Below are 131,351 nucleotides of genomic sequence, written 5' to 3'. Positions count from 1 at the left end.
TGACCCACCTCACTACAGCCTGGCGTTATTTAGCTGGGAGGCTGGACACTGGGGCAAACCCTTGAAAATACACTCACGTCTCCCATCTCCCTACACTGTGCGCTCATTCTCTCTCTCTCTCTCCCTCTCTCTCTCTCTCTCTCTCTCTCTCTCCCCTTCCTGGCCACCATGAGGACAGCTGCTCTGCCATACTGCTTTCCCATGATGCTTTGCTTTCCCTCAAGCCCCAAACACCCACTGCTCTTTGAGAGTTCTCGAGGGGCGGGGTGGCGGCTCTGTCCGGGTCAGGGGAAGTGCCCAGCTGCAGGTCAGTGCCCGGCCTGCCAGTCAGGTGGAAATGACCGGTCCTAGGGCAATCGCAACTCCCAGTCGGTAGTTCTGCTTCCAGAAATGTTTTGTAGGTGAAGTAATGAGTACCAAGAACATAATGGAGCCTGGCGGATAACTCATATGCAGTAAATTGGAGACACTGCGATGGAAACTAGAGACATACCCCTCCCCCCTCCCCCCGCCTCCCAAATGCCCAAATGCCGGGCTTCCCACCCACTGTGTACACCAAACAGACACAGTGGAGGGCAGGGAAAGGAGATTCATCGTGTGGCACGGGCCTGGCCAGGGAAGACAGGCCTGCAGCCCACCTTAGGGCACAGACACGGAGGGGACAGGAGCAGCCTAGCAGACAGCTGTGTTCCCAGCATCCCACGGGGCCTCGGGCTGCGCCCACTGGTACTGGCTGTCCATCCTGCTCCTTCCTAGCTTCTAAGGGGGCTGCAGGACAGAATGGCTCAGGCAAAGGACACAGGTACAGAGGAGAGGAGGCCAGAGGCCCAGCTCTCGTCCTGCCCTTAGTTCATCTCTGGGCCCAGGCAGAGCTTTGGTGCCCATCAGGCAGAACAGCGGTTAGTCCCCAGTGCCTCCGTCTGTCTCCAAGCTGTCCTCAGACACGTCTGTGCTGCACACTCTCCTGTGAGAGGTGAATTCGCAAATGAAACTCCAGCATGCTGGGCGCGGTGGCTCACACCTGAAATCCTAGTGACTCAGGAGGCTGAGATCTAAGGATCGCAGTTCAAAGCCAGCCCAGGAAGGAAAGTCCACAAGACTCTTATCTCCAGTAAACCACCAGAAAACCGGAAGTGGCGCTGGGGCTCAAGTGGTAGAGCGCTCGCCTTGAGCTGAAGAGCTGAGGGGCAGTGCCCAGGCCCAGAGTTCAAGCCCATGATTGACAAAAAAAAAAAAAAGAACATTCTAGAAATCCCTCTGAAATAAGAACTAGCAACCTTTGCATACATTGACCCAGGAACCAAGACGCACAGAAGTTGGGGGTGGCACCCCTGCGGCTCCGTAACCAGAGCAGGGGCTGTGGTGGCTCCTTGCTGGGCACTGGCGCCACACTCCGCACTCCATCCCCTCCCGTCTCACAGCAGGTGTCAGGCCAGGCAGCTGCCACGCCACCACCCAGGGAGAGTGATTCTGTGTGGCTGCAGGCCACGGCTGGCCACTGCCCAGTGGGTCAGTGCTCGAGCGTCCAGGCTGGGCTCCCTGGTGGCCAGCGGCCTGGCCTGGCCCCAGCACGTGCGCTGGCCCGCGGGGCGAAAGCGGAGAGCAAGGGCAGCGAACAAGGCCAGGCCAGGACGCTGTGCTCCCGGGGGCGGGGCCGAGGGGCAGCTGCCGCGGTGGTGAAGAGGAGGAGAAGAGCAGCTGGCCCCACGCGTGTGGGGAGTGTCTGCAGCCACAGACGGCCTGTGTCCCCAGCCAGACAACAGGCCGCATTCTTCTCTGCTCGGATGACGATGACTCGCTTCGCGCCAAGTCCCCAGCTCACATTGTTGTGGGGTCAGATGACACGCCCCCCCCTCCACTGCCCTCTGCAGCCAGGCTGCTGCTTCTTGTCTTTGAACACAGAGCTCTGGCTGGCCCCAGCCCTGCCACGGGATTTCAGGGGTCTCGGGACAGCTGCGGGCTCAGCAACTTCAAGGAGCACAAATCTTAGGACATTATTCGTGTGTGTGTGTGTGTGTGTGTGTGTGTGTGTGTGTGTGTGCACATGCATGCTTGCCAGTACTGGAGCTTGAACTCAAGTCCTCAAGTTCTTGCTTCATTCTTTCATTTGTTCAAGCCTGGTGCTCTACCACTTGAGCCACAGCTCCACTTCCAGGTTTTTGCTAGATAACCAGAGATAAAAGTCTCGTGAATTTTTCTGTTCCACTCTGGTTTTGAACGATCATCTCAGCCCCCTGAGTAGCTAGGTTATAGGCAGGAGCCTCAAGAAATAGTGGTTTTTCATGTTTCTTCGTAAGACACCTAGGGTCCAGGGTTGTGTGGGGTTTCTCTGTCCTTGTGCTCTCCTGTGGTGAGCGCCATGCAGGGTCCACGCCTGGACCGTCTCATCCGATGGTTGACAGACACAGAGTCTAGAAAGGCCTGGGGCTGTGGGAGGGGGAACAGAGTCCCTGGTCCTGTGTGTTCTGTGGGGAAGCCCATGGGGAGGAGGCCCACAGGGAGGAGGCCCACGGGGTGAGGCCTATGGCAGGGGGAGGGGAAGATGAGGCCTGGAGCTGAGGGCAGCCAGCTGGGCCCAGGAGTGGATGCTCACCTCAGGTGCCTGAAGGTGGCTCAGCTTCCACCCCGCCCCGCCCCACCCCGGCCCCAGGGCATAGGAGCTGGATGTGCCAGGCGGGCACACAGACACTGCCAAGCCAGATTGGGGAGCACCGTAACCGCTCCGAGCATGCCCAGCAGGTGGAGAGGGATGGGTAAGTGCCACCTCAGCCCCTGACTCTGCCTGGAAGTTGGCAGAGGAAGAAAGGGGAGGAGGAGTGTAGAGGAGGGGGGGCAGGGGGAGAGTTGGATCTTCTGCACAGGGGCCTGCTTGTGTGGACTGAGTCCTCACCCAGTGCTAGCACCTGTGAGCACTGAGCAAGCACCTGTGAGCACTGCTCGGGGCCTGTGAGCACTGAGCAAGCACCTGTGAGCACTGAGCAAGCACCCGTGAGCACTGTGCGAGGCCTGTGAGCACTGTGCAGGGTCTGTGAGCACTGAGCAGGGCCTGTGAGCACTGAGCAAGCACCTGTGGGCACTGAGCAAGCACCCATCAGCACTGTGCGAGGCCTGTGAGCACTGTGCAGGGCCTGTGAGCACTGAGCAATCACCTGAGCAGGGCCTGTGAGCACTAAGCAAGCACCTGTGAGCACTGAGCAGGACCTGTGAGCACTGAGCAAGCATCCATTAGCACTGTGCGGGACCTGTGAGCACTGTGCGGGGCCTGTGAGCACTGAGCAGAGCCTGTGAGCACTAAGCAAGCACCTGTGAGCACTGAGCAGGGCCTGTGAGCACTGAGCAAGCACCTGTGAGCACTGTGCAGGGCCTGTGAGCACTGAGCAGGGCCTGTGAGCACTGTGCAGGGTCTGTGAGCACTGAGCAGGGTCTGTGAGCACTGAGCAAAGCCTATGAGCACTGTGGGGGGGCCTGTGAGCACTGAGCAGGGTCTGTGAGCACTGTGTAGGGTCTGTGAGCACTGAGCAGGGTCTGTGAGCACTGTGCGGGGCCTGTGAGCACTGCGGTTAACGCAGCTCTGAGCACCGCCATCCTGTCCAGTGTCAGTGCCCAGCTCAGCAGACGGCCTTCATGCTCCTGGGATGTGTACTTTACTTTGGAAAAGTTGAGGGGCTGGGAAGGTGGCTCAGTGGTAGAGTGCTCGCCTTGCATGCATGAGGCCCTGGGTTCGATTCCTCAGTACCACATAAGCAGAAAAAAAGGGAAGTGGTGCTGTGGCTCAAGTGGTAGAGCGCTCGCCTTGAGCTGAAGAGCTGAGGGACAGCAGTCAGGCCTAGAGTTCAAGTCCCACTACCAACAAAAAAGAAAAAGAAAAAAAAGTTTGGATTCTAGAAGAGCAATTAGTGGGGGTGGGGGGTGGGGGGAGTGGTGCTCTGCAGGGTGGTGGGAAAGCAGGCTGGCCAGTGCTCAGTGGATTGTTTTAGCATTCCCTTGGGCCTCCCCTTCCTCCTCCCTCTCCTCCTCCCTCCTCTTCCTGCCTCCACTCTGACTGTGCTAATTACAGGTTGCTGAATAAATCCACCATCGTTTCTTTTTTTTTTTTTTCTTTTTACTGTAATTCCACTCAGAGCTTTTCCGCAGAACAAAGTCATTGCTCACAAAGGTCAGCCGAGGCCCAGGCCCAGGCGCCGGGGTTGAGGCCTGGCTCCAGCAATTGTGGGCTCAGCCAGGGGGGGTCAGGGTCTAGGGTGCTGCTAAAAATTTTTTTTTTTTTTTTACCAGTTCTGGGGCTTGAACTCAGGGCCTGGGCGGCACTCCTTAGCTTTTAGGCTCCAGGCTGCACTCCACCATCTGAATCACACCGTCACTTTCAGCTTTTTGCTGGATCCTGGAATCTCATTCTCCTGAGTAGTCAGCCAGGGTTACAGGTGTACGCACAGCACCAGGCTGTGTTCATTGAGAACACTCACAGAGCCCCCGCTGCATACAGTGCCAGGCAGGAGAGGTGAATCCTCTTAGCCGGTACTGTGACTTGAACTCAGGACTCTGTGTTCCCACTGGGCTTTGTCCATTCAAGACGGGCTCTACCACTTGAGCCCACAGTCCTGCTTCTGGCTTTTTGGTGGCTCATTGGAGATAAGAATCTCACAGGCTTTCCAGCTCTGGCTGGCTTTGAACCAGGATCCACAGATCTCTCTCCTGAGTAGTTGGGATTGCAGGTGTGAGGCACCAGACTTGGCCAACAAGATTTTTATTTCACAGGCTTTATGACTAGAAGGGGCCCCTTGGCCACATAAGAGCTACTGGGAAGACTCACCACTTGGAAATTGGGGTGCCAATCCCTCCTTAGCCTTCAGAGCCACCCCTTATCTGTGTCCCGAGACCATCTCCCTACACTAAGGCCTAAGGCTGTCTCTATTTGCAAGACCAGATATTGGGATATGTAGCTCTGTGAGTGGTTTCAAACATCCCTGGGGAAGCTGGGGGAAGAGGAGGCCAGGGAACTTGTGGCAGCACAGCTGGACGTGGTTGGGCGGGGCCGTGATGTCTGGTCCCTCAGGGGCCAGCCTGGCATCCAGAGCAGCCTGCCTCACGGATTCTTGACACACCTGTCCCTGGAGTCACAGAAGTCCTGACCTGACCGAGGACCTCGGGGCTCCCGCCTGTAATCCTAGCTGCTTAGGAGACTGAGATCTGAAGATCGAGGTTCAAATACCCCAGCCTGGGCAGAAAAGTCTGAGATTCTTATCTTCAATTAATTGGAAAAAGTTGGGAGTAGCTGCCGGGTGCTAGTGGCTCACACCTGTAATCCTAGCTATCGGGAAGCTGAGATCTAAGGTTCAAGGTTCAAAGCCAGCCCAGGAAAGTCCAGGAGACTTTTATCTCCAATAAACTACTCAGAAAAATCCAGTAGTGGTGCTGTGGCTCCAGTAGTAGAGCACTAGCCTTAAGTAAAAAGTAGCTGAGGGACAGCGCTCAGCCCAGGACTGGCAAAAACACACAAAAACATGCTGGAAGTGAAGCTATGGCTCAAGTAGTAGAAGAACACAAGCCTTGAGTGAAAAAGCCCAGTGAGAGTGGAAGGCCCTGAGTTCAAGGCCTAGCATCCTCCTTCCCCCCTCACACACACACACACACACACACACACACACACACACACACATCATGGACAGAGCGAGAGGAGCGTGGTGGAAAGCAGCACGCAGCAGCTGCGTCTGTTACACACTTCTCCCGATGGTTTAGTGCTGCAGAGCTCCAATGAGATGGATGTCTCTTGCTGACACTGCCAGGCGTGTCAGCAGTGAATTTCCAGAAGCATCCGTCTTGGTCTAATGGCAGAGTGGGCCGGCATGGAGCCAGGGGAGCGGGAGCTCAGCAGCCCTGAGCTGCGCTGGCTGGGGGGGGGGGGGGGGAAGGGGGGTGGGCGGCCGGGCCCCGGGGGGACAGCAGAAGGGCGGTTGGAAAAACTTGCCAAGCAGAGGGGGCAGGTCTTCACCTCCAGAAAGCAAAGCTGGATAAATAAACCAGTTCTGTCTCATCTTGCCAACGGGAGCAGGAAGCCAGGTGTGGTCATGCACCCCTGTAATCCTAAACCCAAGGATCAGGAGTTCAAGGCCACCTATGCTGCATAGAGATACATTTTCCAAAAGAAGGAGTGAGAGAAGCAATTTCCCCAGCTACACAGCTGGTGCAAATCTGGCTCTGGGGTCAATCTTCAGGGCTTGTACTTGGTCTGCTGATGGCAGCAGGAGGGGGCCAGCTGTGGGGCACCCCAAAAAGTCAGAGCCCTGCCTCAGCCTTCCCCTTCTCCACGCAGACTCATTTCCAAGGATGTGCGTGCGTGAGTGTGTGCACACATGCATGTGTGTGCATGCATGTTTATTAGTGTGTGCATGTGTGCGTGTTTGTGAATGCACGCGTGCATGTACGTATGTGCATGCACACCGGCACTCAAACTCAGGGCCTCACTCTCACTTTTCCACCCAAGGCTGGTGCTTTACCACTTGAACCACACCACCGTTTCCAGCTTTTTGGTGATGAACTAGAGATACCATTTCAGGGATTTTTCTGCCCTTTTGGTTTCAAACCAGGACCCTCAGTTCAGCTTCCTGAATAGCTGGGGTTACAGGTGTGAGCCACAGCTCCTGGCTCTTCCCAGGCCTTTTGCCAAGCCCCCACGATGTCCTGCCCGGGTCTCAGACCCTCCTGCTGCCGTGGCCTGGCTTGAGGCCAGGGCCTTGGGTGGTGTGCCCGCCGGCCCTGCCCGGCACAGCTGAGCTCCACTCCCGGCGGGTGCGGCCGGGGCATGGGAGCCAGGACGGGCGGGGGAGGAAAGGTCGGTGGTTTGCTCCGACCGGGGCACGTGAACCAGGGCTGTGCCGACACCAAGGGCCAGGCAATGTTCTCAGGCCAAAAATCACAGCTTTTCTCTCAGAGGAGTCACTGGGCAGCAGATTCCTGGCATTCCGCGAAGCTTTGTGGACAGGCCCCGTCCTGAGACCTGCGGCCCACACCGCCCAGGGCCAGCCAGGCAGCAATCCTTGGAGCCTGGTCTCAGATCAGCCCGGAGTGGCTGCCGGCTGGGGCTCAGGGCTCCATGCTGGCTACGGTGGCCCACGCCGGGGGGGGGGGGGGGGGGGGGGATTCCAGGAGGGAGGGAGAAGAACTATAGGATGAAGACTGGAGGCATGAAGGCATGAAGCTCATACCTATCGTCTCTACTGCTCAGGAGATACACAGTTTGAAAGGTGAGCAAAACGGCTAGCAAGACCCCATCTCAACAAATCAGCCCAGCATGGTGGCACACAGCTGTGATCTTAGCTGCACTGGGAGAAGGAGAATCACATGTCAAAGTTGACCTGGCCAAAGAAAGAAACAAACAGCAAGAACAAGATCCCTGTTTGAAAAAGAACTGAAGCATAAAGGGCTGGAGCCGTGGCTCAAGTGGGAGAGGCCTGCCTAGCCAGTGTGAGGCCCTGAGTTCAAATCCCAGTGCCGAAATAGAGCAATTCGGGAGGTCAGTTACCAGGACCTGCCACACCCTCTATAGCCCCGCCTCAGCCTTCACAGGACCAGGGGGCAGGCATCGCGTGCCACGGTTCACAGGTGTGGAACCCTTGGCTCAGAGCTCCCCAGCTTGCCGGACCTGAGTCTTCTCACACCCAGAGCTCAGCTCCAGACCTGCTGAACTCCGCATCCCGTGTCTCCCCGGGTCACGCCCAATTCCAGGCAGGTAGAATTTTCTAGAACGATGGGGTAGCAGGTTTGCCCGGGCACTGGCCTCTGCAGACCCCTCTCCTCTTCCTGGGGAACTGTGTCTCCCTGGGGGAGCAGGTCCCCGAGTCCGGACTTTCAGGGGGGGAGGGGATGAGCGGTACGATTCAGAAACTCACTTTTCCACCAGCCTGGCTGATCTGATGGCGCCGTTTTGCATGGAGTAACAAGAGATTGTTCCGCTCTGAGACAGAGAAACCCCACACTCCCCTTGGAAAGGGGCAGAAAGTTAAGTGGTACTTGGAAATCCTTTCTCAGGCTTATCTTCTGCTCCGTTCATCCACACCAACGCCACCCTTGGTTTCCTTTTCTTCCCTTTCCTTTGGTCTGAACTCAAGTTCTGGAGCGCTACCATTTGAGCCACACTCCCAGCCCAGTGTTGTGCTGGTTTGGGCCCTCAGATCTCAGCCTCATGAGTAGCTGGGATTACAGGCAGAGCCACCGGTGCCTGGCCCACACTCAGATTCCTTATTATTTGTTAGATCAAAATACCCCAGTGTTCTGCGACCTTATTTAGGTGCTACTTCGCTTTTCGCTCTTGTTTTCCCTGTGGCAAGCACAGTCTGTGAAAGGTGTCATCTTGCCACTCCTGGGTTGATGGATGGATGCTGCAGAACATTCTAGACTATCCCCTGGGCTGCCAGTGGTCCGAGGCCGCTCTCCTCCCTCTTCTCTGAGTTCTCGCCCTCCCCATGCACTGTCTTCTGCTTGATCAGCAAGGCAAGTCCTCGGGGGGGGGGGGGGACCCAGCCCTGACGGAACCAGGCCCTGCCCTGCCAGTGCTGGCTGCGTCCAGTCCTGCCCTCCCCCTCCCCCTGCCCCTCCCCCCCACGGGCCAGTCCCCCGCCCAGCCATGTGAGATTGCCCATGTCATTAGGAGTTCGGGTCCAGTACCACCATCCACACTGCCACGGCCCGGGGCTGCTGCCTGGTGCAGTCCCACATTCCCGGGGACAGACACTGTCCCGTGGCTTCTCAACAAAGTCCCCTTGCCCATCCATGCCAGCCCACGTTCCCGGGAAACCCGGATGATGGGCGGGAGCCGTGGGCGCCTGGCTCCCCACGCCCTCGGTGTGACCCTGGGCATCTGGGCAGGAGAAGGAGGAGGCGTGGATTCATTGAGCCAGGCAGGGCCTAATGAAAGTCAGTTCCTGCCGCACGCACTGGCTCTCAGGATGGGGCCTCTGCGAGACCCCGGCCCGACAGGCCGGCCAGCGTGGGCAGTGTCCTGCTAGCCTCTGCTTCCAGGCACGGGGGGCTGCCCGGAACATTTCTCAGGAGCCACAGCTCACTCATCAGAATCCAACATAGCTTGAGAGAGAGAGATGGATATAGAAACAGAGACAGACAGACAGACATAGAGACAAAGACAGGGACAAACAAGACAGAGACAGAGACAGAGGCAGACAAAGGGAGTTATTACCACTTGGTTGTTTTTCAAATGCTGCCCAGCAGTTGTTTTTTCCCCCTGCAAATGGACCAATAATTTGGTTGTCTTAAATACATCAAACGATTCAATCGCGTGTTCTATGTGGTGAAGACATTTTCCTTTGCAATAGCATTCCATATTCCTGACGCCACCCAGTCCCAGAATAAAACCACGATGCTTCAACGCGTTCCTTTCAAATATTTATAAACAATAGTGGAACTTCTTATAGCCGACCCCATGCATATTTAATTCTTCTTTTTAAGCAAGTTTTGTTCTCCCTGAGTCATTTATCGACTCTTTTCAAATTCTTCCAAAGTAGTCTGTGTGTGCATGGGCACAGAATGCCTGCACCCGGCCCAGCCTGGATCCCCCCCCCCAACCCCCCAGTCTCTCAACAGAATGAGAGGTTCAGGAGCTACAAATGCAAATTACCCAGCACACCCACTGTCCATTATCACACCTCATCACACACGTGCATGATCAGATTACCATGGCAGATTCACCACGTCCATAAATACCTACACCTGGCCACGTAGAAATGCAGACTTTAAAGGTTTATTGGACAGAGGCTCTATCTGGCGTTCACACATTAGATCATATTAGATGAATACAAAAGGAAAGCAGATGGGAAATGGGATGTAAGTCATTCACCTTGTTGCTTTCACCTCCATTTATTTATTTATTTGTTTGTTTGGTTATTTATTTCTTCATGTTTTGAACAAATACCATCCTGACTGCTGGCCCTGGGGCCGCTGGGCGGGTGCAGTGAGGCCAGCAGTCCAGCAGGGGTGCGGACGGGGCCTGGGTGGCCACGGTGTGTGTGGGGGCAGTCCGGGCAGCTGCAGCGGCTGCAGGTGTGCTTAGACTACCTACAAAGTCCTTCCCAGCCGCCAGCAGGGAGGGTGCGGAGGCCTGCCCCATGGTCCATGACCCTGTGGCCCTGAGGCCCACCCAGGACTGGGGTCAGGCCCCGTGTAGTGGACGTCTGTTTTCTCCACACTGAGCAACAGTCTCTCGCATCGTAAGAGCTTTGCCAGCTGCACTGTGAGCTTTAAAGTCGGGCTAATACAGAGGTGGGAGATTGAACAGACACAAGGGAATAGACAATTCATAGACTAACACGCACACACGTGCACATGTGCATGTCCACCAGCACGGAAGTCCTTCAGTCTAGCTCTCATGTGTGAGTGGAAACATGGTATTTCTGAGCTCGGCTCCTGTCTCTCAACATGTTCTCTACTTCCATCCACTTTCCGGTGTGCCACGTGCTTTCATTTTCCTTTTATGGCTGTGTGATATTCCAGTGTAAATGTGTAATGCGTCTTCATCCGTTCATCCACTGGGAACCTCAGATGCCTCCGTTTGCCTATATTGGGAAGTCCTGCACTAAACATGGCCTCTTGCCCCGAGAAGCCAGATCACAGGCAGGGTCCCCAGTACCTGGATTCCTGTGTGTGTGTGTGTGTGTGTGTGTGTGTGGTGTATTGGTAGTGGGGCTTGAATTGAACTCTGGGCCTTGTAACCTTGCTTGGTTTTTTGGCTCAAAGCTGGCATTCTACCACTTGAAACACATCTCCTCCAGCCTGGCCCTTTTGCTGATTATTTAGAGGTAAGAGTCTCATGGACTTTCCTGCCTGGGCTGAGTTTGAACTACGATCCTCAGATGTCAGACTCCTAAGTAGCTAGAATTACAGGCATCAGTCAACATTTTTATTATATATATGCATATATAATATAGTATATATGATACTATATAATATAATACATTATACATAAATATGTTATATTTAATATGTTAGTTATATATTACAATAAAATATATTAATATTGATTAGTTAAATTCAATTACAATATAGTGTTTTCTCATCTACATCAAATATCCGTTTATGAGGACTTCCATTGGGACATAAACACTTACAATGAGTCAACTGCATTCACTCCATCATCCCTTCCCTCCACCTTCCCTAACTTGTTACAACAACTGCAATTGATTTCATTACTCTATTTTGCATAAGTCCATGTGGTGTGTGTGTGTGTGTGTGTGTGTGTGTGTGTGTGTGTGTGTGTGTGTAAATGAGGACATTGATCCCAGAGCAACCGGATCACCTAGCACAGGTCACGCAGCAGAGGAATTCAGATCACGTGCTCTGGAGGGCGCTGTCTGGCAGCCGAGCTTAGGAGCATAGCGGCCAGATAAGGAGGAAGGAGATCAGATACAAGAAGCCCCGAGGCAGGACGAGGGGGAGCAGGGGCCATCCAGTGGTGTCCAGTGGCGGAGGGCCGGCCTGCGTGGATCTCCTGTCTCAGGCAGTAAAGCCACAGAGCAGGTGGCAGATTCACGAGCTGCTCGCCAGGCCCCGCTCCCCCTCCCGCCCCCTCGGGAATCTAGCAGAAACCCCAAGCAGCCATCTTCATTTTGTGGCTTGGAGGGATGGAAAATTCCAGATCAGCAAGCAGCATTGCCTCTCCAGATCTCCTTCCGCGGGTTTTCAGGCCCGTTAATGTTTCACCTGGGCGCGGGCCGTGCCCTTTGCCTTCCAGCAGCGGCCCTGGCCACAGGGCCACGGCCGTCTGTGATCTGCAGCATTGGATTAGCTGCCCCCCCGCCCCGCACCTGACACAATGCACGTGGACCAGCGGAAGGAGATGTGGGGGACTAGGGAACCCCCCCAGGATGGCCGGGGAACCCCCCGTGGCCTTGCTCACATGCTCCCTGGCTCCTCAGGATGGTAAAGCTGACTTGCCGGCCGCAGCAGCTGATTGTCCCCCCGCCCCTCACTCCCTAACTCCCCCTCTGTGCCTGGCCTGGCACCGGGGACTGGACCCTCCCAGGGGCCTCTTCCACCCCACAGCCTGCACAGGCTGCCTGGCCCCATGGGAAATGGGTGCCCCTGCCCTCACCCTGCCGTGTCACCCGCCGCCAGCGCCTGTGCCTGGCATCTGGCTGTGTGTGGGTCGCTGTGGGGGGCCGGCGCCCCTCTCAGCCCTGCCCCCCATGGGCTGGCGTCCTGCCAGGGGGGGTCCAGTCCGGTCCCTGGCCAGGACCAAGCCGTATCAAGCCCCTGGTGGTCCTAGGAGGCCCAGGTCCCGACGTCTGCCGCCCCAGAGCTCTGGGAAGCGCTGGGGTGGGGGGTGAGGCGGGGGCGGGGTGAAAGGGGTATGTGTGGTGTTTCAGGCCTGGAGACTCAGCTCAGCCTCAGGCCCAGGAGACTCACAGGGCTGCTGAGTATCAGCAAGGCCTTCCCCACTGGGGACCTTACCCTGCCCAGCCAGTGGGAGGCCGGGACACCCGGTATGGAGGACGGGGGGGGGGGGGGGGTGTAACCTGAGCCCCCAGAACCGCTCAGCTGTGAGGGGGCTGTTCGTGAACTTTCTAGAAGACAGGCTGTGTCTATGCCTTTCTTTCAAGAACTCTCTGGTTGGCTCAGGGCTGTCATCCTACCTACTGAGACTGAGATCGTGGTTCAAAGCCAGCCAGGGCAGGAAAGTCCCTGAGACACCTTACCTCCAATTAACCAGCAAAAAGCCTGGGCTGCTACCGGGCGCCGATGGCTCACGCCTAGCTACTCAGGAGGCTTGAGATCTGAGGATCTCGGTTCAAAGCCAGCCCGAACAGGAAAGTCCGTGAGACTCTTATCTTCAATAAACCACTAGAAACTGGAAGTGGCGCTGTGGCTAAAGCGGTAGAGCGCTTGCCTTGAGCTGAAGAGCGCAGGGACAGCACCCAAGCCCAGAGTTCAAACCCCAAACCCCATGACCAAAAAAAAAAAAAAAAGCCTGGGCTGGCTTTGAACCATCATCTGTAGATCTCAGCCTCTAGCCTCCTGAGTAGCTAGGATGACAAGTATGAGCTACCAGCGCCTGGCTAAAAGGATGTGTTTGGTGGAAAATTGAGTGTTCTGGGTAGGAGGTCAAGAAAGAAGAAAGGCTGGGCACCAGTGGCTCATGCCTGTAATCCTAGCTACTTAGGAGGCTGAGATCTGAGGATCTCGGTTCAAAGTCAACCATGGGCAGGAAAGTCCATGAGACCTCATCTCCAATGAACGAACAAAAAACCAGAAGTAGCGCTGTGGCTCAAGTGGTAGAGAGCTCATCTTAAGCTGAAGAGCTGAAGGACAGCGCCGAGGCGAGGCCCAGAGTTCAAGCCCCACGACCGACCAAAAAAACAAAAACAGAAGAAGAAGGAGGAGGAGGAGGAGGAGGAGGAGGAGCAGCAAGAAGCAAGGCCCTTGGAGGTGTGTGAGAACAAATTCCCCCCAGCCCTTGCTGCATTGAGGGGTTCTTGGCAGCCCAATGGGGGGGGGGGGCTTTGACCGGGCCCCAGGGAATTTACTTCGAAGCCAGTTCAATCCCTGGAGCTCTTCCCAACAGAAAATTAACTGCCAGGATTCATGTCCCTGTCCCCACCCAGGCTGGGGTGTTGACACGTTCACTCATAGGGTCACAGCCAGGTGTGACTCCCCCACAGGGGCCTGGCCCCTCAGGGTCTCCCCATATCACACAGGAGCTGTAAAAATGCTCACCTTCCCCCTTACCAAAGTCCCGTTCCCTGCTCCTCACAGCCCCAGTGGATTTTACAGCCCGGCCTTGGTGACTGTGTCCTTGCTCAGCGCGCTCAAGGTCTGAGGGCCCTGTGGAGGGGCCTCCTGCTTGTTATTCATGGAAACGGAGAACTTTCCACTCTCCTGGACCCTCGGGGGAGGAGAGGAGGTTCATGGAGCACAGTGGAACTCGAAGCTGTTGTAATGATTAATAAACAGGTGAACTCAGTATCACAGGACCGGCGGGGGGGAACCTGGGCTGGGGCCCAGCAGTCGCAAGCCAGGCCCAGCCCTGGCCCCCACAGGCCGCAGGGAGAGACGCGGTGAAGGTGGGGAAAGGCAACAGCGCCCAGGGCATAGCCAGGCCTCCGGGTGCAGACCTCGGGCACGGGTGGAGTGGGGAGAGTTGGGGCCGGGTGAGAAAGGCCGTGGGGTTCACGCAATCCCCGGTCCTGGTGCGGCTGGCTGGGCCCTGAGCTCTGGCTCTGTCCTGGAAGGATCTGGAGCCATCCTTGCGTGCTCCTTGGGACAGAGCAGAACGGGGGGGGGGGGGGAGAGTGGGGGCGCTCCTGCCAGGCCGGCTGTTCACTTTAACATGATCAGAAGGAGGCCCTGACCATGGGGGCCGTCCACACGAGGTGCTTGTCTGAATCTTCTCTTTCCTTCTAGAACAGGGTGATGGTGAAGGGTCTGGGACCGAGAAGAGCTCAAGTCCCAGGCACAGAGAGAGAGCTGGGGCGTTAGTGCATTCCCAGGGCTCGGCAGAAGCAGGTTCTGGGCCTCCTGTTATAATCTAAATTGGGGGAGGGTGCCACACTCCCTGGGGAGCCCAAGACAACGAAGGTGGAAAGGGGAGGCTAGCACCTGCGGAGAGGAGTGGTGGACACCAGATTCTGCGTCCTGAGAGCCAGAGGGCTGGGACGCTTCAGGAAAAGGCACTGCTTGGGGGGTGGGGGTGGGGGGGATTTGGGAAGTGGTGCTGTGCCTCAAAGTGGTAGAGTGCTAGTCTTGAACAGAAAAGCTCAGGGACAGAGACCAGACCCTGAATGCAAGCCACACAACCACCAACAAAACAGCCAGGCAGCGGTGGCTCACGCCTGTCATCCTAGCTACTCAAGAGGCTGAGATCTGAGGACTTTGGTTTGAAGCCATCCTGGGCAGGAAAGTCTGTGAGATTCCTACATCCAATGAACCATCAGAAAATCAGAAGTGTGGGGCTAGGAAGGTGGCTCAGTGGTAGAGCGCTTGCCTTGCATGCATGAGGCCCTGGGTTCAATTCCTCAGCACCATATAAGCAAAAAGAAAAAAGCCAGAAGTGGTGCTGTGGCTCAAGTGGTAGAGTGCTAGCCTTGAGCTGAATTGCTGAGGGAGGACAGCGCCCAGGCCCAGAGTTCAGTCTCCACGACCAGAACCCCCCCCCCCCAAAAAAAAAAAAAAAGGAAATCAGAAGTGTCACTATGGCTCAAAGTGGTAAATAGGTCACTCGCCTTGGGCAAAAGAGCTCAGGGACAGCCCCCAGGCCCAAAGTTCAAGCCCCTCGAATGACAAAACAAAAAAGGAAGGCCCTGCATAGTCCTCACCATGCCATACAAGCAATGTCACCTCTCCTGACTCCAGTGGCCCAGCAAAACCAGGAAATGGACATCTGTACAATGCGAAGACAGCTCAGACTCCACTGGGTGTGCAAGCACTCTGTGCGCACATGAACACACCCACACCAGGGCTTCAACTCTGGGCCTCTTGCTCTTCTTTTGCCTTTTTTTTTGCTCTACCATTTCTGGCTTTTTGTTGGCTAACTGGAGATAAGAGACTCAGACTTCAACCTCCTAAGTAGATGTGAGTAGGCATGGGCCGGCTCATGGCTCGGAGTTTGTATATTTCCCCCACTCACCACAGTCCAAGTTTGCCTATGCCCGGGGGAGAGCAGCTTCCTTGACTATTGACCTCGGGGTGGCAGGAAGTCCCCTAGCCTGCCACGGTGCCTGCCTGCGCCACCCCCCCCCCCCCCGTAGGACGAGGTGCGGCTGAAGGAGGGGGCCTGGTCAGCTGGGGTTACAAAGGTCGCCAAGACTTCATTCCTCATCATTTAAAAACCTGCTTCCTTGGCTCTTTGACAAGAGGTGGGAGCCAGAATGTTCTAGAGGGGGACAATAAACCAGTCCTTTTCTTCCTCCTCCTCTTGTTCCTTCTCGCTTCCAGCTCAGAGCACCCTCCCCACCTCAAAGCCTTCGTCCCAGACTCAGAAAGAACTCTGTGTTCTGAGTTGGGTGGAGTTTCTTACAGAAAAGCAGGTGGCAGGGTAGGGTGGGGGATGGGGACGGATGTGGATTAGAGGTGGCAGATTGGGGGGGGGGGGCAGATTCTCCAGCCACCTAGACAGGAAGGAGCAAAACTACAGTCTGTGTGGGCATAGTGACACACACCTGTAATCCCAGCACTCAGCAGGTGAGGGCTGGAGGACTGAGTCTGAAGCCAGACTGGGCTGGAGAGCAAGACCCCAGCTGTGAATAGATGACCGATGGATGGATGGATAGATTATAGCCATAGAGAGATAGGTGATAGATTAATTATAGCAACAGGGAGATAAATGATAGACAGATAGATACATAGATAGATACATAGGCAGATAAGAGCTAGATTCCCCAAAACCCCTCCTCAAAAGAACCAGAATAAGGCTGGGAAGGTGGCTCAGTGGTAGAGTGCTTGCCTTGCATGCATGAGGCCCTGGGTTCGATTCCTCAGCACCACATAAGCAGAGAACCGGAAGTGGCGCTGTGGCTCAAGTGGTAGAGCGCTCCCCTTGAGCTGAAGAGCTGGAGGAGAGTGCCCAGGCCAAGAGTTCAGGCCCCACAACTGACCAAAAAAAACAACCCCCCCCCACCAGAATAGAGGATCTTGGTTTTCCACCACCACCACCACCACGCCTTTGTTTGTTGGCCTTTGGCTTGTTATGGGGGCAGGGTGGGGCGCCGGCCTTGCAGGCTGGGCTCAGAGGGGCTCAAAGATGCAGGGTGTTTGGTACTCCCCTGGATACCCTGGGCAAACCTGGCCATGGTGGGCATGGGTGCTGCGGAAGGCCCGTGGCCCCTGCTGGCCTGCCCTGGCCCTGCGCTTGGCTGGGTCCTTGGAGCTCGACCTTCAGCTCGGGGCGGCCAAGGTCAGCGGAGGACAGGCCAGTGGCCTTGCTCTAGGTGAACCGCCTGTGACTCAAAACAAAGGACCCCAGTGTTGCTATGTGTGCGTGTGTGCTGCCCTCTGCTGGCCACCAGGGTGGTGCTCAGGGGCCCTGAGCCAGAGACCTGGCCATTAGGCCCCAGAGACCTCCAACACCCGCTCCTTCAGCAGCCTGGGAGCTGGTGGGGCTGGGGGAGTGTGGAAGCAGCTACAGCAGGGTGGGAGGCTGCCCACCAAGTTGGGGCAGAGGTGGCAGATGAGCGCCATCAGGCCTGACCCCGAGGCTGATCAGGAGGCTGAGCGCTGAGGATTGCAGTTCGAGGTCAGCCTGGACAAGAAAGTCCAAGAGACTTTTTTTTTGGGGGGGGGGTCCGGTCATGGGGCCTGAACTCTGGGCCTGGGCGCTGTCCCTCAGCTCTTCAGCTCAAGACTAGCACTCTACCACTAGAGCCACAGCACTACTTCCGGCTTTTTTCTTTTTGCTTATGTGGTGCTGAGGAATCGAACCCAGGGCCTCTGGCATGCAAGGCAAGTGCTCTACCACTGAGCCACCTTCCCAGCCCTCCAAGAGACTCTTATCTCTAATAACCACCTAAAAAACTTCGCTGCTTCCCCTCGGCTGCTCACTACTGATTCCCAGGGGCGGTGTCACCCCACTTTCTGACTTGCTGTTGGGACTGAGATGTCTCATGGGGTCTCCCACCTCTCTCTGCTCTGGGGGCTGAGGGGCCACAGCTTTGAGCACTTTGCTCACCCCGCCTTCTCCCTCCCCTGCCAAAGGCGAAGGCAGGGGAGGGAGGGAGAGGGGAGGTCAAGGCCCTGGGGTGGTGGGGCCAGCATGAGTCACCCTGCCTGTCCCCCGTAGCCTCCCTGTGGGCCTCCGGGCCCGGGGTGTGTGACGGTCGCCTGGCTGGTCTGCCAGGACAGAGAGAGCATTGTCAGGGACCACTCAGGAAACCCCAGGTCCGGACGCCAGCATGCATGGGCCCTCTCCCCAGCCCACAGGTCCCACACAGCGTCTGTGTCCCCAGAACCACGGGAGGGGACACCGTCCATGGCCGCAGCATGGAGCTGCCACGTGGATCCATGCCGTGGACGGGACGCTCATGCAGGGCAGCTTACCCCGCAGCCACCGGTTCGCGTGGGATCTGCACCTGAGCCCACATCCACGCCCTGCTGGCCCCGCCCCTCTGACCTCATCAACTGCCCCCTCCCCCTCCTGGTGGCCACACACTCCCCGGGCCCACGAAAACGGCCGGAAGCCAGTCCGGACAGAGCCTCTCCTCCCTGTCTGACTCTGTCTCAGGGCTCCTGAGGACAGTAGTAGTATATAATTAAGCTCCTTGGCTACCCTCAAGGCACATGGGAATGGCCTAGATAACACTTTCATGGAGTCTGGAAACTTCTTAGCACATGATCTCTCGAGGAGTTGCTGGTGAATGCACGTCGGGTCTAAAATTGCTTTTGAGGAGAGCCGTGGAGTCCCTGTGATTGTGGTAAGCGGCGAAGGACAGAGACCAAGGGGCAGCGGCTCCTGCGTAATCACAGCCCACTGCTGGCGGAAGGGCTTCCTCCTCCCCAGGTCTTTCCGGTGATGTTGTCCTGCGTGGGCCTCGGCCCTCTGCCAGCTCAGGGAGGAGGCGACCAGACAGGAGGGGCAGCAAAGCAGCACACCAGGCTTGGTGGCAGGTGTGTGTGTGTGTGTGTGTGTGTGTGTGTGTGTGTGTGTGTGTGTGTGCAGGCCTGTGAGTGAGTGTGCGTGCCAGTTGTGATGTGGGGCTTGAACTCAGAGCCTGGGAATGGCCCTGAGCTTTTCACTCAAGGCTAGCGTTCTGCCACTTGAGCCACAGCACCACGTCCAGCTTTTTGGTGGCTCGTCGTGGATAAGAGTGTCACAGGCTCAGCCGGGCACTGGTGGCTCACGCCTGTAATCCTAGCTACTCAGGAGGCTGAGATCTGAGGATCGCGGTTCAAAGCCAGCTCGGGCAGGAGAGACCGTGAGACTCCTATCTCCAATAAACCACCAGAAAACCGGAAGTGGCGCTGTAGCTCAAGTGGTAGAGCGCTCGCCTTGAGCTGAAGAGCTGAGGGACAGCGCCCAGGCCCAGAGTTCAAGCCCCATGACCGACAAAAAAAAAAAAAAAAAAAGAGTGTCACAGGCTTTTCTGACCGGGCAGGCTTCAAACCGCGCTCCTCACTCAGATCTCAGCCTCTCGAGCAGCTGGGATGGCTGTCTGGCGCAGTGGCAGTCTCCAGGTTCCCTGTTTATACCAGGGACTCGCGATGACAGCCCCCCGGCCACAGCCGTCCTGGCAAGTCCTGTCCTTGCCCTCCTGGGTGCCGGCTTCCTGTCCCTCCGCTCTGGGTAGTGTGGCCATCTAGGAGGGAGAGCGGCCCACCTGGCATATCTGCTGCCCCGAGAAGCCCCGGGCATCTGGGGCTGGCTAATCTGGGACTTCCTCCTGGTAGTCCTTCCCTGCCCAGCCCGGGGCGGCTGTGGCTCCTCCTGGGGGAGAAGGGGGAGCCCTGCAGCCAATCACAGAGCCAGGTTGGCTCTGGCTACACCCCCCATGCCAGCCTGGACCTGGGGCTCAGGTCCCGCCCTCTCTCGTCCTTCCTGCCTTCCAGGTGTCTGGGAGCTTCAGGTAGCAGCCCTGCTCCATGTGTCACATGGCAGCCGTGGGGGGGGGGGGGAGGAGGGACAGGAACGGCCTCGACTGTGCTCTGTCCATCAACCTGACATTTCCACTCGGAGCTGCCACGGGGCAACCCAACCGCCTCATCGTGATGATGAGGACCAGAACAGGGGCCCCTGCGCAGCACACTAGTGGCTCCAGCTACGCAAGACGCCACAGAGAGAAGGATCACAGTCTGAGGCCAGCTTAGGGCAAAAATGGACCTCAGTGCACGTCACTTCAGGAGAAAGGGCGGGGGGGGGGGGGGGGGAGTGTGGCCCCAGCTAAAAAGGCCATCTTAGCAATGCCAGGCCCCGGCATCACCACCAGAAACAAAAAAAAGAGGAAGAGAAAGAGAGAGAGGACAGAAGGCAGATGCAGCCGCTCTCAGCTAGAGGAGACCGGAACCCAAACTCCAGCCATGGAGGCTTCTGGCAGCCATCTACGAGACAGAGCCACAGCCCTCACATGCCCAGTGGGAGCATGAGACAGAGACCAAACGTTCCCTCACCACGCAACCCCCCCCTCCCCAGGCCACATGCTCCCCCTTCTCTACTTCCAGAGAGTTCTTCCCAAGGAAGGGAGATAAAACGCAAGGACAGGAGCTTCAGCAGCTGCCGCCCAAGGCTCACTAGCTGTGACCAGCCACAGCCACCTCCCCACGGGACCAGTCCTCACAGGCCAGACCCTAGGCTCCGGCCTGGCTGGGGCTGGAGGAAGCAGTGTTCTAGAAGGCTGGAAAGGTTAATAGGAAGCAGTAGAGGCAGAACCCTGCCACGAAGCAGCTCAGGCCCAAATTAGATCAGCATAGCTCCATCTTGCACGAAAGCACCCGCTCGGAAATTTTTTCAGTGGATGGCTCTAGGTCAGGCTCTCTCGGTGCTTCCCGGTCCCTCTGGTAACTGAGAAATGACTTCCACCCTCCCACATCTTGCTTGGAAAATGATTTTCTTCAGGTCCTGGAATGATGTGTGTGTGTACTCACACTCACCTGCTTGATTTTCTTTGTTCAAGACTGAGGTTCTATCATGTGTGCCACAGCTCCACTTCTGGCTTTTGGTGGGCTAACTGAAGATAACTTTCTCAGATTTGTCTGCCCGGGCTGGCTTTGCCCTGTGATCCTCAGATCTCAGCCTCCGGAGCAGCTAGGATGACAGGTGTGAACCAACGGTGCGAGGCTGGAACGCATTTCCTGGGGAGAGGTGAGTACCCCGGTGCCAGGCCCCGCCCAGGCTCTTCATTGAGCCCTGGGGGGCCCCCCGCAGGCTCCTCAGGAACTGCAGCTGGTCTTGTGCAAGAGCGACACCCAGTGTACACTCACGGTATTGCACTCCAGCTGCAGCTCCAGAACCAGCCCCTGGCTCCTAGGTCCCCACTTCTGAGGTCGAGTTGCTGGGTTCCGGTATGGCTGTCTTGAGGAGCTGGGGTGTCCCCTCAATGCCCCCCCCACACTCCTAGCATGCCTGCCCAACAGTGCCCACCACAGGACCTGCTGGATGGCTTCCTTTGATTTCATGTACTTTGAGACTTTCCTGCCCGGGCTGGCTTCCAACTGTGATCCTCAGATCTCAGCCTCCTGAGCTGTTAGGATGACAGGTGTGAGCCACCTGGATGGAAATATGAAGCTTAGAATGTCACTTGTTACTCATAGTGGGCAAGACCCTGCCTGCACACTGCACAAACTGTCATTTTCACCGGACAGCTCATGGGAAGACATTTGTTTCTCTACACTGACTGGACTTTCATCTGCATCCCACTCCATTTCTCTTTTTTTTTCTTTTTCATTGTGTAATTCCTAGCAAGAAAGTACATGGGGAGAAAAAAAATAGGTAAAACTAACACCTAACAGCCAGGCACCAGAGGCTCATGCTGAGAAGCAGAGGATCAAGGTTCAAAGCCAGTCCAGGCAAAAAAATCTGGACTCTATTTCCAACTAGATAGCAAAAAACTAGGTTGGAGGCACAGCTCAGGTGGTAGAGCACCAGCCTAACAAGCAAGCTGAGCAATTCATGGACACTGGGTCTTAGCAGGCCAATGCCAAGGGCAGAAATCTAGGTGACGAAGCACAGGCGGACTCCACACGTATCATCAACATAATTTACTACACTTCTCTGAGGTTATATAAAAACGCTTTAGTGCAACATCTTACAAATAGTTTTTCCTTTAAAAAAAATAAAAACACAAAAAAACAACAGCTCTCTACCACGAATGGGTTCTTACCCCATTTTTTTTCAACAATTAACTGCAGAGAAACCATTGTAAAGAATATGAAAACTTGCTACGGAAGCACCCCAGCGAAAGAGGGGCGCAGCTGGGTTATCTGCCTGTCCTGGGCAGGCCTCGGGGCGCAGGGCATACCGCACACGGTACATTGCAGGTCTTCACCAATGCCACCCCGCGGACACAGAGTCAGCAGTGCCCGCTTTTCCTTCCAAGGCTGAGGCTCGGGCAGATGATGTGCAGGGAGGCCACGCAGCCACCAGAGGGCACCACCGCCAGCAGGACGCCACATTTCCATAGAAATGCTTACAGAACCAGGGTCCTGGGGTTTTTTTCATAGAAAGCTCAAAGCTCAACCTCTTTTCCCCAGCCCCATAGAAAAGACAGGAGAAAAACAAAAGCGCAATTGTTAAAATACTGGAGTCGGGTTTTTTCTTTCGAACTTCCTGCACTGTTACACACTTGACTTCACGGCTCAGCTCCAGCCACGGCGCCTTTCCACTCAGGCAGGGAAGAGTCATCCTCATCTCACGAGAGCTGGCATCTGCACCCCTGAACTGAGTGAACCAGGCAAAAGCATTCTGTGCACTGGCCTCCTGAGGCCCCACGTCCACATGTGCCTGGGGCCCGACTCCTTCCAGCCTACTCTTAGACCCGGATCCACAGGGCTCTCCTCAGACTCCATTCCACAAGTCTTTTCTTTTTCTCCCGAATGGATGTGCGGCGTGGCGCGGGGGGGGGGGGGGGGCCTTAGCCGTCCCTCCAGGGGGCAGCTGACGGCATTCACCCAACAGGGGCACCCAACCTAAAACCAGAACCCGGGAGGCGGAGATTGGAGGATCGCTGCCTGAAGCCAGCCCCAGCAGGAAAGTCTTGACTTGAATCTCCGCTGAAGCAGCACCACGCTGGGAGCAGAGCTGTGGCTCTTGGGGCACAGGCATAGCCTCAGCGGGGAAGAAGCTAATGGACAGAACCAAGTTCAAGCCCCAGTACCGGCACAAAAGGGGGGGGGGAAGGGAAGGACCTGCCTCCCCCCCCACAGCACCCCCAGCTGACACGAGGCGTGAGGAGCCCCCTCCCCCTCCCTCCTCTCTTCTTTACTTCCTAGAGACAGGGCCTTACTACGGAGGCCAGGTTGGCCTCCAACCCTCTACCTTCCTACCTTCCCCTCCTGCATGCTGGATGACAGGCGTGTGCTTGGCTACCAGCCAGGATCCTGGTGCCCGTTCTCTCTGGGCAGTGAGCCGTGGGGACAGGGGCGTGAGGAACAGGAAGACATCACTGTCTCTGGGGATGGTGGAGGGAGAAAGGAAACACGGGGCTCTGTCCCCATCCATGGTCCCCCCACGCTGGGCGAACAGTGGCGGCCTGGCCCCAGCTCAGCCCTGGCTGTCTCTCTTCCAAGTCTGACAAAGCACCAGAGGGCACCAGCTCTGGTCCGAGGCTCGGGTGTGTGGTCACTACGGCAGCCTCGGCTGCGGAGCGCAGCAATTTCCTAGAGACATTCACTTTCTTGGCAAGGATGAGATGCCCCTGTTCTGTTCGCTCGCTGACAGCTGGCCGGGCACCGCTGGCCCTGATGGTGCAGGGCTGGTCCTGCCGAATTCCTGGAAGCCACACTGGAGGGCTCCTGCATGGCAGCCCACAGACAAGCCATGCGGAGCCACATCACGCGGGGCCACACCACCCTTTTCAAGTCTTGTTAAGATACAACCCCCCCCAATCAAACATGTCTGGGTGTGTTTGGGTTCCGGCACGGCATTTTCAAGTGTGCAAATCCAGAAGGCTCTGGAAGGCCCCGGTGATGCCGCCCGCCATCCCTCGGCCAGGGGTGGTCTGGGATTCCGCCCGCAGCACCGTGGAGGCTGAAGAGGAGCCAGAAAGGTCTAGAAGGGGCCATGGTGAAGGCCCAGCGCCGGTGGTGCATGGCATCCCCGGGCTGTCACGACACACACGGACCCCAAACTAGGAAGCTACAGCGGCCAGGTCCCGCCATGGCGCAGGGGCGAAGGGCGGGGCCTCCGCCGGCCGCCGTGGCACATCACACCGTGGTGACATCACGGGGATGCTTTTCCAAGTGGTGTTTTCCCGGCAGCCGCGGTGGGTGCCGGCACTGCCGGGGGCCCCACGGCCCGCTAGTCGATGGCCCCCGGGTGGATGCTGAGCGCCGGGGGCTCTAAGCAGGTTGGGGAGTAGTTGAGGTGCGGCTCCTTGATCCACAGCAGCGGCACCCCGTTCTTCCCCTCCGCGCCACGGCCCGCACCCCGGCTCTTGAAACGCACGAGCAGGATGGTGATGACGAGGATGCCGAAGATGGGGAACGGGTAGAAGAAGACGAAGTAGAACAGCGCGTCGTTGGAGCAGATGAGAGACTGCAGCGTGGGGCCTGGGAGGACATGGGATATGGCTTGGTGAGGCTGGACGACCACGTCCATGCCAAAGGCCACACCAGCCCCACGCATGCAAGCGGGCCTCCCCCCAGAGGGCCACGCTCTCCCACTCACAGTGGCAACTTCACATGGCCCAGCGACCCCACGCTCTGCCCATCTCACAGAAGGGAGCTGGCTGTGACCTGACCGTATCTAGCAGGCCACAGAAGCCACGGCGGCCCATGTGGCACGGGTCTTCTGACACCCTTCTCTGCCACCATTGCCCTTCTTGGGGCACTGCACACAGCCCCTCCCACTGCTTCCCACAGCAACGCCGGATGCCACTCCAAATTAAGGATGCCAACCCTGACACCACTGTGACCTGGAGGCGGGGGACACCCGGAGGCAGGGGAGATGTGCCCCATGCCAGCCAGCGGCCGTGCCATAAAAACTGCAAAGGAGCTCCTGAGAGCCTCCAGCCTGTCAGAGCCTGCGGATTTCTCTGGAAACTGGAGCTGCCCAGCCCATCTCTGAGCCCCCAAAGCTCAGGACCCCGTCCACGTGCCTGCTTCCTCCACTGCAGGAGGTGTTCTCATCCTGTTCTGCTTCCCTTCCACTGCCCAGCATGACAGAGAAAAAGTGCAGTCTGGGTTCAGTGGCTCACGCCTGTCATCCTAGCTACTCAGGAGACTGAGATCTGAGGATCATGGTTCAAAGCCAAGCCAGGCAAAAAAGTCTGTAAGACTCTTATCTCCACTGAACCACCAGAAAATCGGAAGTGGTGCTGTGACTCAAGCGATAGAGCACTTGCCCTGAGCTGAAGAGTGCAGGGACAGTGCCCAGGCCCAGAGTTCAAGCCCCAGGACTGCCCCCCCCCCCCAAAATAAGCACACATGAACCCCGGGGTCAGCTGTGGATGTGAAGTGAGCTGTGACCCTCCCCCAGGAGAGGACTCACCGGTGTCCAGCACTCGGATGCTGACGGGGGCGGACTCCTCCTCCGTGAGCCGGTACCAGTCCTGGGGGCCCCGCAGCCACTCCTCCACTCGGCAGGAGTAGTTGCCCGTGTCATGGGGGCTGGCTCGTAGCACGGTGAGGCGGAACAGCAGGGGTGACAGCCTCTGGAAGCGGAGCCGGCCCTGCCAGGGGCCACCCTCAGGGCCGAAGACGGCATCGGGGTCCACACTCAGCAGTACAGTCCGCTCTGTGGGATCCTCCGGCTCCTGCTCCTCCCTGTCCCGCTCCTCCTCCTTCAACTCCTCCTCCTCGCTCTCCGGACCAAGGCTGCCCCTCCTCCCTCCGGCTCTAGTCCTCAGGGAGTACCAGGCTACGGCAAAGCGTGAGTCCTGGCTTGAGCGGGACACGATGCTACAGTCCAGCTGGAAGGTGGCCTTCTCCGACACGGTGGTGTTGGGGACCACCGAGTCTACCTGCAGGGCCGCATCTGGTGGGAGAGGGCAGGGAACAGAGAAGGGAGACAGGCTGACTTACTGATCCACACAAACCAAATGTGCTTCATCCGCTCCTCAGATGCCACGTCCACACACCAGCTCCAGCGCCCACCATCAGCATGGGGCGGGGCTGTGTGTGGAGATGTGCAGTCAGTCAGGAAGTCCCCAGCCCAGCACCAGGGTCACACCTGCATCCTCCTAGTCACTTAGGAGGCTGAGATCCCGAGGATCGCAGTTCAAAGCCAGTCTAGGCAGGAAACTCTGTCAGACTCTCATCTCCAATTAACTACCAAAAAGCTGTCAGTGGAGATATGGCTCAAGCGGTAGAGTACCAGCCTTGAGCAAAAAACACCCGAGGGGCAGTGACCAGGCCCTGAGTTCAAGCCCCAGTAGTGATGTGCTAGAGGGAGCTGAAAGAATCCTGTGGGGAACTGCCACCCCATAGGGAGCCACAGGCGCTGCGCCCCACCTGCTGTGCCTCGCCTACCCACACCTGTACCCCACTACCCACACCTGCGCCCCACCTACCCACACCTGCGCCCCACCTACCCACACCTGCGCCCCACCTACCCACACCTGCGCCCCACCTGACCGTGCCACAGCCCTCCTGGCCACACCCACCCACACCTGCGGCGTTCCCTCCCCGGCCGGCCCCTCACCTGGCCGCAGCACCGTCAGGGTGGTGGGGCCCGCGGTGTCCTCCGCGCGCTTGTACCAGGCGCCGCCGGGCCCGGGCAGCCACTCCTCCACGCGGCAGCTGTAGGCGCCGCTGTCCTGCACGGCCACGTCGTCCACCTGCAGCCGGAACACGCCCGGCGCCGGGCTCTCGGCGTGCAGCCGCCCGCGCAGCCGCTGCCGCGCCGCCTGCTCGCCGTAGCTGAAGGTGTGGTCGCGGCCCAGCAGCGCCAGCGTCTCCCGCTCCGGCTGGTTGGGCTTCCACACGAACCACTCCACGGCCAGCTGCGACGCCGTGCTCGTGCGGTTCAGCACCACGCACTCCAGCTGCGCGCGCCGCGTCTCCAGCACCGACAGGTTGCCCTGCGCCTGGCTCAGCTTCAGGCGGCTGTCTGCGGGGAGGCGCGGCCGTGAGGACGGAGGGCGCACGCGCACGGAGGGCCCGCCAGGAGACCGCGCCCGCGCCTTCCACGGAAGGGCCTAGTGCCGTCCCGCGCGAGCCCCATGCAGGCAGCACCGCGTGCCCAGGCCGAGCTCGCGGGCCAGTGCTCCGAGGAGTCCCGACGTGCCCTGGCCCTGAGGGCAGACCGCGGGACGCGGGAAAGCCAGGGGCCTCTGCCCCGCCCTCAAGGCGTAGCCCCGCCCCGCAGAGCGTGCCCCTGCCCCGCCCTCAGGGTGTGCCTGCCCCGCCCCGCCGTGCGCGGCCCCGCCCTCAGGGTGCACCTGCCCCGCCCCGCCTGCGCGGCCCCGCCCTCAGGGTGCACCTGCCCCGCCCCGCCTGCGCGGCCCCGCCCCGCCGTGCGTGCTCCGCCCCACCTGGCTGGCGGACGGTGACCTCCGTGCGCCCCGAGACCTCCTCGGCCAGCTTGTACCAGGCGTAGTTGGGGCTGAGCAGCCACTCCTCTACGTGGCAGTAGTAGCTGCCGCTGTCGGCCAGCTCGGCGCGGTGCACGGTGAGGCTGAAGAGGCCGCCGGCCGCCAGGCGCTCGAGCTGCAGGCGCGCGCGCAGCCGCGCCTCCTCGGCGTAGGTGCCGTACTCGAAGGCGGCGCGGTGCGTGGTCTTGAGGATGAGCTTGCCGTCGGCGTCGGCGGCGCGGTGCACGTACCACAGCACGGCGAAGCGTGAGTCCGCGCTGGTCTGCGCGCGCACCGAGCAGTTGAGCTGGATGGAGCCGCCCTCCACCACCGACAGCGTGCGCTTCCACTTGCTCACCTGCAGCTTCGTCACTGCGGGGGCACGGGGGGAGGGCGCGGGGTCAGCGGGGACATGCAGGGTCGGGGGGGGGGGGCGCGGGGTCAGCGGGAACGAGCGGGGTGGGGCGGGGTCAGCGGGGACGCGTGGGGTCGTGGGCGCGGGGTCAGCGGGGACATGCAGGGTCAGGGGGGGGGGCGCGGGGTCAGCGGGAACGAGTGGGGGGGGGCGCGGGGTCAGCGGGGACATGCAGGGTCGGGGGGGGGCGCGGGGTCAGCGGGAACGAGCGGGGTGGGGCGGGGTCAGCGGGGACGCGTGGGGTCGTGGGCGCGGGGTCAGCGGGGACATGCAGGGTCGGGGGGGGCGCGGGGTCAGCGGGAACGAGCGGGGGGGGGGGGGCGCGGGGTCAGCGGGGACATGCAGGGTCGGGGGGGGCGCGGGGTCAGCGGGAACGAGCGGGGGTGGGGCGGGGTCAGCGGGGACGCGTGGGGTCGTGGGCGCGGGGTCAGCGGGGACATGCAGGGTCGGGGGGCGCGGGGTCAGCGGGAACGCGTGGGATCGTGGGCGCGGGGTCAGCGGGGACAGGCGGGGGAGGGGCGCGGGGTCAGCGGGGATATGCGGGGTCAGCTGGGAGGCGCAGGGATATGCAAGGTTGGGGAGTGTGGGGTCAGCGTGTGACACAGGCAAGCATAGGGTCAGTGGGGGACACGGGGCCACAGAGCACACGGGATGGGGGGAAGCACAGACCCCAAAATGCAGCGCCCCACGCTTGGCCCAAGCCTGCTGTCCGGCACTGTCCCTGGTGTAGGCCCTGGCCACCTCTGGCCACCACCTGGCCACCCCAGGCCACACAGCTACATCATATTCCTGCTCAGCTGCCGCCTGGCTTAAAACTGTGGCAGCAGCCACACCTCCACTTCCAGGTTTTGTTTTTTTTTATGGGGGGTGGTTAATTGGAGACAATAGTCTCACAGACTTTTGCTCAAGCTGGCTTAGAACTGATCCTCCAAACTCAGCAGTCTGAGTACTAAATTACAGGCGTGAGGCACCAGCACGCAGCTGTCTCTTTCCTAAGACGAGATTGAAGCCGCAGGAGCAGAAGCTGCACCAGACTCGGGACATACCCCTGGTGTGACAACACAGCATCAGGAGCAGAATTCCAGGAGTCAGCTTGTTTCACATCTCTGGCCTGACACCCATCAACCTTGGGAATGTTCTGGATGGATGCAGTCTTTAGCCGTCTAAAGCCTGGCTGCGCCCTGAACCCAGCACCTTTATGCAAAAGCTCTGAGGACGCATCTCCTGCTGCCCGACAGACCTCCTCTCCTCCAAGGACTGACTTCTCACACAGACCTCTAACCAGAGAGAAGCGCTGGGTGCCAGTGGCTCTTGCCTGTAAGCCTCACTATTCAGGAGGCTGATATCTGGGGATGGAGTGTCAAAGCCAGCCTGGGCAAAAGCCTGTGAGACTCTATCTCTAATTACCCCCCAAAAAGCTGGAAGTGGAGCTGTGGCTTAAGTGGCACAGTCCCAGCCTTGAGCTAAAAAGATAAGTGAGATCATGAGGCCCAGAGTTCAAGTCTCAGGACTGGCAAGTGCACGCACACGCACATGCACACACACATGCACAAACACAGAACCCCACAGATAGCACACAAACACCCACAGAGAGGCGGCCCACAGCCCTCTCCTCAGGTTCTGTCTTTCTGTCCCCACTTCATCCTTTCTACACACAGGAAGGAAGAAGTCCTTCAGGACAACGAGACGCGGGGCAGGGTTAAGGCGAGGCCCCCAGCCCTCCAAGCTGGATGACTAGCTGCAACTGGGCCAGTTGGCTCTGTACTCGGTTCCTGCAATGCTGTGGAGCACTGGCCCCTCTCATCCCTTCTTCCCACCCCATTCACGAAGCGAACCACTGAGGCAGCCCAGACCACACTCCCGCATAGCCTGTGCTTGCCATTGTTTATGGTATAGAGTAGAAAGCACTTTGAAATGTATTATTATTTATGGTCAAAGTCTATTTGCAGCTGTTACTAAGGAGAACTCTGTTGCCATAGTAACGGCCTCCTGTGACCCAACTCTAGTTCAGGCACAGGCTCTGAGGATGAACTAAGAGTGGTGGGCTTCAAAGCAATCCCACCCCCCTTTCTCATGTCATGTCAGAATACTGTGAAGTGACCGGAACTGGAGAGGGGCACCATGAGGTGTGCTGCAGGCCCAGCTCAGGACAGGGTCTGCTCATGACTGCCCACAGCTCAGGAGCGAGCGAGGGCCAGCCCTGATGCCAGCAAGGCCCACGCCTGTCACCTGCCAGCGGCCTCACCTTGACCCACAGCCCTGAATCCTGGCTATTGTCCCTCAGTTTCCATCTCTTCCCTCCTTCCTTCTTCCCTTTCTGTGCCCTGACTGGGGCTTGAACTCAGGGCTTGGACACTGTCCTTTAGCTTTTTTGCTCAAGGCTAGCACTCTAACCACTTCACCCACAACTCCACTTCCAGCCCTTTGGTGGTTAACTAGAGATAAGCGTCTCATGGGGCTGGGAATGTGGCTTAGTGGTAAGGTACTTGCCTAGCATGCATGAAGCCCTGGGTTCAATTCCTCCGTACCACATACACAGAAGAAACCTGAAGTAGCGTTGTGGCTCAAGTGGTAGAGCCTTGAGCAAAAAGAAGCTCAGGACAGTGCCTAAGCCCTAAGTTCAAGCCCCAAGACTGACCAAAAAAGTCTCATGGACTTTCCTGCCCGGAGTTGGCTTTGAATCACAACCCTCAGGACTCAGCCTCCTGAGCAGTTGGGATTATAGGTGAGAGCTACAGCACCTGATTGGTATTCTGCACTCATAGGCTGTTCATTCCTCTTTTGAATTGTACACCAGCATCACCTGGTTTCCTGTTGATTTTCCTCAAGCTGCACAAACACTCTCCAATTATATATCGTTAATACAGAAGCAATAAGCGAAATGTCAGCCTCATTTTCCAAATGTTTACGACCATCTCTTGGTCTGGCTATTCAATATTGCACATTAAAATTGACAAAGCAATAAGCTTCAGCAGAACAGCCTCCTGTGCAGAGCACTACCTTGCAGGGGAGGGGGGGGGTGAAGGGGGAAAGGGAGGGGTCCCTGTGGGACAGCGTGAGGGGAAGTCAGATTAATCTTTAACACCCAAATCCATGGGCTTCTACTTGTCAGTGCTAAGCTGGCAGCCAGGGTTGGCCAAGGGAGTTTTCTTTCACTTGCTTACATGGCTGAAGTGGTAGAGTGTCAATTCTGAGACAAAAAGCCAAATGAGAACACAAGGCCCGAGTTCAAGTCCCAGTACAGTACGAAAAAAGTTTTAAATACGGAAGTAAAAACTGGGTACTTTGCCTTGAGTAATCGGATAACGTTAAGAACTTGGACCTGGGGCCAGACTGCTGCCCAGACTTGAATCCTGTTCTGCCACTCCATTGTGGGCCACCAGGGCTCCCCCTGCCCCCCCCCCGCCCCCCGACACAGCCTGTGGCAGTGGGGCATCTGCTACAGTGATACAACCCCTCCCTCCCCCCAGCCTGGCACTGTGTGGGTGGGAAAGGAACTAAGTCACCAATGACTAACTTGCTAGCATCTAGGAGGGTGAGTGGCACACAAGGTGTCCAGTACAAGCCAAAGACTGCTTCTCAGCAAGGAACCTGATTCAAATTCTACCCTCACCATCGCTGCTGAGCTGAGCTTGGGACCACAGGAACCAAGGCCATCTCCTGGCTGCAGCCAGGCCCTGGTGAGAGTTGACATGCCTCCAGCACCGTCAACCCTCACGCAACCCCTACAGGAAAGCACCAGCACCCAAGCACACAGTGTGTGTGTGTGTATGTGTGTGCGTGCCAGGATCCCAGCTCAAGCACACAGTGTGTGTGTGTGTGTGTGTGTGTGTGTGTGTGTGTGTGTGTGCGTGCGTGCGCGCCAGGATCCCAGCTCCTCAGAAGTTGAGAGTTGAGTGAGGATCCCATTTCAAAGGGAAGTCTCTATCTCCAATGAACCAGCAAAAAGCCAGAAATGGGTGTGATCCAAATGACAGCACCCAGACCCTGAGTTCAAACCCCAGTAATGGCAAACGTACATGCACACATGCACACATGCACACACGAGAAATAGGAAGCTTCTTGGAAAACATGCAGTGCTCAATGTATAATTAATAAAGGAGACAGCAATACTTGAGGAAGTGCTCAGGTACTTGGGGGCCAGGCCTGGGGCACCAGCCTCCAACCACCAGGTGACAAACCTGACCAGGGAAGGTCTAAATCTGCAGGCCAACCACAGCTTGTCCCCACATCTCAGTGAGAATTTGAGAGCAACAACTCCATGTTCAAAACCCCAAGACACAACCCAGAGGGCTGAGGTCTGAGATTGCATAAGAGCTAAGGGAGAGTGTGAAGCTGTGTGTTCAAGCCTCAGTATAGTACTGGCACAATGAAAAAGAGAAAGAGGAGAGGAAGGAAGGAGGGAGGGGACACCACAGAAAGGCACTGCTGGCACACGCTGGGGACAGACGGTGTCCTGGGAGGAGTGTCAAGGTAAGTGCCCCATGGCCACAACTTTGCCCTCAAATGGTTCCAAAGCAGCAACCAAAGCATGCAAGAGGGCGCTGGGCAGGGCCGGGCCATCAAGGAAGGGAGGAGAAAGTGCTATAGGACTCACAAGATGAAGAGACACACCTATGTGGGTGAGTACGCAGGTGCCTGTATGTATGTACATACACGTGCACGTATGTTCTGTGTTTCACACGAGAGGGGTTCTTCCTCACTGTCTTCTGCATTCTCCCCACCCCCAGGCTCTCCTGTCCCCATCTCCTGTCACCTGATGTGAGCATGCCCCCACACGTCTCCTGTGGACCCCCGTGCCCCCCACATCCCTCGGCACCCACCCACAGTCCCAAGCCTGGGCGGACACACACCTGGCTGCAGCACCCGGATCTCCAGCAGGTTGGAGGTTCTCTCGGCCAGCTGCGTCCAGCTGCTGTTGTGATTCCTGCGCCACAGCTCCGCCACGCACTGGTACTTGCCCGCCTCCGTGTCACTCGCCCGGCTGACGCTCAGGCGGACGCTGTTGCTGGCCTCAGCCTTCTCGATGGCGGTCCGCGTCCGGAAGGTGGAGGACCTGTCCCCCCACTGGACGCCGCCATCCCGTGTGAAGGTCACCAGGTCGTGGAAGGCCCCGGTGCCCACGGGCTGGAAGCGCCACGTCACTGACAGGGGGACCCGGGTGGGGTAGTGCGGCTTTATGATGCACTGAAGGTCGAACGAGTCGCTGTAGGTCACCCCTGGTGTCCTCGAGATGGCTGTCACCGCAAAACCTGTGTCTAGAGGGCAAGCAGGGGTCAGCCGGGAGCTCTGGCCTCTAGATCTGGCTTGTTCCCCACGATCATCCCCCCACCCCAGGGGCGACCCCATGGGGGCCAGCAGCAGAGTCCCCAAGGCCTCTCTTGGGGCTTCCCTCTCCCACATGTGCATGCTACGTCAGGGGGACACACCAGCCCAGCCCAAGCCCCTCCCAGAGACCCTGTGTGCATGCATGGCGAGCCCCCTTCTAGAACCAAGGCACCAAAGCTTCCCTTGGGGGGGGGCCACACAAGGCCCTCAGAATCACCGATGTGTGCCAGTTTCCAGGCATGCCCTCGCTGGCTGCCCATGGTTATTGGCCTGTGCTGATGATATTTGTATGGACTGAGAACAATGTGAGAAACATCCATATGGCTGTGCCAGGAAGGAGGCGCCATGGCAGGCTGGTGCCACGGAGTCTGAACTATACGAACCCCGGGATCCCACATCTAACCAAGTCTACAAAACCAACTTCCTTCATTGCTTTGAGGTGACCCCCCCACCCCACCCCAGGGCATCAGTGCCCCTCCCGGGGCACTCGAGGTCACCAGCCCTCCCCCCCCCCCCCGGGCTTCCCCACAAAGCCTGGGGGTGAAGGTGAGGGGCCACAGCAGGAGGGCTGATCTTCAGCAGGTGGCGATCTTGGATGAGAGCCAAGTCTAAGCTTTGGGGTTGTGCAGTCTCAGTGGGCTGAGAGACTCTCGTACCCCTCATCAGCACCCGACTCCTCATGGTGCCAGTGTGAAATATGAACCCCAATTGGGGCACTGACTGTAACCATAGGGCATGCGGTGTGCCAGGCTAGCACTGCCCACGTGCCGGGCACAGGCACGCTGGTTTGCTCTCACCCCCTTTCACTGAGCCAAACAGCCTTGTGAGACAGAGGCACAGCTATGTGCTGGTAGTTCATGCTTGTAATCCCAGCTACTCAGGATGCTGATTTGAAGGTTGCAGCCTGAAGCCGGCCTAGTCAGGAAAGTTCATGGACTCTCATCTACAAGTAGCCAGCAAAAAGCTGAAGCCTTGGGGGCTGCTCCTTGACCATCAGGAGGCCACGGCAGTGCCTGCGTATCTGCGTCTGCACACAGGGTGCAGAAGAGACTCGGAGGGGACAAGACCTGTCCTGGAGCCCCCAGCCGGGAGCCTGTCCCTGCTGTGCAGTGCCCTGGCCCGGGTGGGGGCTCACTCCAGGCACAGGGGATAGAAATCCAGGAAACGAAGACACGGGAGCAAATCTGTAGAGACAGAGACAGGAGCTGGGTAACTGCTGTAGGAAGTACCAGCGTCCTTGGGATTGGGATTTTGGAAAGCAAATCCAATGGGACTGGAGGAACCCACTCCAGAGAGCACTTTTCACAGCTGCCATTTTTTACTGGGAACTCCAACAGCGCCACCTGCAGGAAGGTGATGGCGTGGTTCCAGAGCGGGAGGGAAGGTGCAAGGTGACAGCATTAGGCTCGGAATCCACAGATGCTGCCCCGCAAGCCACTGCTCCCTCACATGTGAATACACTGATTGTATCTCAGAAGCATCCTTACCTACCCTATATTCTCTGGAGTTCACCAACCTCAAGGTAACTTGTCATTTCATGCTAAAGAGGAAATGGTTTGCTCAAGTAAGGGGTCTCAAGGAGTAGAACATTAGGATGGGCGCCAGTTTTCTGGGTTCTGACTTTCTGGTGCAATCACTTGAAAGCTGTAATCAGATGCTGAAGGCTCACACCGGTAATCCCAGCTACCCTGAAGGCTGAGGTTTGAGGAATCCAGTTCAAAGCCAACCAGGACAGACAAATCCAGGAAACTCTTATCTCCATTTAATCAGCAAAGAGCCAAACGTGGAGCTGTGTCAAGTGGCAGAGTGCCAGCCTTGAGCACAGAACCTCAGAGAAAGCACAAGGTCCCGAGTTCAAGCCCCAGTTCTGGCATACAACACACAAAAGCCATAACCTTGGGCAAATTCACTAACCTAGTAGTCTTCCTTTGCTTATGAAATAAAAAAGACTATCTCTTGGCTAAGTGAGGACTTAATGAAGACAACTGAGTTCAAGAGCTTGGGCCCAGCCAGACTCGAAGTAACTACTAAATACACAACAAGATGTTCTACCTTGTCCTGTGCCAGGACCAGCAGCTGCTAGCCCCAGATACCCTGCACCACCTGTGGGGTCCCCGGGCTCATAAACACTACACTCTGCTAAGTCCCTTTGAAGGAGTCAGGAGAAGGGGTGGGACACAGGGCCGTAACACTCACTCACCCAAAGCTGTGATAGAGACCAGCGTGTTGGCTCGGCGCTCGGCCACAATCTGCCACTCGCCGTCCACGGCCCGCACCCACTCGGTCACATGGCACTCATACTGGCCCTCATCCTCCTTCCTGCTGTTGAAGATGGCCAGGCTGAAGGCGTTGGGCTGCACCTGCTCCATCTGCACGGCCCCAAAGCTGCTGCGCTCCCAGTAGGTGGAGCCTGGTTGCACGGTGCCGTCGCGGTCCAGCCACATAACGTTGTTGCGGCGGTGCTGCCTGTCCACCAGCTGCCAGATGACAGAGAAGCGGCCCTGCGGCCGGCCCGCCGCACGCACGCTGCACAGGAAGCGCAGGCTCTCACCCTCGAGGACCGTGCTGGTGTTGCTGGACACCTCCACGGAGATACTGCTCTCTGGGGAGGAGAGAGGCCATGCTGGGGCTAAGGGCTGTCACGCGTCCTCCCACGGAAGACGGGAGCCACTGGAACCACCGTCGGGGACAGGACGCACAGAGGATTAGGCCCCTTCTGGGGCCTTGAACTCAGGACCTGTGCTTGTGCTGTCTCTGAGTTGTTTTTTTTTTTTTTTGGCTGAAGACGGGTGCTCTACTACTTGAGCCACAAGTCCACTTTCAGCCTTTTTCTGATTAAATGGAGATAAAATTCTTGTGGGCTTTCCTGCCTAGACTGGCTTTGAACCATGAGCTTCAGATCTTAGCATTTGAATGGCAAGGATTACAGGGGTGAGCCACCAGCACCTGACAATGAAACACTCTAGACATGGCTGCTCTAAGACCTGACTGGCTCTGGGCATTGACTGCTGCAATTACAGAGCTGATAACCTAGAATGTTCCTTGCTATATGCAGAGGCCTGGGATAATGAGGTCCTAAAACTGAAAAGGAACTAGAACCTAAGAAATACAATACAATGACCTGACGCGCAGGGTAAGACCCTGCTTAGGAGGCCTAAACTTTCAACTTGACTTTCAGCAAGATGAAAACTCACCCATCCTCTTCCTCGTCAATGGCCACAGCAGCCACAAGCAGCTCGTGTCAGGGTAAAAAGTGCCAGGAAGTCCTTGGGAGGCTCACTTGTGCCCATGTGGGCAAATGGACCACAGTGCATGGGGCACCAGCTTCCCACTTCTACAAGGAGGAAGGTGCTGAAGCCAGCAGCTTCCACCTCTTCTGCCCGGCCTAGCCTGGCACTGGTCTTGCTTCCTCTGCTCTACCTTGCAAGTCCTCCATCCAAGTCTGGGAGAAGGGCTCTGCTCCCACCCTGCCTGGGTCCAGTGGCCTTTGACATCCCCCAAGTTAGCTGATCTCACTCATCTGAATTTGTTAAACCCTAGAGGTTTCAATCCCCTCTGGTCAGATAGGGAAAATGCTACCTTTCTTTTACTGAGTGTGAGTGTGTGTGTGTGCACACACACGCGCGCATGTGCACGCTGGTACTGGGGCCTGGGCTCAGGGCCTGGCTGCTATCCCTTACTGTTTTTGCTCAAGGCTGGTGCTCTACCACTTGAGCCACAGCTCCACTCCCAAAGTCTCACAGACTTTCCCACCCAGGCTGGTCCAAACAGGGACCCTCAGATCTCAGTCCCCTGTGTAGCTGAGATTACAGGTGTGAGCCATCAGCAGGACCTGCCTATTAGTACAGAATTTTTAAGAGATCAAAAAGTGAACACGACAATGTACACAGATCACCTACCACATGGCAAGTTTCCAAACACGAACAGTGATGGTCAGGATTAATTTTATTATTCCCATTACCAGCAGGGTATCTTAATCTGTTTTAAGTATGCATCAGTGATTATACACTACCTATATTGAGTTTAAAAGGTGAATAAATCTTAAAGGCACAAACTATAAAGCCATAGTTAATTTGGGGGCCCCACTCATGAAACATGTTCAATTGTCTTAACCAATCAATGAAATCAAATCCCAAATTAAGAAGCACACCAAATCACAAAGGAAAACACAAAACACACACAGAAGGGTGCTGTCAAATCGACTTTTGTCCCCCTTGTCTCCCCGACAGGCAGAGACAAAGATAGCGCCAAGCATGGGCATTCAGCTCTGGCTGTAATGACTGTTCTACAAGTCTAGGTCTGTTTCTCATGAAAATGGTGGTGGTGGGGAGCAATTCTCAAGGACACCACTCCATTCCTGGAGACCGCAAGGTTCCTCCATCTCTAGCATTTGTGGTTAAGAGCAAGGAGTTGGAGGCTGGGCACCAGTGGCTCATGCTATAATCCTGGCAACTCAGGAGGCAGAGATCTGAGGATCTTGGTTTAAAGCCAGCCTAGGGCAGGAAAAACTGCAAAACGTGAAACTCTTATTTCCAATAAACTACCAAAAAGCAGAAATGGAGCCGTAGCTCAGGTGGTAGAGCACTGGCCTTGAGCAGAAAAGCCAAGTGAGAGCTTGAGGCCCTGAGTTCAAGCCCCAGCCCCAACACAAAACAGAACAGAACAGAACAAAAAACAGGGCTTTGGAGGGCAGGTTCAGGACTTCCTAACTGTACCACCTAGGGCTCTGTCTTCAGGACATGCCACCAAAAGGATGAGATAGGTGTGTGCTTTCATTATTACCATTAGTTAACAATGGTCCTCTTCAGGTTACAGACTGAATCTCACCAGAAGCTATTCAAAAATGTTTGATAGCCTGTCAAGGCTGGCTTTGAACCTTGATCCTCAGGCAAAAACCCTTCTGCTTGCCTTAAGGGACGCCACACAAGGCCTGGCCCTATCCCTCATGTTTTTGTGCTGGTCCTGGGCTTGAGCTAGGCCCTTCACACACTTAGATGTTCACTCAAGGCTAGCATTATACCACAAGCTACAGCTCCACTCTGGATTTCTGCTGGCTAATTGGAGATAAGGCTCATGGACTTTACTGTTGAGGCTGGCTTTGAACATTGATCCTCATCTCAGTTTCCTGAGTATTTAAGGATTACAGGCGTGAGCCACAGATGGCGACTTCTGTTGGACTCGTATATAGTTCTGAACTGTTCTTTGCAAAGGGCCAGTCTGCTGTTTGAAGTAAGTCTGGAAAAACCACATTGTTAAAAGAAAAGCCACTGGCAGCTGAGACAGAAGCCCAAACCTGGTACTGCGCTGCTCACTAGTAGAGCTTTCATGGGGTTCCCGGGCAGATACCAGGCAGATGACAAGCAAGATTCTTGGATTGAGTGAAAAGTGGATGGAGCTAATGAGCAAGGCAGGGTGTGTTCACCAGGAAGCTCCTAACCAGGGGGCTGTGGGTGGAGGAGCAGAGGCCGGACCAGGGCGGTGGAGCTGGAGTTAGTAAGTAGCTAATGGTTCCAATACCATTGCAAGCCTGATGACAACTGGAGAGAGGGCTCAGTCCCTGAGTAGTACTCCACCCTGTGTGATGCTCCCTGAGTAGTACTCCTCCCTGTATCGTGCTCCGGCTCTTCCCTGTGTGGTGCTCCCTGTACAGTGTTCCTCCCTGGGTTGTCCTCCCTTCATAGCTCTGCCCTCTCCAGGATGGAAGAGAGGTTCACTTATGTGGAAGCACTTTGGACTCGTGGGGAGGAAAAGCACCATTAAGATCTGATTTATTATTAGCATCATCATCATTACCGGTGTGATTGCGGTTGGTCTTTGGTAGACTTACCCAAGTGGCCTTGGGGCAGGTTCTGGTGGTGCTGGGGGACTTTAACTACCCAGTCATCTGCTGGAAAAGCAGGCCACAGATCACAAACAAGTTCTTGGAAGGGGCTGGGGGCGAGGGGTGTGTTGCATGGGAGAGGACGGGAGGTGAGGAGCAGCAAGGCTGCCCTTTGCTCAGTCCTGGCCAGACTGGGAGGAGTTAGTCACAGATGTCGGAGGAAAGTCTGTGGTTAACGCAAGGTTAGGCCGACAGGGGCAGAGACAAGAGCAGGGCAGGCATTCAGTTAGTTCAGTTACGGAGCAAGCACCTGGTCTGTGCCAGGCACCGTGCTGGGCACTGCAGGGAGAGAAATGGAAGAGGCAGACAAAGTTCAAGGTGACAAGGCAGCGGCATGTGTGTGTGTGTGTGTGTATTTAATAAACAGTATGCATCCTAGTATCCTGTTACGAGAGAAGAAAGAGCGCTTCCAACCTTACACTTTAAGGACATACTGGGGACATGTGAACGCAGAAATGAAACGTCATCATTACAAGGCTAGGAGGAAGGACAATCTGGCAGCGGAGGGAAGGTTAAAGGTTAGTCGTAAAACTTCACTCTTGTTGAAATGGGGGCATCTTAAGTGTCTATTATTATTTTACTAAAAACAGAACTGTGAGAGAAAAGAAGTTAATGAGAACATCAGACACAAAGGACATTTGAAACACATGAATCAACATGGTGGCTGCCGGGGTCCCCAGCAGAGGCCCTCCTCCCTCCCATCCCTCCCTCCCCCCCACCATGCCAGGAGCTGTCTCCAGAGGTGGACACTCTCCCAGGCACACACCAGAAAGACCCAGACCCTGACCACTGAGTCTTATTTTACTTCTAGAATCAATCTAGGCTGGCATATGATAACCAACTGCCTAACTACACATTTACTTGTGGGTTTTGTTTTCTTTTTTTTGTATAGTACTGGGATTTGAGCCAGGCCCTGGGTGCTGTCCTTCAGCTTTTTCCATTCAAGGCTGGTGCTCTACCACTTGAGCCATAGTTCTACTTCTAGCCTTTTGGTGGTTAATCTGAGGTAAGTCTCATGGACTTTCCTGCCTGGGCTGACTTAGAATTGTGATCCTTAGAATCGTGATCCTTAGATCTCAGCCTGCTGATCAGCTTGGATTACAGGTGTGATCCGCCAGTGCTTGGCAACCCACTCACTTTTAGTAATGTGATTTCAGTGGGCAAGAGGCTTATGCCTGGAAAATACCCAGGCAGCAAGCCCTTAGTAATTCACGTGTGGACTCCACACCCCTGTGAAAGGTTAACTCTCCTCAGGTGGATCTGAGGGTCTCAGCCCTTTCCTCTGGGGTCTGTGGCTGGGCAGGCACAGCCGTGTCTCCACTCAGCTAGCTGCCCCATCTCAGGTCTGGGGTCCCTGTCTGCAGTGTTTCTTTTTTTTTTTTTGGGTTCGGTCGTGGGGCCTGAACTCTGGGCCTGGGTGCTATCCCTCAGCTCTTCAGCTCAAGGCTAGTGCTCTACCACTTGAGCCTCAGCGCCACTTCCGGCTTTTTTCTTTTTGCTTATGTGGTGCTAAGGAATCGAACCCAGGGCCTCAGGTATGCAAGGCAAGCGCTCTACCACTGAGCCACTTTCCCAGCCCTGCAGTGTTTCCCCATATTCTCCGCCATGATGCTGGCCAGTCCACGAGGCCCGGCACACGCACTGTGTCTCTACTTACTGAGCGGGAGCACGATGATGGGGACGTTCTTGGGGCGCTTGCTGTCCTTGTCCAGGAACTCGCCGGTGACAGTCTTCTCACGCTCCGTCACGCGGCAGTTGTACTTGCCGCTGTCCTCCTGGCGGAGGTGGAAGATCTTCAGCACGAACACGCCATCACTCTCCTTGGACACCTTCAGCTGTCCCTTGGCCTCCCGGTGGGCGAACTCACTGTTGAGGACAGGCACGGCGTTGGGGCCCATGCTGGCGATGAGCGAGCTGTTGAAGGCCCAGGAGACAGCAAAGTAGCGATCTGGAATGTTCTGAGCCTCCAGGATGCACCGGAACTCCACCTGCTCGCCCACCGTGTGCAGCCGCTTGTCAGTCTCCAGCCGGACCGTGAAATCTTTGTCTAAGAAAACAATCACACATGCATGGGGGCCAAGAAACAGACTCTCCCCAAGGGGCCGCAAAAGAAGAACCCCGGAAGCCATCCCCAGCCTCCTTCCCCCTGCTCATGGGGCAGTCAGTACTCCCCCATCCCCACAGCCCCAAGTTTATGGACAAAGTCTCATGCATGAGGCAGTCCTCCCACCAGAAGCTGAGAAGCTTACCTCAGTTTCCCTGGCACATTACTCTCACTTTCAAACCACCTTTGCCTCTGCTTCCCCACCCAACCCTGAAATGTCAGAGTGCCATCCAGGCCCAGAGCATCTAGGGAGCTTGATACTCCTGTTGAGACCACTGGGCTGGGCTTGCTATGCCCCCGAGAGCCTGCCAGCCATGACTGGCATCCCCTACAAACAGCCTGCTGGGCTGAGCCTGACATATGCTCTTGGAATTCCTTTGAAGCAACAAAATCACAAGTATTTTCATCTGCTATTGCAAGACTCCCCCCACCTAGGAGATCTGTGAGGCAAAATCACAGAGTGGCATGGGTGCTGACCTTAGTCCTAGAAAACACCAGTGACAATGCCAGCATTCCTTCTACCACATGTGAACACGGAGACAAGACATGTAAAGGCAATCTGGGCAGTGGCTCAGGAAGCCGAGGTCTGAGTATCCCAATTTGAAGCAAGCCTGAGAGTTATCTCTGACGAATCCGCAAAAAGCCAGAAGTGGAGCTGTGGCTCAAGTAGTAGATCGCCAGCCTTGAGTGGAAATGCCAAGTGAGCGTGCAAGGCAAACTAACAGCGCTACATTACTGGAAAAACAAAAACTAGCCATGTGTGCTGACAGCCAGAGGTCCTCTAACGGGCCACGGAACCGGGCAGTCTCCAGAGGGGCACCGTGGAGGCCCAAGAGGGGCTCCAGCAACTGTGTCCAGTGACTGGCACTGGATCTCAGAGGCCCTGTAGAAGGAGTGAGGAGCAAAGAGATAGAGCTGAGTGCCAGAGGAAGCGATCACAGAGCCTGGCCAGGGGAGGTTGAGGCAGGGACCGTGGCCTGAGTACACACGAGCTCCTGGAGCACACACCAGGACGCAGTTGAGGCTCTGCGTCCTCAGGAGGCAGGTGAGGGCCTTTCCTACACCTCAGGACCTGGGTCCGTCCACCCTTCTCCCCCTCTCCAGGCTCCACCCACCGGGTCCACATCCTGCCAGGCTCTATTCCCCAGTGACCAGACTCTCCCGATCTTTCCCAGGAGCCTTCCATCACTCCAGGACTCATCTCCCAGTGTGGCTGCCATTGCCCCACCCAGGAGCCCAAGGCCCCATCTGCTAGAAGAACATTCTGCAGGGCTGAGCCTGTGCCCACAGCTATCATTAGCCCTCAGGTCAAACAATGACAGTGACTCACCACCAGACAACAGCGCCATGACCCCATGGGCCACGCCCAACGGACCACGCCCCCAAGCCGTCCTCACTGACCATGACCCTGGTGGAACCCCTGTGGACTTGTGGATATTCAGACCTGTCATTTGCCCTGGGCTGGGCCTCCTCATTCCCTGGTTGAAGACACACCCTGCCCTTCCCAGTGCCCTCTGCTGGCTTGCTGGCTTGGTCTGTGAAGCTTCCGTGTATGGCTTTGGCCTCTGTTGGCGTCCAGCTCCCGGACATGGAGCTGTGGCTTCTCGCACTGCAGCACCCATGGCTCGTCTTCCCCAGCTCCACCAGGAGCAAAGCCCAGGCCATCCTGACTGCACCCCACCCCCTGCCTCTCCTCTGACTACATCCTATTTCGGCCCTGTCCTGGGCTTGCTCTGTGCGGTCTAGTGGCGCTGCCCAGACCACAGCCTGACAGCCACCCACAGTAGCCACACCCTGCTAACACTAAGAAGAGCCAGACAGGCAGAGCTCTGCACACGGAGCCCCGTGGGCACCCTGACTCAGGATCCTCCACCCTGGCCTCCCACCTGCCCAGCCACGCGCACTTCTCTACCGGCCTTTTAGCTGCAGACCCAACAGCCTTCCAGATGGCCTCTACATTCTGCCTCCAAAACCCCCATCTGCTGTCATTACTGCTTGCGAAGCTCCTCCTCCATGCCTAGAGGGATGGGGGGGGGGGGGAACACTTCTTCTTCCTTGTTCTGCTCTGTCCCAGCGAGCACGCAAGGACGGCTCCAGATCTTCCCAGGACAGAGCCAGAACTCAGGGCTCAGCAGGTCATTCCATGACCTGGGACTGAGTGAACCCCATGGGCCTTTCGCATCCTGCCCCTACTCTCCCCACTCCACCAGAGCCCGAGATCTGTACCCAGAGGACTGGCGATGCCCTGGACGCCATCCTCCCAAGGCTGCCTTGGAGAAAATCTCCTTTCTCCGCCTTCACCGCGTCTCTTTCTGTGGCCTGCGGGGCCAGGGCCAGGACTGGCTTGGGACTGCTTTAGGCCTGGCATATAAAAGCCCAGTCTTGGGCTGGGAATGTGGCTTAGTGGTGGAGCGCGTGCCTAGCATGCATGCAGCCCTGGGTTCAATTCCTTAGTACCATGTAAACAGAAAAAGTCAGAAGTAGCGCTGTGGCTCAAGTGGTAGAGTGCTAGCCTTGAGCAAAAGAAGCTCAGGGACAGTGCCCAAACCCTGAGGCAAAGCCCCAGAATTGGCAAAAAAACAAATAAAAAAACAGTCTCCCACAGAGCCAAGTGCCACCTCCAACCCCATGAGATGCTCCTGGGGCTTCTGGAAGGGCAGCTGGAACACCTCAGTCCAGAGTCCACAGAGTCCACTCTTTGCTCCAACTCAGCATCTGGACTCAGGTGACTTTTCTTTCTTCTCCCCCGACTCAGCCCAGAACTCGTAAATGTGGCTTCTCCTCTGCAGACACGTCCCAGCACACAGCCTTTCTGCTCGATCATTCTGCAAGCTCCCCAAGTGCACAGACCAACTGCCCCCCACCCGGCACCTCCTGAAGCCTCAACCCAGCTCTCCAGGGCTGCTGGGGCTGGGTATGAATTACAGAAGCAAACCAGGAGCAGGGAAAACTGGGAGATGCAGACACGGAGCCGGCACAAGGACACACAGGGAGCTGATCCACTCCATTTTTCCCCTGTTAAATATCTTCCCTTTGGTAGCTTAGTCTGGATTCATTTGTAGGGCAAATTCAAAAAGTCCTAATTCCAAATTGGTAAGATTAAAATAAAGAAGATTCCACTGTTGCAACCTAATTTTAAAGCATTAAGACTCAAAATGTGGTGCAGACTTTTGAAGCTGCCTTTAAAACCCTCCAAGAAGGGAAATGATAAACAGGAACTAAAGCCTCTTCAGTGGACTTCTTAATGTGAGATGGTCTAGAAGCTTCTAAAAGCCCTAGGTCCTACAGAGCAGATTAAGTGCTCCTTGACTAGGAGCCATTGGTAGGAAGAAAGTTCCCACATCCATTAGCTGTCCAGGGACCGCGCCTTGCCCAGCTCCTCCCAGAGCTGCGCTGACCACAGAGAAGCAGAACAAATACACCAGGAGCTCGGCTTCTCTGCTCACCAGGAGTTGTCTCCACTATAACCTGGAAGTCTCCCCTCCCCTGCCCTCCCTCCCTGATCAACCTAGGCCTCAGCAGAGAGGGAGTTCAAACCAGGGAAAGGGTCAGAGAGGAAGGTCGAGCCAGGGAAAGGATCAGAAGAGCAGGCCAGAGTCACAAGATAAGACAATTTCAGTGAACCCTTTCAAGTTCTTTTTGGGAAGGGCAGTATGGGGACTTGAACCCAGGGCCTCATACTCTCACTTGGCTTTCACTCCAGGCTGGAGCTCTACCAGTTGAGCCACATCTCCACTTCTCGCCTTTTGCTGGTTAACTGGAAGTTAAGAGTCTCTCAGATTTATCTGCCTGGGTTGGCCTCCAACAGTAATTCTCAGATCTCAGCTTCCTGCATAGCTAGGATTACAGGCGTGAGCCACGGATGCCAAGCTCCAGTTCTTAAAGGAATGTGTCTAATCAAACACACAGGTGGTGTAGGTAAAGGAAAAGAAAGCCCAGCACCAGGATCTGCCTAGGAAGCAGCCCCGATGCCTACTCACCCTTCTGTCTCCCTGCCCGCAGGAACCCACCAGGAAGGTGGAAGCTCACACTGTCCTGGTGTCCCCAGGGACGAGGCTCGGAGACTCACCGGTAGGCTGGACGTTGACCACTGCACCCTCGGAGCGCTTCCGGGTCATGGCGTACCATGAGCCATCGGGGTCCTGGATCCACTGGGCAGCCTCGCAGTAGAACTCGCCCTGGTCAGAGGGCTGCAGGTGGAAGATGGTGAGGCGGAAGGTGGTCCTCCCCAGCTTGTCCAGCCGCACCTCGCCCAGGCTCTGCCGCTGGGCATAGTCGCTGCTGGAGTGCAGCACGAAGTCCCGGCTCAGGGAGATGACTTCCACCGGCATCTCGCCTCCGTTCTGCCGCAGCCAGGACACAGACACGTGGCTATGCTGCTCTGTGTCTGTGCCCACCTCGCAGCTGAGCTCTAGGGCATCCTGCTCCACCCGGTGCAGGGTCTGGGGCATGGCGGTGGCCTGCAGGGTATCTGGGATCACTGCAATGCACAACACCAACAGCAATGGTCACAGGGCGCTCTACCACTCGAGCCACACCTCCACTTCTAGCTTTTTGCTGGTTCACTAGAGATAAGAGGCTCATGGACTCTCCTGCCTGGGCTGGCTTTGAACCATGATCCTCAGCTCTCAGCCTGCTGAATAGTTAGGGATAACAGGCGTGAACCACAGGTGTCCAGCTAGTAACTTTTTTATATTACCATCCAATGAAAGTTCAGGTTTCATTGTGACATGTCCACGCCTGCATATGACATACCTCTGGATTGGAATTACTGTCTGTGGCATTTTAATAATACTCAGATTGAACACAGACTGCACTTGGGAATTTCTTGCACAGCAAAGGACCGCCCCATGCACCAGTGGGAAAATTGCTTTCTTCTCACCTGGTAAGATCTGTTGTTGATTATGATATTGCTCTGAGAAGCCTGAACTTCCCTTCTGAGGAATCTGCAGGTAGTATGAGGCTGCTTGGAATTTTAGTATTAGCCTGCCTGCCTGACTTCTTCTTATACTGTAAGAGTTTGAACTCAGGGCTTTGTGCTTGCTGGGCAGGAACTTTACCACCTGAGCCACACCTCTAATCCGAGAGAGAGAGAGAGAGAGAGAGAGAGAGAGAGAGAGAGAGAGAGAGAGAGAGAGAGAGAGAGAGAGAGAGAGGGAGGGAGAGGGAGAGGGAGAGGGAGAGGGAGAGGGAGAGGGAGAGGGAGAGGGAGAGGGAGAGGGAGAGGGGGAGAGAGAATATGTGCGTGTGTTTTGGTCCTAGGGCTTGAACTCTGAGCCTGTATGCTGTATACACTCAAGGTCAGTGCTCTATCATTAGAGCTCCACTTTCACTAATACTGCTGTGCCGATCTTGAACTAAGACCTTCCCACTCCTCAGTACCTAGGATTACAGGAGTGTGTCACCACGCCCAGCCTTAGTTTACATTTCCACACACTATCCTATTTCTTCTTCTCCCCACCCCACTTTTCTCCTCACCCCTCAATTTATTTCCACAGTGCAGTGCCCTGGGGGAGCTTTTGTTGTTCTGAAACAGGCTCTCCCTACTCATCCCAAATCATGATCCCCTGCCTCTGACTAAGTGCTGGGATTATAAGCATGTACTATCATGCCCAGAATGGAGGCTATTTGAAAAAAAAATTTTTTTTGGTACAGAAAAATCATCATCCTAATTTTTTTTGCATTTTTCATCTTCTATTTTTAGTAAGTTAATTTTTACAGAACTCATCAAAGTGGTCCTTGGTAGAGAGAAGTCTCGACGTGAGGACAATTCAGACAGGTGAAGCCTCTACCTCCAGGTCCTGGGCTTGGAATTTTACCCCCACCCTCCCCTGTTCTGAAGAGGAAACACCTCCTCCTGCCCCCCCCCCCCCCCGGGGGGGCAGATGAAGGCAGTTTAGCCTCAGCTAGGTCTAGAGAGAGTTTTCTCCCAGGACTGGGTCTGAATGTCCTCCTGTTAGAACACAAGTTAGAGAAAGGAAAAATAAGTAAGGACAGTATTCAATCAACTAAAGGACAAGTCAGTACCAGTGGCTCATGCCTGTAATCCTAGCTGCTCATGAGGCTGAGATCTGAGGATCATGATTTGAAGCCAGGCCAGGCAGGAAAAGGCCAGGAGACTCTTATCTCCAATGAACCAACAAAAAGCCAGAAATGGGGATGTGGATCAAGTGGTAGAGCCCCAGGCTTGGGTACAAAAGCTCAGGGACAGCACCCAGGCCCTGAGTTCAAGACCCAGCACTGAAACAAAATAATAAACTAGAATACAAAGAATAGAATAGAATGAAATGAAAAAGAGCTAAAATGAAAATGACAGAATACAAATTAAGTAAAACATCAAGTAATCAAATGACTATGTAAGACAATCAGGGTGTGGTGCACAGTGGGAGCAGGCCTCACCCACGAGGGTCATCTTGGCGCTGTAGCTCCCGAAGTAGCGCTCGTCCGTGTTGGGCGTGTGGCACTCGTATTCGCCTGCGTCTCGGGCCTGGAGGTCGGTGATGTGCAGCAATGCCGCGTGGCCCTGGATCCTCTCCACAAAGATCTTGCCGCCGCGGACGCGCTGCGTGTAGATGGCATAGGGGAAGGAGGGGTCCACTGTGCTGACGATCTGCACCTCGCGCTCCGGGGCCGATGGCAGGTAGATGGACCACTGGAAGTTCTGCTCGGCTGGGCCCTGGAAGCCACTAACGTTGCACCAGATGGTGATGTGGGAGCCCTCGGTGCGGTACAGGGGTCCCTCCTGCACGGCCACCTGCCTCTGTGCCGACACCACACCTGCTGGCCGCACAGACACAGGGGTGAGGCCTCGGAGGAGAGGACATGAAGCAGGGGCCACAGTGATTGGTCAATGCTAATTACACCACTCAGGGGTGGGGCTCTGTCTCTAATTTGCATGCACGGGAATCTGAGGACCCAGGAATGTGGTCAGCCTCTCACTCTTGCTAATTTCATTGAACCTGTCACCACCACCACTCCTGCCACGACCCACCCCCACCCCAACACACACAGAGTTTGAGTTCTACTTTTCCTTGCTCTTTACAAAGTTTTTGGTAAAACTGCATCCCTGGCACAAACACAGTAGAAACAAAAATAGTGATTAAGAAGAGAGGTGTGGGGGCTGGGAAGGTGGCTCAGTGGTAGAGCACTTGCCTTGCATGTATGAGGCCCTGGGTTCGATTCCTCAGCACCACATAAGCAAAAAGAGAAAAGCCGGAAGTGGTGCTGTGGTTCAAGTGGTAGAGTGCTAACCTTGAGCAGCGCCCAAGCTCAGAGTTCAGGCCCCACCACCAGACCCCCCCCCCAAAAAAAAGAAGAGAGGTGTCCAGAGGGGCCTGGCCCTTATTCGGGGGTTGCTATCTTCGTTTTCAAACCTACCCACTCTACAACCCCTGCTCTAGGAGAATTCCTCAACCTTCTCCCTCCCCAACTGGGGCAGGGGAGAACCCCAGGTCGTAGCCACAGTAACTGGCACAGCCCCAGAGGAATGAGAGGGGCTAAGGGGGCCCCAGCCTGGACCGAACAGCAAAGGCTCGTGCAAGAGTGGACTGAGCGGCTGCTATGGCTTGCGTCTGGTTTGTGTGAGTCCCCTGGGAACTCAGGCCTCGGTGGCCCAAGACAGGACCTCTGAGGGGTGAGCGCACTGCGAGCTGAGGCGGGCGCTGGGGCCAGGCTGTGGGGTGCGTGCGTGGCTGTGACTCTGTGGTCTCCATGTGTGTCATCATGGGATGTGGTCACTGCCCGCTGTGCTGTGACACGGCCCAAGCCCTCTCAGAACCAGAAGCCATCTGTGAACCAGCAGTCAGGGGCTCTCGGCCGCTACCCTAGTACCTCAAAGAACTACTTTAAAAAACCAAGTGCCCCACCCCAGGCATTTCCCTACAGTGATGGAAATGGAACCCACACCCAACCTACACCAAGCTGGAGCCACTCCCAGATAGGAAGAGGACACTCCTGCAGCCCCACTGCTGGGGTGGCTGAGACCTGTCAGCAGTTGGCACAGCTGTGGGGAGGGGCAGGCTCCAGCCGCAGGAGGGAGGTGGGCACCAGATTGGCTGACAAATGGCAGACCTGATGACACGGCCACTTGCTAGCTGTGACCTGGGATAAGTCACGCGACACTTCCGTCCCTCCGTGTCCTCGGTACTCAGGTGCAGGACAGATGAGTCCTCAGTGAAACACTGCTGGTCCCCCAGAGCCTCTGTGCTCCAATCCACAGACCACAGGCCTCCGCCAGGGACGGGCCTAGGACATTTCAAGCCAGGCACCTGTGGTGCTCACCTGTAATCCTAGCTATTCAGAGGGCTGAGATGTGAGCATAGAGGTTCAAAGCCAGCCTGGACAGGAAAGATGGCGAGACTCTTATCTCCAATTAACCAGTAAAAAACCAGAAGTAGAGCTGTGGCCCAAGTGGTAGACTGCCAGCCTTGAGCAAAAAAAAAAAGCTGAAGGACAGCACACAGATACCAAGTTCAAGTCCCAGACTAGCACACACAAAAAAACCCACAAGTAAGGGGAAAACTGGGGGAGAGCGAGGGAAGAGGTAACATTGTCCAAAGAGAAGTGTAGTCTTTATCTGACTATGTAACTAATCCTGCTGTACATCACAGTTACAATCACAGTTTTAACACTTAAAAAGACAACACACAAAAGGGCGGTTTAGTAAGCTCCTGACAATGCACATGTTCACTCGTCCGCTGGCCTGGCCTCCCTGCTCGGAGGCAGCCAGCCACCCCAGGAAGCCTTCCATTCCAGACCTGAAAGAAGGGCTGCTCAGCAGACCCTGTCCCAGGTGGATCCCTGTAGTAGACAGGCCAAGGCTTCAAATCCAGAGAGAAACTAAGGCCAGGCCCTGCCCAGCCTCACCCCGCCTGGCCAAGGCCCTAACCAGCCCTACCCTGCCCAGCCCAGGGGTCATGGTGCCCTGGCAGCTGCAGATCTACCCTGCAAGATAACAGCTCCACCTCTGCCAGCACTCACAGAATTCTACCCTGAAGAAGCTTCCCCCAACCCTACTGAGAACTGTACCCTAGGAGCAGGGAGAGAGGAGGGGAAGGGGGGATGTGAGGTGGGAAAAGAGAGAGAAAGACAGCTAGATACAGACCGCAAAGTGCTATGTCAGGCAAGGACAGTCATTACTATAGAGGTGTGTGTGTGTGTGTGTACATGCACGTGCACACACGTGCACTGGGGTATGGAGCTCTGAACTCAAGGCCTTGAGCTCTTGCTTAGCTTTTCTGTTCATGGCTGGCACCCAGGCCCCTAGGCCTTGCTTTTTGTTTTTGTTTTTTAATTGGAGATGGCCTCTCAAGGATTTGTCTGCCTAGGCTGGCCTTGAAATGCAATCCTCTGGATCTCATTCTCCTCCTGAGTAGCTAGGATTACAGGTGTGAGCCACTGGGGCCCAGACTCATTACTGTATTTGAAGTCATGAGCAGATGAGTCACTGGTAATTTTCAGTACTTTAAAAAGTTGATGTAGGCTGGGCATGATGGCTCACACCTGTCATCCTATCTACTCACGAGGCTGAGATCTGAGGATCACGGTTCAAAGCCAGCCCAGGCAGGAAAGTCCATGAGATTCTTATCTCCGATTAACCACTCAGAAAACCAGAAGTGGCATGGCGCTGTGCCTCAAGTAGCGCTCGCCTTGAGCTGAAGAGCTCAGGGACAGTGCCCAGGACCAGAGTTCAAGCCCTATGACCAACAACAACAACAAAAAAAGTTGGTGTGATGTGTGCATTTTCCATAACAATTTGAACACACTTGTACGAGCGTGCACACGCATGCATACACACACACACACACACACACACACACACATTGTGACTGTTGAACGCAATGGCTGCAGCTTTCCTGAAACCACTTTTAAACCACTGAAGCCTGGCCTGCACATTTAGGCACTCTGCAGTCAGTGACCCATCCTGAGCAGCAACCAGCTGGCCCCATGGCAAAGGGGGAGATGTGGTTGAGTGCCCTACACCCCGGCTCCTTCTCAACCTGGGCCTCATTGGAACCTTAGGACACTGGGGGAGGGGTGCCTTAGAAGACAAAACCGCCTGCCCCTTCCCATGTAAGTGCCCTGGGGTACAGCCTTAGCAGCAAGGCTATTCTCAGCTTCCCAGAGGATTCACCAGGCACCAGTACTAAGAATGTGTGGTTTCCCCTCCTGCCACACCCCTCTCTCCCCGACTGCCCTCAGGGGAACACGCCTGGCCTCTAATTCTCCACACTTGAAAGCTCCTCCCTTTTAGAGACCCAACAATCATTCACTTCAAGACAGTTTCAGGGGCTGGGAAAGTGGCTCAGTGGTAGAGTGCTTGCCCTGCATGCATGAGGCCTTGGTTGAATTCCTCAGTACCACATAAGCAGAAAAAGCCAGAAGTGGCACTGTAATTCGTGGTAGAGCCCTAGCCTTGAGCTGAAGAGCTGAGGGACGGTGCCCAGGCCCAGAGTTCAGGCCCCATGTTTCATAGCACTGGTGGCTCACAGCTGTCATCCCAGAGGCTGAGATCTGAGGATCACAGTTCAAAGTCAGTCTCGGCAGAAAAGTCGGTGAGACTATTCTCTCCAATGAACCACCAAAAAGCCAGAAGTGAGGCTGTGGCTAAAGTGGTAGAACATCAGCCTTGAGTGAAAAAGTTGAGTGCAGGAGGACCTAAGTTCAAGCCCCAGTACCAGCGCTTGCATGAACACACACACAAACGCTGTAGGGTCCTCCTGGCCCTGGTGGGCTGGAGCAGGGTGGGTACTAAGCGCTCAGTGAGCAGAGGGGTCTGTGCACTCCATCCCAAAGTCAACAGTGCTAAGTGGCCCGAAAGAGCTGGGCAGGAAGTTGACACAACGTATCCCGCCAGAAGCTGATTCTAAAGGGCCCTTGACAAACAAACCGGGGGCTAGCTTTAACACACACATCCATCCACTCACCTGTCCTGGACAAGCTCCTTAACCTCCTTCCTGCTCCGGGCAATCCACTCTGATCCCAGAACTGGGGCAGCTCCCGGGAACAGAAAGGAATCAACTTTCTCCTCCACAGTCCTTGCCTTCTCTGCAGGGCCCCTCTGGCTGCATGACCCTCCACCCGCACACCGCAAAGGTTCCTCTTGGCAAGGCCCATTTCTTTCTTTTTTCTTTATGCTGCTCCTGGAGCTTGAACTCACAGCCTGGCCACTGTCCCTGAGCTTTTCTGTCCTAGGTTAGCGCTCTACCACTCTGAACCACAGCACTACTGTGTGTAGTGTAGTCTGGGGGGTGACGAATTGGAGAGAAGGGTCTCACAGACTTTCCTGCCTAGATTGGCTTTGAACTGTGATCCTCAGATCTCAGCCTCTTGAGTAGCTAGGATGACAGGTGTGAGCCACTGGCGCCCGGCTGGTCCACTTCTTAAAAACAGTAACTTTCACTTCAGGTACCCTATACTCTACAAAACTTGGCAATCAATACACAAATGACTTTGGCAATAAAAAGAGACAAGAACGTCCTATTCTGTAGAACCACAAAAAAGACTGGAGGAAGACGCTGGGGCTTCATCCACTCCCTTCAGTCCTCCAAGGTGAGCATGGACCAAAAATAAAAATGCCTGATTGCTATGTAAGCTTTTTGAGGACTGGAGCCTCACCCTCTCCCTTGACTTCTGCTCAGGTTGGTGCTCTACCACTTGAGTCAGAGCTCCAAGTGGAGATGAGTCTCCCAGACGTTCCTGCCAAGGCTTCCTTGGAACCTGGATCCTCAGATTTCAGCCTCTTGAGTAGCTAGGATAACAGGTACTGAGATTACTGCGCACCAGCTGGTGGTTTAAGTCGTTTTTTCGGTCAGTCATGGGTCTTGAACTCTGGCCCTGAACGCTGTCCCTCAGCTCTTCAGCTTAAGGTTAGCGCTCCACCACTTGAGCTACAGGGCCACTTCTGGTTTTCTGGTGGTTCTTTGGAGAAAGGAGTCTCATGGTCTTTCCTGCCCGGGCTGGCTTTGAACTGCGATCCTCAGATCTCAGCCTCCTGAGTAGCTAGGATTACAGGCGTGAGCCACCAGCGCCCGAAGCTGATATTCCCAACGACTCACTCGCACACCACAGGAGGGGACACAGAGGCAGTGGAGGCGAGGGCCCAGGGCCGCACAGGACACTGGGATTGCGCTGGGTCTCTAGGAATCGAGGGCTTGATCATGCCAGCAGGAGCGCGGCCCTATGGGCCTGTACTAGCAAGGGTGTGCCAACATGGACCACCTCAGCTCTGGTGGAAGAGGTCCCAGGGGAGCACTTTAATAGGAGCAAGCGCCTTGTCTGGGAACAGTTCTTGGAGGTGAGCTCGGAGACCTGTCAGGTTCAAGTTCACCCATCTTCAGTCTGGAGGTCGCTGGGGAGGTGCGATTGGGACCACGGAGACCAAATTAGTATTTAAGGGCAACGCCAGGATCCCAGCGTGCAGACCAAAGGCAAAAATACCATTCATTCATCTTTTCAAATCTTTTTTTGTATCTGAATCTCCAGCGGAACTTAAAATAGAGCCAGCCTTTAGATGATTAATGGTTGTTAAATTATTTAAGTGTGAGTACTGCACTGCCCTTCTATCTTCCCGCACCTGTGCTGCTGCGGGCCCACGCCACCCCAGACCCTGGGTTCTGCATATCTGGGCCAGCCCCACCTCCAACTGTGCCTCCTGTACACAGGGTGCTTCCTCCTGTACACAGGGCTGAATGTGCATGCCTCCATGCAAGCACCATCCTGAAAGCACATGAATGCTCTCACCCATACACACCCTGGCTGTCCTTGCTGGTCCTGGAGTCCTGGGGCTTGCCCTCTGGGCTGGACACTGTCCCTGGGTTTTTGTGCCAGCCTTAAGCTTCTGGCTTTTTTTGGTGGTTAATTGGAGATAGGAGTCGCACAGACTTTGCTGCCTGGACTGGCTTTGAACCGTGATCCTCAAATCTTAGTTTCCTGAATAGCTGGGATTATAGGCGTGAGCAGGCACCCAGCCTCCTTGATGTTTTTGACCAGATAAAGTCCTAGTTTTTTCTTTTATAGGATTTCCAACATAGGATTATCCCAGTGGATATGTTCCTTCCCTTCCTTTCTCCCTCCCTTTCTCTCTCTTTTCTGTAATAAGCCCTTCTCTTTTCACACACCTCATCCATCCCTTCTCTTCTCCTCACCGGAAAGTATCCAACTCCTCAGCATCTCTGCCCACAAACACTTACATCCATGGCTTAGCATCTCTCTTTACCACAAGCTTGAAGTGAGTTCCAGCAAAAGCTATCAGTCAAAAGCAATCAGGGCATTATCCCCTCTTCTATCTGACCCCCAGGAAGAGCTCCCCAAACCAGCTTCCTGCTCTCCTGGTTCTGCCCCTTCCCACCTGTCTCCCTGAATTCTCTTCAGAAAAGGCTGGGTCCCCAGGCCCTGGAGGGACTTCTGGTTGGAGGCAGCACCAGGCTCTGCCTCCAGCTTCTAGAGGAGAAAGAAATTAAAAGGCGGATCGCATTACTTGCCAGTCAATGCTTCTCTGTAATCACCCTGACCGCCGCCTCCTTCCTGTCTCGGAGATGGAGATGGGGTGGGCAGGCAGCCTCTGTCAGTCCCCTGGGCTTCCCGGATCCTGGGCACCGCAGGTTCCAGGAAGGGGCCTCGGTCCTGGTCAGAACCAGCACCCCCACCCCAGCTTCTCTGCTGCTATTTCCAGCTTCATTTCTAAACCCAGATTTCCAGTCTGGTGTTCAGGTGGAGGCCAGGCTTCTAGTCTCTGCCCACTGTGGCCCCTCCCTGCCCAGCCTGGGGCCTCCACCCCTCCTTGTTTCCACTGGAAGCAGGCAGGCTCCATCGGACACCCTTCCCCAGCCAGGGGCTTCCTGAGCACAGGCCACCTCCATGCTGAGTCTACATGCTGCCCACCTGGGCAGCAGAGGGAGCATGGGTGGGGGAGGGCAGCGTCATTAATGGCCTTCGCCAAAACTACACCCCCCATGCACCAAGCCAAGAAAGAGTGCATCAGCTGGGTGTGCAGATGAAAAGCCAGCCCTCTGAAGGCCAAGGCAGGAGGACTGGGGATGCAAAGCCAGCTGGGACTACTAAACCTCAAAAACACAAATGGAGGGAGGGAGGAAAGGAAGAAGGCAAAAGACATTATAATAATTGTTACATAGCCATTAAAAATCAGAAGAGCAGGGTGCTGGTGGCTCACACCTGTCATCTAAGTTACTTAGGAGGCTGAGATCTGACAATCCTGGTTCAAAGCCAGCCTGGGCAGGAAAGTCTGTGAGACTCTTATCTCCAATTAACCATCAAACAAACAAAAGTGGAGCTGTGACTCAAAGTGGTAGAGTGCTAGCCTTGAGCACAAAAGCTTAGAGACAGTGCCCAGGTCCGGAGTTCAAACCCCACAACCAACCCCCACCACTGCCCCCACCAAAAAAAAAAAAAAAATCAGAGAAGACATGTTCTGGTAGCTCATACTAGAAATCCTGGCTACTCAGGAGGCTAAGATCTGAGGGTCACAGTTCAGAGCCAAACAGTGCAGTACTAAGTCCATAAAACACTTAACTTCAATTAACCAATAAAAAGCCAGAAGTGGCTCAAGCGGTAGAGTGCCAGCCTTGAGGAGACGAGGTCAAGTGAGAGCATGAAGTCCTGAGTTCAAGCCACAGTACATTCCAGCCAGCTGGGAAAGAAAGTTAGCAGGACTCCAATCTCAATAATAAACCAGACATAGTTTTACACATCTGTGGTCCTAGCCACATGGACGGTGGACACAGAGGATCACAGTCCAAGGCCATATTGGGAAAAAGTATGAGACTATCCAATAACAAAACTGAAGCAAAAAGTCCTAGGATGTGACTCTCAAGTGTATAGTGTGTGCATAGCAAGCATGAGACCCAAGTTCTAGCCCCCGTACTGCAAAAGAATTTTAAGAAGTGGCAAGGTTAAAAACATTTTTGTAAATAAAAACATTCCCTTTCCCAAGCCGGGCGCCAGGGCTTAGGCCTATAATCCTAGCTACTCAGGAGGCTGAGATCTGAGGCTCACAGTTCAAAACCAGCCCTGGCAGGAAAGTCCATGAGACTCATCTCCAAAGAACCACCAGAAAACCGGAAGTGGCGCTGTAGCTCAAGTGGTAGAGCACTAGCCTTATGCTGAAGAGCTGAGGGACAGGGACAGCACTCAGGCCCAGAGTTCAAGCCCCATGACCAACCAAAAAAAAAACCCCATATGCTTCTACTTGTGAGGACTTTCTTAGCATCAATAAAATCTTCTGTCTGGCAGTGTCCACAGCAGGTCAGCAGGAAGACCTCTGAGGCACCAGGAGGGACAGGACAGGGCGTGTGGCCCATAGGGGACAGATGTGCAGTAGCAACTGCTGAGAAGGAAGCAGCCGGTGCCCTGGGGCACGGAGGGTCAGTGTGACTGTACCCTCTCCTCCAGCCTCCACCTGCTCGGGGCCTAGCTGGACAGGTCTGACCTCTTTACTTTTTAAGCTGTTTTAGTCCTTAAAACGACTTCTTTCCCTTTCCAAGTTATTAAACGTTCAATTCCAGTTGATCCCTTCTGAGCCTCCTAACACCACCTCCCCTCTACTGAGTGGAGAGGAGGTGCTGCAGGGACAGATGGGCCGAGAAATCCCAGGAGACAGAAGTCTGGGTACTAGCAGGCTGACTGCCACAGAGCCAAGGCCGGGACCTGAACGGCACCACTGCATCTGATCCCCATGCAGGGCCTGCCTCATCTAAGATGTCAGGACGTGGCTCTGAAAATTAAGCCGAGAGAGCTCAGAGCCTCTGCCTGCTGGCGGCAGACCCACCTCAGATTCTTCAACTCCAAGTGACTTCCAACCTCAGGCTAAGATCTGAGATGCCATCTTTGGTTGGTTGGTTTGTGCCGATACTGGGACATGAACTCAGGACCTTGTCCTCTCACTTGGCTTTTTCTGCTCAGAGCTGCTGCTTTACCACTTGAGCCATACCTCTACTTGAGGCTTTCTGCTGGCTACTGGGAGATCAGACTCTCTCAGATTTGTCTGCCTGAGTTGGCTTTGAACTGCAGTCTTCCTGTTTCAACCTACCGAGCAGCTAGACAACTGGCATACCAGGTTCTAACTAGGAGACCTAGCTGCTTCCAGTGGAGGGAGCCAGGGAGGCAAGCCCCATGGGGGCTGGGTGACAGGGACAGAGGAAGACCAAGAGAAAGCAGTGGGAAGCCAGGCGCCGGTGGCTCACGCCACCGTCATCCTACTCAGGAGACTGAGATCTGAGGATTGTGGTTCAAAGCCAGCTTGGGCAAAAAAGTTCGTGAGACTCTTATCACAAATAAACCACTCAGAAAACCGGAAGTGGAGCTGTGGCTCAAGTGGTAGAGCGCTCACCTTGAGCTGAAGAGCTGAGGGACAGCGCCCAGGCCCAGAGTTCAAGCCCCACAACCAACCTCCCCAAAAAGTAGTGGGAAGTGGGCAGCTCAGGGTGGGGCAAGGACCACTGGCCAAGGATGCGCTGAACGAGGACCTTGGGGGTAGAGGGGTGCACATTAGACAGCAGGAGTGAGAGGAAGGGGGCAGGTCGGAACTGAGGGCTGCCAGGTGTGAGGGGAGGACGTCTGACACAGGAGATGCTGGAGAGAGCACAGTGCACACAGGGAGGGAGCACAGTGCTCACAGGGAGGGAGCACAGTGCACACAGGGAGGGAGCACAGTGCACACAGGGAGGGAGCACAGTGCACACAGGGAGGGAGCACAGAGCACACAGGGAGGGAGCACAGTGCACACAGGGAGGGAGCACAGAGCACACAGGGAGGGAGCACAGTGCACACAGGGAGGGAGCACAGTGCACACAGGGAGGGAGCACAGTGCACACAGGGAGGGAGCACAGAGCACACAGGGAGGGAACACAGAGCACACAGGGAGGGAGCACAGTGCACACAGGGAGGGAGCACAGTGCACACAGGGAGGGAGCACAGTGCACACAGGGAGGGAGGAGGTGCACACAGGGAGGGGGCACAGTGCACACAGGGAGGGAGCACAGTGCACACAGGGAGGGAGCACAGCGCACACAGGGAGGGAGCACAGAGCACACAGGGAGGGAGCACAGTGCACACAGGGAGGGAACAGGTGTACACAGGGAGGGAGCACAGTGCACACAGGGAGGGAACAGGTGTACACAGGGAGGGAGCACAGTGCACACAGGGAGGGAGCACAGTGCACACAGGGAGGGAACAGGTGTACACAGGGAGGGAGCACAGTGCACACAGGGAGGGAACAGGTGCACACAGGGAGGGAGCACAGTGCACACAGGGAGGGAGCACAGTGCACACAGGGAGGGGGCACAGTGCACACAGGGAGGGAGCACAGCGCACACAGGGAGGGAGCACAGTGCACACAGGGAGGGAGCAGGTGCACACAGGGAGGGAGCACAGTGCACACAGGGAGGGAGCACAGCGCACACAGGGAGGGAACACAGAGCACACAGGGAGGGAGCACAGAGCACACAGGGAGGGAGCACAGTGCACACAGGGAGGGAGCACAGTGTACACAGGGAGGGAGCACAGTGCACACAGGGAGGGAGCACAGTGTACACAGGGAGGGAGCACAGTGCACACAGGGAGGGAGCACAGTGTACACAGGGAGGGAGCACAGTGCACACAGGGAGGGAGCACAGTGCACACAGGGAGGGGGCACAGTGCACACAGGGAGGGAGCACAGTGCACACAGGGAGGGAGCACAGTGCACACAGGGAGGGAACAGGTGTACACAGGGAGGGAGCACAGTGCACACAGGGAGGGAACAGGTGCACACAGGGAGGGAGCACAGTGCACACAGGGAGGGAGCAGGTGCACACAGGGAGGGAGCACAGTGCACACAGGGAGGGAGCACAGTGCACACAGGGAGGGAGCACAGAGCACACAGGGAGGGAGCACAGTGCACACAGGGAGGGAGCACAGTGCACACAGGGAGGGAGCAGGTGCACACAGGGAGGGAGCACAGTGCACACAGGGAGGGAGCACAGTGCACACAGGGAGGGAGCACAGAGCACACAGGGAGGGAGCACAGAGCACACAGGGAGGGAGCACAGTGCACACAGGGAGGGAGCACAGTGCACACAGGGAGGGAGCAGGTGCACACAGGGAGGGAGCACAGTGCACACAGGGAGGGAGCACAGTGCACACAGGGAGGGAGCACAGTGCACACAGGGAGGGAGCACAGAGCACACAGGGAGGGAGCACAGTGCACACAGGGAGGGAGCACAGTGCACACAGGGAGGGAGCAGGTGCACACAGGGAGGGAGCACAGTGCACACAGGGAGGGAGCACAGTGCACACAGGGAGGGAGCACAGTGCACACAGGGAGGGAGCACAGTGCACACAGGGAGGGAGCACAGTGCACACAGCGAGGGAGCACAGTGCACACAGGGAGGGAGCACAGCGCACACAGGGAGGGAGCACAGTGCACACAGGGAGGGAGCACAGCGCACACAGGGAGGGGGCACAGTGCACACAGGGAGGGAGCACAGAGCACACAGGGAGGGAGCACAGTGCACACAGGGAGGGAACAGTGCACACAGGGAGGGAGCACAGTGCACACAGGGAGGGAGCACAGTGCACACAGGGAGGGAGCACAGCGCACACAGGGAGGGAACACAGTGCACACAGGGAGGGAGCACAGTGCACACAGGGAGGGGGCACAGTGCACACAGGGAGGGAGCACAGTGCACACAGGGAGGGGGCACAGAGCACACAGGGAGGGAGCACAGTGCACACAGGGAGGGAACAGGTGTACACAGGGAGGGAGCACAGTGCACACAGGGAGGGAACAGGTGCACACAGGGAGGGAGCACAGTGAACACAGGGAGGGAGCACAGTGCACACAGCGAGGGAGCACAGTGCACACAGGGAGGGAGCACAGTGCACACAGGGAGGGAGCACAGTGCACACAGGGAGGGAGCACAGAGCACACAGGGAGGGAGCACAGAGCACACAGGGAGGGAGCAGGTGCACACAGGGAGGGAGCACAGTGCACACAGGGAGGGAGCAGGTGCACACAGGGAGGGAGCACAGTGCACACAGGGAGGGAGCACAGTGCACACAGGGAGGGAGCAGGTGCACACAGGGAGGGAGCACGGTGCACACAGGGAGGGAGCAGGTGCACACAGGGAGGGAGCACAGTGCACACAGGGAGGGAGCACAGTGCACACAGCGAGGGAGCACAGTGCACACAGGGAGGGAGCACAGTGCACACAGGGAGGGAGCACAGTGCACACAGGGAGGGAGCACAGTGCACACAGGGAGGGAGCACAGAGCACACAGGGAGGGAGCACAGAGCACACAGGGAGGGAGCAGGTGCACACAGGGAGGGAGCACAGTGCACACAGGGAGGGAACACAGTGCACACAGGGAGGGAGCACAGTGCACACAGGGAGGGAGCAGGTGCACACAGGGAGGGAGCACAGTGCACACAGGGAGGGAGCACAGTGCACACAGGGAGGGAGCACAGAGCACACAGGGAGGGAGCACAGTGTACACAGGGAGGGAGCAGGTGCACACAGCGAGGGAGCACAGTGCACACAGGGAGGGAGCACGGTGCACACAGGGAGGGAGCACAGTGCACACAGGGAGGGAGCAGGTGCACACAGGGAGGGAGCACAGTGCACACAGGGAGGGAGCACAGTGCACACAGGGAGGGAACACAGTGCACACAGGGAGGGAGCAGGTGCACACAGGGAGGGAGCACAGTGCACACAGGGAGGGAGCACAGCGCACACAGGGAGGGAGCACAGAGCACACAGGGAGGGAGCAGGTGCACACAGGGAGGGAGCAGGTGCACACAGCGAGGGAGCACAGTGCACACAGGGAGGGAGCACAGTGCACACAGGGAGGGAGCACAGTGTACACAGGGAGGGAGCACAGCGCACACAGGGAGGGAGCACAGCGCACACAGGGAGGGAGCACAGTGCACACAGGGAGGGAGCACAGTGCACACAGGGAGGGAGCACAGAGCACACAGGGAGGGAGCACAGAGCACACAGGGAGGGAGCACAGTGCACACAGGGAGGGAGCAGGTGCACACAGGGAGGGAGCACAGAGCACACAGGGAGAGAGCACAGCACACACAGGGAGGGAGCACAGCGCACACAGGGAGGGAGCACAGTGCACACAGGGAGGGAGCACAGTGCACACAGGGAGGGAGCACGGTGCACACAGGGAGGGAGCACAGTGCACACAGGGAGGGAGCACAGAGCACACAAGGAGGGAGCACAGAGCACACAGGGAGGGAGCACAGTGTACACAGGGAGGGATCACAGTGCACACAGGGAGGGAGCACAGAGCACACAGGGAGGGAGCACAGTGCACACAGGGAGGGGGCACAGAGCACACAGGGAGGGAGCAGGTGCACACAGGGAGGGAGCACAGTGCACACAGGGAGGGAGCACAGTGCACACAGGGAGGGAGCACAGAGCACACAGGGAGGGAGCACAGTGCACACAGGGAGGGAGCACAGTGCACACAGGGAGGGAGCACAGAGCACACAGGGAGGGAGCACAGTGCACACAGGGAGAGAGCACAGTGCACACAGGGAGGGAGCACAGTGCACACAGGGAGGGAGCACAGTGCACACAGGGAGGGAGCACAGTGCACACAGGGAGGGAGCAGGTGCACACAGGGAGGGAGCACAGTGCACACAGGGAGGGAGCACAGTGCACACAGGGAGGGAGCACAGAGCACACAGGGAGGGGGCACAGAGCACACAGGGAGGGAGCACAGAGCACACAGGGAGGGAGCACAGTGCACACAGGGAGAGAGCACAGTGCACACAGGGAGGGAGCACAGTGCACACAGGGAGGGGGCACAGTGCACACAGGGAGGGAGCACAGAGCACACAGGGAGGGAGCACAGTGCACACAGGGAGGGAGCACAGTGCACACAGGGAGGGAGCACAGTGCACACAGGGAGGGAGCACGGTGCACACAGGGAGGGAGCACAGTGCACACAGGGAGGGAGCACAGAGCACACAGGGAGGGAGCACAGAGCACACAGGGAGGGAGCACAGTGTACACAGGGAGGGAGCACAGTGCACACAGGGAGGGAGCACAGAGCACACAGGGAGGGAGCACAGTGCACACAGGGAGGGGGCACAGAGCACACAGGGAGGGAGCAGGTGCACACAGGGAGGGAGCACAGTGCACACAGGGAGGGAGCACAGAGCACACAGGGAGGGGGCACAGAGCACACAGGGAGGGAGCAGGTGCACACAGGGAGGGAGCACAGAGCACACAGGGAGGGAGCACAGTGCACACAGGGAGGGAGCACAGAGCACACAGGGAGGGGGCACAGTGCACACAGGGAGGGAGCACAGTGCACACAGGGAGGGAGCAGGTGCACACAGGGAGGGAGCACAGTGCACACAGGGAGGGAGCAGGTGCACACAGGGAGGGAGCACAGCGCACACAGGGAGGGAGCACAGCGCACACAGGGAGGGAGCACAGAGCACACAGGGAGGGAGCACAGCGCACACAGGGAGGGAGCACAGAGCACACAGGGAGGGAGCACAGAGCACACAGGGAGGGAGCACAGTGTACACAGGGAGGGAGCACAGTGCACACAGGGAGGGAGCACAGAGCACACAGGGAGGGAGCACAGTGCACACAGGGAGGGGGCACAGAGCACACAGGGAGGGAGCAGGTGCACACAGGGAGGGAGCACAGTGCACACAGGGAGGGAGCACAGAGCACACAGGGAGGGGGCACAGAGCACACAGGGAGGGAGCACAGCGCACACAGGGAGGGAGCACAGAGCACACAGGGAGGGAGCACAGCGCACACAGGGAGGGAGCACAGAGCACACAGGGAGGGAGCACAGTGCACACAGGGAGGGAGCACAGTGCACACAGGGAGAGAGCAGGTGCACACAGGGAGGGAGCACAGTGCACACAGGGAGGGAGCACAGTGCACACAGGGAGGGAGCAGGTGCACACAGGGAGGGAGCACAGTGCACACAGGGAGGGAGCACAGAGCACACAGGGAGGGAGCACAGTGCACACAGGGAGGGAGCACAGTGCACACAGGGAGGGAGCACAGAGCACACAGGGAGGGAGCACAGAGCACACAGGGAGGGAGCACAGCGCACACAGGGAGGGAGCACAGAGCACACAGGGAGGGAGCACAGCGCACACAGGGAGGGAGCACAGAGCACACAGGGAGGGAGCACAGAGCACACAGGGAGGGAGCACAGCGCACACAGGGAGGGAGCACAGTGCACACAGGGAGGGAGCACAGTGCACACAGGGAGGGAGCACAGAGCACACAGGGAGGGAGCACAGCGCACACAGGGAGGGAGCACAGAGCACACAGGGAGGGAGCACAGAGCACACAGGGAGGGAGCACAGCGCACACAGGGAGGGAGCACAGTGCACACACGGAGGGAGCACAGTGCACACAGGGAGGGAGCACAGTGCACACAGGGAGGGAGCACAGTGCACACAGGGAGGGAGCACAGAGCACACAGGGAGGGAGCACAGAGCACACAGGGAGGGAGCACAGAGCACACAGGGAGGGAGCACAGTGTACACAGGGAGGGAGCACAGTGCACACAGGGAGGGAGCACAGTGCACACAGGGAGGGAGCACAGAGCACACAGGGAGGGAGCACAGAGCACACAGGGAGGGAGCACAGTGTACACAGGGAGGGAGCACAGTGCACACAGGGAGGGAGCACAGTGCACACAGGGAGGGAGCACAGAGCACACAGGGAGGGAGCACAGAGCACACAGGGAGGGAGCACAGAGCACACAGGGAGGGAGCACAGTGTACACAGGGAGGGAGCACAGTGCACACAGGGAGGGAGCACAGTGCACACAGGGAGGGAGCACAGAGCACACAGGGAGGGAGCACAGAGCACACAGGGAGAGAGCACAGTGTACACAGGGAGGGAGCTCAGTGCACACAGGGAGAGAGCACAGTGCACACAGGGAGGGAGCACAGTGCACACAGGGAGGGAGCACAGAGCACACAGGGAGGGAGCAGGTGCACACAGGGAGGGAGCACAGTGCACACAGGGAGGGAGCACAGAGCACACAGGGAGGGAGCACAGAGCACACAGGGAGGGAGCACAGAGCACACAGGGAGGGAGCACAGTGCACACAGGGAGGGAGCACAGTGCACACAGGGAGGGAGCACAGAGCACACAGGGAGGGAGCACAGAGCACACAGGGAGGGAGCACAGAGCACACAGGGAGGGAGCACAGAGCACACAGGGAGGGAGCAGGTGCACACAGGGAGGGAGCACAGCGCACACAGGGAGGGAGCACAGTGCACACAGGGAGGGAGCACAGTGCACACAGGGAGGGAGCACAGTGCACACAGGGAGAGAGCACAGCGCACACAGGGAGGGAGCACAGCGCACACAGGGAGGGAGCAGGTGCACACAGGGAGGGAGCAGGTGCACACAGGGAGGGAGCACAGTGCACACAGGGAGGGAGCACAGAGCACACAGGGAGGGAGCACAGAGCACACAGGGAGGGAGCACAGAGCACAGAGGGAGGGAGCACAGTGCACACAGGGAGGGAGCACAGTGCACACAGGGAGGGAGCAGGTGCACACAGGGAGGGAGCACAGTGCACACAGGGAGGGGGCACAGAGCACACAGGGAGGGAGCACAGAGCACACAGGGAGGGAGCACAGAGCACACAGGGAGGGAGCAGGTGCACACAGGGAGGGAGCACAGTGCACACAGGGAGGGAGCACAGTGCACACAGGGAGGGAGCACAGAGCACACAGGGAGGGAGCACAGTGCACACAGGGAGGGAGCAGGTGCACACAGGGAGGGAGCACAGTGCACACAGGGAGGGGGCACAGTGCACACAGGGAGGGAGCACAGTGCACACAGGGAGGGAGCAGGTGCACACAGGGAGAGAGCACAGTGCACACAGGGAGGGAGCACAGTGCACACAGGGAGGGAGCAGGTGCACACAGGGAGGGAGCACAGTGCACACAGGGAGGGAGCACAGTGCACACAGGGAGGGAGCAGGTGCACACAGGGAGGGAGCACAGTGCACACAGGGAGGGAGCACAGTGCACACAGGGAGGGAGCACAGAGCACACAGGGAGGGAACACAGAGCACACAGGGAGGGGGCACAGAGCACACAGGGAGGGAGCACAGTGCACACAGGGAGGGAGCACAGAGCACACAGGGAGGGGGCACAGAGCACACAGGGAGGGAGCACAGTGCACACAGGGAGGGAGCAGGTGCACACAGGGAGGGAGCACAGTGCACACAGGGAGGGAGCACAGAGCACTCAGGGAGGGGGCACAGAGCACACAGGGAGGGAGCACAGTGCACACAGGGAGGGAACACAGTGCACACAGGGAGAGAGCACAGTGCACACAGGGAGGGGGCACAGTGCACACAGGGAGGGGGCACAGCGCACACAGGGAGGGGGCACAGCGCACACAGGGAGGGAGCACAGTGCACACAGGGAGGGAGCACAGTGCACACAGGGAGAGAGCACAGTGCACACAGGGAGGGAGCACAGTGCACACAGGGAGGGAGCACAGTGCACACAGGGAGGGAGCACAGTGCACACAGGGAGGGAGCACAGTGCACACAGGGAGGGAGCACAGTGCACACAGGGAGGGAGCACAGTGCACACAGGGAGGGGGCACAGAGCACACAGGGAGGGAGCAGGTGCACACAGGGAGGGAGCACAGCGCACACAGGGAGGGAGCACAGAGCACACAGGGAGGGAGCAGGTGCACACAGGGAGGGAGCAGGTGCACACAGGGAGGGGGCACAGTGCACACAGGGAGGGGGCACAGTGCACACAGGGAGGGAGCACAGTGCACACAGGGAGGGAGCACAGTGCACACAGGGAGGGAGCACAGTGCACACAGGGAGGGAGCACAGTGCACACAGGGAGGGAGCACAGTGCACACAGGGAGGGAGCACAGTGCACACAGGGAGGGAGCACAGAGCACACAGGGAGGGAGCACAGAGCACACAGGGAGGGAGCACGGTGCACACAGGGAGGGAGCACAGTGCACACAGGGAGGGAGCACAGAGCACACAGGGAGGGAGCACGGTGCACACAGGGAGGGAGCACAGTGCACACAGGGAGGGAGCACAGTGCACACAGGGAGGGAGCACGGCGCACACAGGGAGGGGGCACAGAGCACACAGGGAGGGAGCAGGTGCACACAGGGAGGGAGCACAGAGCACACAGGGAGGGAGCACAGTGCACACAGGGAGGGAGCAGGTGCACACAGGGAGGGAGCACAGTGCACACAGGGAGGGAGCACAGAGCACACAGGGAGGGAGCACAGAGCACACAGGGAGGGAGCAGGTGCACACAGGGAGGGAGCACAGAGCACACAGGGAGGGAGCACAGTGCACACAGGGAGGGAGCAGGTGCACACAGGGAGGGAGCACAGTGCACACAGGGAGGGAGCACAGTGCACACAGGGAGGGGGCACAGAGCACACAGGGAGGGAGCAGGTGCACACAGGGAGGGAACACAGTGCACACAGGGAGGGAGCACAGAGCACACAGGGAGGGAGCACAGTGCACACAGGGAGGGAGCACGGCGCACATGGTGGGAAGGAGCACAACTACGCCCAAGGCTCTGCAGGTAGTCAGCACTGGACACGGTGGACCCCAGTGGCCACTGGCCACCAACCTGAGAGGGGGTTGGAGACTTCCCTCCCCTCACTGCTCTCCAGACAGGAGGGGCCTTGCCAGGCCAAGACACCCATGGCTTTCAGGGGAAGAGCACCAGCCCTGAGCAAAAAGTCCACAGGCTAGCACTCAGGCCCCAAGTTCAAGCCCCAGTCCGGCACACTTACTTCTGTGAGGGCTCTGGAGACACGGTGTGAGGCTGGCGTGGAGCCAGGCCCACATATCACACAGCCAGTCGTGTGGCTCATAAGCCACCCTGCCCTCCCCCACCATGACAGCTCTCCAGGATTTAAGCGTCATCCGTGTCACCACCCCACCAAATAACAGCACACAACACCCAGCCATCAGAATGAGGCGCCCTGGACCAGAAGCAGAGGTGCCAGCAGACCCGCCAGGCGAGGACGGCAGCCCGTGACAGGGAAGGAGCAAATCAGGGGCTAAGCCCTCCCTGGCAGGCAGTCCTGTCTCCACAAACCCAGGAAGGACATCAGAGGCAGTTCATACCCAGGGGTAAAGAAGAGACTGTCCCCCAGCTGGAGGTGCCGCTGGAGGGCAGGGTTAACTTACATAGCAGCGCAGGGCAGGCTGCAGGTCAAACTCCAAGAAAACAAAAAGTTGTCTCGAAGAACAAGGAAGAGCCAGGCACTGGTGGCTCACGTCTGTGCCCAGCCAGCCCAGGCAGGGAAGTCTGTGGGACTCTTATCTACAATTAACCAGCAAAAAGGCAGAAGTGCAGCTGTGACTCAAGTGGTAGAGTACTAGCCTTGAGCAAAAAGCCAACCAAGAGCCCTTAGTTCAAGCCCCAGGAGCAGTGTGTGCTCATGAGTAAGTATGCAAACACACACACACACACACACAAAATTCTCTCATCTCCAATTAACCAGCCAAAAGCTGGAGGTGTGGCTCAGGTGATAAGAGTACCAATCTTGAGCAGAAAAGCAAACAAGAGTGGAGTGCCAGGTCCTGAGTTCAAGCCCCAGTACTGGCACACACACACACACAAAGAAATCCTTTACAATCTCTTTCATGTCCAAGACTATAAATGTGGGGTGTACAGTATTCAAGGTTGCTTGCTGTGCACCACATCTAGTCAGAGTCGTCTTTGAAGACCCCACATTTCAGACCCCTGATCTCAGAGCTCAGGAGCCCTGAGAAAGCACACAAACCCAGAATGCATCTGACTTGAATCAGAAGCAGCACTTAAGACCATAGGTTTAAAAAGGTATGATAAGCCGGGATGGGGCAGGGTGAGCTCTGTCTCCTGGAGGGAGTAGGGGGGAGACAGGAAGAGTCCCCCACTCCCTCAGGAGCCTGGAAACCAGAGACTAGACCAGGAGGTTCACCCTGCTGTGTGGGCCGTCCACGTTAACAAGGGAAAAAAAGGCACAAGATGGTTTCCACAAGACCCACAGAGCCCCTGGGAGGGAGGGGCGAGGCTGGCTTAATTTGTACTATCTACGCATTCTCGCTCTCCTTCCAAATTAAACATGGCATGAACTGCCTACTCAAAAATAAATGAATTAAAACACACACCAAAATAACATCGGGAGACAGTAAAAAAAAAAAGAAAAGATGATATAAAATTTCTTCAAATAAAATGCTATTTAGAAATCTAAGGCAGGGCTTGGGGTGAGGGGGTGGCTGAGCCAAAGGGAAACAACTAGAAACAGGAGCCCGTGGGCCTCCCACGCCCTCCTCCCCATCCTGGCTCACATCTGCCTGGCAGACCCGCAGCTGGGCATCATGCCCAGAACACAGCCCCTCCCCCTCCATCCCCGACCTCTGGGTCACTTGTGCCTTCCCACTCTTGGGGTCTTGGGGTGTCCACCGAGGATCGCGGGCCTGCAAGCTGCCGTGACCACTTGAAGCTGGCTGCAGGGGCATTTATCTCTCTCCCTTCTGCGGGCCGTGACTTCAACCCTTGTTGAAGTCCCCTGGAATCTCGAGGGGCCATGACTGGCACAGGATCCCAATGCTAGGTGTCCAGGACACTTCCTGAGCCAGGATCTGCCGTGTGGCTGCTGAGCCCCCAGTATACTAAGAAAGCCTCAGCCAGCCTTTGGGGGTGACCCAGGAGGAGAACAGGGTGCTCCAAGTCCCAGAGGTCCCCAGCGCAGCCATGTGACCAAGGCTGACTACAAGCCTGAGCCTGAATGGCCAGCCCCGCCCCTCCCTCTGCTGACCCTCCAGATCACGAAGGGAATCAATGATCTGTTTGCGGGCGCCTGCTCCACAGCCCAGCTGCCACCCGCTCCCCGCTCCATGGTTGCCTCCCACCCTCGAGGGAGACACTGGACCCACGAGGCCCTTGTGCAGAGCTGTCCGCATGTTCTGCTCACCCCTGACCCCAGTCAGCACCAGTCCTCCATGGACTTCCCACAGCCGCGGCCTGTCCACCATCCACAACTCTGCACCTGGGGTAACTTGGCCCTTCCCAACGCCACACACAAGCAGAAAGGGCTGTTTTCGATTTCCCACCCACGGTGTTCCAGAAAAGACAAGGCAGCTGGAGTACAAAGAATTCTAATGACTATCATGGCAGGGACCGACACAGCCCCGCTGGGAGAACCAAGCGGAACCCCCACCCGGCTCCGCGTGGCAGAGGCGGCACACAAAGCCTGCCAAGGCCTCTGCCCGCAAAAGCACCCCGCACCCTCCACCCTGCACCCAGCAGGTCTAATTAACCCAGGCCTGCTGGTCATCTCTGCTAGAAAACTACCCACTACACACAGTGAGTGCTTAAGAGTTCCCGTAGGACGAATGGCGGGCTGCTGTCCTAGCAACCTCTTTCCCAGTGCGAGACCCCTCTGAGATCCCCTTCAGCCTGGCTGGGCCTCTTGCCAAACAGCCCACATGAGTCCCGAGTGGCAGCACTTGCTCCCCTTCCCTGTGGAGAATCCCCACCCAGAGCTCTGCCACTCTTCCCAGCACCCACTGCACTTGTAACCATTTCTTTGGGCCTCCACACCCTCCTGCTTGGTCCTTCTGTCCATGCCAGGGCTCAAGCATGTCAAGAACAAAGGCTGAGCCAGAAGCTGTGGTTCTCGCCTGTAATCCTAGCTACTCACGAGGCTGAGAACTGAGGATCTAAGTGCGAAGCTGGGATACCCATTTCCAATGACCAGCAAAGACCCAGAAATGGAGGTGTGGCTCAGGTGGTAGAGTGCCAGCCTTGAGTGGAAAAAAGCCCAGGGACAGCGTGTAGCCCTGAGTTCAAACCCTAGTACAGACACACAGAAAAGGAAACTGAGACTGGGCGCCGGTGGCTCACACCTATAATCCTAGCTACTCAGGAGGCTGAGATCTGAGGTTCACGGTTCAAGGCCAGCCCGGGCAGGCAAGTCTGTGAGATTCTTATCTCCAATAAAAACCACTAGAAAACTGGAAGTGGCATTGTAGCTCAAGCGGTAGAGCACTCACCTTGAGCTGAAGAGCTGAGGGACAGCACCCATGCCCAGAGTTCAAGCCCCAGGATCGAACAAAAAAAAAAAAAAAGAAAAGAAAAGGAAAGGAAACTGGGGCTGGGAAGGTGGCTCAGTGGTAGAGCGCTTGCCTTGCATGCCTGAGGCCCTGGGTTCGATTCATCAGCACCACATAAGCAAACAGAAAAAAAAGCCAGAAGTGGTGCTGTTGCTCAAGTGGTAGAGCGCTAGCCTTGAGCTGAAGAGCTGAGGGACAGCACCCAGGCCCAGAGTTCAGGCCCCATGACCGGACCCAAAAAAAAAAAAAAAAGAAAAGGAAACTGAGAACAATCTCTGAGGGTCTGAGGGCTGGATCCTGAGAGTGGTTTGAGAGCACACATCTCCTGGCTTCCAAATACACATTGCTGTTCCCCCAGACCCCCTCTCCCCCCGCTCCCCTCAGTGTTGGTTCCAGAGTCACAGCTACTTGGGGGCATGCAGGAGTGGCCTGCCTCAGGAGGACGCGTTGTGTCTGGGCGGCTCTCCCACAGCTCTGCCCTCCTCCTGCACTTGGTACTGTCACTCTGAGGAGCCAGCTGGAAGGTTCCAGATCAGTGCTCAGATGCCATCTGGGGGCTGGCCTGCCCTAGTCACCCATGCTAGCCAGGTCCTCCAGGCACGCAGGCACCTCAGCGGATGGGGCCAGGAGAGGAGTGGTAGGTGGCTGCCTGGAGCCGGTGTGGCGTCCCTGGCCGCACACTCCTTCAGCACCAACCACCGCCGCTAGGGCCCAGCAGCCCAGCGTATCACGGGGCTCCGGCCGAGGATCCGTCTCTGGCAGGGATGCCGTCTCTCCCCACACAAAGTGGTGGAATCCAGAACCATCGGTGAGTAACCCAGGGTCAGAAAGACAGCAGGCCAGCTCCTGGTGCTCACACCTGTCATCCCAGCTACTCAAGAGGCTAAGATCTGAAGATTGAAGTTCAAAGCCAGTCCAAACAGATAAATCTATGGATTCTTATCTCCTCTCCAATTAACCAGCAAAAAGCTAGAAGTGGAGCTGTGACTCCAGTGCTAGCCTTGAGCAAAGTAGCTCAGAGACAGCATCCGAGCCCTGAATTCAAGCCTCAGGACACACACACACACACACACACACACACACACACACACACACACACACACACACACACACACACACACACACACACACACACACACACACACACACACACACACACACACACAGTTAGCCAGGATCTTTGAGCCAAGCAGGCGGCCTCCACCCCTAGGGCTTGGCCCTGAACACTGGACATTGTGGAGAGGCTGCCCAGCCTCAGAGCTGTGGGACAAGCTTCTGTGCTGACACTTGGGCAAGTGACATCTTCTACCAAAGAATACCCTGGTGCCCCGATGAAGAAACTCACAACCCACCCATCCTGGGCTTTCTCTCCCTCCCAGGCTGCACTCAGCCTGGCTGTAACTGGACAGCACCATGCACTGTGCACCCTTTCAAAACACCAGGGACGCAACAGGGACACACAGCACCGAAGGGCTCCAGCCCCCCACCATGTGCCGTACGGACATGGGGCCCCAATCTCTCAGATCCACACACCAGCCCAGGGTGGCAGCCAGGGTGACAGGAGAGCCGGGAGTGGCTGGTGCTGGGCTGGCGGGGCTCAGGTTAGGCTCCACATGGCCGGGTTCAGTGCGGGCCATTAGGGCCTTCCCACAAAACCAGCACACACCCCTCCACCCCCTGCCCGGGACAGACGCAGCATGGTCTCCTTTATGATCCCCGGCCACGTGACCCTGGGGGCCCTGTGACTGGGGCAGGGCATGGGTCCTCTGTCACTCATGGGGGGGGGGGGGGGGGAGACAGGGCACTCCGACCCCATCTGGGTACCTGGGGAGGTGCAGTCCGTTACTACTCTGTTTAGAGGGAGGAGAGTTCTGGGGTGAGACCAGAAAGTTAACAGACCCAAAGCCTCTCCAGGAGCTTGCTGGAAAGTTCGTATGTAGTGCCACTTCTGGACCACAAAAGCCCCCTGCACACAGGCAGTCTGCCAGCCGGGAGAGGTGGAGGCGGGTAGGTGGCCTCCAGGCGGATGGCGCTGGGCAGGGCAGGGAGGTGACAGGAAGAAGGTGGCCGAGTTCATCTCGGGTGCCATGAAGGCAGGGCCTCTGCCTTCATGGGACATCTGGAAGGCTGATAGGCGTGTACTTGCCCGTGGTTGAGTGCTAGCCTTCAGCACAGACCCACAGGGACAGTTCCCAGGCCCTGAGTTCAAGCCCCAGCACCAATACCTCTCCCGCCTCTCCCCCCCAATGCACACTTAGGAAGCTAGCTGTCCTGCTCAGGGCTCACAGGGTTTCAGGGGTACTCAGGAGGCAGGGTGTTCAGCTGGAGGAGGGAAGGCACCTGCTTGTAGCTCAGCTGGAGGAGGGAAGGCACCTGCTTGTAGCTCACATACAGGAGGGGAGTCATCGTGGCGCTTCCCCTCCCCTCTAGTCGGCTTTAAGGGAGGACCAAATTTCCGCACACGCCTCTGCCTCTGCCCGCAAACCAGATGCCAATGCTGCCTGCAAACCAGACGCCAATGCAGCCTCAAAATCTCATCTCAGGCTGCTAGGAAAACCATGGGACGCAGCCAAACGCACAGCATCTCACAGAGGGTGCAGACCCAGGCACAGCTTCCAACTCCTGAGCCTTTAAGATGCAATGTGCTGGGCACTCTGATGGCTCATGCCTATGATCCTAGTGACTCAGGAGGCTGAGATCTGAGGATTGTGATTCAAATCTAGCCCAGGCAGGAAAATCCACAAGAGTCTTATCTTCAAGGAACCAGAAAACAGCAGAAGTAGAACTGTGGCTCAAGTGGTAAAACACCAGCCCAGGGACAGTGCCCAGGCTGAGTTCGAGCCAAGGAGAAATGGCACAAGAATGAGAAGACAAGGCACATTTTGGGGTCAGTGGCAAATAGGAAGAACACGCGGGAAACAGCAGCTGGCAGAGGCCTGCGCTCTGGGGCTTTTCCCCAGGCTGCACGCTGAGCCAGTCACATAGCAACAGATCCAGGCACTAGGAGAGTCATCGACCCTGGTGTCCCGTGGGACTGCCTCACTGAGAAGCAGGGACAACCTCCCCCCAACCCCACTAGAGAATGGCCAGCAAGCTCTAGCCACTCACTGACCCTGGAGCAAAGCAGATGAGGAGGAGGACCAGGGCTGGGGACCACACCTCTCCCATGGCACTGCTCTGAGAGCTGTGTGCTGCATTCCTGTAGGCCCTGGCTCTCATCCCAACATCTTCCCTGTATCTTCAACAAACTCAAGGTCGCATTACATAGACCTTCTAGCATTACTTCAAAACCCCAACATATTCTCCAAATCTACCTCTTCGCTCAACGTTCCACTGTGACATTTTTCAGATAATCAAGCCACAATCTTGTAGGCTTTATCCCTCTCTAACCCTCATTCCAACTTCCAATCAACTTGTGCCAGTAGTGGGGCTTGAACTCAAAGCTTCATTTTCTTGCTTTTTTTTTTTTTTTCATTTGCTCAAGGCTGGTGCTCTATCCCTTGATCCATTGCCCTACTTCTGGCATTTTTTGGTGGTTAACTAGAGATTAGAGTCTTACGGACTTTTCCGTCCAGGCTGGCTTCTGTGATCAGATCTCAACTTTGTATGTAACTGGGATTGCAGGCGTGAGCACCTGCACCGGGCTATTCTATACTTCTTAAGAGAGATGCCTTTTCCAACAGACTTCTCACACCTCTGTGGCCAGTCTCACGTCACCGGCTTGCATCTGCACGGGGACCAATGCAAGTGGCTTAGAGCCATCCTCATTTTCCCTAGAGCCAGAAGCAGGTCAGCTTTCCTGGCATGGCGTGAGGACCAAGTGCCTCTGCTGTCAGCAGGATCGATTGTGTCCGCCATGTGCAGGGCCAGGCCGCGTCCTCGGGTGTCCACCCCCATCCTGTGCTGGCACAGGCCGATGCACACAAATAGCTGCGGGACTGAGCTGAACCAGGAATTATCCTGAGGGTGGGGGAGAAGGCTGCACATTGTAATACAGGCACAATTACCAATGTGTGTACAGAGACGGCCAAGAGCCACGAGATCCAAACAGGTGCAAAATCGCCCCCGGCACAGGAGGCCTGGGCCCAACTCCCGGTTCCCCAGATAGCAATGGCCAAGGCCCCAGCACAGGCCCAGCTGGGGCTTCGCCTCAGCTCAACTCCCACCCGCCTCAGTCTTCAGCTCATCCACAAAAGGTCCAGGCCCACGGGCACTCGGCATAGTAGTTCAGTGCCTGTCATGCAGAACCTGAGAAAATCAACTTAAGAAAATGAAAGAGCCGGGAGCCGGTGGCTCATACCTGTAATCCTACCTACTCAGGAAACTGAGATCTGAGGATCATGGTTCAAAGCCAGCCCGGGCAGGGAAGTCCGTGAGACTCTTTATCTCCAATTAACCACTAGGAAACTGGAAGTGGCTCAAGCGGTAGAGCACTCACCTTGAGCTGAAGAGCTGAGGGATAGCGCCCAAGCCCAGAGTTCAAGCCCCACAACCGACACATACACACACACACACACACACACACACACACACACACACACACACACACACACACGAAGATGAAAGGACGGGTTGGGAGTGTGGCTTAGTGGTAGAGAGCTTGTCTAGCTTGCATGAAGCCCTGGGTTCAACTCCTCAGTACCACATACACAGAAAAAGCCAGAAGTGGTGCTGTGGCTCAAGTGGTAGAGTGCTAGCCTTGAAGAAAAGAAGCTAAGGGACAGCATCTGGGCCCTGAGTTCAAGTACAAAAAAAAAAAAAAAAGACACACCGTTTATGTTAGCCCCTGGCATCAGGGATTTTCAAAATGGTCACCTGAGCACTGCCTGTAGCAAAGCAGAGGATCATGGGAGAGGAAATGGTAGGGCCTGCTTCATGGAGGAGAAACAAGTGGCCGGTTCCCACACTCCTTTTAAGAGCATGCCCAATGCCCTCACCTCCTCCAGACCCCGCTCCTGACGCCCACCTTCACATGGGCCTTTGGGGGACATTCACGGTCCTGGCCATGGCTCTGTGGGCTCACAAGCATCTGTCAAGTGAAGGCAGCTGTACATGAGCACTCGTCCAGAAAAGCTAGCACCCCATCACCTAGGCTGACAGAGACAGCACCCTCGGCCTGCCAGTCCACTCCACCCTCTTTCCCCTGCCCGTCCTCCCCCTTTCCCCACCCGTCCTCACCTTCCATCCCAGCTTCCAGCACACACTTCCATTTCCTGAGCTGGTGACAGCACGAGGCTGGGGGAGCGCCCGGACACCATGAGCCATACCCAGGACACAGGGCGACATCAGAGAGCCACACGTTCCACCTTTATTTCTGTGCCAGTCCTGAGGCTGGAACTCGGGTCCTTGTGTTCTTGCATTTCTGGATTTTGCTCAAAGGTGGTCCTCTACCACGAGCCACACCTCTACCTCTGACTTTTTGCTGGCTATCTGGAGATAAGAATCTCACAGACTTCCCTACCTGGGCTGGCTTCGAACTGTGATCCTTAGATCTCGGCCTCCAGAGTGGCTAGGGATTATAGGTATGAGCCACTGTGCCCAGCCTTCGTTCTACTTGATACTGGCTGAGGGGTGGTGGTGCTTGGAACTCCATGACAAAGCCTGTGCTTTGAGTAAGAGTCATGGGCATTCAGCCCCTCCACTGTGATTAACTACCTGTGCCTCCTGTGTCCACCCATGGGCCTGTGCCCTGCACATTGTGCATATGTACCACACAGGACCTGGATGCAGGTGAGCACAGACAGTTCTGGTCCCTTCTGTGCACACCATAGTGTGCACAGAAAAACATATTTCAGATTCGTTGAGTATGCCGACCTGGGTACTAACCAGCATGCACACACTCACGCACGCACGCACGTGCACACACACACACAGGCCCTCTGGATACACCTGGCTGAGAAGGCTAACCTGTGCTTAGTTGACAAGACAGGTTATTAGTAACTGGGCACTTCTGATATTGCTGAAACGGTGAAGTTAGGTCTGCTCAAAAGTGTTCAACTACAGGTGAGGCTTCACAGGGACTATTCACTGTATGTGAAAAGACAAAGGATTCGCTAGCATTCCAGAAGCTTCATTTACATAAACAATTGGTAACCTAATTGCAAATCACTCTACTTCTCTCCCCAAGCAGAATCTTCCCTGGAGGATGTTTATTAGACATTCTATTAGCCTCATTTGAGTTACAGTATTTACTTAAAAGTATTAACAACAGTGAAGTTCTTGAGGAATATTTGGTTATTCAGGCATTTTACTAATTTGAACTAATCTTCCTCATTAGTATACATTGAATGGGTTTTTATCATTCTATTAAGAGAAAACAGTGCAGTCTGCAGTTCATTCTAACTGCTTTCGAAGGACACACCTCAGGTAGCAGAAACCTGAGCTAACATCAGAGGAGTGAAAACAAAGTAAACAGGAGCTGGGTACTGGCTGGTGTTCATGCCTGCAATTCTAGCTACTCCCGGAGGCTGAGATCTGAGGATCCAGGTTTGAAGCCAGACAGGGCAGGAAAGTCCGTGAGACTCTTATCTCCAATTAACCAGCAAAAAGCTTTAAATGGCACGATATAGCTCAAGTGGTAGAATACCAATCTTGAGTGAAACAGCTTAGGGACAGTACCTGGGCCCTGAGTTCAAATCCCAGGAGCAGTAAGAATGAATGAGTAAACTAATGAACAAAAGCTTGAGAAGCAGATGTCACAGATGACCTACCAGGGTACATCTGAATTATAAGCAAAGCTCATGACAATCTCAGATCCCGAACCCCAACCTTTCAACTTGGTGACGTAGTTTCATGAAAACTGGCATAGAAGACCAGCAGGCCTCAGGCCTCAGGCCTCTGAACTGATCCCCAGGATACACGCAGCTACTTGAGGGTCGTGGTGGGATCTGTGTCTGGGCTGCCCTGGGTCCCCGCTGCCCTCCACCCTTTCCCTGCCAGCATGCAGGTTTAGTCTCACACCTCTCTGAAGCAGGAGAGTCTCCATCCAGCCTCCCCAGAGAGCCTCACACATCCCCCCGCCGGTGGTAGAGGAACCTTGGGTCTGGGAGGCAGATTGTGCCCTGTGTGTCTTAAGAGATTAGCTAAAATCCTCCAGGACTTGACAGCCCAAGCCAAGATCTGACAGTAAGCCACTCCCCTCCCCCCCCTCCCCCGTGGGTCCCAGGGGACCCAGGGACAGATGGGGAGGGGGCAGAAAGGGGCAGGACAGGAGAGACAGGAATTAGGAGAATGAGGATCAATGATCTATCCATCATAAATCCTATAGCCACAGGGCTCAGCCGCAGGATTGAATCTGCCTCCCCGCTCCTCCCTCCTCCTTTCTCTCCTTCTCTCCCTCTCTCTCTCTTTCTCTTCCAAATAAGGAAAACTACAGCTCCTCTGTGGGGAGGGGAGATAAGACTTGAAAAGCAAAGTTTGTATTGTGTCATGTTTTAATTAAAACAAAGACTCAGTGCAGCCCAGTTCTGGCATTCTCTAGTCCTGTCCCACAGGTTCTCCACCCACCTCCCACCCTGCCCCAACCCCCAAACCCCACCACTTTTCTTCACCCTCTTTGCTGAGCACCAGCTGAGAGCAGAGGACCCAGGTTCAAAGCAAGTGTGAGCAGGAAAGTCCATGAGACTCTTATCTCCAACTAACTACCAAAAAGCCAGAAGTGGAGCTGTGGTTCAAGTGGTAGAGCATGAGGCTCTGAGTTCAAGCCCCAGTACCAAAAAAAAAATCAGTTATTTAATTATTTCTGTACAACTCCGTGTATGTCACATACAAAAAATTCTGTACGTGTTTGAATATAGGCATAGAAAAGGGTCTGAGAAAAGCACATTTTAAATCATTTAAGGCCAGGCACTGGTGGCTGCCTATAATCCTAGGAACTCAGGAGGCTGAGATTTGAGGATCCAGGGTCAAATCCAGGCCAGGCAGGCAAGTCTGTAAGACTCTTACCTGCAATTAACTAGAAAAAAGCTAGAAGTGGAGGTGTGGCTCAAGTGGTAGAGTGCCAGCCAAAGTAGCATGTTGAGTGAGTTCAAGCCACATTTGTTCTGAAGAAGCCAAGATGGTTGTAAAATAATTCCATTCTTTGGAAGTCTCTCCCTCCCTGCCTCCCTCCCTCCCTTTTTTGGATTGATATATAATCCTAGTACACACTTACGAGTTACGTGATACTCTGATTACATAATGTGTACCTTCTCTAGAAGTCATAAAAAAACAAATAAAAAGGAGTCATGGGCCCGGGGGCGTGGCTTGACCCTCCTCCAGGTGTGCGCTCCACTCCCTTCTTTCCCTCTTGGCCCAAAGCGCTTCCTGACAGGAAGCAGCTGCAGAGGCTTACAAAGGCAGACAACTCTGCACCAGCACCACACAGATGTATGTAAGACCCAAGCAGCATCAGGGGCCGGGAAGCTGGTCACCTGGTCACCTGGCAGAGAGAAACAGCACTTTCCACAGACGCTTGGAGGTGGGGGTCCTGCAGCTGGCACCCTGGATTAGCTTTCAGCTTGACTCCCTCAGGTGTGGCGTGATCGTGCTGGTTATCAGTGAGGAAACACACTCATGGCTACATAATAAGTGTTGTCTTTCTGGAAGACAGATTTCTAGCTGTGGGGTTCCTGGAGGCAGTAGAAGGAAGCCGGCCCTGAGAGCAGGTGGCAGGATGTCTGCCACCTACCACAACCTGCCACCAGCCATGCCAGAGGTGGATCACAGCGGCTGTGAGTAGTGATGGGTTTGTGCAAGCAGTGGCAGCACGCTCCATAGTGGGTGCCAGAAGCTGAATGGATTTGCTATACAAAAATAACAGCAACTTTTTAAGGCAAGCCTGGGCAGACACATCAGATCGCCATCAGCAGAAAGAATACAACTTGAATGGCTCACGCCTGGGACCCCAGCTGCTCAGAAGGCTGACATCCAGAAGAGAGTGGTTCAAAGCCATCCAGGACAGAAAAGTCTGTAAGACCCCATCTCTAAAATAAGCAGCAAACAGGGTGCTGGAGGCGTGTCTCAAGCGGAAAGTGCCAGCTGACTAAGCAGGTTGACAAGTGTGAGGCCCCGAGTTCAAATCTCTGAATCAGCATACACATAAACACATACAAAATGAAATAACACACAACTGGGATCAGATTGCTTTTTCCTGCTTTAATAAGGGGCGGAGCCAGGCACCCATGGCTCATACCTACAATCTTAGCTACTTGGGGGACTGAGATCTAAGGATTGAAGTTCAAAGCCAGTCTGGACAGGAAAGTCCATGAGACTCTTATCTCCAATAAACCACTCTGAAAACCAGAAGTGGCGTTGTGGCTCAAGTGGTAGAGCACTTGTCTTGAGCTGAAAAGTTGAGGGACATCGCCCAGGGCCAGCGTTCAAGCCCCACAACTAACAACAAAAAAAAAGGGTGGGTGGGTGGGCTGGGCATTAGAAAGTTGATTAAGAAGAAAACTGGGAGGCTAGGTAATAATTTGAGTTTGACAGTTTGTTAGAATGTCATTGCTCTAAGCCAGGAGCTGGTGGATCACACCTGTCATCCTAGCTTCTCAGGAGGTGATATCTGAGAATCACCGTCAAAGCAAGCCCAGCAGGGGCTGGAAAGAACCTGAGATTCTTATCGCCAATTAACCACTCAAAAAGCCAGAAGTGAAGGTGTCCCTCAAGTGACAGAGATAGCCTTGAGGGAAAAAGCTCAATCACCGCACAAGGCCCTGAGTTCAAGCCTCAGGACAAGGAAGAAAAGAAGGAAAAAAGGAGAGAGGGAGGGAGGGAGGAAGTCCCAAAACCCCACCTAACTGAAGATCCTGGTGAAGGAAGGCCCACCACCAAGGGCTTTGTAAAGGGCCTGCCACGGTGGCTCACAATTAGTCACTTAATAGAGGGTTTCATGAGATAACTTGGCAACGTGTAATTTCCCACAGCTATAAGCTCGATTCTAATAGAGCCACTTTCGAAAACCAGGTGTCCTGAATTTCCTTACACTAAAAGCCAACCGTTTTTTACACCATGCACCACACCACCAGTGGCTCACACCTGTTATCCTAGCAACTCGGGAAGCTGAGATCAGAGGATCCCAGCTCAAAGCCCCCCCCCCCCCCAGATAGACAAATCAAAAAAAGCCAGGTTAGAGTTGTGGCTCAATTGGTAGAGCACTAGCTTTGAGTGGAAAAAGCCAACCAAGTGAGAGAAGGCTCTGAGTTAGATCCCAGTACACACACACACACACACACACACACACACACACACACACACACACACACACACACACCTCTGAAGCACAGTATTCCACCTCACACACACACACACACACACACACACACACACACACACACACACACACACACACCTCTGAAGCACAGTATTCCACCTTGGGTGAGAGTGAGTGACTTAAACCTCCTTGGACTTCGATCGCCTCGTCTATAAAGATGATAAAGGCATGGGACTCTCTGGGTTGTTGTGAGGCCAGAATAAAGGGCTCAGGTCACCCTGCAAGATGCCAGAGTGGACCTGAAATGACCCACGGTCCAAAGGCTCTGTCCCCGGGGTGAAAGCAAGGGGAGGTGCAAGAAGTGCTAAGGAGCCTGAGGGGTCTTCGGGTCACCTCAGTCATGACCTGGAAGCAGATAGTAGGGACCCAGCCTCTCCCTCTCATTTCCTGGCCATAAGATGAGTGGCTTGGCTTCACCACACCACACTTCCACACCCTGTGCAACCTCGCCCTGACCCAAAGCTGCCTGGATGGCACCTCTCATCCCCAGGGCTCCCCTGGGGCTCTGGGGAGAGCAATCTGTAACACTTTAAAAGCCATTCTGATTCTGTGCTGTGTAACTTGGGCACTTGGTGGGAGAACTTCCTGGTCAAAGGGGGACCAAGTATCTCCTGATCCTGTACCAGCCCAACACAAATTCCACACCCTTCCCCCATGACTCTCCCTCCCCCCTCCCCCCCTGCCCATTCAGATCCTCAGGTCCCTCCAGCTCCACCCACTCCCTGGAGAGGGGTCCCTGATCTCACATAAGGGCTCTGGAGCCAGAACAAGGGTGGTGACAACAGCCAACAGCTCCCAGCTGGGTGGGCACCAGGCCGGGACAGAAGGAAAGAGGGTGCCATGGCCAGGAGAGACAGCAAAAAGCCTGCACTATGCCAGGAGGCAGCACAAAGGCTTGGGTCTCCAGCAGGACAAAGGACCAGACAGGTTCAGAATCCCAGTAAGAGGAACCCTCTTCGAATCCTAGACACGAGCTGAAAAAGGGAGAAGAGCCCAGGTCTGATGTCAGAGGTTCACCACACTCTCTCACTCTCTCTCTCTCTCTCTCTCTCTCTCTCTCTCTCTCTCTCTCTCTCTCTCTCTCTCTCCAGGTCGCCGTTTCTGGAGTCTGGTTCCTGCATGGGTCTCATTCCCACAGCACCACAGCATTGTAGCCTCAGACAACTCTGTAAAGGAGGTGAAATTTTGTTTTAGGCATGCGACCCACATGAGTAGGCTCAAACTTTGGCATCTTTTTTTTTTTTTTTTAAATTCATACCAGTCCTGAACTCAGGGCCTGCTTTTGTGCTCAAGGTTGACACTCTACCTCTTGAGCCACAGCTCCACTTATGTTTTTACAGTGCTTATCTAGAGATCAGAGTCCCAAGGACTTTCCTGCAGGTGTTGGCTTCAAACAACGATCCTCAGAGCTCAGCCTCCTGAGCACTAGGATGACAGGCATGAGCCACTGCCCCATGGCAAAACCTTGGCATTGTTTACTGTTTTGAATTCACACTGCACATTATTAGCTCATTCCACAGACGGAATGCTACTACAGGAATCAGACCACAAGCAGCACAGGAGATTCGAACGTGGATTTCCTCTACTCCCCAAATGCCTCTGCTTCTCCCAAGTGGAGACTATAGGAGGGCAGGCCTTCTCCCTTGCCCCGGTGATGAGAAAGAGGAAGCCCCCTTCAGTGGGGCTCTGCACCCCAGTGATCAGGAAAGAGGAGGTCCCCTCCAGTGGGATGAGCTTGGCACACCTGTCCCCACGTGCACCGCCATCTGGCCTTCTGCCACCTTAATGCCCACTTTCCTCCAGGGCATCTCTGCAGGTGTAGGGGGTGAGGTGGCAAGCCTCTGCTCCCCCCTGCCCCCCATGTCAGCCCCCACCCCCATCTAGGGCCTGTGAACAGCAGGGAGAGCAGCAGACAGCTTTACAGTTCTTGAACAGCCAAAAGAAACAAAAGACCCAAATGTTTCATGCCTGTTTTCCATGGGATGGTTCCTTCTCCTCCTTGGCCCGCCCTTCCACTCAGCCTGCCTTCACCCCACCCCACCCCACTCCACACCCAGCGGCCTCCCAGGACACCCCAGGTTTGGTTCCTTTTGAATCAACATGAATCACTAATTGCTGATTCAAATCCAGATACTGAGCGACTGGGCAAACGCAGTCTAACAAATACAAACACAATATCAAGAGGCTGTGGGTAGCTGCAGGGCTCCTGGCCTGCCTGTCTGGGCCTGAGAAACAGAGACACTGTATCTGAACCCACAGCCAGCCAGGCAGAAGACTCCCTGCCAGGGGTGTGTGTGTGTATACTCACACACGGGTTCTCTGACTCCATCATGCATGGAATGTCCTAGGATAGCCCAAAGCCTGTACCTGGCTGGAACTCCAGAGAATCTGGTTTAAATGGCCTGGGGTCACTGTGTGAGTATCACCAGCTTTTAAGTTCCCTTAATACTCCCAACCTGTACCCAACTCTAACATTACACACCGACGGAATACATTTTTGGGGGGTGGGGGGGCGGCCCGGTCGTGGGGCCTGAACTCTGGGTCTGGGCGCTGTTCCTCAGCTTTTCAGCTCAAGGCTAGCACTCTACCACTTGAGACACAGCACCACTTCCGTTTTTTTTTTTTCTTTTTGCTTATGTGGTGCTAAGGAATCGAACCCAGGGCCTCATGCATGCAAGGCAAGCGCTCTACCACTGAGCCACCTTCCCAGCCCTGGAATACATTTCTTATGAGTTTCAAACACCACACGAGACGTTGGGAACACCGACACCTTTCTGAGGCTGCAGCAGCCCTTGGAGGTTAGACAGAACTAGATGGCAGCCAGGGCAAGGCTGAGGTGGAGGTCAGTCCTCCAACCGGGAAGGACATCACATTCCACTCAGGGGAACTCGGACAGGCTGTGGTCCCTGTCAGGAAGGTGCCTCAAAGCCCCAGAGCCCAGAGGTGTGCAAAGAGGAACCACCCTGCACCCCTCTGAATGCCAGAGACCCCGCCCCTAGAGGCCCAGGAGGCGTGTCCTCCTGGGAGGTGGAGGAGGCACTGGAACGCTGGAAATCACTCAAGACCTGAAATGAGACTCCACACAAGACCTCTGCGACAAGAAAGGGGGGGGGGTCAACCTTTGGAGGAGCCAAGGGCCGCCTTCTTCCTCCTACTAGGTGTTCAGATGGTGTCTGGGGAAACAACGAAAACCAATCTCATCCCACCCCTCCCCAGGAAGCTGCAGCTCTTGCCATCTACTCTCTCTCTCCTCCCAGGACCTAGCTGAGCTTCCTTGTCGAGGAGACTCAGGATTAGCATCCTCAAACACTTTTAGCCCACTGATGTCTTAGGTAAGACAAATCAGTCCTCATTCCTTCAATCTACAACCTCCCCTTCAAAATAAAAGCCCCCCCCCCATCATCACCGAACCCCCTTTCCCACAGTGGGAACTGACATTGCCTTCCAGAACAGACTCCAAGCAAGCAGCACAAATGATGAAAACACTGAAGCAGCATGTGGTCAGACTCTAAGAAGCCAGTCCACAGGGCGCGCACACGCGCACACACATAAACACACACACACACACACAATACATACACACACGCGTGCGCACACACACACTCTCCACCCCAAGACCCAGTCAATAAATGCTCCTGCTTTAAAGACAATGTCCCACCCATCCTTTCTCCATCAGGAACAGGCCTGTAGGTTCTGAATTCCAATCTGTGACACACCAGCTGCCCACCCCCCCTTCCAAGGTCTATGGCTTGATGGGAAAGAATCAGAGGAATCACAGAAGGAACCCAGGGCGGGTTAGATTTGCACGGAGATTGGAGAGCTATGTGCGGGGCCACTTACCCAGCACAGCCAGACAACTCAGCACGGGGACAAAGCACTTCATGGTTAGGCAGGACTCAACGCCAGCACTTAATCTCTCATTTCTGGCAATCCGATTGTAGCTCCCCAGGAGAGTTGGGGAGATGGAACTTAACTCAAGCGACGACGATCACGACGTCGACGTCGGAGAGGAGCCACCAGCGGGAGGGGGTGGGAGACAGGGAGAGGGATTGCAGGGGGGCGCGGAGGGTCCTGGTCCCCCAGGCTAGGGGAGGCCCCCGGGGCCGGTCGAAAGCACTCCCGGCTCCTGCCACATGGTCTGCACGGCGGTTTCCACTGGAACTGTAGCCTGCGGTGGGTTAAATCCTCCAGGAGAACGAGGGGGGAGAGGCGCGAGGAGCCCCTTTCCTTCTCCGATTATACGAGGACGTCCTTGGCTCCGCCGTGAGGGTGTCGGTCTCCTCGCTGGGGCTCCGTTTCTGTCAAATCTCCCGGGCTGACCCGGCCGGTCTGGGTGTCCGCGGCGGCCCGCAGGGCTCCATCCCCACCCCCCCGGTGCCGGGTCCCGGGGCGCCCCCCCCCAGGGGGACACCAGAAGCCAGGTGGGGTTCGATCCGGGCCGAGTCCTAGGACAGAACACAGCCCGAGGGTCACCGCGCTCCGTCCGGCTCTGACCTTGGGCTCGGTCACCAGCCGCCCCCTGCCTCAGTTTCCCCCTCGCCCCCAGCCAGGCGGCGACACGCGGGGCTTCGATCCGGGGGTTTCTCGGGCTCCGACCGACCGGGCCCGGCCGCCGCCCGGCCGAGCGAAGGGCTTCGCGGGGCCGGGGCTCCGCCGGGCCGGGACGCCGGGACCCCGGGCCCCGCCCCGCCTCGCGCCCGCCGCGGCCCCGCGCGCCGCCTCCCAGGTGGCCCCGCTATTGTTTCACCTCCGCCCGGGTTTATTTTCTGCCGACTGGAAGGGAAAAGCCGGGGAGGTCCGGGTCCCGCCCGCTCGGCGGCTGCTCGGACACGCCCGCCGCGCACGCGGCCGACCGGGGGGTCCCGGCCCGCGGCCGCCGCCTGGCCCCGCCGCCGCCGCCGCCGCCCTCGCCCCGGGCCCGCCCGCCTGCCCGCGCCAAGCCTGACCTCACCGGGGCCCGCCAGCCCCCCGCGCGTCCGCCCGCCCTTGCGTGCGTCCGTCCGTCCGTCCGCCGCGACCCGTGTCCGACTCGCGCCTCAGAGGACGCGCGGCTTCCGACTCGCTCCGCCGCCGCACCGGCAGCCGCGCTCCGGCCGCGCCCGGGCCCCGCCCACGACAGGCTCCGCCCCCCGGGAGGCCGGGCCTCCGTGCTACCCCGCCCACCGACACGCCCCCTGCGTCTCTGCCCCGCCCCTTTGCGCCCGGAAAGGCCGGCCTGGTGGCCTAGTGAGGCCACGCCCTCGGACGCGCCCCTCCCTGCCAGGCCACGCCCAACTCCCCCACCCCTGGCTCCAGCCGAAGGCCAGGCCACGCTGAGCAGGGGTGCAGCGCAGCTGGCAGGTGGGCCGATGACCCCGGAAGGTTACCGGGTCACACGCAGACCCCGGCCTGCAGGCGAGATGCATAGGCACTTTCCAGAGCCCAGCGAAGCACGGGGATCGCGGTTGGAATCCAGCCTGGGTGGGAAAATCCGAGACCCCTTTTTTTCTTTTCCTTTTTTTGTGCCAGTCCTGGGCCTTGAACTCGGGGCCTGGGCGCTGCCCCTGAGCTGCTTTTGCTTAAGGCTAGCGCTCTACCACTTCAGCCACAACGCCACTTGGGGCTTTTCCTGTGTATGCGGTGTTGAGGAATTGAACCCTGGCCCTCAGGCATGTGAGGCCAGCACTCTACCACTGAGCCACCTTCCCAGCCAAGACTCTTAACTTCAGGTAACCTCAAAAAGCCGGAAGTGGGGTTGTGGTTCAGGTGGTAGAGCACCAGCCTTAAGCAAAAAAGTTGCTCAGGGAACGGTGCCTAGATTTTACCTCAAGCCTCAGGACCAGCACACAGGCACGTACACACACACACTAATACCCACATGCACACACACTACGTGAGTCCTCGCAGAAGCAGTAGCAAAGCCCTCAAGCCCAGCCACACATGGTGGCCCAGTTTTGTGCTACCCTCTAGGGTAAATCCCGACTCTGGAGTCAGCCTGGTTGTGACCTCGGCTCCCTTATTTCCTCACTGTAGCCCTATAGTCCCGTTATTTAACCTCTCTGTGCCTCATCTGTGACATGGGAAAATAACCCTCACTTGGTAGAATTATGTGAGATGTCCACACTTGTAAAGCACTACATCCTAACTGCTGGGTAAATAAAAATGATGATTCTTTTACGAGTAATGTTTTACCCTAGCAATGCTTCCTCATCGGCTCTGGGATGCTGACCCAGGTAGCACAGACTAGTGGGCCTTCCCAGGCCCTGCACAGCACAGGGGACCAGACCAGAGAGGCTTGACGAGAGGCCTCTCCCAGAGGCTTCTGCTGGTGTGGGGTCCTGGACCTGAGCCGCACTGTCTAGCGGTAGACCTGGACTGTGTTTGCTAGGAGGGAGCTCCAAGCATTGGTTTATCCCAAAGGGAAAAATAAAATTCTATTCAGCCAACATTCTCCCCTCTCTACAAAACTTCAGAGTTGGCTGGGCACCAGTGGCTCAGGTCTGTAATCTCAGCTACTCAGGAGGCTGAGATCTGAGGATCAAGGTTCAAAGCCAGTCTGGGAAAGAAAATCCATGAGACTCTTATCTCCAATTAACCACCAGAAAAAAAACAGAAGTGGCGCAGTGGCTCAAGTGGTAGAGCACTCGCCTTGAGCTGAAGAGTTGAGGGATAGTGCTCAGGCCCAGAGTTCAAGCCCCACGACCACCAACAACAAAAAGAATACCTCAGAGCTGTACTTACCTCTTTGCTGAGAGAGGACAGTGGCTCTCAGGACACCGCCTGCATTTGTGTTGCACGTCTGTACTTTGGACACCTGGTCAAGTTATGTAGTCTGCATTGTCTGACAGTGTCCTCATTTGTAAAAGGGGGTTACAGAGCAGCTCACCTCAGAGGGGGGTTGTAAGGATTAAGTGATCTGATGTGTTGAAGGACTTAACCAATTGCCTGATACTTAGTTCTCAGTACCCATTCTCTCTACCATGTACTTCAGATTGTCCAAGACCCCCAGGGAGGTGAGAAAGTTCAGCTTTTATTCTCAATCATGCTATTTACAATGTATTCTACAATTCTTCTGTACAATGAAGTTGGTAAGGTTAGAAAACTTCAAGCTGTGCAATTAAAATGCAGATTCCCAGGCTGCCAGTTGTGTTTCTGAGGATCTATGTGAGACTGGACTCAGTCTAGACCAACATTTTAGGATGTTTCTGCTATGATTTTAAGGGCGTTATCTCCATCCAAACTTGTATTGAAAGCTGATCGCCAACACACTGGTGGTCAGAACTTGAAGAGGTAATTAGGGCTGGGCATTGGTGGCTCACTCCTGGCTATTCAGGAGGCTGAGATCTGAAGTTTCATGGTTTGAGGCCAGCTTGGGTAGAAGAGTCCAGGAGACTCTATCTGCAATTCATCTGTAAAATGCTGGGCTGGAGTTAAGTGAAAAAGGCAAGCAGGTGTGAGGCCCTGAGTTCAAGCCTCAATACACACTCATATGCACACATACACGCACATATACTATATATACATAGTCAGAAGCTGGGTGAATGCTGGTGCTGTGCTTGTGGACCTCCAGAACTCTGAGCCAGGTAAATCTCTATCCCAACCATCCAGCCTTGGGTGTTACGTGATCACCACAGAAAACAGACTGGACATGGGGTCCTCACAGATTCGTACTTGCAAGGCCTCTGTCCACGTCCGTGTGGGATGGGTACAGAAGCCTCTGGCTCACCCAGAGGCCACCACGATGAGAAGTGTGTCATTTTCCCCAAGTTCATGCTGAGCCTGGGCCTTACCACGGCCAACCGGCGGCCGCCTTCTCAGCCCTCCCATCTCCTGCTCCTCCTTCCTGAAGTCTCAGCAAATTCTGTTTGGTGTTTTTTTTTTGTTTTTTTAACCTAACAGTGCTGGCTCTGCCTCCTTTTACACACAGCTCTGGCTCAAGGCCCATCCTCTTCCCGCGGTGTACTCCCTCCCTTTGCAAGGAAGAGAGAGAGAGAGAGAGAGAGAGAGAGACCGCAGGTAGGCCGGCTGCCAGCACGCTGGTCACGGTGGAATGGCTCTCTGAGGTGGCATGGCTGACCCTAATCTTTCTCCCTCTTTATGTCCACGGCACCTGGGCTGTGTGCCCAGGAAAGCTGCCACTTTCAGCCATGCGGTGGTCCACATAGAAGATTCAATAAGTGTGTGTGTGTGTGTGTGTGTGTGCACGCGCATGTGCATGCCAAAAAATGCAGCTTAAACTCAGGGCCTCATGCACTCACTTGGCTTTTTTTTTCTTTCTTTTTCTTCTTTGTCAGTCATGGGCTTGAACTCTGGTCCTGAGCAGCGCCCCTGAGCTTCTTCCCTTAAGGCTAACATTCTACCACTTGAGCCACGGTACCACTTCCAGTTTCCTGGTGGTTAATTGGAGACAAGAGTCTCAAGGAATTTTCTACTCAGGCTGGCTTTGAACTGTGATCCTCAGATCTCAGCCTCCTTAGTAGTTAGGATTATAGGCATGAGCCATCAGCACCCAGCTTCTCTTGGTTTTTTCCCACTCATGGCTAGTGCTCTACCACTTGAGCCACAGCTCAATTTCTGGCTTTTTGCTGGATAATTGAAGATAAGTATCTCTCAGATTTGTTTGCCCCAGGGCTGGCTTTAAATTGTGTTCCTCATATCTCATCTTCCTGAGGAACTACGATTAAAGGCGTGAGACTCCAGCGCCCAGTTAGGACTCCAGAATTTGTCTTGACCCTTCTTAGTCTGATTGTCTGTCCTTGCATAAGGAAAGGCTTGTCATTGAGCATCCAAGATTCTAAGAAGCCCAAGCACAAGGAGTTGAAAGCAGAACAGAACTTTCTGATAGAGTGCTCCATCAAAGACATCTGTTACTGTATGATAGCCAGGGCTGTCTGGCCCTATTTGCCTGGCGTGTTGCCTTTCCCCACAAAGAAGTGCAAAGCCATTGGCGTGCCTCACCCAGTATCCACAAACCTGCCTGACAGTTTCTGAAGTTCACTTGCAAGTTAATCATTTGGAACTGAGAGCATATTTTCCCATAACAGTAATATAATAAATGCTAATTATATTCCCAAATTGACATGCATGCATGCTTAACCCTCCCTGTGCCTGAAATGTTACATATTCAAGAGGAAGAAAAAAGCAGTTTCAACAAGATAGTTGGAACACCAGTAGTCCAACCATACTGAAAAATAATACCAGAACAAGATATTTTATCTTTTTCTTTAAAAAAAAAAAAAGAACCAATATTCAATTAACTCAAAGCATTGTTTTATGCCCTGGTGCAGTGAAGAAAACAGTGTAGTTTTTTTGTCCTGGTGGGATTAGAATCTCATTTGTTTCTCTGGTTCTTGTCTGGCTCCCCAAGATTGGGCTGTTTTATTCCCTTGCTCAATGGCTAGAATGAAGCCTCACACTCAGTCTGTGTTCCACAAATACTTCTTGAGTCAATAATAAAATGTAGTTAGGGAGATGGCACTTGGGTGAGCAAATAAACGTGCAATCAAACATCAGATAATAGCCAGGGCTGGTGGCTCACACCACTCAGGAGGCTGAGAGCTGAGGATCACAGTTCAAAGCCAGCCCAGCAGGAAAGTCTGTGTTTGTCTTATCTCCAATTAACCTCCAGAAAACCAGAAGTGAGGCCATGGCTCCAACTGTTAGAGTGCTAGCCTTGAGGGAAAAAGCTCAGGGACAATATCCAGGCCCTAAGTTCAAGCCCCACAACTAAAAAATAAAACATAAAATAATAAAAATTTAAAAATATATCAGTAAATTTCACAGAGAAAAAGAAATCAAGGTATTAGAGGTGTGACTCAGGTGGTAAAGTGTCAGCCAATGAGCAAAAGCCACAAGTCCCAGTCTCAGACAAGAGGAAGAGGAGGAGGAAGAGGAGAAATCAATCAGAGAATGGAAGGACAGAGACAGTGAAGGAGAGAAAGAGGGAGGGAGGAGGAGAGAAGAAAGGAGGGAAGGAAAGAAGCAAAGGAAAGAAAGCTTACCCAGATAGATGAATGAAAGCTGGAGTCCTGGGAAATTTGGAATTCTGCAGTCTGTGACACCAGGAATGTTCTCACTGAAGCCAGCTAGAATCCCTTGGGAAGATTTGCATATTGCTTAATAATTTAGTGCGTGTGCCAGTATTGGGGCTTCAACTTTCCCTGAGTTCTTTTGCTCAAGGCTGGTGCTCTACCACTTGAGCCAGAGCTTCACTTTCGACTTTTGGCTGGTTAAGTGGAGATAAGAGTCTCACATATTTATCTGTCCATGCTAGCTTCAAACCTCCATCTTCAGATCTCACGCCCCGAGGAGCTAGGGTGACAGGCCTGAGGAGCCTGGAGTGATTCCAAACGTGCTTTCTAGCATATCAAAAGCACCCGGGATAAGAATTATGAAGAGAGATGGCAGACAGCGCTCCCCCCCCCCCGCCCCCCCAGCTTGGAGATGCTGGAACAATCAGGCACAGCCCGGTAGATGCTCAAAGAAATATAGTCAAAACTGGACAATTCTGGCAGCAACTCAAAGCTCTGTCAAAGCCTAGGGGAGAACGTTCCAGACTGAGAAGACACGGGTGAAGGCCCAAGGCAGATCCGGAGTGACACAAACAAAGTGGTGGTGCAAGAGGTAACTAGAGAGGAGTCACGGCCAGGCTAGGCCAGGCGAGACTCGGGGAAACCTGGGATACCTTGTTGGCAGCAAGAGAAACTGTAGTTACTTCAGAGAGGAACATCATGTGGCTTAACAGACATTTTAAAATTTCAGCCCAGCTTGTATGTAGAGATAGACTATAAACAAGCAAAATGGCCGGGGTGCTGGTGGCTCACACCTGTGATCCTAGCTACTCAAGAGGCTGAGCACCAAGAATCATGGTTCAAAGCCAGCCCAGGAAGGAAAGTCTACAAGACTCTAAAAGCTGGAAGTAGATCTGTGGCTCAAGTCATAGAGCGCTAGCCTTGAGCAAAAAAAGCCAAGTAAGAGTTCATGGCCCTAGTTCAAGCCCTAAGACAGACAGACAGGAACACACACACACACACACACACACACACATATACACACACACACACACACACACACTTAAAGAAGGAGGAAGGAAAGGAGGAGGACTGATTAGTAGATTATTACATACTCCAGGTAAGAGAGATTCCGAGCTTAGGCAAGATGGTATACTTTAGATTGAAAGTATCTATACTTTAGATAGCCACAGGCCTTCTAGAGAGTTCCACATGGATGTTGCCAGACTGAACGCATCTCACTTGCAACTCTTCTTCCACCATGAGTTTCCCCTAAACTACTTTTAGTTCCTCAGTTTGTCTGTGATGTCAATTTTTGCCCAGTCATTGAAACCAGAATCTTTGTTCATTTTATTGAACTTTTTTTCTTTTTTTTGGTCGGTTGTGGGGCTTGAACTCTGGGCTTGGGTGCTGTCCCTGCGCTCTTCAGCTCAAGGCAAGCGCTCTACCGCTTGAGCCACAGCGCCACTTCCCTTGGGTTCATTTTAGACTTTACAGATTTCTGTAACCAGCGATAACTATAGTCTTTTTTTTTTTTTTCCTGTCAGCTATGGGGCTTGAACTCAGGGCCTGGGCACTGTCTCTGGGCTTTTTTGCTCAACGCTGGTGTTCTACCACTTGAGCAACAGCTCCACTCTGCTGTTTTCTGGTTCCTTGGAGATAAGACTCTTGTGGACTTCTCTGGCCTGGGCTAGTTTTGAATCACGATCCTCAGATCTCAGCCTCCTGAGTTGCTAGGATCACAGGCATGAGCCACCAGAGTACCTGGCCTGGATTGTTATTTTCTAAAGTGTGTGTGTGTGTGTGTGTGTGTGTGTGTGTGTGAGTGTGATGCTGGAGATTGAACCATGCCTTTTGCACACGCTATACAAACACTCTACCACAGAGCTACACTCCCAGACCTTAACATATCATTTATGTTTTGTTTTCTTTTGTGCTTGAACTCAGGGCCTGGGCGCTGTCTGTGATCTTTTATTTGCTCAAGGTTGGCACTCTACCACTTGAGCCACAGCCCTACTTCTGGCTTTGTGCTGGTTCACTGGGGATAAGAATCTCATGCACTTTTGTGTCTCGGCTGGCTGTGAACTATGATTCTCAGATCTCAGGCTCCTGAGTAGCTGAGATTACAGGCTTGTGTCACCTGCATGGGCTGTGGTGTCATCTCCTCATGCTGTGCCAACACGCAGGGAAGGCGCTGTAGCATGGGTCAGGGGCGTGGAAAGGAAGGATGCCCAGGCCCATGTCCCACAGGCACACTCTGGGGACCTAGGGGATGGCCCCAGCTCCACTTGGTGGCTGTCCCCCCACTATATCTCCTCTCTCCTTTCCGGCTGTGAGCAGGTGATTCACACAAACCAGTACGGGATGAAACTTTTTGTTTCAACTTGTACCAAGAACCTTAATTAGTGATTGCTGTCTTCAGTTCTGTCCACGGACGCTGGCAAAGATGGTCTTCCTGACATCTTCCAACCTACACCACCTGCTCCCCAGCCCAGTCCCCACCCCAGTTCCCAGCCCCGTCCCCAGGTTGACTCCAGCCCCATCCCAGCCCCGTCTCCAGGACCCAGCAGCAGTACTTCCTGTAGGCCTGCACGAGCCCTCCTGGTCACTATGCAAATCACTGGTTGTGGACCCCAAAGTTACCCACCATGCATGCACAGTACACACCACTGCAGACCAGCTCTCCTGCCCCTGTCACTCACAACAGCAGGACAGGGAGGAAGAGAGGGAAGAAGGGGGGGGGGGACAGCACAGAACAGAGAAGAGAGGAAAGGAGGAAGAAAGGGCAGAGGGAAAGAAAAGAGAGAAGGGAAGATGGAGGGAGGAGGAGGAGAGGGAGGAGAAAGTGGAGGAGGAGGGGCGGAGGGGGAGGGGGAGGAAGGAAGGAGGGGGTCGAACACTCACCAGCAGTATCCGTAGTATCTGCCGTATTTCTGTCACAACTGGGAAGTCACACACATTTAGTGCCTGGAGCTTGGAGGCATGGCAGGGTGAGGCAGGGCGGGGCAGGGTAGGGCAGGGCAGGGCAGGGTAGGGCAGGGCAGGGCAGGGTGAGTCAGGGCGGGGCAGGGTGAGTCAGGGCGGGGCAGGGTGAGGCAGGGCGGGGCAGGGTGAGGCAGGGCGGGGCAGGGTGAGGCAGGGCGGGGCGGGGCAGGGCGGGGCAGGGCGGGGCAGGGCGGGGCAGGGCGAGGCAGGGCAGGGCAGGGCAGGGCAGGGTGAGGCAAGGCGGGGCAGGGCAGGGTGAGGCAGGGCGGGGCAGGGTGAGGCAGGGCAGGGCGGGGCAGAGCAGGGCTAACAGGGCAGGGCAAGCCCGCTCTGGCTGTGCCCTCTCACGAGAAAATCTGCTGCAAGAGTTGCCAGACTCAACCGTAGCCATCCAGCACTTTTTTTTTTTTTTTTTGGGTTCGGTCGTGGAGCCTGAACTCTGGGCCTGGGCGCTGTCCCTCGGCAATTCAGTTCAAGGCTAGCGCTCTACCACTTGAGCCACAGCGCCACTTCCAGCTTTTTATCTTTTTGCTTATGTGGTGCTGAGGAATCGAACCCAGGGCCTCATGCATGCAAGGCAAGCACTCTACCACTGAGCCACCTTCCCAGCCCATCCAGCACTTTTAAATACATTTGTTTTCGTAAATATGCGTGCGTGCATGTGTGTATGTGTGTGTGAGAGAGAGAGAGAGAGAGAGAGAGAGAGTGAAAGCCATCTTGTGGACTCCTCCATCACTTCTGGAGGCCAGATGTTAGAACCAGCACTGCCGACCCCCCCAATGGCGCGCCACCCCCCCACTAGCGCCCCCCCCACCAGTGCCCCCTCCCCCCGCCGGCGCCCCCTTCCCTGAACACCCAGCCATGGTGGTGGAGTGGGGGTCACAGAACTCTGAGGGAGCCTCTGGCCTGAGGCCAGCAGTGGTGTGTGTGTGTGTGTGTGTGTGTGTGTGTGTGTGTGTGTGTGGAGAGCAAACCCACCTGGTGAGAGTCGGGTGCTGCCCACGTGCCAAGAGTCAGCCACTGGTATTTATTAAAAGCTTGTGTTCAGTTGGGGTCTAGCCCTTACCACAAGGCACCAGGAAGGGTGTAGTGCAGACGGGGAAGCTCTGTGTGTGTGTATGTGTGTATGTGTGTGTGTGTGTGTGTGCGCGCGCACACGCACGCATGCATAGGCACACAAGTGGGCATGTCTGTGTGCATCTGTATGGTATGCACATGTGTGTGTGTGTGTGTGTGTGTGGTGTGGTGTGTGTATACACACAACCTCCCTCCTCCATACCCTTGCTGGGTGGTCCTACAGCTAGCGTAAGCCAGAACCCACCCCGTGGCTTTCAACATCTCCCCTTTCCTTCTAGCTCTTTCTCCTCTTCCTCCTCCTCTTGCCTCACAGGTGATTTGCATTCGATGGAAGCCAGCAAGGCTTCCAGCCCAGAGCTGCAGGCCTAGCGCAGACACAGACGTGACGGGACCCACGACCCACGGCAGGCCAGTCTTCTCCTCCCCCAGGCGGTGGACAGAGGCAAGCCTCCTCTCCCTCTGTGGGAGCTCGCCTCGGGCATGGGCACTGGGCAGACAAGTGGAGACAAAGGTAAAAGGTTGTGAAGTGATTGTTGGGGTAGGAGGCGGGCATGGTATGGAGGCACCCACACAGCATGCGTGTCCCCGAGGTGGATATCCCACAGGTGGATAGTTAAGAAACTTCTGAGCAAGATCGGAAGCGGGAGGAAGGCTGACTTAGTATGCATGTGAAGTCTTTCCAGACAGGCCTGAGCCGGAGAATTGTCGTTAGTCTCTTCTTTCTCTGGGTATTTAATCTTTCCTGGATACCAGATAAGATTACTAGAGAAAGGGTTTAAGATAACTGACCTCTGCTTTACCCTCTCCTCTCCTCCCCTCTTCTTTCTTCTTCTGTGCTGGTACTGGGGCTTGAACTCAGGGCCTGGGTGCTGTCCCTCAGTGTTTCTGCTCAAGGTCAAGACTCTACCACTTAAGTCACACCTCTACTTCTGGCTTTTTGCTGGTTCCTTGGAGACAAGAGTCTCATAGACTTTCCCACCTTTGCTGGCTCTTAGCCTGCTGAGTAAGTAACAAGGATTACAAGCATGGGACACCAGGTCCCAGAAATCACTGATTTTTTTAAACATTGATCCATCCCCTCAATACACACAAATGTCTAACAGAGATCATCTAAATAAAGGCTTTGTTCCAGCCAAGAATTTACCATCTCAGAGCCAGGCCACATGGCCAGTGGAGCCTTGTCCTAACATTCAGCCTTCTTCCTCCTCCTCTTCCATTTCTCTGGACCCTATCTGCTTCTTCTAGTTTCTTTCTTTCTTTTTTTTTTTTTGGTGTCGGTTGTGGGGCTTGAACTCTGGGCATGGACGCTGTCCCTTAGCTCTTCAGCTCAAGGTGAGTGCTCTACCTCTTGAGCTACAACGCCACTTCCGGCTTTCTAGTGGTTTATTGGTGATAGGAGTCTCACAGTCTTTCCTGCCCGGCCTGGCTTGAACTGCGATCCTCAGATCTCAGCCTCCTGAGTAGCTAGGAATACAGGCGTGAGCCACCAGCGCCCAGCTCGCTTCTTCTAGTTTCTGTAGCCACAGAGGCCCCCACATCCACGCAAACCTGCTCCCTAACTCAGATTCTCACCAGGATGGAGACTCCCGGTCCTGTAGGCTCAGGTATTTTCATGCCACTATGCCTCTGCCCAGCCTAAGAGCCATGAAATGCTAGTATTGGCCAAAATACAGCTTATGAATTAGCCACAAAATCACATATTTAGCACCTTTATGCCCAAGTTGCTTAAAGTGTTAGATTTAATTACATTTTCAGACACTCACATAACAATATAAAACCACAACCGTAAGCCCAAACACCTGTCTGTTAAAAAAGTACCAAAAAAAAAAAAAAAAAAAAAAACAACCCCAATCTGTCAAACTAAGCACCCACTGTTGCCTATGTCTGGTTCCATTAATATTCATTTGCTACTTGCTAATTCTTCCTGCCATCTGTTAGCACCGGTCAGCGGACAAGCAATAACAGGTGCCAAAGATTTAATAAAAATGTTGAGAGGGAAAAAAAATGACACTAAAAGCTAAAGGGATTCTAGTCATTAACTGATTTTTTCTGGAATTAATTTTTTTTTTTTGTCGGTCTGGGGTTTGAACTCTGAGCCTGGGTGCTGTCCCTTAGCTTTTCAGCTCAAGGCTAGTGCTCTACCACATAAGCCACAGCACCACTTCCAGTTTTCTGAGTGGTTTATTGCAGATAGGAGTCTCACGGTCTTTCCTGCCAGAGCTGGCTTTGAACCGTGATCCTCAGATCTCAGCCTCCTGAGTAGCTAGGATTATAAGCGTGAGCCACTGGCGCCCAGCCTGATATATTTCTTTATTTATGTAACAGAGACTGAGTAATTACTATATGCCAGGTACTGCACAACCAGGGATACAATGTTTGTTCTTTTTTGTGCTGGTAATAGGGCTTGAACTCAGGGACTCGTACTCTTCCTTAGCTTTTACACTCAAGGCTGGTGCTCTACCACTTGAACCACAGCTCTCCTTTCAGCCTTTCACTGGTTAACTGGACATAAAAGCCTCTTGAACTTTCCTGCTTGGGATAGCATCAAACTTTGATCCTCAGATCTCAACCTCCTGAGTAGCTAGGATTATAGATGCCTGGTTATGGCCTAATTTCTAGAACATTCTTAGGGGAGTGCGCACTGTGCCAGGGGCCAGAGAGGCTGCGGGCTGGGGTGAGAAAGCAGGAGCAGGAGTCCTGAGAAGTATCAGTGTCTGTCAGAGCTGGAAATTGTTCCTGGCACTGCAGGAGAGAGTCTGGTCCCCGCCCACCCAAGGTCAGCAAGGCCCCAAACAGGTAATCAAAGGCTCATCTGCTACGGCCACCACTTTATACAACTTTATACAAGAAAGGCCCTCCCCTGATCTCCCAAAGACAACACTACCACAGATTTAAACTTTTTAACTGGCTTTTTTGTGATTGGAGAAACACTTCATTCCACAAAGGAGAGTAAATGTTCCCATTGAGTTGTGCAGAGGAGGTTGGTTTTATGGTCAGAGAAAGGCTGAAGAAAGCAAAAAAAGAACAAAAAGCAGATTGCTTACTCCAAAATGACTTTCCTTTTAAGGCAGGTGGGGAGACAGAACAATAGAAAAATAACTGATCCGTTAACTTCCGGCTATTTCGGTCTGAGTCTCTGTCTCTGTCTCTCTCACACAGGGATTAAAGCTCAGGAAACTTCGTTATTATGCAGACTGACGCTGGCCTCTTTAGAAAATGTGGCTGCCATCTTTCTCCTGATTTCTGAGAAGCTCAGATAAACAGCTTAGTTTCGGTGTAGCGACTAGAACTTATACTAAAGTCGACTCCATCTTTTTTATTTTTATCTTTTGGGACCCCACGCAGTAGCTTACTTTAAAACAAACAAAAAATTTATTTGCACAGTCTCTAAAAGTAAAAAGGGAAGGATTTCAGAAAGCGAGAGCTGTACTTTTAAGTCTGACCTGCCTGCTTTGCTGCGGGTTCCTGAAGGTGTGAGCCATGCAATGGACCGGGCCGGGAGAGATGCACGGATGCTCAGAAAGAGCCTCAGACTGAAAGAGTCCTCAGGTCTGCTTCATGACTGTGTGTGTGTGTCGGGGTGGGGGTGGGGGAGAAGGACTTGAAGTCAGGACCTGGGCACTGTCCCTGAGCTTTTCCAGTCAAGGGGAGCACTCTACCACTTTGAGCCACGGCACCACTTCTGGTTTTCGGGTGGTCCATTGGAGAGAAGAGTCTGATGAACTTTCCTGCCTGGGCTGGCTTCAAACCACAGTCCTCAGATCTCAGCCTTCTGGGTTACAGGTAGCTAGGGTTACAGGTGTGAGCCATTGGCGCCCAGCAACTTTTCACTTTTCCTGCATTTCGTCTTGGATGGTTAGAAGGAGAACGAACAGTGCTTCATTCGTAAACATATTAAAAATGTTTTTGTTTTGTTTTATTGAGATGCTATGTCAGCCAGGCTGGCCCCCATTTCACAATCCTCCTGGCCACAAACCTCCCGAGTGCCGGAATTACAGGTAAGAACCACCATGCTCACCAAGCTTAATGATCTGCTCATAGGGTGTTTGTTGGACTTCTCTTGTGGTCAACGTCTGTCTGCCTTTCTCATGAACAGTGACATTGCGGGGTTACCGTCACTCCTCCGACTATGAAAGATTCCATTTCCTGATCTCTTTGTGGTATTTTTACCGTTTACAGAACATTTTTACACATATTACGCCTCTACTTTCCTTATCTACGAAGTGAGCCAGTGGGGAATCCCTGGCTGGCCCACGTGTCCGCCCCCCTGGTCACAGCCACGCTGCTGGGCTGGAAGCAGGGGCTGCGGGGTGGGGTCTGACCCTGGGACAGAGGCCGGCCAGAGCTGCCCCAAAATGTGAGTGACAGGCGGCAGGCCACAGCCCGCAGGGGTCCTGGGACCTGCAGCCACAAGCGTCCCACCCAGCTGACAGGCCTGGTGTCCTTGGCCTTGTGTGTAGAGGGGATGGGGCCTCAGAAGTCAGGTGAAGCCAGGTGCCAGTGGCTCACACCTGCAGTCCTAGTTACTCAGAAGTAGCTGAGATCTGAGGATCCTGGTTCAAACCCCACCTGGCTAGAAAGACTCATAACTGGTGGATGTATCTTCACCATTAAAAAGCCCGTAGTAGCTCGAGTGGTAGAGTGCTAGCCTTGAGTGGAAAAGCTAAGGGACAGTGCCCAGGCCCCCGAGTTCAAACCCCAAGAAAAGCGCAAAAAAACCAAGGCAATTTCATTAAACTGAGTGTTGTTCACTATGCCGTTAATCAACCCAACAGACAGGCCTAGCGTCTGAAGCCCATGATTAGTTACTGCAAGGATGGGTGTGATGGCCAGGCACACAAAGAGCGAGCGGCTGGCGCTTGCAGGGAAGAAGAGTTAATGAAGGGGCGGAATCTATGGGGTGGAGGCCGGAGAACGGACTGAAGCAGAGGCGGAGGCCCAGCAGCCTTTGAAGCATGGAGCAATTAGGCCGGAGCTGTTTGCTGCCAGGAGAAAGGTAGGCTGGGCAGCTCTAGCTGCAGGTGGCCTGTCATCCTCTGTGGGCAGAGGTCCAGGGGGTGCTGGGAGAGGCTGGGCCCAGGCTGGGAAATACTTACAGCACATCTGGGCTGTCAAAGGAGCTGGCGTGGACCGCGTGCAACTTAAAGGTCAAGGATTCTAAAACCTGAGTGGCTAATTGTCCCACTTCTCCTTAGGCGACTTTGCTAGAAAGTGATGATGCAGCCTGTGTGTATGTGTGCGCACGTGTGTATGTGAGTGTGCGCATGCACGTGTGTGTAGGGGAGCTTGTGGGGGAGAGAGGGATTGCGATTGTGGCATCTTTTTGCCAGCATTTGCCTTTATCTTCCCCCCCTTCCTGTTCTCTATCCCTCTGATAAGCTGAACCAGTGTAAGTTACAATTTATTAGCTGGTTGCCACGGCAACCCAGGCTCCAGCCCAGATATTCCCCTTCAGAAATAGTAACATTTAATGTAATGTAAAACAGAAGTAGTGTATCACCACTGGCTGTTTTTTGCTGGCTTGCAATATTCTGCTCTTCCCTGCTGAGCTGGAAGCCTCTGGAAATGCGCCGGGGCTGGGGTTTTTCGCTGGGTTTTGGTCGTGAGGATGTTGTCTGCCATCCTCCCTTGCATGAGAAGAGGAGCCTGCAACTCAAGGACGTGAGCGGGATCGGGGCTGACTTGTAGTGACTGGCTCTTTGTTTACTCGGCAGCTTCATTACTGAGGGTGGTTTTCTCCCATCCAGTCCCTATGGGCCGAGGCCCGTTAGCGCTGCATGCAGCTTCTCAGAGCTGCCTGCCTGTGGGTTCTGTTTATGTATGTATTTACCTTGCAGTCTGGGTCATATCTGAGGAAGGGAGGTGAGCAAACACTGGGGCTCAGTTCAGCGCTGGTGGCTCACACCTGTAATGTTGGCTATTCAGGAGGCTGAGATCTGAGGATCACGGTTCAAAGCCAGCACAGGCAGGAAAGTCTTGAGATTTCTCTCCCTGTCTCTCCTCTCCCTCCCCCCCCCTCTTTCTTTTTTGCCATTCCTGGGGCACTGGGCCCGGGCGCTCTCCCTGGGCTCTTTTTGTTCAAAGTTAGCACTCTCCCTCTTGAACCATAGTACCACTTTTGGTTTTTCTGTGATTAATTGGAGAGTCTCAGGGACTTTCCTGTGTGGTTTGGCTTTGAACTGTTATCTTCAGATCTCAGCCTCCTGAGTAGCTACGAGTACAGGTGTGAGACACTGGTACCCAGCCATCTCCAACTAAATAGCCAAAAGCTGGAAGGAGCTGTGGATCAAGTGGTAGAGTGCTAGCCTTGAGAAAAAAGAAAGAAAAACAAAACAAAACAGCAACAAATAGCAAAGAAATTCAGGGATAGTAACAAGGCCCTGAGTTCATGTCCTAGCACTGGCGCACACACACACACAAAGGGATGCTGGGCTCCTGAGTCTGGGATCAAAGCCTACACCGCCCCTTTCTGTCTGGGAGGCCTTGGTTGTGTCACTGAGCCCACTGCAGCCTCAGTTTCCAAACACAAAATGCCTTAGAAGGCTTCACAGGGGAAGTGGTGACGCTCTTGGCACAGTGCCTTGCTCACAGTAGGTGCTTCAGATGTGGCCGTTTGCTCTGGGACACTGGCTATGGCCTGGGAGACTTGCCCAGCCTGTTCCCTGGGCCACTCCTGCTTCATTCAAACTCGGCTGTAAACTCTGCCCAAACCAGCACTGGCTCCGCCCTCCTCTGCCTGTCAGGCACTGGCTCCGCCCCCTCTGCCTGTCAGGCACTGGCTCCGCCCCCTCTGCCTGTCAGGCACTGGCTCCGCCCCCTCTGCCTGTCAGGCACTGGCTCCGCCCTCCTCTAGCTGTCAGGCACTGGCTCCTCCCCCCTCTGCCTGTTAGTCACTGGCTCCTCCCCCCTGCCTGTCAGGTACTGGCTCCGCCCACCGCAGTGGCCACGGCCCCCTGTGGCCCCCACCTAGGGTCCCAGGCTGTGCTCTGTCAGGGGAGGGACCGTGGCTTCTCTCTGTCTACAGTGGTGTCCAGAGTACCGGGTCCTCGGGGGTCTGTCAGGGTGACGCATGGGAGGACCAGTTCAGGCCCTCAGTGCAGCTGTCACTGGCCAGCACCCCGGGCCTGCCCTGTGCCACCCGCAGCCCAGGGAGTCAGAGCCTGTGGGGTGCCTCACAGTGGTCTACAAACAAGAGAGTCACAACGCTCCGTCGTAACCCCAGGCCTTCAGAGCACCCTAGAGCCCCAGGTCCCCACGCCACCTCGGGAGGCGCTGGCAAGCCGGTGCCCTGCGCCCTGTCACACGGCCGTGGCCCCGGCCACTGCGCCTCTCCTCCGGCTTCTGAACAAAGCCACAGCCTTCCCGAGTCCAGTCAGGAGCAGGGAAAAGACACAGAATGAACAGTTTAGTAAAACATGTGTCATGAGGAAGACAGGCCGTCAAATAAACCGCAGGGCTGCCAGGAAGCAGGCGCTCAGGGGAAGTCAACTCAGGGGCTACAAACACACCCATCCATCATCCATCCATCTATTATCCATCCTTCTTCCCTCCCTCCTTACACCATACATTTATCCATCGTCCATGCTACTCCCATCTGTCATACATTCATCCACCCATCGTCCATCCTTCACCCTTCCATCTTCCATCTATCAACAGTCATATTTCCATCACCCACCTGTCTATCCCCATCCATCTATCCTTCCTCCCTCCTTCCATCATCCATCCTCCACCCATCCAACCATTCTCCTTCCCTCTCTCCATTCATCCACCCACCCTCTATCAATCTTCCACCTATCCATTCATCTTCTATCCTCCCATCCTCCACCCATTCATACTCCATCCATCGGTCCTCCCATCATTCATCCATTCATCCATCCTCCTCCTCCGCCCATCATCCATCCATCCATCATCTGTCCTCCATCTGTCATCCGTCCACCTATCCTCCATCCATTATCCATCTTCCACCCATCCCCTCATCCTCCCTCCCTCCATCCATCATCCATCTATTCATCCATCATCCACCCATTCCTCCATCCATTATCTACCATCTACCCATTCATCTTCCTATCATCCATCCATCCATCATCCATCCATCCATCATTCATCTATTCATCCATCATCCACCCAATCCTCCATCCATCATCTACCATCTACCCATTCATCTTTCTTTTTTTTTTTTTTTTTTTTTCGTTGGTCGTGGGGCCTGAACTCTGGGCCTGGGCACTGTCCCTCAGCTCTTCAGCTCAAGGCGAGCGCTCTACCACTTGAGCCACAGCGCCACTTCCGGCTTTTTTTTTCTTTTTGCTTATGTGGTGCTGAGGAATCGAACCCAGGGCCTCAGACATGCAAGGCAAGCACTCTACCACTGAGCCACCTTCCCAGCACCAGTTACCCATTCATCTTTCTACCATCCACCTATCCATCCATCATTCATCCATCCCTCCTACACCCATGGATCTATCCATCCATCATCCAGCCAACCATCCACCCTCCAGTCAGCTATCATCTATCCATCCAGTCATTTTGTTACAGAACGCTAATGAATGCATATTGCTGTGACCCAACATTGAAGAATAGCAGAGACGGAGCAGGTGCTATTCCAGAAACGGTCGTGGACAGCCCTGCTGAGACCTTCTGTCGTCTTTGATGTATCAGGGAGCATCCAGTCAGGCAAAGAACAAGAAGAAGCATATGGCAGGTAGAGAGAATAAAAGTGCAAAGGTCCTGAGGTACAGACGAGGCAGTTGTCGTGGCTGGAGTAAAGTTTTTGCCTAATGGTTGATCAACAGTTACTCAAGGCACTTAGCCCAGCGTGTGTCCCGGGCTGCAGACAGATCATCACATCTTTTGCTTCCTGAGCTTTTCCTGCCCAGACTTGCAGCTGCCCCCGTGCAGAGGCTCGGCTGCGAAGAGCTCAGCCCTGGGCAGCGAGGGTAGGATATCACGGTTCTGATGGTGGTGTCCGTTTGACCGAACAATAGGTCGAAGGCTTGGCTGGGCTGAGTGGTTGTTGTGTCTGTGGCCACATCTACTTGGAAGCAAGAGAGGACTCAGGTAAGTACCTGTGGAGCTACTTTGCCTGTTTATTGATAACCTTCTCCCTCCGTCTTATCCGCTGCTTAGCTCCCCCATTGCAGAAGGGCAGCCGTGGGGGGGGCGGGGCTCCCACATACCCTCCCTGGGCCAGCACTGTCTGTCTGATGGCTGGTGTGAGCACGTGTTGCCCGGCTCTTTTCATTGGTTTGAGCTGGAACTCAGGGCATCATGGGAAGAAGTGTCTGAGTGGACACCCAGAGCATCATGGGAAGAGCAAGAGCCCAAGGCAAGAGCGGCATGGCGGTCTACCTAACAGTGCCCCCTTCCTTCCCTGATTTCCAGGCAGGCACTGATTTGCAGCCCTCGGTGAAGAGGAATTCTGCAGCGGGTCCTGCGTGGGGATGGGGTGGCTGGCAGATGGGGACTGGTAAGTCCCCTCTCCTAGGTCTTGTGTCCTGCTCCTGCGGGGTTCTGGCAGTCGAGGCCCCCACAGCCTCCGAGGCCCTTCCTCACTCCACCATGGAGTCCCTGCACCAGGCCTCCTCCCTGGGCCTCCTCCCTGGGCTTCTTCCCTGGGCCTCCTCCCTGGGCTTCCTCCCTGGGACTCCTCTGCCACCTGATCTCCTACAGTGGTGAGTATAAGCTTTCTGCCACAGTGATGCAACACTTGAAAGAAACAACTTACACAGAGCAAAGGTCTAGAGGCTCAGTCTGTGTTTGCCTGTCCATATTGCTTGGGGAACTGTGGTGACATCTTGGCAGAAAATGGGAAAGACATAATCTGTTTCTCTGACAGCCAGGAGGTGGGAGTCCAGAAGACGGGGAGCGGGAGGGGAAGGGGAGAGGGAAGAGGACCAGGGCTCAAGTCCCCTCGAACATGCCCCCAATGGCCTAATTTCCTTCCTCTAGGCTCCACCTCTTGAAGGTTCTGCCATTCTCATGATGCCACAGGCCGAGTCTATCTTCCCAACCTGGGTCTCTCCAGAGTCATTTCAGAGCCAAACTACAGAGATGACTTTTTTGTTTTGCCCAGATAAGCTTTATGAATTAGAAAAGAGAGCAATGTTGAAGATAAACTAAAAAAGCCCTTGCCAGGATTCTTGCCTGTGATCATACCCCCATGATGAGGGACTGACACATAATTACTCTATTGGCATAATTCAGGCACAATGTACCACATATTCTATAGTATAGTAACAGGATAGTTATTATAGTATAATATATGTTAGAGATAGCTAGGGATGCCCGGCGCTGGTGGCTCACGCTTGTCATCCTAGCTACTCAGGAGGCTGACATCTGAGGATCACCGTTCAAAGTCAGCCCAGGCAGGAAAGCCCGTGAGGCTCTTATCTCCAATAAACAACTCAGAAAACTGGAAGTGGCGCTGTGGCTCAAGTGGTAGAGCGCTAGTCTTGAGCTGAAGAGCTGAGAGACAGCGCTGAGGCCCAGAGTTCAAGCTCCACAACTGGCCTCAAAAAAAGAAAGAAAAGAAAAGAAAAAGTTAGGGATGTTAGGATGTCACATAGGAATAAGGAACTCAGCTAGGTAAAGGTTACTTCTGTGGAAGATGTGCCATCGGCCAACACTGGCAAGCAAGCACATGGAGCAGGCAGACTGCTCCCTTTTCATCCCGAACCCAGCAGGCCCCACCCCTCTGCTCCCATTGGCTGAGCTCAGTTCACCATCTGCAAAAGGATGTGGGTTAATTAACCCTGTGTAATTAAAGTTCAAGGAACAGAGTTCTAGCAGTATGTCTTAGTTAAAGTGCTCAGGAAAAGGATGTATATAACTAAAATGTGACTAACAAGGGCTAAGCCATCTGGCCAGAGCAGGACCCCTTCAGATAAACAATTCTCTCAGGATCAACAGAAAGGAAGCAAACTACTTCAATGGAAAAGAGGCTTTTGTCACATACTATACACATCAACAGGACTACTGTAAAAACACATATACCTACTTTTCTGCTCACAGAACTCATAGAGCCAGCTTATCCAGGCTGCACATAGAATGTGATTATGACTGGCCAGTTTGACTCAGTCACTTCGGGGGTAGCCCTGTGAGATGAGTGCATGGAAAATTCAAAACCCCCTGCCTTCCTTCTGCCTGGCGAGGCTCTGGGTCTCTGGGGCAGCCAGGACTCTGCTCAGTGCCAGGGATGAGCTGTAGTGGGGCAGAGCTGAGCTCCGGGCACCTCAAGATGACATGGGAGGGGAGGGGAGAGAAGGAGAGGGATCCCAGCTTCCCGTGCCCCGCTTCCTACAGCCCTGCTTTGGGCCCATGAGGCCAGACATGAAACAAATCTGTCTTCCTGCAGACATTCTTCTGGCTTTCCTTTCAAGTGAGATTTTTGACTGCAGGATCGGGTTTAAACATTGAATTTTAATTTTGTACACACACCCCAGAGGCCTGGGGCAGTGTGTGTGTGTGTGTGTGTGTGTGTGTGTGTGTGTGTGTGTGTGGAGGGGAAGGGGGGTTGAAATAAACACCCATCCAAGTCTTCTTCTACCTGCCAAGTGTTCGATTAAGCTACTTAGGTCTCTTTCCACTATCCTGTCTTTCAAATATTTATATGGCAGATTATAGGCCGGCTTCAAAGGCAAGGAGATGCAAATCTATTCTATAAATCATAGAACAACACAGCTGCTGTCTTCCTCAGAGTGACAGCTTACGGATGCCAGCGTTTCTGTCTGCGCAAGGGATGCTGGGAGCAGGCTTCTTGTGTGCCACTAAGCTTGGTGTGTGTGTGTGTGTGTGTGTGTGTGTGTGTGAGAGAGAGAGAGAGAGAGAGAGAGAGAGAGAGAGATGGGGAGGAGATTGTGAAGTTCTAAACAAAATGAATAGTTTATAAAATAGCAGAGTGTAGTTTTTGTGCTTTTCGATTTTCCAACAGTTAGTGAATGTATTTCATTGTTAATCTTCAAGAACAGGTGACCTGGAGTGGAGAAGGAAATCTGGGAGGATTGGAGAGGACAGGATGGAAGAGGCTCTCCTTTTGGGGTGCGTGTTACCCAGAAGATAAAGGAAGTGGAAGTCAACCAACAATGACTTTTGAGAGTTCCAAATGAATTCAATTTAGTCTGAACGAATAAGAAAAAGAAACTGTGCATAGCAAATAGTTATGCAAATGAAGTTCTGCCCCCAGGGCCTTAGCAGTCTGCCAGCGGAGGGTCCAGAGTACCAGGGATGAGACTTCTGAGGCTCTCTGCGGCTGTTGCCATGAGAACATCGGTGAGGGCCGCTGGCGCTGGGTGATACGTTCCCTCCCGCCAGACCCGTGCTGGAGTTTATGGGCCTTGCCACCAGCTGGCTCTGAGCCTGGCATCCGCCTGTGGAAACACCTGGGGAGGAGGCTCCCGTCAGGGGCTCCGGGCTCTGGGGAGGCAGGGTTGGGCAGGAGTGGGGCGAGGAAGGTTTGCCAGGCATCAGTCAGGACATTTGCGCAAGCATCTTAGGCAACTGGGGGGATTTTCTGGGTCGTGGAAGGGAGCGTGGGAAAGAGAGGACACGGTTGGGTCTGGGAGCAGCTGGGACAGAGACAAGACTCTTCCCACGCTCTCTTCCATCACCTGTCTTTTGAAGATGACTCTCGGTGCTGGCTAGCCAGAGTTGCCAACAACTAGTAGGACATTCGCCCCTGGCCTCTTTGGCCAGCACTGGATCCTGCTTTGAATTGCTCCAGGGAAGAAATGTGTTTGGCTGGGGTGTCGCTGTGTGGACCAATCAACCGTGGATGAGAGAAAACTTCAAAAATGTGTACAGCCAGGGGCCGTCATGCAGGCAACCCTGGAGGCTGAGCACTGAGGACTGCGATTCAAAGCCAGCTCAGGCAGACAAATCCAAGAGACTCTTAACTCCGATTAAAGAGCAGAGAGCCAGAAGTGGAGGCATGGTGCAAATGATTGAGTGCCAACCTTGAGTGAAAAGTTCAGTTGAGAGCATTAGGCTCTGAGTTCAAGCCCCAGCTCCGACACCCGAAGAAAAGGAACGTGTGGCCTCCTGCACGGCACAGAAGAGGTGCTCCTGGGTGCAGGGGAGGCCAGAAGGCCACGCATAGGTCACAGCAAGTGACCCCAGGGCCTTGGCACATACCGAGTGGAGGGCCAGGCAGCAGCCCGCAGCCAGCTAGGATGTGGGAAGCAGGCACAGGCATGCCTGGGAAGAGGTTCTGTCAGAAGCAGCGTGAAATGGCTTCAGAGCACACAGACTGACTGAGCAAACCCTCGGCCTTGGCTTCAGGGTCAACGGAGGAGCACAGGCCTGGCAGTGGGTGTCAGCGGAATCTAGGAGGCTTGGGCCGGCGCAGGTGAAGCAGATGGCAACTCCCAGAATCGGGGGGCTGGGGGGGAGTAAGTGGGGTCCATGACTGACGCAAGCCTTCTCCTGGAACTCTACCAGATGGCCTCGGCTGCAGAGGCCCTGCCCTGGGGACAGGGGTGAGGGCAGCCCACTGTGACCGGCCTGTCCATGCTGGCTCAGTAGCCAGATGGAGGGGGCCGTGGCTGAGGACCTGATGCTCCAAGACACAGGGCGGGTGCTGATGACTTGTCACAATACAGTCCTGTGTGTGTGTGTGTGTGTATGGCATGCACGCACACACATGCTCTCACTTGGCTTCTTCACTCAAAGATAGTGCTTTACCAGTGGAGCCTCAGCTCCACTTCCAGTTTTCTGGTGGTTAATTGGAGATAAGAATCTCACGGACTTTCCTGCCCAGGCTGGCTTTGAACGATGATCCTCAGATCTCAGCCTTCTGAGTAGCTAGAATGACAGGGGTGAGCTTTGTCTTTCATGATTGGAAGGGAGAGGAGCCCAGTGCCCTCACCGGCTCTGGGTGGGTGGGGGAACTGTGGGGAGCGTGGGGGAGGAGAGGCGGCCATCACAGGCCCCGTCGTCATCGTGGTCCTTCCTGCCCACCTTCTCCATCCAGAAGGCTGACCTCCAGGCTGCAAGCAGCAGCCCAAACCCCGGGGAGAGGAAGCTAAGGCCTCGTGGCACTATTGTGCCAAGCACCTAAGAGCGCAGCAAGACTAAACTCACTCAAAGCGGTTCTGCACATGTCCCCAGGGTGCTGGGTTCTGAGTCTTTAACCACCATGGCTATGATGTACCTGCTAGGAGCAGCCCCAGTAAGAGAGCCCTGGCTGGCCTGGTAGGCAGCCTCAGCAGGGAGGCCGGGCTCCGTTGTAACCCGCTATGGAAACCACTCAAGCCTCCCTCCTCCCACACAGGCTGCCCCAGGCAAGAGCGGGTCCTGGCAGCTAGTAGGTATTCTGTAAGCCTGTGGCTCATCTCAAGTCCTTACCAAGCATTCAAAAGTAAAAGTGGAGCTGGGCTGGGTGCCATGACTCATGCCTATAATCCCAGTGACTCTGGAGGCAGAGAGGGAAAGGTTTATGATTTGATTCGAGGCCAGCCTGGACAAGAAGTTAATAAGACTCCCATCTCAATGAATAAGCCGGGCTTGGTGACGCACACCTGCCATCTTAGACACATGGAGGCTTTAGCTTGGTGGCTGGGCCGGTCTCATCAAAGAGCAGGAGACCTGAAAGACAAAGGACTGGGTTTGTGCCTCAAATGTAAGGCATGAGGTCCTGAGTTCAAACCCCTGCATAGCCCCAGACAGACACCAGAGTCCAAGAAGAAACACCCAAGGCAGAGCTTAATGGGCAACCAGGGAAGGGGAGAGAAGGAACTTCTGGATCTCTGAGCTGGGGGCTCCACCTGTGGGGGAATGTTTGGTTGGGAGAGGCAGCAGCCGGGGCAGCCCACGCTCGACCCTGGCCTGACCCGTAGCTCATCAGGCCATTCCATGTTCCACAGCCCATTGTGGCTTGCATGAATAAGCAACAGCCTGAGGCCCTGGGTTCAAGCCCCAGGGCTGGTGTGCGCATTACCCTCCCCCCACACACACACATACAGACTCCCAAGGTCAGTGGGGTCACTGGTTTTCTGAGTGAGGCTGTACCTGGTGAGCGCGGCCCTTCCTGGGCCTCTTCGGTGGCTGAGGTGAGGGCTCTAAATGCCCTGGCATCTGGGCTCTGGGGTCCGGGAGAATAAGCAAACACTGTAATTCACTACCTCTCCACAGAGCAATGAATTACCTCCCTTGCCTGGAATGTAGGGGAACTGTACCAGGCGGCCAGCGAGTGAGTGAGCAAGAGAGCAAGGCTCAGCCCCACGCACCAGGACGTGACCTGCTCAAAGACCAAGTCCGTCTCTGGAGCTTAAAGGCCGTCCAGGCCTGGGTGGCTTTGTCAGTGCTTCAGAGATCACGCTTCACACCTGCTTCCTGGGTGTGTCTGCCACCAGACCCCCCCACCCAAGACCCCTGTAGTGGACTCTTGTACTGTTTTATTGTGTGTGTCATGCATATATGCACGTGTATGATCCATGGCCTGCTCCACAGCCCAGGCCACCTGTGGCTGGTGGTGCCAGGCGGCTGGGTGAAGCTGAAGGCAGAGTTCCCCCTCCAGGTTCTGACTGACCTCTGGGGGGGCGGGTGATGGTGCTGACCCCACTGGTGGAGATGTTTGTTCAGCTCTCCCAGGTGGCTTCCGAGGTTCCATCTGATTCGCCTCTATTTCCAGACCTCCCTCAAGCCACAGGAAAACAAGGGCTGTGTGGGTCTTCTTCTGGCTGCCATGACTTATTGCTGGAAGGCAGAACTCCCCCCTGGAGGCCACCCTGGCTCTATGCACCCCTGCACCTGTACTCCTGGGTTGGGAAGGGCCAGGAAGGATGGGAAGGGAAGAATCTGGACACAGGAAGACCACCAAACATCAAGAGCATACCATGAACCTCGTGGGTGTCTGCTGCAGGGATTTGGGTAGCTACAGTCCCGGCTGCTGATGTCTCCCCCTTTTTCTCAGCCCCTCCTGACCAGAGTGTTACCCCCCAATGGGCTACAGTGCAGGTGCAGTGTTCACCCGCACGGTCTCTACTCTGGACACCCCCTGAAGCTCAACTCTGAACACTGAGATCGCAGCAGCCCCGGGTCTCAAGTCTGGGTCTTCCAAGTGGCCGTGACCTTGGACCCTGCTCAAGACACAATTATAAGGTCCTGGCCTCCCCTCCTGGTCCCCATGGAGGGTCCAGGAAGGACCGGGCCACCATCAACAGAGCTCTGAGAGTCACTGCTTGACATCACTCCAGGTTCGTGAAGTAGACCTGGACAGCTCTGTTCTCAGAACAAGCTGCCCGGGATCCCAGGGGCTGGTAGTCTCATAGTTTGAAGCATCCCAGTGCCAGCTGTGGTCACGTGGTTTGCAGTGTATCCCAGCACTTGGGATCCTGGACCACGGGGCATGGAGGGAGTCATCTGACACGTGTGTCATCCAGTTTTCCTCTCCCCTGTTCACCATGTACTCCAACATCTGGAAGGGTAGGAGGACTATGAGTGACTCAGGCCAGACTATCTGTAGCAGATTGAGTCTCTGTATTAATTACATCTCAGGTGGCTGTGACAAATACTTCAAAGAAACAGTTGGAAAGAAAAAAGATTGATGCTGGCTCATGCTTTCATTCCAAGGTCAGAGGTAGGAAATTTCAGCAGCATGAGTGTACTGGGAATGAAGCTGGTCACCTCATGGCGGCCAGGAAGTGGAGAGGGGGGGAAAGGGAAGGGGTGGGGCCAAGGCCACCCTGCAAGGTGTGTCCCCAGCAAGGCCCACAGGACCACTGCCTCCCAATGCTCTATTTAAAATTTGAATGTGTCAGTGGATTAAATAATTGATCAGAGCCAGGCACCGGCAGCTCATGCTTGTAATCCTAGCTACTCGGAAGGCTGAGATCTGAGGATCGAGGTTAAAAGCCACCTCAGGCAGGGAAGTCTGTGAGACTCTTACCTCCAATGAACCGCTAGAAAACTGGAAGTGGCACTGTGGCTCAAAGTGGTAGAGCGCTAACCTTGAGTGAAAAAGCTTAGGGAAAGTGCCTAGGCCCTGAGTTCAACCTTCACAACTGACAATAAAATAAACTATACATAAATAATTGATCAGAGCAAAGCTCTCATGATCTAATCAAGTCTGGAAATGTCCCAGGGACACACGGCCACCCAGCATCGAGCTTTACTAATCTCCCAGGAGTATCAGCCCGAGCTAGTTCACAATCAAGATTATTGATCGCAGGCCTGTGTGAGCAGGGTTAAGGTTGTTATTTGATTTAGAGCAGTCCGGGAAAGCCTCTTGGATCAGATGGCATTGGAAGGTATTTCAGTTTTTTGCTTATTTTGTTTTCCTTTTCTTTTTCTTTTTTCATCTTTTTAAAATTGTTATTATAAAGGTGATATATGGAGAGGTTACTGTTACACAAATCAGGTGATATGTACATTTCCTTTTGGACAGTGTCACCCAGATATTTCATTTGTAAGATATTAATTTGTTAGTATCTTTAAGTCAGGTTTCAAGTCAGCAAATCAGTTTACAAGCACAGCGCCATCTCAGTCAAGATCACCCCTCCCAGCTTTCTCCCCTTTCTGCCCTGCCCCCACCCCTCCCTTCAAGTTGGGGAGCATTGGTTTGTTTTGGGCAGTGCTGGGGATTGAACCTAGGGCCTCAGGCATGTTAGGAAGGTACTCTACCATGGAACTACATTCTCAGCCTCCAGATGGCGTGAGAACTGAAAGCTGATGTGGAAAGTCATATTAATACTTGGGGAGAGCTGGGCATCAGTGGCTCACGCCTGTAATCCTAACTACGCTACCCAGGAGGCTGAGATCTAAGGACTGGGGTTCAAAGCCAGCCAGGGCAGGAGAGACTGTGAGACTCTTATCTCCAATAAACCACCAGAAAACTGGAAGTGGTGCTGTGGCTCAAGTTGGTGGAGCTCTTGCCTTGAGCTGAAGAGCTGAGGGACAGCGTCCAGGCCCAGACTTCACGCCCCATGACCAACCTCCCCCCCCACAAAAAAAAATTGGAGGAGAACAGTGCATGCAAAGGAAAGACCCTGTGTGAGTCAGAGTATAAACACCTGCGCAGGGCTGGGAAGGTGGCTCAGTGGTAGAGTGCTTGCCTTGCATGCATGAGGCCCTGGGTTCGATTCCTCAGCACCACATAAGCAAAAAGAAAAAAAAGCCGGAAGTGGTGCTGAGGCTCAAGTGGTAGAGCGCTAGCCTTGAGCTGAAGAGCTGAGGGACAGCGCCCAGGCCCAGAGTTCAGGCCCCACGACTGGACCCCCCCCAAAAAAAACAAAAACAAAAACAAAAAAAACACCTGCGCAAACCCAGACTTTATAATACCTGGGGGAGCGATGTGGCTTGGGCCCGGGGCGTGGAAGGTTGAGGTGAGCTCCTACAGAGACACACCGAGCCCCTGCGCCCCCAACCCTGCCTGCAAAGCCAGGGACCACACAGTCAAGTCTAAAAAGGGCCAGAGAGAGAATGTGACACTTTCCCAGCCATCGGGGGCCTCCTGCTCCTATTCCACTCTACCACGAGAAATACAAGTAAGGAACGAGCCAGGCTGTGTCCCAATAAAGTTTATTAACACAAACAAGCCCCTGGCGGTGACTGGAGGTGCCTGATCCGGGGCAGACCGGACACAGCTGCTGCTGGCCCTGGTCCCGTCACATGTCACTCACGGTCGGGCTTTGGCTCAGGGACACGAGGGGATTAGAAAATGACAGAGGACCCTGGGCTGTTCTGTCACTGTACCACAGCCACATGCAACACAGTGAATTACTTGTTGTGACACCTGTGGCGGCCAACGAATCCCAGCTTCACTTGTCTCTGAGCAGTTCCTGTTCTCTCTTGTCAAAGGAAAGGGCTCTTGGCAAGACCTTTCTGCCATAGTTCAGGCTCATCAGCTACTTACTTAGGATGGAATCCCTTTATTGTGCATAAGTACAGACGGAACCGCAAAAAGATACAAATGTGTTCTTGACAATCCAATTGTACAGCAGCTAAGACTTTTGCCATCTTTCTGAAGAGCTGATTTAGATAGGCCCTGGTGGCTCACACCTGTCATCCTAGCAACTCCCAAGGCTGAAGTCTTGTCACCAGATGGAGGTGAGGTTTAGTGAAGTTTCCCTTTGAATGTAAGAATTCTTCACTTAGGGTCCTTGACTTCGATTGCAGAAAATAAGGATTTCTGGACAAGTCACGATGGTAAGAAAACCTGGTGGCGCTTTATTGAGTCAGTAAGCAAGCAGGCAGGCGGATGTGCAAGCAAATTCTTAGGTAAGAAACGCATCCTTCAGGGAGAAACGCATCCTATGTCCCTCCCTGAAGCAAAAGATAGCACTTTTATGTTTCTTTTTTTTTGGTTGGTTGTGGGACTTGAACTCTGGGCCTGGGCATTGTCTCTCAGCTCTTCAGCTCAAGGCTAGTGCTCCACCACTTGAGCCACAGTGCCACTTCCAGTTTTCTGGTGGTTTACTGGAGATAAGAGTCTCATGGACTTTCCTGCCCGGGCTGGCTTTGAATGGTGATCCTCAGATCTCAGCGTCCTGAGTAGCTAGGATTACAGGCATGAGCCACTGGCGCCCGGCAGCGCTTCTATGTTTCTAAATACCACAATTCTGAGTTGCCTTTGCCAGGCCTCAGTTTTCTGAAGTGATCCTGCTTCATTTCCCCTAAAACGACTTTTGTTCCCTTTATCTAAAGAGAAGTACATGGAGGAATATCTCCTGTTCTTACTGTAAGCTGATCATACCATTTTTTCCTGAGTCTATCCAGCTTCATTTCCCCTCAAATCACTTTGCTACCTTCATCTTAGGGGAAGTACATAGACAAGCTTTAAGCTTGAGTTTTTGAATTCCTGACAGCCATTTCCCATGCCTCATTTTCTCTAGGTTATCTTGCTTCAATCTGAGGGCCATGGTTCAAAGCCAGCCTGGGCAGAAAAGTCTGTGAGACTCTTATCTCTAATTAGCCACCAAAAAGCAAAAGGTGGAACTGTGGCTTAAGTGGTAGAGTGCTGGCCTTGAGCATAAAAAGCTAATGGACAGTGCCCAGGCCCTGAGTTCAAGCCCCAGTACTGGCACAAAAAGGGGAAAGAGTCCCTGAAAGTCACTTTGGATGGTCTCCCTAGAGTTTTGCCTCTGAGTGAAGGACCAGGAGTTTAGGTTTGACTGGAAGGAAATGTTCCAATGTGCCTCACCCCATGTCCCCATCCCACGAGCAGAGTGGCAGCTGGGGACCTCCACAGCCCTCTCCCCAGTCCCTCAGGGCCCTTTCCATCTGCTCTGCGAGCAGCTGACATCTTCCAGTCCTCAGCTGACATCTTCCAGTGCTCGTGTTTCCTGCTTGAGTCAACCTGACTTGGATTCCCATTGTTTGCCATTTGGCCTGCCACTCTGCGGATTGGCCTGACTTTGCCAGCGTTACCGCGGGACTGACGTCATGCTGACCACTCCAATACATGACATCTGCAATCCCCGGCAGCGTGTGTGTGTGTGTGTGTGTGTGTGTGTGTGTGTGTTCTGGGGCTTGAATTTAGGGCCTGGGCACTATCCCTTAGCTTTTTCTCTCAAGGCCGGTGTTCTATCCCTTGAGCCACAGCTCCACTTCTGGCTCTTTGGTGGTTAGCTGGAGATAAAAATCTCACTGACTTTCCTGCCTGGGCTGGCTTCAAACCTCAATCCTCCTGATTGAGCTTCCCAAGTAGCTGCAATTACAGGCGTGAGCTACCGAGTCATGCTTGGCTGTGTGGTTCTCTCTGGCTTTGAAGGCCCCCAGTTCCCCATTCTTTCCAGCCACCTCCCTCAGAGCAGCAGCTTTGAGTAATGAACCCTGGAAATGCATTTGAAAAGGCACTTCTAATTGTAGACACTCAATTTACAAAGATTAGACGAGCATGCAATGTTGAGAATATATCCATTGCACAAAACATTGTGCAATAATACAAACAACATTGATCCCACGCAAAAACAAAAAACAAAAAACAAAAATAAAGGAGGCAACTAATAGAAGGAGCGTGGTTAATGAATGCAGCAGAAGCTGTGGCACTCCAACGCAGCGCACATGCTCCCAGAATATGGTACTATAAGGGGTTTCATTAGGAAGACCATTTATGTGGTAAAAGAGATAATAGCAAGACATGGAGGCAAATGTAAACACAAATTAGTGCACTAAAAAACACTGATTCGAAAATATTTCCTAATGATGGACTTGATTTGTAATAAATCTCTCTGTAATCCGTGTGTGTGTGTGTGTGTGTGTGTGTGTGTGTGTGTGTGTGTGTGTGTGGTTAATTGGAGATAGGAATCTCACAGACTTTCCTGCCTAGGCTGGCTTTGAACTGTGATCCTCAGATCTCAGCCTCCTGAGTAGTTAGGATTACAGGCGTGAGCCACGGGTGCTTGCCAAGGAACTCTTTCCTTCCTTCCTTCCTTCCTTCCGTTCTTCTTTTCGTCTTTTCTTTTCTGGTACTGGGGATTGAAAGCAAGACGTTGCACTTGCTGGGCAAGTGCTTTGCCACCAAACTACATCCCAGCCCAAGGAACTCCTTTCTTGAAGAGATAAGAAAATAAGTCAGCATGGGGCTGGACAGGTTTAGGTGCGATTCTTCCTCTGCAGGGAAAAAGGGCTGGCTGGGTGTTTTCAAAGGCTCCCTTTAGTTTACCATTTTAAGGTTGAACTGGTGGGCGATTTCTTTTTTTACTATTGTTCCTCCCCCCTCCCCCCATCTAACTTCCCTGGGGGGCTGTCGAGGTCTGGGGCTGCGGGCTAGCACAGGCCCTTCCAAGAAAGGAGCTGAGACACAGGGGCCACAGCCCACAGCCACATCCACCAGACGCAGACAAACCCTCCCTCTTGCGTCCTGAGCTCTGATGGCGGCTAGAGAGCTTGCTTCTCCCTTCCATGGGCTCGAATGCCATAGCCCGGGCTGTTTGCTCTGGAGATTTTCCTTTTCCTTTGAAACTCAGTTTCCTCCTGGTGTTGCCAGCATCCATGGGTGGATCTGGTCTCTTCCGTGCCCTGTCACATCGAGTTCTCGGAGTTCTGTATTTCCAGACTTGCCCAGAATGACAATGGGAAAGCTGGATATGGTGGGGACCACTGGAGGACCACCAAAGGCAAGGCTTACTTCCAACCAGGGCTGGGGGTGCACAGGGCTCCCAGGTTCCCCAGGCAGGGGCGAGGTGAGTGGCACTTCCAGGCCTCACCCAGGCCCACTCTGGGCTGTCTGTCACCCAAACCCCAAGTGGCCCTTCCTGTAGTGGCCTCCCCACCTCCTGGCCCTTCATCCCTGGTGTGCGGACTTTCACCCATGTCCCCGCCTCCGCCCAGCCCGGTTGACTGCCCGCCCGGTCCTGGGCCAGCTGGGTTCATTTAGAGAGAGAGACCTTGATGCCAAGCAGCTGCTGCCCCTTAGCCCTTATATATGGGCATCCTGCTGTTGGGAAAGCGCTTCCTGCCAGGTACTGGAGGCTCATGCCTTGTCCTCCCAGCTACTCAGGAGACTGAGATCTGAGGATCACGGTTCAAAGCCAGCCCGGGCAGGAAAGTCCGTGAGACTCTTATCTCCAGTAAGCCACAGAAAACCGGAAGTGGTGCTGTGACTCAAGTGGTAGAGAGCTTGCCTTGAGCTGAAGAGCTGAGGGATAGTGCCCAGGCCCAGAGTTCAAACCCCACGACTGGCAGAAAAAAAAAAAAAAGATGAGCAGAAAGGCAGGGGCAGGCTCTAAGCAAGTGTGGGTGCTCTCAGGGAGAGACGGAGACGCAGGGCTCTTTGCTGTCAAGGTGTTCATAGGGCTGTTTCACCTCTGTTCTAATCACGCCCGGCGTTACACTTCGTTACACTTCGTGAGTTTTTAGGTGTTTTAGGCACTCTTTCCAGGTAAGAATGCATTCTGCCATGAAACACAAGCTTATCTTCGAGATAAGGAAGGCGCCCTGTTGTCTCTCTTGGAAGCAAAGATAGTGCTTCTGTTTTTAACTACCTTGTTTCGGAGATGCCTTCACCATTTTTTCCTAATTTGACTCATTTTCCTCCTAATTTATCCTGCCTCATTTTCCCCTAAGGAACTTTGGTCCCTTCACCTAAGAGACGTAGATGAATGGATATCTCCGTATCTGCTGTAAGCTGACCACGCCTCATTTCCCTTCATCTACCCTGCCTCAACCTGCCAAACCAGAGGCTAACACAGGGACCTTTAGAAGCCCTGGCCAGACCTCAGGGCTGGGCTGCCCCTCCTCCCCACTGTGCATTCCATGGCTACTGCCCGGGCACCACGCCAAATTTCAAAGTGTGTGTTTGTGTGTGTGTGTGCATGCGTGTGCATGTGCATGGGTGTGCATGCATAGGTGTGCGTGTGTGCATGCATGGGTGTGCATGCGTAGGTGTGCGTGTGTGCATGCATGAGTGTGCATGCATGGGTGTGCGTGCATGGGTGTGCATGCATGTGTATGCGTGTGTATGCGTGCGTGCGTGTGTCCTCACTGCATAGTGTGCTCTTCGCCAGTGGTGCCCACATCTGACCTCTCAGTCTCCCCCAGGCCCTGTCATAGAAGCTCTCTGTATTACTTTAGACCGTTGAAGTTGCAAGTTACAGAAACTACCTTGTATGGTGGGGAAGGCGGAGGAGGGGGGCAGGAGTAGAGACGTGGTTCAGGTGGTAGAGCACCAGCTTTTGAGCAAAAGTGTCAGGACCTGAGTTCAAGTCCTGGTCCTGGAAGGAAAAAAACACCCAGAAACCATTTTGGTCTCTTCTTTCAAGCACAACACCCTGTTTACTCAATCACAGTGCCCTCCTTCCCACTCCTCAACAACATGGCCGTCCCTGGGAGTACGCCGCAGTAGGGAACTGAAGAACTGTGTCCTGGACCCTGGAGGAGGAGAGGGGAAGGCCTGGAAGGGAGGCCTGGAAGGGAAGGCCACACTGAAGACTGGGAAGGCCTTCCTTTCTCACTGACTTGCCCCTCCCTCCTCCCCCTCCCTCCTTGTCCTGTCTCCCCCACCCCAGCTCTGTCAGCCTCCTGAGGTCAGGCAGCAGGTCACCAGCCAGGGCCGGTTTGGGGATGGGGTGTACCGTGTGCTTCTGTTGGGGGGGGGGGGAATGACAGTCGCATTGAGAGAGCCTAGCAGCCCAGTGTTCTTGGGACACCTTCTTTCCTTCCTTCCTTCCTTCCTTCCTTCCTTTCTTTCTTTCTTTCCTTCTTTCTTCTTTTTTTATTTCTCTCTCTCTCTCTCTCTCTCTCTCTTTCTTTCTGTTGTGGGGCTTGAACTCTGGGTGCTGGGCACTGGGTACTGTCCCTCAGCTCTTCAGCTCAAGGCGAGCACTCTACCACTTTGAGCCATAGTGCCACTTCCAGTTTTCTGGTAGTTCATTGGAGGTAAGAGTCTCACAACTTTCCTGCCTCTGCTGGTTTTGGGCCGTGATCCTCAGATCTCAGCCTCCTGAGTACCTAGGATTACAGGTGTGAGCCACTGGCGCCCAGCTTGCCTGTACTTTCTAACCACCCACTGTCCTTCCTAAGTTTCCTAGGCAGCTAGAAAAGTAGGGGCTGGGTGTTTTGGTGCTTGTAGTCATGGTTAATTTCACGGTCCCCTGCATTTATCACCTTATTTCCTCTCCATATCTCCTTCCCACCTGATATTTGTAAAGAAATCTTATTCTCCTTGATTGCTTTGCTGGTGCGCTCTAATTCTGGTTGTTCACCAATCTCATCTTTTCCCAAGGAACATTTTACCTCTCATCCCCCTGTCAGCAGCCAGGAGCCATTCCTCCCACCTCTCCTGCCTTGGGAAGGGTCGCTGATTCTATTCCCTTCTCTTCAGCCGGCCTGGGCTGGGCTTTCCTGAGGCCTGGAAATCACCCAGTGTCGCCAGTCTTTGCTCTCTGGACAAACCAGGAGCTCTGAGCCCCCTGGGGGAAGGCGGGCAGAGAACTCTTCCCCGATGCTGGGCTGGGCCCAGAAGGAAGGAGGGCAGCTGTGTCTGCAGGTGCATCCTATTTGCTAGTGGATCTCAGCCGTGAGCACTGGCAGGGACAGAGTGCTGACAGGGACTGTGTGCTCCCTCCAGGGCTGGGCGAAGTTAAGTGCTTGAGGCCTAAGACGCTGTCTGTGTCCTGTGGACAGCCAGGTCCTGCTGGTATCCTCTCCACCTGTGACCCGTGGGCCTTGAAGCGGCAGCCCTCCCTGTGTATTTCCCTTGCACTTCTGAATGTTCACCTCATTTTGACTTGGGGTTTGTCATGTATGTGTCTCCTGTACATGCCCCAAAACGAGCTCCTGACAGACGCCGGTGTAATCCCAACACCTGTAATCCCAGCTACTCAGGAAGCTGAGGAGGAGGAGCAAGTTTCAGAGCCAGCCCAGGTAGGAACATCCACAAGACTCTAATGTCCAATAAACCACCAGAAAGCCAGAAGTGGAGCCATGGCTCAAGTGGTAGAACACCAGCCTTGAATGAAAAAACTAAGGGACTGAGTTCAAGCCCCAGGACTCTCAGACACAAAAGACATCCCTGCAATCCTGTGTTATGGGGGCAGCACTGGCCTGGCAGTGTTCTACCCGCTAACTGCATGGTTTGTTCCCCTTTCCTTCTAGGCCTTTCTATGAGACAACCCTGACACTTCTACCTAGAATAGCACTTGGCTGTGCTTTTGAACCCTGTTGCTTTGCTTTCTTTTTGGTTGGTCGTGGGGCTTGAACTCAGGGCCTGGCTGTCCCTGAGCTCTTCAGCTCAAGAAGCACATTCTACCACTTGAGCCATAGCGCCACTTCCAGTTTTCTGGTGGTTCATTGGAGATAAGAGTCTCACGGACTTTCCTGCCCAGGCTGGCTTTGAACCGTGACCCTCAGATCTCAGCCTCCTGAGTAGCTGGGATGACAGGTGTGTGTGAGCCACCAGTGCTCGGCTTTAATTGCTCTTAATAGCAGCACACTGCCGTGGGAACACGGTACACCCATGTGGCTATTGGCAGAACACTCCCTTAGCTCAACTGCCCTGAGAAACTTGGGAAGTGGAGCTGTGACTCAAGAGGTAGAGTACCAGCCTTGAGCAAAAACGCTGAGACAGCATGCAGGCCCTGAGTTCAAGCCCTCGTACTGGCACCAACCCACCAACCAACAAAAAAACCACACAAGCAAGCAAATGAGAAAGGAACTATTAGTTCAAATCTGTGCCTGGTTTTCAAAGCAAACAAATGACAAACTAGTGACACTGTCCCCCTGTGCCCAGGCCGACCTGAGCCTAGAATTAGGACGAGGCCATGAGGCCTCATGGAAGAGACCCCGTCTCCCCGCCCGCCCGGAGGGGCCTGTGGGCATGTCAGCATAGGAGAAACCCTCCCTCCTCCCACGGCAGTGTCTGTGCCCAGGCCACGCTGAGCAGTCTGCATGAGTCAACTCTCAGCCACTTCTGGCAGCTCTGTGGCTCTCCGCACACCTTCCCAATCATCGGGATCGCCTGCTGTTTTTCTGTCTTGTGCGTGGGCATGTCTTGGGGGTTGGTGTGGACCGTTGCTGCTGGCAGCCGGGGGAGGGAGTTCAAAAGGAAGCAACAAGTCAGGTGTGGGGACTCACACCTGTCATCCCAGCTACTCAGGAGGCTGAGAGCTGAGGATCGTGGCTCGAAGCCAGCCTGGGCAGGAAAGACCGAGACACTCTGCTCTCCAATGAAGCAGCAAAAAGTGGGAAGTGAGGCTGTGACTCAAGTGGTAGAGCACCAGCCAAATGAGAGTGTGAGGCCCTGAGTTCAAGCCCTAGAACAAGGCGGGGGGGGGGGGGGGGTGTGGAACTGGGAAAGGAAAATCCACTGTGGGAGAGAGGGGGGAGCTTGCAAGACCCCTTCCGACAGCGGGCAGGCCCCGGCGTGTCAGTGGCCCGTGGGCTATGGGGTAGGCCTGCCTGAGAGGTCAAGCTTATCTCTCAGAGCAGGCCATGTCCAGAACAGATGCATGCTCCCTTCCTTTGTCCCAGGAGTCCACAGCCCCATGGGGGAAAAACCCAGGATGTTCCTGGCCCGCAGAGAAGGGAAGGAGCTGGAAATGTTAGGGAAGCAGAGGCCAGGGGCGGGAGGCCTGCTCTTGACGCAGCTGCAGCTCAGAGATGGGGACAGAAACGTGACTCAAGAAGTGCCAAGGATGGCCTGCAGGAATGAGCCCTAGGCCTGCACCTGCTGAACCCTGATGCATGCTGCCTGCTGGGGCGGGGGGGGGGGATGGGGGCAGCTGGGCCTGGTGCGGCCTTCCCCCCACTCTGTCCCCTGTGGGCAGCGGCATGGGCTCCCCCGGGGCAGCAGGGCAGCCCTTACACTGGCCACAGACAAGGTGTTCTTCTGCTCCTCTTGGAAGCAAGTATTAATTGAACGCTGAATGAGGACATTTTGTCAGCAAATGGCAGACACCCAATTGAAAGTACCTGGCTGGAACGAGGCAAGCGATGAGCTCATGTTTAGCTCGTTCCATCAAAGGGCTGGCAAAGCCACCCCGAGTTTCCTCTGTGTGTGTGTGTGTGTGTGTGTGTGTGTGTGTGCGTGTGTGTGCTGTGTGTGCTGTGTGTGTGTGTGGACTCAGGGCCTGGCACTTTTGCCTAGTGTTTGTTTTTGTGCTCAAGCTGGCACTTTACCATTTGAACCAAACTCCTATTTCCAGCTTTTTGGTAGCTCATTAGAGATAAGAGTCTCATGGACTTTCCTGCCTGGGCTGGCTTTGAACCGTGATCCTCAGATCTCAGCCTCCTGAGTAGCTGGGATGACAGGCGTGAGCCACAGTGCCTGGCTCTCTTGGCTACTTTTAAAATTTGGACTCAATTCCTTACACACCTGGTTGAATGAGCAACCGCACGTCCTGGCTCTTTTGCCAGAGTGTGTGTGGGGGGAAGGGACACGTGTGTGGCTGCGTGTGTGGCTGCGGACTGAGTCCGTGTGAGGGTATGAGCTTGTTTGAGGAAGCGTGTGACTAGGCGCCAAGCTCTGTTACTTCCTATCAGCAAATCCTGAGCACCCTCGGCCTTCTCCCCCTGGAGCCAGGCAGGACCTGGGTCAGACCTACTGCCCCCTGCTGGCCAATGAGCACCCCGGGGCATCTTCCGTCCTTGCACCCCATGTGGGGTGGGAGGGGAGAACTCCCTCCTGTGAAGACGCTGTGGAGGAGAGCCCAGCACACCCCCACCTGCTTTGCTGATTGTCTTCTGTGGAGAGGAAGCTCCTGAGGCCATGCCACGAGAGGAGAGGCCACTACCTTGTCTCTCAGAGCCCTGGCCCTGGAGGGCCTTGCCTCTGGATGTTCCTTCCGCAGCCTACCCCAGGTGGGGCAGCCCCAGCCCTTAGGGAGGCCTGGGGCGGCTTGTCCCCCTCCTCACCCTCCCCTCTGCCCCCCCCACTTCGTTGTGCAGCCAAGGTGAGCAGAGCCACACCAGCCTGTGTGCACCCCAGGGGCTTCCCTTGGCCCCTCTCCACATCCCAGCAGCTCTGTGGGCCCAGACCTCTCCATAAGGGCCTCAGTCCCCTCGCTTCAAATAGCTGGGAGGGAAGTGCATGGCTGCAAGCCCCACCGAGTCACTCCTGCCCCGAAACAAGGCCCCCAGGACCTCTCCCACCACCTGCCTGCCTCTCTGCCTCCATTGGGGGCCCCAGATACACTCCACATCCCCTTCTCCTCCCTCCCGCTCATCCACTCTCTTGCCTACTCCTCAGCAATGCTGGCCTCCCTCCCTCCCTTCTGTCGCAACTGAAAGACTCAGAATGGATGGCTTACCATAAGCTGCCTTTAGGAAGATGTGTGTGTTCACTCTGCCACGGCTCCCTGTCACACCCCCTTTCCTCTGCAGACTGGAGCCTGTGTCCCTGCACACTGACTCCTCCCCTCTTCTGATCCTCCTCCCTGGAATTATGACCTCCCCTGCCCTCCTCCCTCCTCTTACACTTATATTCTGCCCTCCTTCCCTCCCTCCCTCCCTCCCTCCTTCCTTCCTTCCTTCCTTCCTTCCTTCCTTCCTTCCTTCTTTGGTGCTGATACTGGGACTTGAACTCAGGGCCTCGTGCCCTTATGTAACTTTTTCATACCAGGCTGGTGCTCTACCCCTTGAGCCACAGCTCCACTTTCATCCCTTTGCACCTTTCTGTGATCCTCAGATCTCAGCCTCCTGAGTAGCTAGGATGACAGGCGTGAGTCTCTGGCACCGGGCTTGGGCAGGTGTATATTTTGAGATACTGTCTCAGGTATAGCCCAGGCTGGCCTCAAATTTCCAGTCCACTCACCTCTGCCCACTGTGTGCTGGGATTCCAGGTGTGAACCACCATGCCCAGAAATACCATTTTTGCAGGGGAAGGGATTATAAACAGACAAATACTTTGCAAATGCAAATAAGTAAATATTGGATATTCCATCTCCTGATGCTGAAATTAACAAGGGTGCCATTCATGTGGTGGCCAGAGGGTGGCAGCAGCAGGCAGGGAGTGGGTAGGTGGGTGGATGGGAAGGCAGGTGGGTGGGTTGCCCAAATTGAGCCCACGTTTCTGCTCCGGCAGCAGAGCACTGTCTCCTTCTGCCCCCTGGGTCCCCGCTTCCTACCTCACCAACCCCCAGACTGCTGGCTTTACAGCGGAGCGATCCTGGGACGAGACTCTGAGGGGCTTGCAAAATAAAATTTAAAGAAATTATTCTTTCTAAGCAGAGAAAAATAATACACACCTGAGAAAGCTCGGGTTTCCTGGCTGTGGCGTGTCTGCTGGTCAGGGACTCCGTTGGTAAATGTCAGGTTTCTGTAAACACTGCTGCGTCCGTGGCTGCAACTCAGTGCTCCTCCTCGCGTGGCAGCTGCGTGTGTGTGGGTGGCCATGGGGATGGGGTGGTGTACCCAGCCAGTGGGGCAGTTGAGGTGCAGAAGGCAAGGGGGCCCTGGGGTGTGAAGCACGGTCCAAGGGGCTGGGCTCAGGGAGGCACAAGTACCCTCTAGACCCAGATTCTCTAAAACCCCACAATCCGGAGGTTCACTGGACATGAACTATGGAAATAAGCCAGTCCACTTCCTAGTTGTTCCGTGTTGTACACATATCCCAACGTAGCAAGGTAGATATTGAATTAATTGCTTATTTTCCATGTTAGTACTGGGGCTTGAACTCAGGACCTTAATCGTTTTTTGTTGTTGTTGTTGTTGTTGTTGGTCATGGGGTTTGAACTCTGGGCCTGGGTGTTGTCCCTCAGCTCTTCAGCTCAAGGCTAGTGCTCTACTACTTGAGCCACAGAGCCACTTCCAGTTTTCTGAGTGGTTTATTGGAGATAAGAGTCTCACGGAGTTTCCTGCCCAGGCTGGCTTTGAACAGTGATCCTCAGATCTCAGCCTCCTGAGTAGCTAGGATTACAGGCGTGAGCCACTGACGTCTGGCTTCTTAATCTTTTCACTCAGGACTAGGGCTCTACCACTTGAGCCACAGCCCTACTTCCAGCTTTGGGGGTGATTCATTGGAGGTAAGAGTCTCACGAATTTGTCTTAAATTACTGAGCTCCTCAGATCTGAGGCTCCTGAGTGGGTGGGATTGCAGGGGTGAGCACCGGGACCCTGCAGGATAATCGCTCTTTGCTTTTCACCTGGGACCAGGTCCCCACGTCCTCCTCGGCCCAGTTAGAGACACGGGAGCTGGGTGGTGAAAGACGCGCTGAAGAGTTGAACGTGAATCCAGCCGGGCTCAGCGGTGGCTCAGCTCTCCCCCTTGTGTTGAGGTTCTGAGAAGGGCTGCTGGGGTTGACGTCAGCCCCCCTCCCCCCCTCGTTTCTTTTTCTTTTTGGGGTGAGGAAACCACGCTCCCCTGGCCCTTTTCTTGAGGGCTGTAGTGTGGGAAGCCAGCGCGGCTGGGATGCACACCTGCTAGGCCAGGGAGGCGTGGGTCTGCCGAGTGTGTACACACACGCGTGGATCCCGGCCAAAGGCAGCGTGAGTGCCGTGGGCCCTAGGGCCACTCTGGGTGTGCAAGGGACGCTGGGAGACCACCCACAAGGGGACGAGGCCCCAAGATGGGCGCCCCACGTGGGCTGCTGGCCAGCCTCCTGTTGGCTTTGCACATCTCAGCACTGGGTGAGTTGGTGTGCTAGAAAGTTTCCCTGGGGCCATCTCAGCCTGGGCAGCCCGGAGGGCGCACGGCCACCCAGGTAATGGCCCCACCCATGTCCTCCAGGCTCCGCCTCGCACGAGGTGCCAGTGGTCAGCGCCGCCGAGGGGCAGGACGTGGTCTTGGACCTCCAGGGCTTCGCGTGGCGCGATGACGTGGCAGAGGTCCTGTGGGAGAAGGAGGGCACCCTGGTGGCACAGCGCAAGGGGGAGCAGGTGGTCGGGTGGCGGCAGGCCTACGAGGTCCTGCGCCACGGCGGCCTGAGGATCCGGCAGCTCTTCGCCAACCACAGCGCCGTCTACAAAGTCCTCCTGTACGACGTGCACGGGGCCCAGGTGTTCCATGCGGCCGTCCGCCTTCGAGTCCTGAGTGAGTCTCCCTCCCTGCACGCCTTCGCTTCTGTGCACATGTGCGTGTGCGTGTGTGTGTGCATGCGTGTGCACGCGTGTGTGCATGTCCTGGGGTGTGAACTCCAGGCCTCTCGCTGTCCCCAAGCTCTGTTGCTCAAGGCTGGCGTTCTACCATTTGAGCCACAGCTTTGCTTCCTCCCTCTCCCCCTCCCCCCCCAGTTCATTCGAGATAGGAATCTCCTGGATTTGTCTGCCTGGATCTCAGCCTCCGGAGGAGCTGGGATTACAGGCATGAGCCCCCTACCATGCCTGAGTGTCTTCTAGCAGCTTCTAAAGCCCCACCACACTGGGGCAGGGGTGGGGTGGGGCATTGAATGAGGTTGGAAGTGTACAGATGAGGCATACAGGGGAGGGGGCAAGGTGGTCAGGGGAAAGAGGAAGGAGACTAGAACTGCCCCCTGCGGTCCTAAGTCCCGTAGAGACGCGGCCGGAGGGGAGGGGAGGCAGCCCTCCTGACTGTGCACCTGCACTTCCACAGGAAGCCTGTCCCCCCACCCCCAGGGACCCTTACCATCCCCTAGACCTGCATCTCTGACTGGAGAGAACCTTCCAGAAAGGGCCATGGCTTATGCAATCCTGGAAGGGGCAACCGTATGGCTCTAGAGTGGGTTGGAGTCCCTGGGGACTGGGGACTGGGGACATCTTCACCTGCGTATTACGTTTCACTCGGGGTGGGAACGGCAGCCATTGCCAGGGGCTTTCACTTACATACATGTTGTTTCTGGTGCCCGTACTGGGGCTTGAACTCAGGGCCTGGGCGAGTCCTTCTGCATGTTCCTTCTGGCTTCTTTTTCAAAGATTTAATGTTTTAATTAGTGCAAGGGTTTTTTTTTTTTTACCATATTATTTCATAGTGCATATCTTGCATTCTTTTGGTCTAGGTTGAGCCCTGGCACCACGAACACAATTTGTAACGCTGAACCCATTGCTCACCCAGCCCTGATGAATTTCCTGCCTGCACTGAGTCTGAGGTTCCCAGTGTGGGTTAGCTACCCCTTTATCTGAAGGGCTTGCGACTTCACTGTGTGTACGTGTTTTGGGCTTGGTTTTTAGATTTGGGGACCTTAGCATGAACTGCATTTATGCGTCATACATCTCTACATACATGGCCCCAAAGTAACTCTGAGCAATTTTGTTGATCCTTTTGTGTGTGAAACGAAGTCTCATAGTGTGGGATTTTCCACTCCAGGCGTCATGTCAATGTTCACACGGTTCGGACTTGGGAGCATTCTGGATTGTGGACTTTGTAGGGGCGGCTCCACCCGTAAGGGGGAGGAGGCAGGCGAGTGTCTCTGGCAGGTCCCTGATTGCTGAGAGATGATAGCACACACCCCCACCCTTGTTTCTGGGCCCTTCCCTTCTCACAGCTGGGGCTGGCCACTAAGGTTTGGGTCACTGTTGGCTGTACTACCAGTTAGAACCTTATTACCTGCATCAGGAATGCAGCTAGGCATGGAGTCTCATGCCTATAAGCCCAGCTACTCAGGAGGCTGAGATCTGAGGATCACAGTTCAGAGCCAGCCTGGGCAGGAAAGGCCATGAAACTCTTATCTCTGATGAACCAGCAAAAAGCTAGAAGTAGCAATGTGGCTCAAGTGATAGAGCTTGAGCCTTGAGCAAGAAAAATATGGGACAGCACCCAGGCCCTGAGAATAAGGTCCAGTATCAGGGCAAACAAACAAATAGGAAGAAAAAAAATACAGCCTTCTGTTAGAATTAAATAATATCACATATGTGGAAATATTCGAAGCCATACAACAATGTATAAGCATTAGATATAGTATTTTTTACAGAGACGACTTTACCAGCCTATTCAAATAAATAAAAGAAGAATGATTTTCAAAGTTGCTAGGGGGTCTTTGAATTTGTTCCCTGGTCTGAAAGAGCACAGTTTTCTAATCTAAATAGGCAAATACATTAAAGTAAAAAAAAAAAAATGCCAGCACACATGAGGATGTGCTGTCGTTTGAGTAGCTTGGAGGTTTACTGCAGGAGGACTGTGAGTCCAAGGCCAGCCTCGGCTACATAGTGAGACCTTAATTTTTAAAAAGGGAGGTAGCCATGTGCCTGTGGCTCTAGTCTATAATCCTAGCTAATCTGAAGGGTCAAAGTTCAAGGTCAACCTAGGAAAAACATTTCTTTTTTTTGGTTGGTCATAGGGCTTTAACTCTGGGCCTGGGCGCTGTCCTTCAGCTCTTCAGCTCAAGGCAAGTGCTCTACCGCTAGAGCGACAGCGCCACTTCCGGTTTTCTGGTGGTCAATTGGAGATAAGAGTCTCAAGAACTTTCCTGCCCGGGCTGGCTTTGAACCATGATCCTCAGATTTTAGCCTCCTGAGTAGCTAGGATGACAGGCGTGAGCCACTGGCACCTGGTGGAAAAACAAACTCTTGAGACCCATCTCAACAGAGAAAGGTGGACATGGTGGCCCACACCTGCCATCCCATCAACCCAGCATTGGCAGGGAGTATAAACAGGAGGACTGAACAGGCTTGTTCAGAAAAAGAGTGAGATAATATAACCAGTGCAGAGCAGACTGGAGGTATGGCTTAAGTGCTAGAGCACTTGCCTAGCACGTACCCTGCCCTGTGTTCAAACCACAGAACTATCCAAAAAAAAGGAAATTGCCTACTAGGAACTGGAGGTTTATTTTCTTTTAGAGAAGGTCTCCAAGCCCACGATCTCCTGGGACTGCAGCAACGCCACGCTGACCTGTGAGTTACTGAGAGGGACCGACGCCCAGTTAAAGCTGTGTCAAAAGCAGAAATGTTACTACACAGACACCCAGGCGCTCATCCAGTACACCTGGGCCAACCTGGATGCGCCGTTCAAGTGCACAGCACGCAACAGCGTCAGCGAGGAGGCCATGGAGGCCACGGTCCGCTGCCCAGCCACAGGTGAGCCTTGGCTAGCGTGTCCAGAATTACGTGTCCTCCATAGCTAGTGTCCCCAGAGAGGCCGGAACAGGGCCAGGGCTGGGAGGATGGAAAGAGGAAATGCACCTCTTCCTTCCACAGACCACACCTACACGGAAGTGCCCTTCCCCGGTCTCCTGCCTGGGCACCCTCTGCGGAAGTCCGGGATTTGGCCTCACGCAGGTGGGAAAAGCGTCTTCTAGGGGACAAAACTGCAGAATTGGTGGGTGAGAAGGGTCATCTCAGTCTAACCCCCACCTCCCAGACCAACAAACCAACTTACCCAGGGTTCCTGTGCGGTTACTGCCCATGAATCTGACTTCTCCCGTAAAGATGTCTTTTGGAGAGCATCCCTATAATCCCAGATACTCAGGAGACTGAGTTTGGGAGGATCATGGCTCGAGGACATCCTGGGAAAAAAGTTCAAGAGACCCCCCCCCCATCTCAATCTGTAGTTGGGTGTGGTGACACACACGTCATTCCAGCTAAGTGGGAGCTGAGATTGGGTGGATCAGAGTTCTAGGCCAGCCTGGGCAGCAGAGTCCTTGAGACTTTGGAGTGGAGTGGGGGCAGGTGCCTTAATCTCTCTTTGACAGAAAGAATTAAATAGGAGGCTCAAAGTCCAGACATGCCCAGGGGAAACAAGGGAAACCTTATCTCAGAACAATCATTACAAAAAGGACTGAAGGCGTGGCTCAGCAGTATGTACAACACTTGCTTAGCCAGTGCAAAGCCCTGAGTGCAAAGCCCAGCGCTGTTAAAACAAAAAGTAAAGAAAAGAGATGACTTTTAAAGGAGCCAGAGTGGGCTGGGAAGGTGGCTCAGTGGTAGAGCACTTGCCTTGCATGCCTGAGGCCCTGGGTTCGATTCCTCAGCACCACGTGAGCAAAAAGAAAAAAGCCGGAAGTGGCGCTGTGGCTCAAGTGGTAGAGCGCTAGCCTTGAGCTGAAGAGCTGAGGGACAGCGCCCAGGCCCAGAGTTCAGGCCCCAGGAATGGACCCCCCCCAAAAATAAATAAATAAAAAATAAAGGAGCCAGAGTGTCTGGTGTTGGGAATAAAGCAGAAAAGTCCTACATTGCGAATCTGAGGCCAGAGAAGCTGGTGCCCATTTCCAGTCACAGGGAGGGAAGATCCAGAAGGTTCAGAAACTAACTGACCCCTAGTGCCCAGACTTGCCAGGTTGGCCTTGAACTCACAATTCTTCCACATCAGCTTCTGGAGTGCTGGGGTCACAGGTGTGTACCTCCAGGCCTGGCCTCCAAAAGTACCTTTTAAGAAGCCTCCTGCTGTGGTGGTTGAGCACAGGCCTGGGAGCCAGAGACCTGGCTCCCAGTTTAGCTCTTGGCCAATGTAGTCCAATGACCCTGACAGGTTCTGGTCCCTCTCTGTGCGATTCTAAGCTCACAGCTTGTGGCGTGTGTGCTGAGCCACTCTGAGGTCCCCTCCATGCTCACTCATGGGGGCTGTTGAGCTGCCTCACAATATGGCAGCCAGCGTCACTCAGAGCAGCCTGAGGGAGGACAGGAGTGGTATCCAGACAGAGCCAACTTCCTTTGCAGCTTAATCTCAGGAGGGCTTTCCCGCCCATGCTACACTCTATTCATTAGACGTGTCAATGAGTCCAGCTCTCATCCAATCAGAGAGACTGTCCAATGAGAGAGACTGTGAAGTCATCTAAACTGAGAGACTGTATAAAAGATCGTCCAATCACAGACTGTGAAGGTTATCCAATTAGACTCCGAAGGCCCAGGCCCTGGTGGCTAGTTCAGTGCCCGCTGGAGTGTTCCTGGTGGGGCAGGGGAAGTCTGGGAGGAGAGGGCTGTGCTGCACAAGCGTTTGCCAAGGAACTGCCTGGTCAGGTGTGGGCTGGACAGCAACACATGAGGCACTGAGGGAGGGAAGGACACGTGGGCAGGGATGCGGTGTGCCCTCAGGAAGCTCTCCTGCCTCCTCTGGACCTTGTTGTTGTTGCTGTCATTGGCGCTGGGCATCAAACGCACAGCCTCACCTTGCCAGGTGGGCGCTCTACCAATTGAGCCGCACTCCCAGCCAGTCCTTTTGCTTCAATTTATTTTTCAGGGTAGGGTCTCGTGTGTTTGCTCAGGCTGGCTTCAGACCTCGAGCCTCCTGATTCTGCCTCCTGTGGAGCACGTGTCCCCATGAGGCCTCATCTTCGAAATGAGAGGCCCCAGCCCCACATCTCTTCTTGTTGTAGACAGAGCTCGGTTCATCTGCCTCGTGGGGGGCATCGGCGGGGGAGGCCTTGTCCTGGCCATCTGTGTGGGGCTGCTGATCCTCTGTGTCAGCAAGAGGAGGAAGCGGAGGAGCAGGAGGAATGGTAAGGAGGGTTAGGGGGTGGGGGCTTGAAGGGGGAGGGCAGAGGAGCGGGAAGGCGGGGAGCTGCGGGGTGGGCGCGGGATGTCTCTGTGGAGACTCGAGGGGCTGTTCATTCTCCCCGAGAACAGCCACAGCTCCCAGAGCCACTTGCCAGGCGAGCCTTGAACGCGGGGACTGGAAGGAGGGCAGGGGCTCAGCGGCCTGTGGTGACCGCGACCTTCCCGCGTCCTATGCGGGCTCAGCACTCTAGGCAGCTGTGATGCTGGACCGGCTTGGTGGGCTGGGCTGCGGCAGCAGCCAGTGCTGCAGGCGAGAGCGCCGCCTCTCCTGTTCTTGGGCCCAGTGGGGTTTTGCTTATG

General features: G+C 55.1%; 2 protein-coding genes across 5 annotated transcripts in view; one reads left to right on the top strand and one right to left on the bottom strand.

Moving 5' to 3' along the window:
* Nucleotides 1–23,882: 23,882 nt before the first annotated feature.
* On the bottom strand, nt 23,883–84,545 carry Igsf3 (immunoglobulin superfamily member 3). The gene is made up of 11 exons (XM_042692302.1): nt 84,091–84,545; nt 47,283–47,660; nt 44,953–45,363; nt 40,437–40,826; nt 38,726–38,785; nt 35,099–35,500; nt 32,424–32,828; nt 27,117–27,527; nt 26,285–26,692; nt 25,133–25,618; nt 23,883–24,192 (listed from the first exon to the last, which is right to left on the bottom strand). Exons 1-11 carry the CDS (start codon nt 84,131–84,133, stop codon nt 23,942–23,944), a joined length of 3,645 nt encoding a protein of 1,214 aa, XP_042548236.1. The 5' UTR covers nt 84,134–84,545; the 3' UTR covers nt 23,883–23,941.
* Nucleotides 84,546–125,042: 40,497 nt separating this feature from the next.
* Cd2 (CD2 molecule) overlaps nt 125,043–131,351 on the top strand; it is a 21,966-nt gene continuing 15,657 nt past the window's right edge. For 3 of the 4 annotated variants that reach the window (XR_006149330.1, XR_006149331.1, XM_042692240.1), the window contains exons 1-5: nt 125,043–125,297; nt 125,398–125,700; nt 128,400–128,636; nt 128,757–128,837; nt 130,871–130,993. Coding sequence is in view for 2 of the 4 variants with exons in the window: in XM_042692240.1 (XP_042548174.1) it covers nt 125,237–125,297; nt 125,398–125,700; nt 128,400–128,636; nt 128,757–128,837; nt 130,871–130,993 (805 nt within the window). In the remaining 2 variants the exon portion in view is untranslated. The remainder of the gene's footprint in view (nt 125,298–125,397; nt 125,701–128,399; nt 128,637–128,756; nt 128,838–130,870; nt 130,994–131,351) is intronic. The other variant, XM_042692241.1, reaches the window with a different exon arrangement.

Source organism: Dipodomys spectabilis, unplaced genomic scaffold (genome assembly GCF_019054845.1).
Source record: "Dipodomys spectabilis isolate Male_0828 unplaced genomic scaffold, ASM1905484v1 ptg000148l, whole genome shotgun sequence".
NCBI classification, from domain to species: Eukaryota; Metazoa; Chordata; class Mammalia; order Rodentia; family Heteromyidae; genus Dipodomys; species Dipodomys spectabilis.
Note: the sequence above shows the minus strand (reverse complement) of the source record. Positions and strands in the feature narration are given on the sequence as shown.

Coding starts and splice junctions, on each gene's coding strand:
- Igsf3 (XM_042692302.1), bottom strand. CDS start 84,133: ATGAAGTGCTTTGTCCCCGTGCTGAGTTGTCTGGCTGTGCTGG. Junction 40,827..44,952: donor GGTCAACGTCCAGCCTACCG/GTGAGTCTCCGA, acceptor TTGTTTTCTTAG/ACAAAGATTTCACGGTCCGG. Junction 24,193..25,132: donor CATCCGAGTGCTGGACACCG/GTGAGTCCTCTC, acceptor ATGTCCTCCCAG/GCCCCACGCTGCAGTCTCTC.